Raw genomic sequence first — 113,530 nt, forward strand, 5'->3', positions numbered from 1 at the left:
AACACAAAACGTGGAACATCGGTTTCATTCACAAGACTGAGTCACTGCCTTCACCAGATGTCTCTAATTCTTTTCCCCTTTTTTGTCTGTCTATAAAGGAGAAAACGCCCGGCGCGGGAGTTGGGAATGCCAATCTAGTCCCCGTGGCCTTCGAAATAAGACGTGTCATCTCTGTTTTCTCATCTGTGTCACATGAGGAGTAGACTACGTCATTCCCAAAGTCGCCTTCGGCACTATGACTGAGATTCTGAGGAAATCTAAGGTCTTCGCTTTCTGTCACAACGTTCTGAAGAGATAGAGTGGCTGTGAGTGGGGAAACAAAAGGCCCGTATTCTAGAAGAAGGACGGTGCTGATCCTGCCCTGTCTCCTGGCAGCTCTGATTCGAACATACCATGTTCTATTTAAGCCTTTATGGTGAATGTAAAACTTCCTGGGCTCTCAATTCTGTGGCTAGGTTTAGTGTATAAAGTATGAAGAAGCAAAATGTAAGATGAGTGTGCTCTCCTCCTGATGTTCAGCGCCCCAAGGCAATGGAACTGTTTTTACTGATTCTGTCTCTTAGCACCTTCAACTAGTTGATGCTCACACGAGCGCACTTTTTAAATGGGTTTATTTCCAGTTGCGTCAGGCAGGTATGTCGAAAGAGCCTAGAACATAGGAGCCAATGCACCACTGCACTGCAGGTTCTGTTGACTATCCTTATTATAAAGTGTTAGGATTTTCTTATCCTTCACAAATGCTTTTTTCCTAACACAAAGCATCATCTTCTTTCCTCACGATGCTTTAATGAATTTGATTCCTGAGATGAAGCTACGATTTCTAAAGAGAGCAAGGCTACTATACTATCAGAGTTAAATCTAAGTAATAACTCAATTTCCAAAAAGAAAATGTAGCTGAACTTATTAAAAGGAACTTTAAAAAAGTACATGAGACTCATCTCTTACAAGATGGTTACATGAGCTGGATATAAAATAGCCAAGAAAGGACAGAGACCCTAATACTTGTTGAGATACTGGTTGATTTCACCATATTTAAAAGTTAATGGGCATTTTTCTTTTAGAGTTCACCTTATGGAAAGAATGAAAATATTAATGTTCTCCATTCAGAAAACTTTAATATGTGTACATATTAAATAATGTATATTTTGTATTTAATATATATTTATTTTGGTTTAAGTTTTTCTTCAACTTATTCAATACTCTCAAAAAAATAAATACAGAGAAAAGAAATATTTGCACTGCTTGACTTTAAAAACAGGTTATGTAAGTTAGGAATAGACTATTCTTTAATTGGAAAGAAGACCATGAAAGCCAAGCCAAATAACAAAACATTATGGATTTTGATCACTTAGATAATTAGTTAATAAATATTACCTAAAAGGAAATTTTAAAATTCTCAACTGTTGAAAATACATACATTTCCTGACTTAACAAGGTCCATTCTGCAAATGATAAGTTACTGCAGCCAGAGAAGATCAAACACTGGCAAAATGGTGAATTTGGAGTGCAAAGTAAATTTATTAAGTGGCTGTCAGTTAAACTGCCAAATGATGATCTGAATTTAATAAACTGCTTATGGAATCACAAATCTCAACTGAATTTATATTGAGAATGAGCCCGGGTAGACACATATAAATAGGACAGCTTATCATCTCAGAGTATTTGAGGGCAAGAAAAAATATAAAACTTTTTTTTGGCAACATGGTTTAAGTCCTCAGAAATAAAACCTACCATAATAAGAACCTCTAAACCACGAAACATGCTACCAAAAATATACGGACACCATGGCATGAATTTCTGTATTCTTCCTTCTGGGTAGTGGCAGCTGCATTGGTTTATCAGTCCAAACTCCTGTGTGCAGCCCCATTGCACACATACCACGGAGCTCCAAACACGTGACATACAGAGAAGACAGGACGGTGACCAAAGCAAAGTTTTCTTCGTTACGAGACTTTTCTATAAAGGGACTGCCAAGTCTGAGCAGGCCACAGAAAGGTAAAAAGATGCTTGTTTCTGCTTTAGGAGCTTCAACTATCCACTCCTGAAACACCAGTAAGAAACAGTTCTGTTTTAGGGGAAAATGCCAACTGTCAGCCAGGGTAAAATATTGCACCAAAAACAAAGTCTGACGAATGGAATGATCTTGATGTCCCCCATCTTTCCCTGATTCATAGAAAAAGAATATGCGTGCCTTTTCTTTCAGAGCAAACTGGAAAATGTTTAAAGAGACAATTTAAAAAAATGGTCTTCTGAAAATCTTATCATTACCTTTTCCAATTTGCAGTCTCTGAATGACACACGGATGTATAACATTAAAAAACCCAACCGGTGGCTGAGGACAGTTGGGGATGCCACGGGCTTAGCACACGGTCACAGATGGCAGACCGCCATGGCCCCCTGAGGTCATAATCAGTCAAACTTGGGTGGCATGTCCCGCTTCCAAAGTAGCAGTTCTCTGGGAGGGACGACGCATCAGGGACAGTGGTCCGAACGGCACTTTCCTCTTTCAAGCAAGAGTAACAGGGAAGAGAGTAACATGCACACAGATTTGTGCCACTTGAGTCCAATGGTCAAAGTGAATTTGGCTTTTCCTCCCCAAAGCTAAAGAAAAAAACGACTGGAGAAAAATGATTCTCTATGAATTATTCTAGATTTCAGATCTCTTCTCGTGCCAAAAATTTCACCTATGTGGAATAACCACCTTTGATCAATAGATTAGCTGGAAGCTATTATACCATTACCAAATACCCACATTAGATTATTAAAATTGTGAGACTATTTTTGAGTTCATAGAAATGGTACTGCACTCGAGGGACTATAGCTTTAGTTTTGGGGGGGCCATGCTACATGGAGTCAGGGAAATGAACAGTGCTGGAGGGAGCCAGGAATCAGACAAATCTCCTAATTTGCTACTGCTTAAAAATGGTCAAGAGTTGCAATATGTTGGGGGCTGATCCTTTCGTTTAAAGTGCTGTTCAGAATAGCTGTTAAAATTTTGAACAGGTAAAATCAGCTGCTACTCTCTATCTCCATGTCCGCAGCCGGGTGTGGTGCCAACACACAGCCTCATCCACACACGCCCCCAGCCTCACCCCCCACACACGCGCCCCCAGCCTCACCCCCCACACACACGCCCCCAGCCTCACTCCCCCACGCCCCCAGCCTCACCCACACAAGCCCCCAGCCTCACCCCCCACACACTCGCCCCCAGCCTCACTCCCCCACGCCCCCAGCCTCACCCACACAAGCCCCCAGCCTCACCCCCCACACACTCGCCCCCAGCCTCACTCCCCCACGCCCCCAGCCTCACCCACACAAGCCCCCAGCCTCACCCCCCACACACTCGCCCCCAGCCTTACTCCCCCACGCCCCCAGCCTCACCCACACAAGCCCCCAGCCTTACCCCCCACACACTCGCCCCCAGCCTCACTCCCCCACGCCCCCAGCCTCACCCACACAAGCCCCCAGCCTCACCCCCCACACACACACCCCCAGCCTCACCCCCCGAAGCCCCCAGTCTCACCCCCCACACACACGCCCCCAGCCTCACCCCCCGAAGCCCCCCGTCTCACCCCCCACACACACGCCCCCAGCCTCACCCACACACACACGCCCCCAGCCTCACCCCCACACGCCGAGCCGCGGTGCGCCAGAAGGGCAGGGACCTCCAGTGCGGAGCCCCCAGGGGGCAGCTGCCTGGCACCAGCCAGAGGCCTCACAGTGCCCCATCGAAGGTCTGGGGCTCACTCAGTGCTGCGGCTGGAGGCTCGGGGCGCCTCGTCTGGGTAATTTTCTGTTTGGGGTTTTTTGTTTCTTCTTCCTCTTCAGTTTCACTTTCGCAGACATGAACCACCACGCTTGGCGTCGACTCCGTTCCAGCATGGAGCTCGTATTTCTCTCCTGGGGAGGTAAGCAGCAGAAAGAGGAGTTTGTCTCTTGAAACTTTGTTCTACTCTTATTTTAATTGCCAATTATTGGCTTTTAGATCCTATGTCAGAGCACTTTACCTCGCTTTCGCCTTTAAGGTTCTTACACAGTTTTGCCCTTTGAAGAAATTAGCTGGTGGGGAGGACTGAGGTCTCAGGAGTTAAAATGGAAATGCTAATGACTGTTCTATGGACAGTATGAGTGAACCTGTTTAACTTCAGAATGGTTTCAGTTTTTCCTCGGGAGACACCTGTAAGGTTCCAGGCAGCAACCTCTTTATTACAGGACCTCACACATGCGCCCTGCTCTAATGTCTAAAAACACCACCAAGCCACCTCCCTTCAAAATGCCTCTTGTATCCCTTTCTAAGAGATGTAACATTACTGTAGGTGGACAACTAGTGTGAACCAGCCGGGCACTGATTTCCTAGATTATTTTAAAGGGATGAAAGAAATCAAAGAGAAGAAAAAAAAGAAATGAACAGTAAGAGAAGAATTTGGAAGGAATAATATAGTATTGCCATCAATTCCTTGAAAGAAGTATTCAATGTAGAAGTCTGTCTGGTACTTTGATGGGACGGGGGAGAAGGTAACTAACATTCACTGAGGGCCTGTTATGTACTAGGAGGATGTGCAGCAGTTAGAATTGAGGTTATGTTTATTGAGTATCAAGTATGTATCATTTAATCCTTATTAACCACACTGAAAGGTAGCTATTATGATCGCTATTTTAGATGAGAAAATGGGCTCAGAAACTGAAGCTAAGTAACTTGCTCAAGATCACAAAGTTAGCAGGGTACCTGGCTGGCTCAGTCTGTGGAGCATGCGACTCTTGGTCTCAGGGTTGTGGGTTGGATCCCCACATTGGGTGTAGAGATGACTTAAAAGTTAGCAAACACTAGAGTTGGAACCCAGGTTTGTGTGACTTTGTCCTCCACTCTGATCATGTTGCCACTGGTTGGCTAGAACGCAGATCGCGGAATATGGTCTTTAATACAAAAGTTTCTTGGGAAAAAAAATTAGGAAAGAGTTTGTTACCTGGTCCCAGTTTGGAAACCGCACAGAGTAAGTCATAGTTTATAACAGGCATTCCGTCTTCCCCCTGCTTCCACCCCACAGGCGGCGAGGCGGGAGGGGAGATGAGGAACTGTTTGACCGGCTGCGGGGGCAGTAAATAGGACTTGTCCCCGGTTTCACTGGACATCTGTACCTGCGGGCAAGGAGATGCTCAAAACCAGCCTGTGACTGGACTGTTTGTTCATTTTCATCGTGAGGCTAACCGTTATACCTCTTTGGAGAAAAGGAAAGATTTCTCCTCGGCAGCCTGTAACTCCCAGCGGCAGCAGCTGGGTCTGTGTGGTTCACGGCCAAGTGCACGGTGCATGGCACAGAGCCCACGCGCCCCGGGTGCCCAATAAATGACCACTAAATGACAACATGAACCGCTAAGGAGACGAACAAACAATGAATGGTAATAAACCTGAATTCCGATTGTACTTATCTATGTCTTTTTCTGAATTCCAGTTTTAGAAGAGATTAGGTTATAACGTCTCCATAGCTCCACCAAGAAACATCCTGACAACTTTCATTTACATTTTCATTTGGAGCATGAGGCAACAAACAAACCCCTTTTTTTCAGTTTGAAAGCTAAGACCAAAACACTTTGTTGGCGCACTTAATAAATAAGTAGAGGTCTAATGCCTTTATGTCCTCAATTCTTCTGAGGAGAAATTGGTTTGCAAGTGCTACCCAGGCAGGATGAGAATAATAAGCATAGGGGCGCCTGGGTGGCTCAGTTGGTTAAGCGACTGCCTTCGGCTCAGGTCATGATCCTGGAGTCCCGGGATCGAGTCCCACATCGGGCTCCCTGCTCGGCGGGGAGTCTGCTTCTCCCTCTGACCCTCCTCCCTCTCATGCTCTGTCTCTCATTCTCTCTGTCTCAAATAAATAAATAAAATCTTTAAAAAAAAAAAAAAAAGAATAATAAGCATAGCTGATTCTTGGTAACCAACAGGCTCCTCTGCAATTGCAAAGCCTGGGCCAACCTCTCTGCAGTGCCGCGCCACCTCCCCGGTCAGCCCCAGGCTGGCAGCCATTTTCAGTGGGGTGTCTCCTGAATCCCAGAACACAGAAACGACTTTAGCATCTATTTTCTCAATTCTCCCAAGGCTGTCACATCCCGAATGCCAGATTCTAGACGCACAGGAGGAAAGTCAATTCACTGATCTTAAGGTGTGAGGACTTCACCCTCATGGAACCCCAGGTGAGAAAAGCTGCCAGAAAGATGAATTCCTTTAATGTTTAGCATGAGTAAAACAAAGTGGGGGGGGGGGCGCAAATATCCTTAATATTTATGTATCTGTAAAATAAAGGAAAAACGTTTTTGTATCACTTCCTGATTAGGACTGTTTATTTCAAAGACTGCTGATATGCTCATCAGGAAAATGGAGGAGTGACAGTGTTTCGGGATGGAGGAAAAGAGGTTGCGAGAACAGCCTCACGAGGTACCTGGGCAAAATACAGCTTCAGCTTCTTCCCGTTGAAGTCCCTCTCGTTGAGCTCTATTCGTGCTCTTGCAGCTGCTTCGGGTTTGCTGAAATTTACTCTGACTCTCCTAAAGCTCTTAAACAACTGAAAGGTCGCTTGGTCGTCGTAGACAGTGAAAAGTGTTTCAAATCTCTCCTAAAAATTGAGGAGCAGCAGGGCAGGGGGGCGGGCGGGGCGGGGGGAGAAAGGAAACCTTTAGCCAAAGGAAATTTAGATCATTAAACATCAGTAACGGGATGGAACTCATGATTTACCGTTTTTCCAAAAAAGAGTACTTAACTTGCAGGTGGTACAAGAACAGGTAACCATTGTCATATGCTAAATTCTGCAACTTGCACTTACTTTAAAAGTAATTAACGTTATTAAGCATGGTATAGGTTCAAATTGCAAAATGAATAAATGTAAAGTATTGTGAAATAAATGTAGGATACAAACAGAGATACAAACATGCCCAATCACAGAACAAGAACGCTGTACCATTTTCAAGGCCCCAGTGTACCAGCCTTGTTTCTCCCATCCCATCTCTATCTTCCTTCAAAGCAACCATTTCTGGGTTTTGTGCTTATTATTCCCTTGCTTTTCTGTAGAGTTTTACATTTATTTGTATCCCTAAAGGCTTAATCACATTGCATGTATTCTTCGGTTAACTTTTTGTAAGCTTTCTTCCCTACATTTTGTTCCTAAGATTCTTCCTTGTTGCTGTAAGTCATTCCTTCCTGCTGCTACAGACTATTCCACGGTACAGCCATACTGTGATTTATCTAGTGCCGTTGGAATCTGGACCGCCTCGTATTTTCTACTACAGTGGTGCTATGAACATTCTTGCGCACATCTCTTGGCAACCAAATGCATGAGTTTCTCTGACTGGACATACCTATAAGTGGAATTCCTGGGCCTTAGAGTTGGCACATCTTTAACTTGAGGAGATAATGACCAATAGTTTCCCAAAGCGTTTGTACCAGTTTACTCTCTACCAGCAGATACATGTTCTAGTTGCTTCCTATCTTTGCCAACGCTTGATACAGACTTTTTATCAGTGGGAGATAGAGACTATGAAATGGGCTCTGAAGTTTGGCTATCACTCACATTTCTCTAAATAATGAGGTTGAGCCTCTTTTTTTTTCTTTAAGATTTTATTTATTTGAGAGTGAGAGAGAGGGAGAGAGAGAGAGAGAGCACGAGCAGGGGGAGGGGCAGAGGGAGAAGCAGGCTGAGCAGGGAGCCCAATGTGGGGCTCGATCCCAGGACCCTGGGATCATGACCTGAGCTGAAGGCAGGCACTTAACCAACTGAGCCACGCAGATGTCCCAAGATTAAGCCTCTTTTCATGCTTATTGGCCATTTGGGACTCCTCTAAATGTGTTATGCCTGTATCTTTTGTCCATTTTTCTACAGGGTTGTCATTTTTTATTGAGTCATGTAAGTTCCATAGAGATACTAATTCTTTGTCAATTAAATGGCCATTAAATATTTTTTCCCAGCTCTTTTCATTGTGGGGTTTTTTTCTTTTTCTTGAGAAATAGAAGTTTTAAATCTGAATATTATTGAATTTATCACTTTCTTCCTTCTGTGTTTTCTGTGTCTTAAGAAATCCTTCTATACTCTGAGATCATATTGATGTTCTCCTGGGTTGCTTTCTCAAAGTATTATGGTTTTACCTTTCACACTTAAGTCTTTCCTCAGCACAAATGATGTTTATGTATCAGGCGCCCCCCTCCCCACCAGCAACCACTACCATTTTTTTTTTTTTTCACTACCATTTTTCTATCACTCTACATTAGATTGTATTTTCTAGAATTGTATATCCCAGCTCTGTCTGGAATGGCAGAGTTCCCTGAGATCTAGCTTCAGTGGAACATTTTATATAAATGTGCCCTTTTGACATCACTGGCTTTTAATTGGAGGACTTATTCCATTGTTGTGATTACTGATATTTTTGGATGTCTACCATCTTGCTTTATCTACTTTTCTCAGATTTTCTGTGTTCATAGTCTCTCTTTTTTTACCTTCTTTTCAACTGATTTTTCTCTTTTTTTTTCTACTTACCCCCTGGATAAAATTTCTATGAAAGATGCTAATGTGCATTTAGCACCTTCTCTAAAGATGCATTATATCCTCCAGCCATGGTCCATCTTTTACAAAGGCAAAACAATGAGATCTTTTTTCTCAAGGTTCATTTGGGAATATGTCATTCCACAAAAATATCATTGTTTGGGAAAAAGTAAACTTTGTGTGTGTGTGTGTGTGTGTATACATCCTAAATGTTTTGGGATAAAATAGAGCAGGAAAGAGGGAGTCATTTTATGAGGCTGAGAAAAAAAAAATGGTCCTATTCCCATTTGTTAATAAATTAGAATAATGAGAAAAGCTAATTTCAGTTACCAGAATAGCAACATTAAATTCTCTTTACTGGTCACTTTTATGCAAAAGTTTAATAAATGAAATGTAACAAAACAGACCTAAGAAAATTCTCAATACCTTAAGAAATACTCCTTCGGCTTGCCAATAGTAGTAACATAATAAAGGAACCTGGAAATTAGCTTTGTTTTTGGTTTCTGTGAAGATCCTTCAACTATTTGTTGATACTGAAGTAAAAATCATCTGTTAACTTTTCTCACTTTGAATATTTTCCTACCACTTTGCAACACTTCTCAGTTTGACAAAATATAAAATGATTTGTGATCAAATATATATTCTTTTAATGTTCAAATATCCCTTATAATTCAGAAAACATCATCTGCTTAAAAATTATATTATTTTTGCTCATTCATTTAAAAAATATATATTAAGCAACCAACTGCATGTCAGACCTTTACGCTAAGTGCTGGACTTCCAACTTATCACAAGTTGCTTCAAAGGAAGGTGAACTTTAAGATCAAGTCTGTTTTTATTTATTATATATTCTCTACATATTAGAGTAATATGGAAAAATACGTATTATAGATATAGTAAGGACTTTCACCTAGCACATCGGTTCTTAAAAATAAATGTGCACAGGTAAATATATTAAATACTAATAATTACTAACACTTCTAGGCACATTTCAGAGTTTCCTCAGAGTCCATTTCAAAGATGGTTGGCTTTGTCACTTTTTAAAAAAATTAGAATTGAGATTTTGTGAAATTACATTGCATTTAATTCTTGGTGGATGCTCACATTTTGAATACTAAGTGAGTATTAAAATTCCCACGTGAGATAGTTAAGAAATGTGGCACCTGGGTGGCTCAGTCAGCTAAGCATCCGACTCTTGATCTCCACTCAGGTCATGATCTCAGGGTCATGAGTTCAAGCCCTGTGTTCATGAGTAGGCCCAGCATGGAGCCTAGGAAGGAAGGAAGGAAGGAAGGAAGGAAGGAAGGATTGATCAATACTGAAGGCAGTGGAAATGGAAAGTAGGGAAGACCGAATTAAGCATGGTTTATATTTGTATTCTGTCAATCTGTACGTTAAACAATTTCCCTTGCTGAGGGTAAAAGGACCATGTATTTATTCCTAATTCCCACAACAATGAATTTTTTGTAGTTACAATAACACACTATCTCACAAATTAAACAGCTACTTGCTAATTACATCCTATTTCCTTTCAAGACATTTTTTTTCTCACTCCAGAAATCTACTGTAACTGAACGTAACAAGCAGGTGATAGCCATGGGTTCTATGGTTCTCTCTCTTCTAAATTCAAATATCTGTGAATGGATTCAGAATTATACAAAAACGAAGCCATGCAAAAGCCAATCAGTAAGCTTCTTCTAAGTTTTGTTAGACCCTTCTCTTTCTCTCCCATTTTCATGGAGCATAACACAGTTTGAGAAATGTGTGACTTCTCGCCGTGAGGCGCAGTACAGAATACGGATTAACGTGGAGGCAAAATGATCACTATTTCCTTGTGAGGAACAACGTGAGAGCCCTTGGCTGGTAGCTCCACCCTCCTGTGAACCCACAGGTACCAACAGGTGGATTCCTGAGGCTGCCCCTGACAACCCAGCGTGAGCACTACAAGGGTTCCGACGACTGCAGAGAGGTCATAATCTATCGACATGCGCTTAAAATAACTGGCGAGAAACAATTCATTTGAAACAAAATTATTACTTTTCTCCTTAAAATTGTTTTATAGAGAATTCACTTTTATATGTTTCTGAATTCTTGAGCGATATTAAAACGAACACCATCCTGTTAAAGGGTGATGCTTGCACATTTGCTTCTGACAAGAAAAGGAAGACCCAGAAAATCCAAATCGCCATGGACCACTCTCTTTTTCTAGCAGTCTCTTAGTATCCCTTCGGGCAGTACATCTATAGGAATAAGACAGTTAATAGTGCCTAAAAATCAATTCCCAAGGCTTTTCCTGTTATAGAGGTTTTCCACAAAATATAGACCAGAAGTTGCCTTTGTATGCTGAAGTCACACATGCAACTAGTCAGCAGTAAAAAGGACTACAAATACTTTGCATCTAAAATATGTAAAGACGACATGTAACCAACAGCTTTCTTAGGAATTCCAGAAAAGTACTTTGCAGCTGGGTAACAAGCTGACTAAAGTCATGAGGAGAAGAGTAGAAAAGGACTTATGGGAAGGTTGGTTTCAGGGAGGTGAGGGCAGCAGCTAGGTGTATATTTCTTGACCTTTCTGGAAACACCACTGCCCTATCCTCCATCCCCCATCCCAAAGCAGCGAAGGCGAGGCTTATCAATTTCACTGAGGAATAAATTATGAAGATGATTTTGCTGCACCCCTTTGCCTTGGACATAAGAGCCTGAAGAACCCACCATGTCTGCATGTTAAGAACACTTTCACTGTTGAGAAGCAGCAATGCTTCAATCCACTCAGCTGTGAAATTATCTTTGGAGTCCTACGGCAAAAGATTTTTCACATTCTCTGTCTGTAAATCCGAAATAGAAAATTCCATCTCTCCAGCAGGTTCACAGATGTCAGAGACGAGGCTTCCATTTCCACCTGGGGAAAGGCAAGTGCCTTTGGTTCTCCTCAACATCACTGCTGACTACCAGGAAGAAAGCCCCCAAACTCCTGGGCATGGTGAATTTAAAACTTTGATCATCTGAGTACTTGTAATAGTTCTGGGCCCTACATTCACAAGTGCCAGAGGGGAGCAGAAGACCCAGAAAATGTAAAAACCTTCTATAACTGTTCGCTCATAGCATTCATGTTGCCTTCAGTACCTTTCCAGATCAGAAAGAGGCATGAAACTGAATTAAAATTCAAGAGAATATGGGAGACTATCTGTTCAGTATTGATTTTTAGGTTTTAATGGTTTATATGTTTACAGATACATACTCTGCCTTATTGGAACATAAGTTCTTAGAGGGCTAGGATTTCCCCCCCAAATCTAGGATAATCTTATACCATGTACCAGAAAAGTAGTCAAACCAATGATAAATCATTTTTGATGGTGACAAATTACAAACTGGTACTAGGGTGGGGATGGAAATATTCTTGATGGGGGAGTATCGACTACATGGGTAGAGACTGTCAAAACTGACCAAACTGCACAGTTAAGATCTGTACATTTTACTGCAGGCCAAGTATCACCAAATTAAAAACAAAAGAAGAGGGGCACCTGGGTGGCTCAGTCATTAAGCATCTGCCTTCGCCTCAGGTCATGATCCCAGGGTCCTGGGATTGAGCCCCGTATCGGGCTCCCTGCTCCACGAGAGGCCTGCTTCTCCCTCTCCCACTCCCCCTGCTTGTTTCCTCTCTTGCTGTGTCTCTCTCTGTCAAATAAATAAATAAAATTTTTTTAAATGTTAAAAAAATAAAAACAAAAGAAGAAGAGGGAACATAAGATGGGGGACGGGAGGAGGCGGCTACTGGCATGAGCTATGGACCAGCTGTGGACCAGCTGTGGAAGTGGCCCCTGAGCCCTCACCACTGCTGAGTGCAGCCTGTGAGGGCCAGAGCGTTGCACACCAGTGTCAGCCCCTGACCTGGCCAGGAGCACAGCATGGCTACTATTTCCATCTTCGCTTGGGACAGCGCATCCTTAGTCACCAGTAGTCATCCTGGTTCTAGAAACTTTTTTTCTTCCATGGCTAGTTGAGAAAGATGCGAGTGTGTGACTGTGCCTTTCCAGAAGATGTGTGCCCGATGCAGAGGCCATGTTCAAGCAGGTAGGTGGCCAATCACCAGCTTCCAAACACCTAGAAAACAGTTTGTCCCTAGGAGGGGAAAGAGATCCACAACCACACTCTCACACCTAATTGTGGCCTTAACAGTGAAGCTGGTTAGATGGCAGGCAGGGGCCCTATGTCTAATGAGATCCCAGATCTTGACAGTCCCCCAGCAGCAGTGATGGCCTTTTCTCTTTAGCCTAAAGGTTGGCTGTTCATTGAAAAGAGCAGAGAAGACAGAGGAGCAGACTGCAAGGCCCCCTGGAGGAAAGGGCGGATGGAACAAACCTGTGGAGCGAGCAGATAAAGGAGAAAAGCAGACAATTCTGTCCTGCTCAGCATGTCCTCTCCTGCCCCACCGAGCACTGTGCTATTGGGCATCTTGCAGAGGCAGTCCGGTTACTGCCGGGCATTACCTAATCCAAAGACTCAAGATGGCCCATGAAACATTTCAGGTTTGTAAGCTTGTCCAGGTGCTGGAGCTTAAACATTGTTTTGATCCGAGACACCAGAGATGAGAAAAATCACACAAGTGAGTTCTTCTCTGGAAAACCATGTGAATTTCCCCAGGCACAAGGGAAACGGGGTCAGGCATCCAGACTGCTCTTCAAAGTACCCAGGCTTCAGTGGTCAAGGTCAGGATCATACATTAACGCACAAGGAAACCCATGACTCTGCTCTCCAAGATGTCCAGTTGAATCTTCACTTTCTCTTTCCTGGTCTCCCCATCGATGAAGTAGAAAAGATTAGGGAAGCCCAGGTTCGGCTTGAACTTCATATCCAGCCTCAAGCTTCTCGGAGTCAGGAGAATGGCACGGGCCAGGCTACGGGTGCTCTGACGGCTCATCACCACGGTGGTCTCTTTCCTGTGACTTTGGTGATAGAGCACTAGCTTTGATGAACATACCAAACCTTCCTCTGTCTGAGAGGAGGACCCAAGTAGATACCATCCATTCCTGAGCAACAGAAGCTCTCTGCTCATTAGCTTTTATCATGGGTAAAATATTCCTCTCTTCATCCAGTTAATAGAGACTGTTCCCTTCTTCAAACATGAGACCACAAAAGGAAGACCTCAGGAGGAATCCACAACCTGGACAGAAAACTTCAAGAAGGTCTGACGGCTTCTACCAACCATTTATCTTCTCAAGTAACAGGGAGCTCTAGAGCTAGACTGCCTGGATTTGACTCCTGGCTCTGTTATGTAGCTGTGTGACCTTGGGCAGGTTGCTTACGTCTGCTGTGCCTAGTTTCCTTACCCGTTCATTGAGGACAATAAAAATACCCACTTCACTGGGTTATTGTGGAGGACAGAGTGAATACTCACAGCTCTTAGAAGGACAACAGTGGGTACTATTACTGCTGCTGACGGAAATAGGGCAGGGCTTTGCCACCAGCCGACTTGCTATTACGTGGTCACAAAAAATAGCTGCTCTTTGGGTGCCTGGGTGGCTCAGTTGGTTGGGCGACTGCCTTCAGCTCAGGTCATGATCCTGGAGTCCCTGGATCGAGTCCCGCATCGGGCTCCCTGCTCGGCAGGGAGTCTGCTTTGTCCTCTGACCCTATCCCCTCTCATGTGTTCTCTCTCTCTCAAATAAATAAATAAAATCTTAAAAAAAAAAAAAATAGCTGCTCTTCTTTATGATGTGGATTCCCCAAGAAAGAGGTGAATACACGGCAATGACACGGCATGAACCGGACGGCCCATACTGTGAAGGCTGCTGCCGGAAGGGTGGAATCCGCCCTTCCTGAGAGTCCTTTAGTGATTCAGATGCCCCACACTGCTGGAGCAGTCACCTGGGGACATGCCCTCCCAGGAGACCTAGCTGTGCGGGGGGACACAGTGCACCACTGATTAATGACATCAGTGTCCATCTTCTCGGGATCTTCGGAGCCTGACCCTGACCTGTGACCCCTGACCCTTCGAAGCAGAGACCGCTGCTTCTCTGTTATGACCCTGAGGAACTTGGGTTATTCTACTATGAACATGGGACTTGAGTTGAGGGCGAGGATGGCAGGAAATTTTTTTTTTTGTGGTTATAGCAGAATTCTCTATATTGAAAAAATACATAGTTTTCATTTCCCTGGCTTTTAATCTTTATTAATCTTTTTGCTTTGTTTGCTATTTCTTAAAATTAACTGTTTGGGGATGGCCTTGAAAATGCTTTGCTATGCATGTATTCATGGTGCCAAGCTAGCACAGGGGAATGAAAAGCCATTTAGGACAAAAGGAAATGGCTGATATGAAGTTATTAAAGTATAGAAGGAAAATGTGAAGCAGAAAGACAGGATTCTCTTTAATAGAGGTCAGTTATGCACAAAGATCAAGAATGTTCCATCCTTGGGCACCTGGGTGGCTCAGTTGGTTAAGCGACTGCCTTCGGCTCAGGTCATGATCCTGGAGTCCCGGGATTGAGTCCCGCATCGGAGTCTGCTTCTCCCTCTGACCCTCCCCCCTGTCATGCTCTCTCTCTCTCATTGTCTCTCTCAAATAAATAAATAAAATCTTTAAAAAAAAAAAAAAAGAATGTTCCATCCTTAGGCTTGCCCATGTGACCTCCATCTAGACTCTTCCTCGCTGTTCATCCACACTCACTCATTCAATAAGGCTGGTCCTACCCTAGGTGCTGAGACTACAACAAGGACCACATACTGACTGTGATTTGTTCCAGGGTACAAGTTTGTTTTCTGGTGGTGTTTTCTTCAAGGACATTAGAGGGTGAAGATCATTTTGAAAGTTAGAGACCCATGTTTCCAAAGACAATGTAAACTTGAAAGAATGTCGCAAACAGCCATGGGAAGGAACTTATGTGTGTTATTTGTTCTTTAAAAAGAAAAAGGTAGCCTTCTTCTTGCTGAACATTTAGTCTAGAAGCTTTTAGCCAAGTAAAGTAGGTACGTCCATGCTGATGGGGAGCAGGGAGCTGCAGTGGCCTGAGCAGGGTGTCAGAGTCCCAGTGGGGTGAAGAAGGTGGCCATCTGGGAGGCAGGCCATCTGGGAGGCAGGTTGGGCGCCAGAACCCAACAGGGTTAGGACAGTGTGCCCATGAGGGGCAGCCCAGCGCAGGGCGTGGGAGCTTAGGGAGCTGAGGAGGGTGCCTGTGTGGGAAGACTGCCCAGAGCAGGGGAAGAGGGAAGGTATCTCAGCAAAGGGACAGGCTGACAGGGTGTCGAAGCCCAAGTGAAGGGAGAAGGGTAAGGAGGGAGGTCTGCGCAGGGAGGCAATCCAGTGTAGGGTCGTGGTGCCCCAGTGGGGTCAGGATGTGTCTGTGTAGGAGGGTGGCCCAGCACAGCATACTGGATCCCAAGCAGGGTGAGGATGACGCTGTGGGACTATCAGAACCTGGGTGGGGTGCAGAGGACTTTCACGTGGGGGGTTTGGGTGCAGGGCATTGGAACACAGGGAGTGTAAGGAGGGCATCCACATGGGAAAGACGGTGGATGGTGGCAGTTATATGCAGAGAGAGTGACTGCATAAGTAAATAATAAGATAATGGAAGCTAGTTTTCTGTCAAATAGGAGTTAAAAACTTGGAACGGGAGAAAACTAGAAATGAATTCTTTCGTGCTAGACTGGAGCTGGAAGTATAACTGGTAACACACATATGCACGTATCTAGATATTTCCTGCTATGTCCACCGAGATGCCCAGGGATAGTGATAGTTAACTCGCACGCATATCCTGGTTTCTAAATAGTTCTCCACTGGAAGGAGTCAGGGCTCCTTGGAGAAATGCTGGATCTAGGGCTGGGGCAGGCAAGGTACAAGATAATTCTGGAATATCTTGTTGTGTTGGAGAGTTTAAGGTGTACTCAAAGAATGATGCGCATATGTCAAAGAGACACAGAAGCCATCTTGAAGGGGCCACCACTGGCTGAACCAGGGACAAATCACAGTCATGACAGTTAACAGGCAATAATGACCAAGGAAGAAGATCGGAAATCATGAATTGTACAGGTATAAGTAAATGATTATGTTAAAACTCTGATGGGGAAATAGGACATTTACAAATACCTCCCACAAAATAATTAATTACAAGGAGAAAGAGAGTAACTTGACAGTGGCCACACCTGGCAGACACCACCTTAGTCAGGGCTCCAAGTGAATTTTGTTGGGAGTAGGTCAAATGTCACCACCTGACGGGACGTAGTGACAAGAGCATCACTTCTGTGATATTCCTGCCAAAGACGCACAACCTGAATCTAATCCCGAGCAAACATCCCACAAGCCCAAATGGAGAGACGTGCAGTAAAATAACACGCCTATAATCTTTGAGTGTGAATACCAAGAAAGACCAGGGGAGACTAGAAATCCTCCCAGACTGAAGGAGACTAAAGGCGTCTGACCTCTAAATGCAATGCTTCAAAAGGAACTGGATTTTTTTATATAAAGGACATTATTGAGACAACTGGCAAATCTTGAATGGGGGCCTGAGGATGAGAAGGGTGTAATATACCAGTGTTACTTTCCTGAATTTTGTGTTTTCTGCTAGGAGAAGGCCCTTGTTTGCAGGAAACACATATTGTAGTATTGGGGTGATGGCCATCATTGTTGGCAACTTAACCTCAAAACGGTTCAGGAAAAAAAAGTTCTTTGTACTCCCGAACCAGTAAAGATATTTTGGTACATACTCCCAATATATTTTAATTGTGTATCTACTTATTTATATATATACACACATACATACACATACATATGTTAGACATGTTCTGCTACCCTTATCTCATCTATAAAACTTGTAAAAATGGAATGTCAATCAGATTAGGAAAATAGAAAGGACATGGTTACCGAAATTAGTTTATGAAGCTTCAACATAAATGTTAGGGAGTATTGGTATCCCGACCCCGTAGATGATGCTCCCAGTCTTATTCAGCACACACTTAATGAGCAGCCAGCTCAAAAGCTGGGCTCTGGGCCAGGCAGTGTGGTGGTGACACACGTGCCCATTCTCGAGCTGGCTCACTCCTGAGTTCTCTGCACCCACGGGAGCCCTGCTTTGGACAGATGAGGAACATCCACACATGGGTAATCCAGCTGTTTCTCAGAATCTAAGAGCCTTGAGTCCTGCCTTGATTTGGGGAATGGCAGATCCTTCCCAACTGGAATGAGATTATTGGGGGGAAAAAAAAACTTTGATGCAGGATAGATGCCTTTATATGTTGATAAAGATAAACTAGAAGGCATTTTGACTCTATGTACACATTAAAGTTATTTGAATGATGGTAGGATAAATTTCAATTAAATTATAGGAAGCCAAGGATGACTCAGTATTATACTGGTTCTTTCTCATCATTCAGGTTTCTCAGGTCTCAGCTCAAATGCCACTTCTTCAGACAGGTCTGCCCTGACCACTCTCGTTAAAAAAGACCACCCATCAAGTCACTCCCTATCCCTCTACTGTTTTATTTTCTAAACAGTACATATTCTATCGGAATGGCTTACTCACTTGCTTGCGTGTTAATTTTCCTCTCCCTATGCTCCATAAGGGCTGGCACCTTGTTCACCGTGGTCTCCCGAGGACCTGTAATAACCGTGGCTGGTACAGCGCTCAACAGACACTGCGTCTGTGCACCAAGCCAGAAGGTGGCATCTGTAAACCCATGATGTCTAAGACCATGACAGCGAAGCTCCTTGTAATTCGGTGATATCTGAATATTGCCGATAATCAGGATGCCTAGATTACCTAATGAAATGATTCAAAGTCCTTTTTAACTCTAGGTTTTGAGATAATGTATTCACAATGGAAACCAGAAATATAACTGAAGGTAAGTGGAGATAGCAACATTTCAAAAGCTCCTGAGATATTTGAAAGTCCCTAAGTGTTATAATATACTGTCGTGTGTGGTCTGAGGACCCAGCGCGAGTCCATGAACTTTGCTACCAGTCCACGATAAGGCTCACTAGAGAAGTTGAGAAGAAGTGTCTAGAAACATTTTGGCAAGTTTACATTGCTGTGACATTAATCGGTCTGTGATAGTTTGAAGGAAAAACCTGGTCCTCCACTAAGCAGTGAGTTTGAGAAGCATCTGTTTATAGTTTATCCAGAAATTCACTAAAAAGTAGTAGAAATGTGAATGACCAGACTGGCAAAAATCTTAAATTCTGAAAATAGAAACTAATGATGTAATGTATGGTGATTAACATAATAAAAAAAAAGTGCGCCTTTGACTTAGCGGAAAAAAAAAAAAAAAAGAATGTATCAGTGATGCTGTGGTGCAATAGGAAGTCTTACATGGCTGGCAGGAATGCAAAGAGGTGCAGCAACTTTAGAGACCATTGGACAGTATTTGCTAGGATTGAAGAAATGCAACCTTACGAGCCAGCAATATTAGTCCTAGTTATATACCCTGAGGAACCCCCTTGCACCCCCACATGTATAGGACATATACAGAACATTTAACATCACTGTTGCAACAGCAACCTATCAAATATAACCTAAATGTCCAACATAAGAAGGGGTAAACAAATTACCCCCATAAGAAGGGGTGAATTTATAGAATGGGACATTAGACAGCAAGCGAAACAATACGTATTTCAACATGGATTAACCTTACAGATAAAATGTTGAGGGGAAAAAAAGAATTCATACTATATGCCATTTATATAAAATTTAAAATAATGTAAAATGACGTATTTCACCAGAGTTTTAGAGTTTTTAGCATACAGATCCTGCACATATTTTCTTAGATTTATACTTCAATTGATTTCATGGTGCTGCTATAAATGGTAATGTTTTTTAAATTTCAGTTTCCAGATGTTTACTGCTAGCATATAGACAGTACAGTTGATTTTGTATATTGACCCCATATCCTACAATCTTTCTGAACTCAGTTATTAGTTCTGACAGTTTCTATGTCAATTCCTTTCCAAATGGACAATCATATCAATTGCAAATAGAAGATTTTAAAAATACAGTTGACCCTTGAACATGGGTTTGAAGTGTGGGTCCACTTATACATGGATTTTTTTTACGCAGTATAGTCCTGTACATGTATTTTATCTTTCTTGTGATTTTAATAACATTTTTTCTAGCTTACTTTATTGTAAGAATACAGTATATAATACATATAACATACAGAGTATAAATAGTATAAAAAGTATAAATAACGACTATTTATGTTATTGAGAAGGCTTCTGGTCAACAGCAGGCTATTGGTCATTAAATTTGGGGGGAATCCAAAGTTTTCAACTCCATGGATGGTCAGTGCTCTTAACCCCAGCATTGTTCAAGGGTCAGCCATAGTATATATATATATACATACACAGTTAAGTTGAACCAGAAGAAATACCAATATTTGACCATCTGACCTATAAATACAGCAATTTCATATGGTTAGACTTAATAAAAAAGTTGAAATTGCATGGGAAATCATAAGCACTGAGTTCAGGATAATGGTTATCTGTGGGAGGAGACATAAGGGGTTCATTTATATTAGTACAATTTTATTAGCTAAATTGGATGGGTACATGGGTTTTCTTCATGTTAGTCTTTATCCCTTTCAAGTGACCTAAAAATTGCCCTTTGTTTAAGAGCTTGGGATGGTGCCTTCACACAAGAGAAATAACCAAACTTGGAAGTCATTCACCTGTGTCTCACCTGGACGCCTTGGGTGAGCGGAGGCCAAGGCAAGGTCGCACACAGGGAGCTTGTTTGGGGAAGTGACTGCATGGGACAGAGTGGAAACCGTGAAACAGGAAAGGACGGAAAGCCAGTCCTCCTCCTGTCCAGGTTCTGTTATTGAGCCGGTCACCTCAGTGGCCAGCCAGGGTGTGATCTGGCCGGGAGCCCCGAGAAGGCGGTGAGAAGACCCTCAGAGCTGGCTTCCGTGGCAGAAGAAGGGGGGTTCATTCACGAGCTTTAGTCCCCCAGTGGCCAAGGGTTGCCCTGTGGGATGCGAACTCCCTCCCATTTCCCTTTCTGCACAGGCACTGGGATGGCTGAGGCACTTCACGCAAGCAGCAGAGAAACGCTGGGACGAAATGCTATCCATGGTGTGGCAGAGGTTGCGAGGTTCCACCTGCACACAGGGGGCTGCTCTAGCAACAGCTGGAGTGAAAAGGTGGGCCAAGAGGATGTGAAGTGGGGCAAGAGAGGTGTCCAATACATACAGATCACACACGTGTGTGTGTATATGCACATAATATACGTATGTATATGTAAAAGCGTATTAAAAGAATGTTAAACTCAAGAAAAAAAATTTTTTTTACTTTTCTTTTTACATATTTTTATTACGGTAAAATATACAAAACACAGAATTTGCCATTTTAACCGTTTTTAAGTGTACAATTCAGTGGCATTAAGTATATTCACACTGTTGTGAAACACCACTATCCATCTTCAGAACTTTGTCATCATCCCAAAGTGAACCTATGGACCCACTAAACTATAACTCCCCATCCCCCATTCCCTCTGGTCCTGGCAACCACCATTTTACTTTCTGTCTCTACGAGCCAGACTGCCCTCTCTCATACAAGTGGAATCATACAATATTTGTCCTCTTGTGTCTCTTGTTTCACTTAGTATGTCTTTCAAGGGTCATGCATATTATAGCATGTATCAGAATTTCATTCACTTTTAAGGGTGTATAATATTCCATTGTATGTATATACCACATTTTATTTATTCATTTATGCATCGATGGACCTTTGGGTTATTTCTGCCTTTTGGCTGTCGTGAAGGATGCCGCTGTGAACACTGGTGCACAAATACCTGCTCGAGTCCCTGCTTTCAGTTCTTTGTGTTTATCTCCAAAAACAGATTGCTGGATCGTATGCTAATTCCATGCTTAATTTTTTGAGGAACTGCTACACTGTTTTCCACAGCAGCTGTACCATTTAACATTCTCACCAACAATGCACAAAGGTTTTCAATTTCTCCACATCCTTGTCAACACTCTCTGTTTTTATGATAGTAGCCATCTTAATGGGTGTGAGGTGGCATCTCATTGTGATTATGATTTGAATTGCCCTAATAATTAGTGATGGTGAACATCTTTTCATGTGCTTACTGGCTATTTGTATATCTTTGGGGAGATGCCTATTCAAGTCTTTTGCCCATTTTTCAACTGCGTTGTTTGGTTTTTGTTGTGGAGTTCTGGATTTCTTTATAGATTTTGGATATTAATCCTTTACCAGATAATATGACTTGAAAATATTTCCTGCCGTTCTGTAGGTTGCCCTTTCATTGATGGTGTCCTCTGATGTATACATTTTAAATTCTGATAAAATCCAACTTATTTTTTCTTTTGTTGCCTGTGCTTTGGGTGTCACATCCAAGAACTTACTGCCAAATCCGATGTCAAGAAGCTTTCCCTCTGTTTTCTTATAAGGTGTAAGATAAGGGTCCAACTTCACTCTTTTGCTTCTGGATATCAAGTTTTACCAGCACCTTTTGTTGAAAAGACTGTCCTTTCCGCACTGAATTGTTTTGGCACCCTTGTTGAAAATCATTTGACCATATGGGCCGGGGTTCATCCTGGGTTCTACATTCTATCGCACTGGTCAATATATTTGTCTTTATGCCAGAACCACATGGTTTTGTTTGTTTGTTTTTAAAGATTTTATTTATTTATTTGACAGAGAGAGACAGCGAGAGAGGGAACACAAGCAGGGGGAGTGGGAGAGAGAGAAGCAGGCTTTCTGTGGAGCAGGGAGCCCGATGCGGGGCTTGATCCCAGGACCCTGGGATTATGATCTGAGCCGAAGGCAGACGCTTAACGACTGAGCCACCCAGGCGCCCCAAGAACCACATGGTTTTTAAAAATTTATATTGAAATATAATTGACATATAAGTACCACAATGTTTTGGTTACTGTAGCTCTGTATTAAGGGAATGTATCTTAACATAATAAAGGATATACCACAAGCCCACAGCTAACATCACACTCAATGATGAAAAGGTGAAAGCCTTTCCTCTAAGATCAGGAACAAGACAAAAATGACCACACTCACTACTTTTATTCAACATAGTATTGGAAGTCCTAGCCAGAGCAATTAGCCTAGAAAAAGAAATAAAAGACATCCAAATTGGAAAAGAAGTAAAACTGTCACTATTTGCAGATGACATGATATACATGTCATAGAAAACCCTAAAGACTTCCAAAAAATCCTGCTAAAACTAATTAAAAAAAAAAAAAAGAGAACAACTAATAAATTCAGTAAAGTTGCAGGATACAAAATCAATACACAAAAACCTGTTGTATTTCTTGTATTTATAACAAACTGCCAGAAACGGAAATTAAGAAAACAATCCCATTTACATTTGCATCAAAAAGCATAAAATATGTAGGAATAAATTTAACCAAACAGGTAAAAGATTTGTATATTGAAAACTACAAGACACAAACGAAAGAAATTGAAGAATTTATAAATAAATGGAAAGATATTCATGCTCATGGACTGGAAGAATCATTATTGTTAAAATGTCCATACTACCCAAAGCAATCTATAAATTCAATGTAATTGCTATTAAAATTCCAATGGCATTTTTCAAAGAAATAGAACAAAGAATCCTAAAATTGGTACAGAACTATAAAAATCCCTGAATGGCCAGAGCCATCTTGAGAAAGAACAAATCTGGAAGATCACACTCCCTGATTTTAAACCATATTACAAAGCTACAATAATTAAAACACTATGGTACTGGCATAAAATCAGACACACAGATCAATGAGACAGAATAGAGAGCGTGGATTAAACCCACACATACATGGTCAATTAATTTCCAACAAAGGAGCCAAGAGTATACAATGGGAAAAGGACAGTCTCTTCAAAATAAATGGTGCTGGGAAAACTGGACAGCTACACACAAAGAATGAAACTCATCCATTATCTTACACCATACACAAAAACTCACTCAAAATGGATTAAAGACTTGATGTAAGACCTGAAACTATAAAAAATCCTAGAAGAAAAAATACGTGATAAGCTCTTTGTCACAGGTCTTGGCAATGATTTTTTTAATCTGACACCAAAACCAAAAAGAACAAAAGCAAAAATAAGCGTGACTACATCAAACTAAAACACTTCTGCACAGCAGAGGAAACCAACAAAACAAAAAGGCAACCTACTGAATAGGAGAAAGTAGTTGCAAGTCATACTTCTGGTAAGGAGCTAATATCCAAAATATATAAAGAACTCATAAACTAAATAGAAAAAACCCACACAATCTGATTTGAAAAATGGGCAGGAGATCTGAATAGACATTTTCTTTTTCTTTTTTTTTTTGAAGATTTTATTTATTTGACACAGAGAGAGAGTACAGATAGGCAGAGCGGCAGGCGGAGGGAGAGGGAGAAGCAGGGTCTCCATGGAGCAGGGAGCCTGACACAGGACTGGATCCCAGGACCCTGGGATCATGACCTGAGCCGAAGGCAGATGCTTAACCGGCTAAGCCACCCAGGCACCCCCTGAATAGACATTTTTCCAAAGAAGACATACAAGTGGCCAACAGGCAGACCAAAAGATGCTCAACATCATTAATCATCAGGGAAATGCAGATAAAACCACAATAAGGTATCACCCTCACACCTATTAGAGGGGCTACTGTCAAAAAGAGGGGATAAGCGTAGGCGAGGATGTAGAGAAAAGGGAACCCTTGTGCACTATTGGTGGGAATGTAAATTGGTGTAGTCACAGTGCAAAGTGGTATGAAGGCTCCTCAAAAAATTAAAAACAGAACTACCATATGATCCAGCAATTCCACTTCTGGGTATTTATCCCAAGAAAACAAAAACACTGACTTGAAAAGATACCTGCACCCCCATGTTTACTGCAGCATTACTTACGATAGCAAAGACAGGGAAACAGCCTAAGTGTCCATCAATGGATGAGCGGATAAAGAAAATGTAGTGTGTGTTGCATGTGTGCATGTATATACATACATACATACACAACATGCACACACAATGGACTGTTATTCCACTGTCTTAAAAAAAATCAAATCTTGCCATTTAGGACAACATGGATGGACCTTGAGGGCATTATGTTAAGTGAAATAAGTCGGACAGAAAAAGGCAATTACCATATGATCTCCTTTCGATGGGGGATTTAAAAAACAAAACAAACAAAATGAACTCATAGATACAGAGAACAGATTGGTGGTTGCCAGAGGCAGGGGGAATGGGGTGGCAAAATGCGTGAAGGTGGCCAAAAGGTACAAACTTCCAGTTATAAAATAAATATTCTGCAGTTTCAGATATTACCATTAAGGCTTTTATATAAAATTTACCACGACTAAGAATTATGTATAACATGAAGTCCACCGACGGAACTGCCAGTGGAATTTCTGCTGATATGATTTCCAATTTAATTTAGGTTAGATATAATCCCAAATGGTTTTTAAAATGAAAACCGAGAACGCACCACTTTGGCAAGTTAAAGAAAACTTCCTAGGCTACACTTAAAAAAAAAGAAAAAAGAAGTTGTAACAGATACCACTGAGGTTTTTTGAGAAAGAATCCTTAGGAATAAAATTTTAAGATAAATTAGTAGTACGTGTGGTTTTTCATGGATCACAAATAAACAGCAAGGTTAATGTAATTATTATACGAAAATGTAGAGCTCTTAAAAATTTTGAGAAAACTAGGAAGGACGATTTCAAAAGGTTGGCATCATGGCTGACCTCGAGAAAGAAAACAACACTTGCCAATGAAAACAAACCTGAAAGGTACAGAACTGGCGGCGGTCATCTCTCCCCCTCGCTCTGCTCTTCACATGTTGTCCGCGGACCTTCCTAATACGTACTTCTGATCGGCACCCCTTTGCTCAGAAGACTATTTCCCGAAGAAGGGCAGCTCCTTAAGCTTCGCAGGATGCCCCATGCTCACCTTTCCAGCTGGATTTAACTTCATTTTGGCTCCGCCTCACCTGTGCACCAGCCACAAGAGCTCCTCCCTGAAGTGACCACACTCTCGGGAGTCAGCTCGTTGGCTCGTTCTGTTCCCTCTGGCCAGAAGTCCCCTTCCATTCCCTGCTAACCTCCTACCCGGCTCACCGTTCTTCTCCAATGCCGTCTCCCTGTAAGAGCTTTCACTCCAGCTGGCTGTCCTCCTGTCCTCGGATACCTCAGTGTACTTTCAAGTGCCGCTAAAGGCCCTAGTATTCCATCTTATTCCGAATTACTTATCATCTCCACGGCAGGACTGTAAATGGCCTGAGGCAGAAGCTGTTTCATTCCTACTCTATCCCTGTAAGCAAGTGACACAGTGCCTTACCCACTCGAGGCACTCAGTATGTAGTGAGTCAAACCACATCAAGTTTTCCCCAAGAAAGCCACTGGAAGGAAAACACTTTGGGTGCACAGACAGAAAATTAGGTTTGGTATGTTGAGAAAAAGTCTCTGCACATGCAAAATTTCTACCAATGACAAGAATATTTTACTTTGGTACGACTAAGACCTATAGGCTTTTGTGAGGTCATGATGGGGGGGAAAAAAAAAGCCACACACAAAACCTCTCTTTCCAGGTAAATAATGAATGAACTAAAGGAGAGCAGACTTTAAAAAATAAACTCAATCATTTTCCCCCAAACTGTAGAAAGTAATACAAGAAATGTTAACAATTCTGTTACAGTGAATTGATAAATAGTCCTAATTATGTCATTAGACTCAGAAAAAAGCTTAAAATACTTCTGGCTTGCGTGAATTTACTTCCAAGTAATAGGAAGCCAGGATAAAAATCACTAGCTTTTCCTTCATCACAGGCTCCAAAAATGAATGAATGAATGAATGAATGATCGAATAAATCAGGACTTAATAAGACCTGAATGAATGAATGAATCAGGACTTCACAAGACCCGGTCCAGAGTTCACTATAAACTGGTGCTTCTCAAAATATTTGTGGGAAAGGACTGGTTTTGAAATACCTCCTATGTGTTGCAGACCAGTACTCTCATAAAATACAATTAAAATGCTGCAGCAATGTTTAAAGCTTGATGCGCGCTTTTTGTACTTGTCATGGGCCAGGAACGAACTCTGCAAATGGGCAGCAGCAATCCACTGTTTCCCCGTAGCCACAAACATTGAACCCAATACCAAATGCAGGGGAAGGCAGGGTATGAGCCTACCTTCTGCTCTTGCACCTCGAACACAGCTTCATGGACACTGCAAGCAAAAAGTGAGGTAGGCAGATCGCTGAAATCCATCATCTCTTCCAAATCATCTTCATTTTCACCAAAAACCATCTCTTCTTCCTCCTCTTGGTCACTGCTACAGAGATCTGACTGGCTATCGTTCCAAGATTTCATAGTGTCCCTCAGCATTATCCCCTAGAAGCAGGTCTTTTCTGTTTTTAAAGTCCTAAGGTGTCTACCAGGCATCTGGTGTTAAAAAAAAGAAAGAAAGAAAACAGCATAAAGATAAGACTTTGAAGGCCAAATACTGTTTCAGTCAATTCTCAAGACAGCAGTTCATCAACGGAAGCAATTTTATTCAGGAAAGATTAACCAGAGTTTAAATCAATTCATTACAGTCCTCATAAATAACATCTATATATTCTAATTTGATTTGCTTAGCATATTTTATGTAATATATTTCACTGGCAATGATGTATGACAAAAAAAGGCAAAAAGTTTTCTAGGGAAATTGAGAAAAAAAAGGGGGGCAATACAAAATGAGCTAGCATGAATCTGTACGCTAGTTTACAAGCAGTAGGAAAGCAAATGTGAACCAGAACTGCCTTCACATATTTGTTTTCAGTTTTCGGTCTACAACACGGAAACTGGCAGCGTTTTAAAACCCACACAATCCATGCACCATCTGCACCGTGAAATCTGTCTGCAATGACACGGCTTCACCTTTCTTAACCAATCTGTTCTTTTTGAATATACTCCCAAAGAATTAAGTTCCACAGAACCAGAAGTTCTATATAAAGTGGGTCTTTGTTAATATTAGAAATATTTAGGGCACCTGGGTGGTTCAGCCGGTTAAGGGTCTGACTCTTGGTTTCAGCTCAGGTCAGGATCTCAGGGTGGTGAGATCGAACCCCGTGTCAGGCTCTGTGCTGGGTGTGGAGCCTGCTTAAGATTCTCTCTCTTCCTCTCCCCTCCCCCCACCCCGAATAAATAAATTAAACAAAAAAGATTTTTTTAAAGTCAAAATCTGACACAGACAACAATCAAAGAGATGTCCTTTTTCTGAGCGTTTAAAAATTAATCAAGGCATGGAGCCAATAGTGTCCCTCTGTTAAATAACGGAACACAGTCTGTCTTATATGGACTTTATGTGCATGTCTGTCTCCTCTGATGAACTCTAAGCACAATGCCTTGAGCATAACACCTTTCAAGATGCTGAAATGGAATTTAAGAAATACGAATCAGGCACAGAAAAATCAAGTGATCGTGATTATTACTAGCTATACTACTTCATTTGTGATTTTTCCATGTTATTTCAAAGAACACAATGCTGTAAATATATGGCTCATACAGTGTACATAACAGATGTTAATGATAGGCTAAAAACAGCAGAGGTTTTTTTTTTTCCTTTTCATTATTCAACTACACCCATCAGGAAAGACTAATCCCCAAAAGTAAAATCCTTACTCATTTTAATAAACGTTTTCTGAATGCCCACTGCATGCCAGGTATTATTAGGGATATTAGAGGAGTAAGAAATAGTTCTTAACCTCAAGGAGCTACCACCAAAGCAGAATTTCTTCTCCTCCACAATGCTAACCACTCCTAAAGGATCTCATTCCATGAACTAGCTCCTATACTTTCAATTTCTCCTTCTCCTTCTGTTCCTTTTCCTCGGTAACCACACCTCTTCAAGATTCCCACCCCCACCCACTCAATCTAGAAAAAAAAAGAACACCTTTCCTTGTGGATTATACCTTCCCCTCCATCTACCTCTCCGCCTGCCTCTTCTTCACCTTTCCTACCAATTCCCTGGAAAAAGTAACCTGTTCTGCTGTGTTCTGTTCCTCAACTGCAGTCACTGGAAAATTCAGTGCCACTGGGCTTCTGCCACTGCCGTTGGGCTGAAACTGGCCTCAGAGGCCTGCGTCTGCAGCACCAGGCACTGCCACCCACCCATCATTCAGCCTGCAACCTCTGCCTTCGGGTCTCCGTCCTTCCTGCTCTCCCTCCTCGCCACCTGTCTCCTTCTCCACCCACCCTCTACAACTTCCTCTCTCTGAGGTTTCATCCCCTTCCTTCCTCCTCATCTTATTCTTCTTGGGCGATTTCACCCACACTCGAGCATTTAACCACTTAACCACCAGGGCTTCTCCGCTGTGTTTCCCGCTTACCCTATGCTTCACACACACCATACTGCCTCTCACTTTCGGCAATGAATTGTAAGCCGGGAAGGATGTCACCAGAGCAAGAGCAGAATTTTGGGCAATGAAGGGGAGGGGAGAGCTTGGAAAAAGTACATGAGCCCAAGAAATTCTGATCTGCCTCTAGCTCCTTCCTGCCTCCACAGACTGAAAAATCACTGATCTGTAGGATTCATATACCCAGACTCAACCTCTCTCTCCTGACTTCCAGACTTGTATTTTTAGCTATTACACATATCTACCTGGGTAGCCCACAGGTACTATCGTTATTTTAAACTTTATGCTACTAATTAGATTATTGTGCTGGAAGTCTCCAATCGGGAAAGGGGCCTGGGGGGAGTGGGGATGGTATCTCACTGGGGTTTTCACTGTAATCTTTTCTTCAAGACTAAGTTGTCACTTAAGAGTTCGTAGCTCTCAGAGCACTTTGTTCATTTCTCTGTTATATACTTATCCATGACTGTTTACGAAGCACTCCAAGCTACCAGACCAGGAGTGCCTTTGAATCCCCAGGCCCTGGCACAGTTTCTGGCTCACAGTATATGCTAAATTAATAAGAACTGCTGAATGAAAGCAGATAGCACTGTTTACCCCACTGATATGCAGACAAAGGAAAATTTAATTTTGCGTGAGATTAGAGACAGTTTCCCCATGGATGTTATGGAGAGACTTAAGATGAACAGAATTTCGGGGCGCCTGGGTGGCTCAGTTGGTTAAGCGACTGCCTTCGGCTCAGGTCATGATCCTGGAGTCCCTGGATCGAGTCCCGCATCGGGCTCCCTGCTCGGCGGGGAGTCTGCTTCTCCCTCTGACCCTCCCCCTCTCATGCTCTCTCTCTCTCTCTCTCTCATTCTCGCTCTCAAATAAATAAATAAAATCTTTAAAAAAAAAAAAAAAGATGGACAGAATTTCAGGAGAAAAACGATGGGGTGCATTCCAGGCAAAGCCAAGAGTTCATAGACAAAGGCAGGACGGATCAGTGTGGCCAGAGGGTACTGTATTTGGTGGAGTGGCATGAGACAAAGTTAGAAAGAGTGGCATGGGCCAAGCTCCCTGAAAGTACAGTTACGGAGTCCTGATATAAAAACCAGTCAATGTCAGCATGCCGATGATGGCTTTTAGGCAGGGAAATGATACAACCAACCCAATTTAACTTTCAATATCACTAAAAGTAGACTGTCTTTATATCTTATCTCTTAGAGGCACTAATGTTTTTAATCTCGCCCCACTCCCAATCCATTAAAGAGGTGAGGAAAATACTGTGCCTGGTATTTTGGAGGCTGGAAAGTTGGGGAGTTCTGAAAGGGTAGATTTGGAAATATGAGAAAATCAAGCTATTTTTGATAAGATTTGTTCTTTCAAGATCCTTCCTCCAACCCCTAAAAAGGAAAAAAAAAAAAAAATCAGAGCATAGGAAACAATCCCTCACTTGACTTAAAAAAAAAAGATTCTTAGAATGTTATACCTTCATTTCCTGTTTTCTACCTTCACTTTGGGGTGACTTTCTTTTGACAAAATTTCAAACAGAAAAGTAAGAATAGTACAAGGAATTCCTGTATACTCTTTACCCAGAGTTACCAATTAATTACATTTTTGCCCATTTTTAAAATAATTCTATTTTTTTTTTTTTTTAAAGATTTTATTTATTTATTTGACAGAGAGAGACACAGCGAGAAAGGGAACACGAGCAAGGGGAGTGGGAGAGGGAGAAGCAGGCTTCCCGCCGAGCAGGGAGCCTGATGCGGGGCTCAATCCCAGGACCTTGGGACCATGACCTGAGCCGAAGGCAGTAGCCCAACAACTGAGCCACCCAGGTGCCCCCAAATCATTCTATTTCTAAACATATACTTTTCCCCCTGAACCACTGAGAGTAAGACAACTGTGTTGTCTTTACTCCCAAGTATTTCACTGTGTGAGAACAAGATCATTTTCTTACACAATCCACAGTACAATGATCAAAACCAGGAGATTTAACACTGATATAATACTGTTACCTAAATCAGCATCTATATTCAAATTTTGTCAGTTATCCCAATAATGTCCTTATGGTTATTTTCTCTTCAAATTTTTTAGATTATTGTTAAATAATGTGCCTTTTGTCCCAAGATAGTTCAATAATCTTTATAGTATTGCTACATTTTCTTCACATACACATTATTGTATATTTGATACACTTTAAAAGATTGGATTTTGGGGTGTCTGGGTGGCTCAGTTGGTTAAGCACCTGACTCTAGATTCAGCTGGGGGCATGATCTCAGGGTCATGAGATCGAGCCCTGCATCAGCTCTGTGTTAGGTGTGGAGACTGCTTAAGATTCTCTCTCCCTCTCTTTGCCCCTCCCTCTCTAAAAAAAAAAAATAGTAATAGTAATAATTAAAAAAATAAAAGGATGGATTGATGAAATATCACAGTAACCGCAAACAAGTCTGAACAGTCTTTAAGTATATCTCAGGAAGATTCAGGCTCCACAATCAATTTTCTAGATTTAAACTCTAGATTTAAGCTCCCCCAGTACTCTATATTAGGCAAATTATTTTGCTTCCCTTCCCATTTCCTCAACTCTAAAATAGAATTATAAAATAATAACCCTTAACCAATAAGGATGCCAGAAAGATTAAACGCAAAGTGCTCAGAACAATGCTTTGCATATAGTTAGTCCTCAACAATTATTTTTACATATGCACAATCTACATCAAGGCATTGCTGGGTTGAAAGGATGCCAATAATATCAGAACCATCAGTGGAACAGATATTAAAATAAAATGAAAAAAATACATAACCATATTATCTAATTCCAAGCAAAAAAAAGGCTACAAGAAATAAAATGAATGCTTTATATCATTTCATGAAAACTGTTCAGTGGCAGATGGGACAATGAAACCAGCTCAGAGCAATCACTGGCAGTAGTAATTTGCCTCCAGGAAGAACACATTTAAAGATTTAAAAACAGACAGCTAGCTGGAAAAAAAAAAAAAGGCCACAGTTCCTTTTTTATTGGCTTCACGGAATTTTATGTTGTAATTCAGTGCACACAATATTAGAGATATTATCTTTCAGATGACGGTTCTCTTGCTGAACGCAAGCCAGGACATTTTTTTGGATATAGCTTAAGTCAACATCATCAACCAGTTCATAATTTTCTGACATCATAAATGCAGTTAGATTTGAACAGAAAGAGAGAGATGATCAAAATCAACCAGTGGAAACGACAATCTTAGCACATCTGTATAGAAATCATTTTATAAAGTGACTCTGCTGGTATTTAACAAGTAGCTTGGTTTTATTAAGACAAAGAAAAAAGTTGCAAAAGTACACTGTTTCTATACTGTTGGTTCTGAAGTTGTTGCTAACTCTGTTCCACTCCAACTATTACAAGACCAAGCTGTCCTGAAGTTTACTAACCCAGGGAAATCCTGACTGGTTTAACAGAAAGGGCTGAACCAATATCCTCCAGCTTTTGTAAGCAAAGGTCTGTGCTAATCGGGGTTTAGCGTCATCTCAGGGCAAATGTAGCTGTGGCCAGCTTCTGGCAAATTGTTTCTTCATGGAAATATCAAATGAGTGGAAAACTCCAAGTAGCATGACCATCCGCTCTACTACGAGCATTGTGACAAAAGTAATCCATCAAGGCAAAATGTAAGGCATGTGCATTTGATCTTTGCATTTTAAGTTTTGATCAAGAAAAGGTAAATTCCTCCTCCTCCAGGATTTTTTTTTTTAAATAATTTTTCAAAATAGTATGCTTCTCAACTTGGTGAACTTTTAAAATGCCTGAGCTAGATGCACTTTATTATTTTTTGATGTATTCAAAATGCTACTGAACAATACTGGAAACAAACAGGTGCCCCCTTTCCAGCTCTACATATGCCCTGCTGAATAACCTTGCAGTAAGTCATTTGGCTTTTTATTTGTTCTCTCATATATAAAATAAGGACAATACTCACAGATGTTGTTGAACTACTAAATTCCTTTTAAAACCTTCTAAATTAGAATTTAGACTAAATTTCTTTTTTCAAAGAAACCCTCAGAATTGTCAATATGGGGGCCCTGAATGGCTATCATGTAAGTCTCCAACTTCTATCCCCTCCTTATTTACTACTTATAGGTAGACTTTTACTGCTTTTTAGTAGTTGTGGCCAAAAAAAAATTTTTTTTTTGATGCAAAACTAAAGTAGGTGAAAATTAGATTTTTGTATTTTTTATGTTTCAGTGACCTATGGCCTCTTTTCACAGATAATTTAGAATTGGTCCTATTATAATTATTGAGCTTCAGTGCTCCACCAGGAATAGTGGTATTTCTTAGTGTGAGAGAGAGAACAGAAACAAACAACAACAACAAAAAAAATCAACTGTGGGAACATATGAAAATAACAGGTTTTAAAGACCTATTAAGGTAGAGATATAAAAGACTGATGCTATTCGTTCTGCTGTACGTAATGCATTTTCCCTCACTAGAACCTCTACATTCTAGAGGGAGAGTGGAGATCCACTGTCTGACCCCCACCTTCTGGGGATTTTTGGGGGGTCTAAATAACAAATGGTATTGGAACTTTGGAGCTTCCCTTATTTCACAGGCTTCAGCCTAATGGATTTCCAAATCACACTATTTATCATGATGTTTTGCTTAAGTCTTTTCAACCAACAAATCCTCTGGCACCATACAAAATGTGTTTTCATTTGTAACCCCTGACATCCCACATGTTTAAAAGCTTTACAAATGTTACACTTAAATAATGGGGAAAAAATCCTGTTTTCCCTAATAGCAATGAAATCTCTTCCCACGCCAGGAAAGAAAAGGTTTGCCGTGGCAGTTAAATGTAAAGCTGACGGTATGACTGAAGAAGGGGCACAGTCCTCAAGCCTTTCTTCCTCCATCAAAAATTCCTCAATACCAACAAAAAGTCCCTGTCAAAAAGTACAAATTGGTGTGAGGCACAAAAATCTATACCCTGAGTCTCAATGTTGTATTTTTTATAATTAAAGAAACTCAGCCAGAGCTAATGAAATAGTCTTAAATTATTTTGAATCCTATGCAGCAATAGCTACAAAATACGTCAGTTGCTTCTCTCACCAAATAGTACATCAGAGACTTCCATGAAATGCAGAGAATTCTATGAAAAGTGCAAATAAACGTGGTGTGCTAGGTAATTTTCAGTACAAGGGAGAGAATATTTCTGGCTTTGAGCACTACACTGAAACAACACTTTAACGAATCCTGGTTTGTCACTGAAACGGGTCTGACCTGCTCCCGACACTAGACTCCTAATCCCTGAGGGCGATGATCAGATTTTGCACCGAAGCTGGAGTGAAGCAATCTGAAAACAGACCACTATCACTCTACCGGTCCAGACAGCAGGTGGAAGCAGACAGACAAGTTGCACGAAGTTAGCGAGTTAAGTAAAGCGATGGCTAATCGTGCATTATCAAGGGGCAAGGGGGTGGAGAGGGGCTTCGAACTCCTGGCCGTCCCTGTTTTCCCGACTGCACCTTTCCTGCCTTCAGTAAAGCTGGGCCCGTCAGCTATTCCAAGAGTCAAACTGTTGCGAGACAACTGGTGGTGGACAGGAGGGAACAATTTTCTTGGTTTTGTTCTCCAAGGCACCACCCCAGAGCTGCCGGAGAAGACGCAGGGCGCGCGAGGGAGAGGACCCTGGACGCGCAGCATCTCTAGGGTCTCGGGCACTGGAACGCCCACCTCTCTCGGGTGTCTGCGCTCCGTTTCTATCTTTTTAACTTTCCGCACCCCGCGCCCCCCACGCTCCCCAGTGCTGCTTGCAGACCCGGCTGGGAGAAGCCGCGCGCCCGCCCCACGCTGCGAAGGGGACTCACCTGCGGGCTTGGCCGCTGCAGGAAGGAGGGAAGGCGGGCAGGGGCGAGGCCGGGGCGCCCCGACGGGCTACGCGGGAGCCGGGGCGCCGCGAGGAGCGGGGCCCGGGGAGACGCGGCGGGCGGCTGGCGACGACCGAGGCACAGTTCGCGCGGCTCGGGCCGCCCGCAGCCTCGCCGCCACGCCCTCGACGCTCGCCGGAGCCGCAGCCTCGCCGTGGGCGGGAGCGGCGTCAGGGCCCAGCCGGGCTGCCGGCGTCGTGCGGGCGCGCGCGTCCCCGCCCCGCCCCCTCCCCCTCCCCCTCCCTCGGCGGAGCGCGCGCGGCGCAGGCGCCCGAGGTCGGCGGCCGGCGGGGCCGCGCCGTGCCCGGACGCCAGCAGGAAGCGGCCCCGCCCTTCGCGCGCGTCCTTGGGGGCGGGGCGGAGCCGGCCGCGCGCGCGCACTTGGCGGGCACCGCTGGGTTTGCTGGTTCCCGGGCCGTGGGGCGCTGGGGCTGCTGCGCTGGAGTGGGGCTTTAGGTCCCCGACGACAGGACCTTTGGCGCCCTTCTCGTCTCCCACCGTGGCCACAAATAGTTTATCTCCTCAGGTTAGCTCCATGTGTCGGCCACAAGAGTAGTTAGTGGGAGTATTAGGGACATTAACTGAGCGCCAGTTACTATGTACAGTGCGCCGCGGGCTTGGCGAGCTTTACCCCGTTTAACCTCACGGTGACCGGCGAACCGGATATTATTAGCCAGCTTTTATGGACGTGCTGAATTGCCCGAGGAGAGCAGCGGCTAGCAGGTGGCTGAGCTGTCGGCAGACCGCGTGTGCAGCTCCGCAGCCTGGTCTCCTCACCGCGGTGGGATTCCGCCGCCGCTGCCGCAGCCTCCTCCCCCTCCCCCACTACTCTCCCCCCCAACTCTCCCCCCCCCGCCTCTTTCCCCTCCCTCTTCTTCCTCCCCCGTACATATTAACGTTATGTACGATGTTAATAATATTTACATTTTTAGTGCTTTACATTTACAAAGTACTTCTCACGCACACTCTTGTTTGCTGCTCTCAGAAGCCCCGGGAGACAAGGGGACATAATTATGTTCATTTTACAAACAGAGCAAGCACCTAAGCTAGTCAGTGAGTTGTCCAAAGTTAAAATGGTAGGCCTGGGGCTCTTTGGCTATTATTATATTTTCTTGTTCTTTTTTCTTTTTACAAGGCAACTGAGCCAAGCTTGGAAGTGAGCCTTGTCTCTTCCCTTAGCTCACGGAGAGGGAAACAGAGGCAGAAAACAGGAAAGGAATTTGTCTTAAGGGTGCAATTGGAAGAAAATCAGTTCTGATGACCCACCCCTAGCCCCCTCAGAGGCAAGGTAAAGCAAATTGAAGGTCAAAATCCAGGAGGCAGTGTTGTCAGGCACTCAGCACCCTGGGCATGGGGTGGGAAGAAGGATTAAAGTGTCTGGAATACATCTAATGGCTGTTAGATTTACACTAAGGAGACGGGGTTGGATTATGGTCCCAATCACCCTAACGACTGACCCTCTGCCATCAGAGAGATCACCCTTCCTGCTTACTGCTCATTGCTTCTGTTGTTTCTGCTGCTTCCAACCCTGCTGCCCCTGCTCGGGACCTTGACCTAACCAAGATCTTCCTTTTCATCCATTTCACAAATATTTATTGAGAGCCACTTTTTTCATCAAAGACACCCGAAGAACTGCAAGAATTTTTTCTTCTCTAGGTGACTCTAACCCAGCAACTTGGGCAAAAAATTGAGTTGTTAGGTCAAATGAGTCTGGGAACTGCTGCATTCTGTACCACTGCTTGAGGATCCATGATGCTTGTCAACACAGAAATGGTTCTGAGAGGCCCTTATGTAAAAAGACCGTGTTGCCTTGTTTAACCCAGAGTTCTCCTTGAGGTATTAGGCTGGGCCCTGGGCTGTTCAGGGTAATGTCCACACAGATCTACCCTATCAGGAGCTCACAGATAGAGGAGACAGATGAGCAAACAAGTAACTGTGAGACAGTTTTATACATGCACTAATAGAGCATTTACAAAGTGCTGACAAAACAGAGGAAGAAGTGAGCAATTCTACTGGGAAAATGGAGGGAAAGACATGCAGATAAGACAGTATTTGAGTAGGATTTTTCTAGGTGGAGAATATGGGCAAGGGCACTTCATAGTAACAACAGCATATTTAGAGACATACAAGTATACCTTTGTGTTGGTCTTTGGGGATCGGTATTAAGTATTATTCAAGAGGGTTTTTTTTTTTTTGCATGTAGTAAACCCAGCTGGGCTAAGCAGCAAATGGAATTCATTGCTTCACGTAACAGAAAAGGTATGGGTTCCAGGCAGACTGGATCTGGGGGCTTAAAACTATGACATCAGAACTTAGTTTTTTTTGTTTTTTTTTTTTTAGATTTTATTTTTAAGTCATCTCTACATCCAACATGAGGCTCAAACTCACAACCCCAAGATCAAGAGTCGCCTGCTCCACCGACTGAGCCCACCAGGTACTCCCAGATTCAGTCTTTATTCACCACTTCCTGACTGTTTTCCTTTGTGTTGATTTTTCACTCTCAGGCTGCCTTTCTCCATGAGATGGCAGAATGGCTGCTTACAACTTCACATCACGTCCTTACCAACAGAAAGAGAGTTTATTTTCCTCGTGGCTGTCAACAAAAGTCCTGGCACTGCCTCTTGTTGTTCGGATTTGGGTTACTTATGCATCAATAAACCACCCTCTTGAGAAGGGGCCTGGGATATTCTGACTGTCCAGGCCTGGGGGCGCATGCTCTCACCTCTGGAGCTGCGATGCAGTGAGGTCGGCCGCTCTCAAGCTCTCAAATCTCACAGGCTGAGAACTGAGGAGAGGTGGCTTCCTGTGTGAGGGTATTTTCTGTTGGTCCCTTTAGGTGATGCACTCTCTGCCCTTTTCCTTCCTGATTGGTATCTCAGGAGGCCGACCTGCGTAGATGGCTTCAGCGGGTCCAGTCTCCTCTGGCTTCCAGTTGAATTTTTCCAATAGAAGATGTTAGGAGATCAGAGCGGGTGGAGGAAGATGAAATGAGGGTTTTACTCTACAGGCCCCTTCCCTCTCAGGTTCCTGCAGGTTGGCTGCATACATCTACTGAGGCTTCTGTCAAGTGTCCTACAGATCTCTCCTCTAGTTTTGTTAAGGTCTTTCTTCTCTTAGCCTAGAGGTGGTCATGGCTCCCCTCCACTGGCAGCTGCAGGGTACCATACCTCTTCCATCCCTTCTTGTTTCCCTCAGCCCTGGCCACACACTTGTGACTAACTTTTACCAAATGCGCCTCTGATTAATCTTTTCCTGGAACCCTGATGGTTACATTCACCAAAGGTAATTCAAGTGTCTACTACCAAAAGGAAGGGAAACGAATACAGAGTAGGTACTGGCAATAAGAGGGCCTTACTGGTTTGGTAGAGCTATGGCAGGAATGCAGACCAGGGATGATAGTGCCTTCAACCAGGGTCACAGGGAAGCATGTGGTGAAAAATAGTATGATCCTGACTGTATTCTTATTTTTTTTAAAGATTTTATTTATTTATTTAAGAGAGAGAGAGAGCGAGCACACAGATGGGGGGGAGGGGCAGAGGGAGAGGGAGAAGCAGACTCCCCAGTGAGCAGGGAGCCCGATGTGAGGCTCGATCCCCGGACCCTGGGATCATGACCTGAGCTGAAGGCAGACGTTTAACCGACTGAGCCACCCAGGCACCCCCCTGCCGACTGTATTCTAAAGGCAAAGTTAACAAAATTTGCTGATGAATCATATGTAAGTATGAGCATTCGAGAGGAGTTGAGGATGGAAGCAGTTGGAAGACATAGGTCTGGAGCCCATGGTGAGGTCCCACTGGGCATGGTGATTTGGGAGGGAGGTGTGATGGGTAGTTGAAATCATGGGCTCAGATGAGATGAGAAGAGCAAGTGGAGTAGAGCACAGAAAGAGCAAAGGACAGAATCCAGAACAGCGTCAGGTCTTTACGTGGTAGGCAGAGGGTTGCCACGTCGTATCCATCAGCTAGGTTGTGAGCAACTCGAGAACAAGAATGGAATCATCCACATCTTTCCTCTTTCCCATTTTGTGTCCAGCAAGGTGCTGGGCACACCAAACCAATAAGTGCTTCTTATGAATGAGCTTTACACAGTTTCACATTTCTAACACTCCCTTCTTCTCCTGAGGTCTGAGTTGTAGGCAGAGAAAAAATGAAAGAGGAAATGACTCCTTGTGGCTCAATTCATTGAAAGCTGTGCCAAGGTTGATAAGCATTTTGCTGTCCTGGAAAATGCAAATAGAACCTGTCAGATGATGCTATGGATCCTCAGCAGCTCAACGCCTGCCTTTCAGGAGAATTTCCAGATAGGCGATTTCTTTTCAGATTTTGTGATTCTTGTTTGATTAGATTTAAAAGTCAATACTTTAAGAAGTCATTATGGAAGTAATAGAAGTAGTCAAAGATCTCTTTCTCACACTTATGCATTGCTGGTGGAAAATAGGATACAACCATTTTTGGAAATTGTTTGCCAGTTTATCAATCTAAATGTACACCTATCCTATGACCCAGAAATTCTACTCCTAGTTATACACTCAAGAGAAATGTAAGCATAGATATACACACACACTGCTCTTAATATCTTTATTCATAATATCCTCAAACTGGAAATATTCCAAATATCTGTCAAAAGAAGAATGGAGATGGGGCGCCTGGGTGGCTCAGTCGTTAAGCGTCTGCCTTCGGCTCAGGTCATGATCTCAGGGTCCTGGGATCGAGCCCCACGTCGGGCTCCCTGCTCGGCGGGAAGCCTGCTTCTCCCTCTCCCACTCCTCCTGCTTGTGTTCCCTCTCTCGCTATCTCTCTCTGTCAAATAAATAAATAAAAGCTTAAAACAAAAAAAAAGAAGAATGGAGAAACTATGGTATATTCAAACAATGAAATAGTACAGTCATAAAAAGAAATGAACTACTGATACACATAGCAACATGAATACATCTCAAAAAAAATTATTGAGCAAAAGAAACCAGACACCAAAGAGTTGTGGATGTGATTCCATTCATATGAAGTTCAAGAGAAGGCAAAACTCATCTCTGGTGATACAATCAGAATAGTGACTACTTCTGAGGGGTGGGATTAAGTAGAAAAGGCATGAGAGCACATTTGGGGCTTATGGGAAATTTCTTTCCACATTATACATTCAACACGTATTTATTGGATATCTGCTATTTGCCAGGCACTGTTCGGGGCACTGGGAATATAGCAGTTAACAGAACAGACCAAGGCCCTGCTTTTATACAGATCTACCCCAACTCTTTTCATTGGCTGCATGGCACCAATGCATTTTTTTTTAAGATTTTATTTATTTTTGAGAGAGAGAGAACAAGCAGGGGGAGCATCAGGCAGAGGGAGAAGCAGGTTCCCCACTTAGCAAGGAGCCCGATGCAGGACACGATCCCAGGATTCTGGGATCATGACCTGAGCCAAGGGCAGATGCTTAACTGATTGAGCCACCCAGGCGTCCCTCAATAAATTTTAAATAGAAAAAAGTGGCCTGTCTTTAAATATGGACAATGACAAGCCTGAGGAAATTTCTTCTACCTTTTTTATGCTGATGGGAAGGTAGCAAAATATAGTGGAAAGAGCCTGGGATTTAGGGGGTCAGCTCCACCATTAACTAGTTGTGTGACCTCTGAGCAAGCTCATTAAACCTACTGAACCTTACTTTTCTCGTGTGTCAAATGGCATCGATGCTACCTGCTTTGGTATCTACAACCTGCAGGGTTGTTTTATAAAGTGCCAGACACATTACCGATGCTCAGTACACACTATTGGTTTATAATCAGTTTATAAGTAAATTTTATTCAAGGCAGCAATATTTTGCCTCCCTTGCAGGCATGTATGACTTAATTTTGCCCAAAGAGATATGAGCAAAAAGAAGCTGAATTAGCTGGGAAGAGGTACCCTTTTGCCCTTCTACCATTTCTCTTTCTTCTAGCCTGCGATGTGAATGTGATGGCTGGAGCCCCAGCAGCCATTTTGGATCAGGAGGTAACCCTGAAGATCGAATGCTGGGATGGTGGATCAAAAAGATAAGGAGCCTGAATCCCTTGTGATACTAGAGCTGCCATGCCAGCCCCGGGTTGCCTATATCTAGACTGCCTTTACTTTACTTTACTATTGCAGCTAAACCTAATCCCCACTGATAGACCCTGTAAGTCATCCCACCGTCTAGTCTGTTCACTGATATATCCTTAGCTCCTATAACAATTTCTGGTTTCTGATACATAGTAAGTGCTCAATAAATGTGGAAGAGAGGAAGGGAGGGAGGGAGGAAACAGAGTGCTAATGATTGTGAGAGAACATGTAGAGAGAAAGGAAGAGGACTGAAGATAGAAGCCCCCCTGCCAATTCATTTGGTCTCTCTCTCTCCTCTCCCTCCCACCTCTCAGGCTCATTAATGTGCATCTGGGCTTACTAGATACTTAAATTCCTAATCTGCCTCACACTCTAGATCTCCTATGGGATTTGTCTCACAGATGGTACCTTTTACTGAAGAGCCTTAAATTAACCTGCTTCCCTCAAACATCCTCATTTGTCTCCCACTCCTGGAAAATCAGTCATGCCCCCAACAGGAGAGTTGCAACATGATCCAATAGCTCACTGGAGGAGTGGACCTTCTTACCAGCACCACATTCAACATTGGTTGGGAGATGCTTCATGTAGATTTTTTATATTTTTAGTTTTCCCATCATAAAATTAGTCCTGCCCTGTATAGATAATTTGAAAACAAAGGATAAATAAGAAATCGCTTACAACCTCATGGTCTAGTGATAGCCACTATTCAGTATTTTGGTATATTTCCTTCCAATCTTTTTTTTTAAAGATTTTATTTATTTATTTATTTGAGAGAGTGAGAATGAGAGAGAAAGAGAGCACATGAGAGGGGGGAAGGTCAGAGGGAGAAGCAGACTCCCCACTGAGCAGGGAGCCCGATGCAGACCCGATTCCGGGACTCCAGGATCATGACCTGAGCCGAAGGCAATCGCTTAACCAACTGAGCCACCCAGGTGCCCCCTCCTTCCAATCTTTTTAGTAAGATTAGGTATATAATTGGAATCATTCAATTTGGATCTCCCATTTATTTTACTTCACATTATATTGCAAGTGTTCCTTTGTGTTTTAAAATACTATTTTGAAGTATGTTTTGTTGATGGCTACATGATATTGCATTGTGTGTATTCCATTATTCATCTAATCGTTCATTGTTGGAATCAAGATTTCTTTAGAATTTTCTCTTCTATAATTAACAAGTACCTTTTTTTTTTTTTTAAAGATTTTATTTATTTATTCATGAGAGACAGAGAGAGAGAGGCAGAGGGAGAAGCAGGCTCCCAAGGAGCAGGGAGCCTGATGCGGGACTTGATCCCAGGACCCTGGGATCATGACCTGAGCCGAAGGCAGACGCTTAACCATCTGGGCCACCCAGGCACCCAACAACAAGTACCTTTTTAAAAACGATTTATTTATTTATTTGAGAGATGGAGAGCATGAGTGTGTGCTTATGTGTTGGGGGGGGGGCAGGCAGAGGGAGAGAGAGAATCATAAGCAGACTTCCTTCTGAGCACAGAGGCTGATGGGGAGCTTGATCCCAGGACCCTGAGATCATGACCTGAGCTGAAATCAAGAGTCAGCCGCTGGACCAACTGAGCCACCCAGGTGCCTCCAACAAATATATATAAATATATTGTTACATTTATGATGATTTCCTTAGCATAGATTCCCAGAAGAGGTTACTAGGCACTGTTCAGGGCACTGGGAATATAGCAGTGAAAAAAAGCAGGTAGCAAAATATAGTGGAATGTTCTTTACAAAGAACATTTGTAAAACTCTTCTTGGAAATTGACAAAATGCATTTCAGAAAGTTGTACAAATCATATACTCATACATCCTCACTGTACATTTTACCACATCCTTAATAATATTAGGTTTTGTATTTACTTTTAAAGGCCTTTCCTATTTGGTCAACAGAAACAACCCCACAACATCTTGATTCCTGGAGAGGATGAACGTTTTTTCATGTGTAATTACGAGCTTTCAACATTGTATGATCGATTGTAAGAACATCTTATGTACTGAAGATAGTAACCCTGTGATGATCATACTTGTTGACATTTTCCTTTTTTTTTTTTTTAAGATTTATTTATTTGAGAGAGAGAGAGAGGTCGGGAGGAGGGGGAGAAGGAGAGTCTCAAGCAGACTCTGAGCTGATCCCAGAGCCTGACGCAGGACTCGATCTGACGACCCTGAGATCATGACCTGAGCAGAAACCAAAAGTCGGATGCTTAACCACCTGTGCCACCCGGGTGCCCCTGTTGGCATTTTTCTTAGTTTGTGTTTTGCCTTTTGAATTTTTTCTTTCTTCTCCTCTCCTTCTCCTTCTTCTCCTCCTCCTTCTTCTTCCTCTCGATATACAGACATTTTAAAATTTTTGTTTGAAGGTAAATGTATGTATCTTTTTTTTTAATTTTTTAACTTTTTTTTTTTTTTAAGATTTTATTTATTTATTTGAGACAGAGAGAACGAGAGACAGAGAGCATGAGAGGGGGGAGGGTCAGAGGGAGAAGCAGACTCCCTGCCGAGCAGGGAGCCCGATGCGGGACTCGATCCCGGGACTCCGGGGTCATGACCTGAGCCGAAGGCAGTCGCTTAACCAACTGAGCCACCCAGGCGCCCAAATGTATCTATCTTTTTTTAAAAATTTTTACTTATTTATTTGACAGAGAGAGAACACAAGCAGGGGGAGCAGCAGAGGGAGAGGAAGAAGCACACTCCATGCTGAGCAGGGAGCCTGATGTGGGGCTCGATCCCAGGACCCCGGGATCATGACCTGAGCTGAAGGCAGACACTTAACCGACGGAGCCACCCAGGTGCCCCAAATGTATCTATCTTTTACCCTCACAATTTCTTTCCTTGCTTTCCCTCTTACTGATATCTAACTAATAGTGACCTTCATTTTTGGGGATGATTTCTATTTTTTATATTTACCATTTTAGTTCAAGTGAAATGTATAAAAATATGAGGTAAGACTCTAACTTAAATTCTTTTTTTAATAGATTCTTTTTAATCTTTAAGTAATCTCTACACCCAACATGGGGCTTGAACTCACAACCCCGAGATCAAGGGTCACATGCTCTACCTACTGAACCAGCCAGCCGCCCCTTAAATTCTTTTTTCAATGATTCCAACGTTAATGATTAAAGAATCCATTTAATCCACTGCTTGTATATATACAATTTAGTATATATAAAAACACAGTACATATATATTTCTGGTTATTTCTTCTGTTTCATGGATTCAGCTATTAATAGAAACTGTTTTGATCATTGTAGTTTTATTATCTGGAAGGGAATGTCAGGGTATGGATATTTTCAAATACTTTTCAGAAAAGTTTTACCAATTTATACTGCCTCCTTCCTGTCTCCCCCTTCCCACACCCCTCAAACTGCAGCAGGATCCAAGAGTGCCATTCTCAGGACTGCAGGCATTTTATTGAAAAGTCTCTGGACAACTGCAGTCACATCGGCTTGTGCTCCTGACTAGTTGTTGAACCTCAAGCAAATCTCACATGCTTTCCTCTTCAGCTACATAGAAGTAACAGTGTACCTCCCTCTTAAAATGGTTTGGAGGCTCAAACGAACGGTTTATTGAAAGCTCCTGGGAAACGATCAAATCTTAATAGAAATGGAGACAATCGATAACTATTACATTTTTTATGAAGAGAAATGTGTCGTTTAAAAAAAAACCATGTGAATAATTTTGAGGACTGGATATGGGAACAAGTCTTTCAGTGTGTTCTGAAGCCTGGATGCTGCATTAAGATTTGCTCTTGCTGTGTTGCTCTGAATGACAAAGACTCAGCTCCAACCGCCTATGGACCCAGCGGCTGCTGAATTAACTGCAGATCAGCTCAAGAACCACTGTGCCATGCCACACTGGAAGGAGCCGCCCTTTAAATGTTTCGACCCTTGAATTTGCTAAGTGGAGATATTTCCTGATTAATTTGAGCTGCAGATGGGTTGTGGAGACTAAGAGCTAGATGACCATAATTAGGAAAGAAGTATGGCTGGGGTGCACATGGAGGAAAGAAAAAAATGGAACATTAAAAATGGGCAGCTGCATAAACGAACCAGGGATTCGAATTATTTTAATTTTTCTTGACTATCAGTCAAGGTTTGATCAGGGAACAGAAATCACAACAGTGATTTGAACAAAAAGAATTTAATATAAAGAATTGCTGGGGCGCTAGGGTGGCTCAGTCAGTTAAGCGTCTGCCTTCGGCTCAGGTCATGATCCCAGGATCCTGGGATCGAGCCCCTAGTTGGGCTCCCTGCTCAGCAGGGAGTCTGCTTCTCCCTCTACCCCTCCCCCTGCTTGTGCTCTTTCTCTCTCTCAAATAAGTAAATAAAATCTTAAAAAATAGAATTATTATCTAGATAGAAGGTTATTAACTAGTCACCTAACAGGTAAAAGGAACTCAAAGGGATCATGGTGTTAGCAACTGCAGGGAAGCAGCTACCATTCCCAGGACGAAAGGAACCAAGGGAAGAGGTTGTACTTATTAAAACTTACAGGGTAAGAGGATATTCAGCCATAAAAAGGAATGAAGTACTGATACATGCCACAACTTGAATGAACCATGGAAACATTATGCTGAGTGGAAGAAGGCGGTCATGTAAGTCCATACATTGTATGGTTCCATTCATGTGAAAGTCCGGAAGGGGCAAGTCTATAAGGATAGAAGGTGGATTAGCGGCTCCTCGTATTAGCGGAATCACACAGGATTTGTCCTCTTGTGTCTGGCTTATTCACTCAGCATACTGTCCTCAAGGTTTGGCCATGTGCTAGCGCATGTCAGTATGTCCTTCCTTTTAAGGCTGAATAATCTGCCCATGCGTACACATCTTGTCTATCCATTCATCCGCTGATGGGCAGCTACAGCTGCTTCCATCTTTAGGCTCTCGTGAAGAAGGCTGCTCTGAACATGGGTGTGTTCATAGATGAGTCCCTGCTTTCAGTTCTTTTGTGTACATGCCCAGAAGTGGCCTTTCTGGATCATACGGTAATCTAGTTTTAGTTTTGTGAGAAATCACCTCACTGTTTGCCACAGTGGCTGCGCCATTTTACGTTCCCCTGGCCAGTGCACGAGGGTTCCCACTTCTCCACATCCTCGCCGACGCCTGTTCGTTTCTTTTCAAGGAGATGAAAATGTTCTCAAAGGGACTGTGGTGACAATTACACGTATTTGTGGATATACTAAAAACCATTGAGTTACATACTTTAAAGAGCGCGTTGCATGGTGTGTGAATTATGTCAATAAAGCTGTTGAGAAAAAGCAAGAGGGGGGGGCCCCGACCTTGGGGAGTGCATGCTGACGTCTCTGAGGAGTGGGGGCCACGAAGCTGGTTGTGCCAGGGTTGGAAAGAACTCAAAACTAGACTCCACTGCTGCTCTCCGAGGCGAGGGAGTGTCACTGGGAGATGTGCATAGGGACAGGAAATAGACAGGAAGGAGCGAGCCCCTTCCTCCTGCAGCCTCACCGTCCCCCTCACAAGTGACCAGGGAGCAGCTGGCTTGGCGGAAGGGTGGCTTGCCGAGTTTCAGCCCCAGCATCCCAATGCCATCCCCTCGAAGGGCAGGTTTGGAGCTGAGAGAAAATAGCTTAATGACTTGCTGTCTTAATAGGTTCTGGTTGCTATAATAAAATACCATAAACCGGGTGGCTTATCAACAACAGACATTGATTTCTCAGTTCTGGAGGCTGGAAGCCCGTGATCATGGCGCCAGCGTGGTCGGGTTCTGATGAGGGCCCTCTTTCTGGTGATGGCTGTCTTCTGTACCCTCACATGGTGGGGAGAGAGCGAGCCGGCTCTCCGGCCTCTCCTTGTAAGGGCGCTAATCCCACTCACAAAGGCATAGGATGTGTGCCTATCAACAAACGAACATACCAACAGTTGAATTCGTTTTGTGCAGGGTTTCCGCTGCCCTGATAAGAATAAATTACATCTTCATGTATAAGCTATGAAATACAAATTGTATAATATCAGTGATTCCCATACGAGGGAAGTGCTCTTCTCTTTGCATTTAACATGGGTATTGCATGGAATGAAAAATGAACGGCAAAAAATTGTCCCTTTGACGGTAATTCTCCTGCTCTTTGAGCAAGGGGTCCCTGCATTTTCACTTTGTGCCGGGTCCCGGAAGTTGGGGAGCTGGCTCTGCAGCTATCCTAGTTTGGATTGAAAAGTTCTTGGTCTCTCTGCCTTCTCTTGAACTCTTTTCTTTCCTCATGGCCCACCCTGGGCACCGGGTCACACTAGGCCCAGGCTCTGGGGCCACCCTCCATGCTTCCACCACCTTCCCTGGTTCTCTCACCTCCTCCTTAGTCCTGACCCTGTGGGATTTCCTCATGGCTCCCTGCATTCTAACATCCTCACACCTTTACTGTGTGCCTCATGCTCGGACTCCTTTGCATGGAGTCCCTCTTTTGTTCATTGCTGTATGTAGATACCTAGCACATAATCAGTGCTCAAAAACACTTTTCCAAAAATTTTTTCCCACTTTTTATTATGAAAATTTCAAGTATACATAAAAATCGAGATGATAATTCAGACAACCCTTGTGGACCATGGCCCTCGTTGTCTACATTATCCTACGTTTTCTGTTTCATCTCACTCATTTGTCTTTCAGTATGCTGATGGATTTCCTCAAATGCCTTGTGATTCTTGGTAGACAGCCCCCAGTTAGGAATAAAGAACTGTATTGCTTACTATAGAGAGCTGGTGTGGTCTTCCTTTGCAGTTGTGTGGGTCTGTTTACCCAAACCAAGGCCTACTATCCCCTGAATGTGAGGGGTGATTTTTTTTCTTTTTTTTATCTCTGAGGAAGCGAGCTGGGGCTGTCTATGGCCTCGTGGGTCGGGTTCCAATTCCATCGGACCTCTCCTCCAACCCAGAGTACACGGCCAGCCTTGGTTTCAGCACCCCTGAGGTTCGGCTTCACAGGGCCCCTCCTTTAGACAGAACATCTAAGTTTTAATAATTCCAACGTCTTCCTCATCTTCCCTCAGCCCTGGGGTGGGAGCTGCTTCTTATGGTTGCTGCCTCTATGACGCCTTATTATCCTCTCCATACCTTTCAGTTACTTACTTACCAATTCTTTCTATTAAATTCTCTGTTCCAGTAATGGGTGTGGTTTCTGTCTCCTGACTGGACCCTGATTGATTCAATAGCTTCCTAAGAAATTAGGTACTAAGTGCACCAAGGGAAAGAAAGATGGCGTATCCCAGGCAACCGGGAAGATGGACAAGCCGATGCTCTTATGCTACCCCAGACTCAGAGACAGTTACATTCTGTGCTAAACAGTGAATAAAGATTGAGAAGTAAAAGAATTATCATCTATTGATATATCAAGGACTGGATTTAAAATATCCAGAGAAACTCTGGAGTCCGTTATAGCTGGGTTTGAATCCAGGCTCTGCCCCATACACACCAAGTGGCCCTGAGCAGATTGCTGAACTTCTTTGAGCCTCGGTTTCAGTGTTTGTCAAACAAGGACTGAGCAGCTTCCTTGCAGAGCTGTTGTGGGAGGGGACCGAAGCGATGTGGTTAGAGGACAAGCTCAGTAAATGGACGTAGAGCGTAGGCTTAGTGGTGCAGTGGAAGAGGAAGAGGCTGGAGATCCGAAGACCTGGGTTCTAGTCCCGCGCCTGCAGCTAACTGGCCAGCGAACCCCTCTGTGCACCCCCCTTTTCTGACGTGTAATCCCACATTTGAGTCACAATCAAACCAAGTCTAGTTCCCCAACGCCGGTGTCATCTTATGGGCCTGTGGCAAAATGAGGCAAATAATGACACTCTCCTACATTTTTCATAAACCTAAATTATTCAACTTAAAGGATTATCCTTTATCGTGAGATTTTGCCCTTCTTAACCATTTTGGTGTCAACGCCCTGTTTTAATGAAATAATAGTACAGTAGGGTATTTTTTCTTTTCAGTGTCCTTATTTGACAAAATAAGAAGTATGAATAAGAACAACGAGTGGAGACTTGCCCCCCTAGATATTGAAGCACAACCTCAGTTAAAACCGTCAATAATTTAAACAGTATATTAGTGGTGAATGGATAGGCAGACGGTTCAGTGGAACAGAGTGGAGAGTCCAGAACAATACAGAAATTTAAAATATTACAGAAATGGCATCTCAATTCAATTATGTTTATAAAATACTTATATATAAAGGAACATTAAAAAAAATTTTTTTTTTAAAGATTTTATTTATTTATTTGACACAGAGAGAGACAGCGAGAGCAGGAACACAAGCAGGGGAGTGGGAGAGGGAGAAGCAGGCTTCCCGCCGAGCAGGGAGCCCGATGTGGGACTCGATCCCAGGACTGTGGGATCATGACCTGAGCCGAAGGCAGACGCTCAACGACTGAGCCACCCAGGCGCCCCAAAAAAATTTTTTTAAAGGTTTTTTTAGAGAGAGAGAGGAGTGGGAGGGATGGGACAGAAGGAGGGAGATAATCCCAAGCAGACTCCCCGCTGAGCACAGAGCCCTACATTGGGCTCGAGCCCACAAAACTGAGATCACAACCTGAGCTGAAACCAAGAGTCAGACGCTTAACCGACTGCACCACTCAGGTGCCCCTAAAAGAACATATTTTATAGACATAATTGGATTATATATAAAATAAAATACATAAAAAGATTTTCTCATAGCAAAAAAAAAATACTATAAGCAAATCAAAAAGTAAATAACAAAGTTTGGGGAATATTTGCAGTTCACATCCCAAAGAAGGGGTTAATCAATGCAAAATACAAATTGCATGTTCGAGGCAGAGACTCACAGAGCCATAGAATGTGGGCCAAGACTGTGGACAGTTCACAGAAAAGGAAACACAAATGTGTATAAACACATGCAGACACTTAGTGTCATTCATGTGAGGGGAAGTATCAGTGACTTGAACATTTTGATAGAAGGTGACATTTTGGTAAAAGGATACGACAGCTACCTAGTTGCCGGAATCATTCTGGGATGCTTACACAGATCACACAGAGTGTGAGGGACAGCTGCTAAGATAGATTTCTGGTCCTGTTGTTTTCATGGCAAACCGGCTTTTGGAGAGTTAAAGATGGGCTTTGTGGTTTTTTTTGTTTTTGTCCTTTTTTTAACTTATAAAGTAATCTTGAGAATTAAGTGCACGAATGTTTCTAGGGTGCACTGTTGAGGATTCACATTTCAGCGTCAACAGGAGAAGGCAGCCGGCAATGTTTTTCCCCTGCGACGAGAATCTTCTCTCATTACACTGGTCTCTTGGTCCAGCACTGCTCAAAGTTCTATTAGAGAGCACTATTCCAGACAACTTTAGAAAGTATTAGCCAAACATAAGACTCGAACTAAACAGGTATCACATGGATTTTTTTTTTAATTAAATACCACTTCATAATATTATTTGCACCTAACACACACATTTTTTGAAAAATAAGACATGCTATATCAGTCATGGAGTTAACAAAATATAAGCATCCACATAGAGTATATTCTAAGGCGAGTTCATTTATGCAGCTTCTCAGAGAAACACGCAGTTCATTTTTTTTGCCTAACAACCACCGTTGGGCCAGATATGGAATTCACGAGAGTGTGGGTGGAGGGTCTCTAACACTACCCTGATGGATGTCTTGTATACACACAGTACCATCAAGCTGGCTGGTTTCCACCAGAAAATCAGTGGAAACATCGGTCCTCCCTTCCCTCCCCAGAAATCAACCCCATGTGACCTGAAGCTTAATGCAATGGCCTCATCAGACCTGCAGCTTCGAGGGGAGGGGTCTGGGGGAGGGGCTGAGCTCTCATCAAAGCCCACAGGCACCAGTCTTTCAACTGGTTCACTGGTTCTAATGTCTGATTAGAGAACCCAGAGTCCCAGTCTTTAGAAGAGGGGGACAGACTGGAGTGGGGAGAGGAAGACCAGGGAACAACGGGAAGTTTAAACCCAAGTTTGGTGACCTTGCTTTAGGTACTGGCTGCTAGGAAGGACAGAGAGGCATGCTACTTAATGTGGCTTGGAACATTCAAGAGGGCTTGGGGAATGTCAGAGCCAAGAGAAAAAAATAGATGAAAGTTGATTGCCGCCCCCCTCCCCAATCCTAATAGCAAGTGCCACCAGCAAACAGTCCATTTACACGTGGGGACAAAGGGTGGGAGAAGATAGCCCAAGACAGATTCAGAACTCTGGAGCCCAAGGCTCCACATCAGCTGTTCTTCCAGAGTACCCAGGTGCCTACCCCTGGCTTCTACTCAGGAAACTGTCCAGTGCTCTCTGCTCAGACTTCCTGTGGCTCAGCTTCATAGCACAATGCCATCGCCCCCAACCTGAAGGCAGAGGCGGCCCAGGGCCCAGAGGCAGGGGCTGGTGGCACTGAAACCACGACAGCCAGCTGACCTGAAACTATAATGCACTTTTATCCACTCGTCTCATCCTTGCCTGGCTTGAGACTAAAAGGTGCATGACCAAAAAAGGGAAGGTGCAGAGTGAGGTTGGGAGCCCATAAAACCCCAAAATGATCACCTGGGTCTGACACATTGAAACGGCTTCCTTGTTCATCTTCCATTTATCCACTCTGCCCTCATACCTCATCCCCGCCCACCTTAGAAAAATGACTTGGAAAATCTGAATAGCAGCAAAACCAGATTTTAATTCCCCTTTTGTGTTTTGTTCTGGTGGGCCTACAGCCTGACCTTGAAAAGTGACTTTTATTATCCCTTCAGATTCTCTATACTCTGCATAAAGCCCCCTTTCCAATCAGTGTTGATCCTGCCATTCTCTTCCTTAGGAATCATCAATGGCTCCCACGCTCTCTAAGACACACCTTGAGCTCCTCCAGCAGGCATTCAAGGCCTCTGTGATTTGGTGATTCGGCGTTCGCTGCTTATCTTTCCAGGCTCATTTCTCATCACCCTCTCTACCTCTCCTTTCTTTGCCAACACCTACTCCCTATCTCCGTGCCTTTGCAAATGCTAGCCCCTCTGACTGGGGGTGTGTGTGGTCACCCTACTTTCTATGCTTTGCTCAAATCAGATTTGCCCCCATTGATGGGTGAAGCCCAGATCATCTCTAATTCTTTTTATTTTTTAATTAAAAAACATTTTTATTTTAAGTAAAATCTACACCACACATGGGGCTTGAACTCATGACCCTGAGGTTAAGAGTCCCATGCCCTACCGACTGAGCCAGCCAGGTGCCCCCAAATCATCTTCAATTCTGAATACCCTGTTCTGGGTTAGGGCCTGACCTTTAGCAGGGCTCCCCTAACCGTCCTTTTCCCGTGGCCCATGGTTGCTCTATGCACCTCTCATGGCCCACCCTGCTGTGGTTTCCCGGGTACGTGTCTTCCTCTGCGGGTCTGCAGGGCAGAGACCACTGCTGTTCTTTGTAGCCTTCACCGGCCAAAAGCTTATTTATATTTATTTTTTATTTATCTGAGAGAGAGAGAATGAGACAGAGCACATGAGAGGGAGGAGGGTCAGAGGGAGAAGCAGACTCCCCGCCGAGCAGGGAGCCCGATGCGGGACTCGATCCCGGGACTCCAGGATCATGACCTGAGCTGAAGGCAGTCGCTTAACCAACTGAGCCACCCAGGCGCCCATTATATTTATTTTTTAAAAAGATTTTACCCATCATTTGAGAGAGCACGCACACAAGTTGGGGGTGGGGAGCGGCAGAAGGAGAGGGAGAAGCAGACGCCCCCCTGAGCAGGGAGCCTGACATGGGACTGCGCTGAAGGCAGACTCTTAACCAACTGAGCCACCCAGGCGCCCCCATCCAAATGCTTACTAACACACAGCAAATGTGTCACAAATATTGTTGAATGTATCCTGAAGAAAAAAGGTCATTGTCTGCTGCCTTCTTAGGCACGTAAGACACAATACCGAAGTGGTTATCACAAGAACAGATGCCAGTTTTCGAAGTCAAGGTAGTAAATCGGTATTAAGCACAATCCGTAAAGGTTAATGATCTATCGACACTGGTCTATTAACATTGTTATCTTGCCTATTAGATAAAGAGTGCCTAGGGGAACATTAAGCGTAGTTCTAAGCAGGAATCACGGGATGGATAAATGCCACGGATCCTATGGGAATTATTTGACCTGCTACATGAAGCCCAGACAGGAAACAAGTTAGGGTAATTGCAACTTTCCAGCAGGGGTGTGTTGGCCCCTGGAGGTTTTCGCAGCCCAGTTATTAGGCTTTCAAGGTGTGTGATCCTTGGATTGCCTGCATCCGAATGACCTTGCTGCCAGTCAAGAATGTGGACTCTTGCTCCTCCCTGTCATTCCCACAGAGGATCTGTGCTTGGGGTGTAGGAATCTGCATTTTAAACACACTCCCTAGGGGATCCTTATGCTCAAGTTTGCAAACCCTTACTTGCCATTCTCAGAAGTCTATAATCAGTTTTGGGGGAGGACAGTCACGTATGCAGCCTGAACAAAGCAGCAACCTCTTACCAAGAATGCCCACTTTCCCAGACATATGCACATGGGAATGACGACCCGAAGAGTCGAGGTCAACTCGAAGGAAATGAGCCAATAATTCAAGTTTGGTTTGACGGAGGGAGAATGATGGAGGCTGTCTCTGCAGTAAGCACCCCTAAGCTTCCTAGAGGGCACTGGTGTGCAGGAATACACACATGAAACAGCCCGATTTTCTGCCTATCCTTTTATATTATAAGTGGTGCAATCACCTTTTGTAAGATGAAAAGGGATTTTTCTTCCTTTATGGGCTAACGTATCATTACCCCTGCTCCTGTCCTTATTTCCTTCTTACTCTTAACTTCTCAGTTCCTGGGGGGTGGGGGGTGGGGGGGGAGAAAAGCCATTACATAGTTCACAGAACCAAACCAAATTAGTTTTCAGAGATCTAATATAAACACACCAGACATGTTTTCACTGGAAGGACACAGACAACTGGAAGGCAGAAGTGCCTTTCCCACAGGTGAATGATAGGGTGTTCCCAGGGGCTGGCCTACTATGCCTTGTGATGACAACTCAGATGTTACTGGAAATCTGGAACTATGAGTGAGATGGGGAGGGTCAGGCAAGGGAAGACTACATTCAGAGGTCTCTAGCCTTTCACTGGATGTGGAAAGTGAGAGCAGAATCTCTGCCTTGCCTCAGCTCCGAGGAATGTGGCAACTGTTGGTCACTGCCGGAGGAAGCTCAGTTGTCATCGTCAGGGATGAGGACGGCTTTCCCAAGCTGGCTGGGCAGAACCAGGCAGAGTCTGAACTCCGCAGCCACCCCCCCCGCCCCCGCCACCCAGAGAATACTGCTTCCATCCCCCCCACCCCGGTCATCTGAAATCTCCGAGACCAAGATAATGGATTCTTTGCCAGAGACAAAGGCTCTTCGAGATCCCCTTCTAGAGAGTTCTCTGTTTAGAAAAATAAGACTTGAAAGGCAAACTTTAGAATTCAGGGTTGAACCACTGTCGGCTCGGCTTGAGAGTTATAAATGGAGGGAAGGAGAGTCTCCTTCAAGGTGGGCTCATTCCTTCTTGGTGTGTTCCAGGACTCGGTAGGGAACCCCAGAGGCACCCCCGGAGCTGTGTTCCTCTTGCATGACTGGCAGTGTGGCAGGAGTGTAGATCTCAGAAACGTTGTCGTTGTTTTCCAGGGCCCCATAGGAAAAAGAAGCTTTGAGATCAGGCTGAACCGTCATTCCTTTGTCATGCATGTTTTGCATACCTGAAATGAAATCCATTTTCTCCAAATCATTATGGGGCAAAGGGGCCAAAGCAGACTGCATCTTCCTCTACCCCACCACAGCCTAATTACAGCGCTCGGGCGCTAATCACGTGCCCTGCCCATCTCCTGAATGCTTTCGATTGAAAAAAGAACACTCATAAGTATATGCTAGCAATATTATGGTTGCCAAGCAACAAGGGATGAATCTTCAGGAAATATGCACACAGACCAGCCACTGTCAAGAGAAGCATGGGTTGGCAAAGAATGAGGTGGGAATGTGTGTTTGGGCCCCTCGGGGAGCAGAACCAGCACTGTGCTTTGAACGTGGTAGATGCCAATACTCGCCTGCTGAATTAAATCGGGATCATTATCCCCTCGAGAAAAGAGGGTAACCTTCGTGTCATGGACATGTGGTGGTGGCAGATGCATTGTGACACTCAGAGGGAGAGTTTTGACCTTTAACACTGAACATCGCGGATCCGCAGAGAGGGGAGGTGTGATTCTCCCTGTTGCTTCTGGGCACGTGTTGCTGCTGGGTTTCTACTTACAGTTGAGGAGATCTATCATGGTCGGAGTGCCCCTGTCGGAGGCTGATGTGCCAGGGAGCTGTTTCTTTTCAGCCAGGGGGCACCGAGGTCCAGATGTGAGTGCCAGGCCAGCTCCCAGCTCTCAGGGCTTTTTCGGTTTTCATTTTTTAGAAGTCTTTCAGGTGCTAGAATTATTTAAGCCCTCTCTACATTGTGACATGCAGTGCATTTTTTGGAAATTGAATGCCTCTTGAACTGTAGCTACTGGTCTGTTGTGAAGCTATCAATCTAGATGGACCAAAAGCAAGGTTCTAGTGCTGACCAGGGAAACCAAGTAGCTAGGAAAGACACTCTATTGAAGCAGTTTTATTTTTTAATTTTAATTAGTTAATTAATTGATTTCTAAAGTTTAAAAAAAAAATCTATTTAAGTAATCTCTACACCTAATGTGGGGCTTGAACTCATGACCCCGAGATCAAGAGACCCATGTTCTTCCGACTGAGCCAGCCAAGCACCCCCCTCTTTTTAAGCAGTTTTATTTTTCATGTTCTACCTGGCATCAGGTCAAACAAGTGTTTGAAATTTTCGAAGATTTTTTTTTTTTTTAAAGCAAAAGGGACGTGAAACCAAATTTAACCAGGCATCTACCAAGTCCCAAACACTGTGCAAGGGGCCTTTAACATATTATCCCACTATCCCGAAAGAAGGAATCCCAATTTACAAGTGAGGGTCAGAGGCCTTGGGAGGTCCAAGGACATGCCCAAGGTCACGCTGCGGGTGGGTGGTAGAGATGGGATTTGAATCCAGGCCACCTGAACTCCAAGCCCACGCTTTTCATTGTACAGAACACGTCTACTCCCAAGTGTCCTGACGTGCCACAGCAGTAGGGTGGGGTTTCCTTTTGTCAAGATCTGACTTCCCACCGGTCACAAGGTACAAAGACGAAGCCGAGAGCCACATCCACGAACAGACCACAGAATGTAGGTATCTAAGGTTACCTTAGGTTACCTTCTATTTTCCACTGGGACGTACATCTGTATATATGCATATACAAATACTTATGTAGATATATACACATACACAGTTTGTAAACACACAAACACACAGATACATATACATACTTGCACACACAGAGTTGACACCTCACCTATCTGGAATTCAGCTATCCAGCGCCCTCATCTATCCGGGACACAGCCGAGAAACAAGGAAGTAAGCAAAAAAGGCATCTGAGCAGCCAGATTAGATGTCTTAAAAGTCCATGCACTAAAGCTCATGCACTTAACTCCTAGGAGAAAAGCTTGAGGCCCCGACTCAGAGCTTGTTTATTCTAATTTTATACACAGTTCAAACAAGTTGGGTCAAATGAGACGTTTGACCCGGAATTGCTATACACAGGTGGGCTGGTAAGAGCATGAATGACAGACGACAGCTTGATAGCAAGGGATGAGGAAATAATATAAAAGTAGACACAGAAACCTTGGGGCCATTTAAAGTAGGGGCACCTCAGTTGGCCCTGAGTGCACACCTGCATCCCAGAGGACTTCAATAAGCAGTACTGTATGCCGTCAGTGGGGTTATAGTTTGCTCATTAGGGTGTCTTAATGAAGGGTGGGGATTATGTCCTAGAGAGAGTTCCATCTTTAGATCTAAAATAAAAATTAATTTTGCCTTGAAGAGTGGGAGCTAGTGGTCACTGGCAACCTATAGAATTTAGGTCAGCAAACCTGGATTAACTTTCCTAATCTGGGTCCCTTTAGGCTGGGCAGGGACTCTCTGGTTCTCCACAAACGCCCCCCACTCCCTTCTGTGCAGTGCTCTGCGGATTCACACCTTTGTTACCATCACGAACTAAAGGCATTTGAGCCTGTGCTTCTCAGTGTGAACCCCCAGCTCCTTGGGAAATTAGGCTTTCCAGAACAATCCACTCTCTCGTGGCATCTAAGAAGTGAGGCGATAGTCTCAATTTCATCCATCCTATTTTCCTTCCCCTCTCCGGTCATTCCATTCCAACTTGATGAATGGATTTTTTTCCTTTTGCAGGCATGAAGCCTGACGTATAGATCATAATTATATCCAGTGCGAATCAGGACGGTCTTTCAGAGATCCCAAAATAGACATGGGGACTGGCAAGATGGGCTCAAAACCAACGGAGGTGCCTCAATCACCGCCTCCTATTTGGCACAGCGAAATTTAAAAAAAAAGAGAGGGAGGGAGGGAGAGAGAGAGACGGTCACACCATAATGGCACAGCACACCTTCCCTGTACCAAACCCAGCAGCTAGGTGTCTCTTTTTGAATAGGAAGTAGCAGTCATTCTATACGGATGGGCTGGCCAGGGGGACACATGGGGTTTTAACGTTACCTGGCATGGCATCCATAGAAATATAGGGCTCAAATGGAATGGCCTTCTTCCGGTTACGTGTGATTAAGAAGACACCCAAGAATGCAATGAGGCACCTGAGGAACAGGGATAAGGGAGGGAGAGAAAAAAGGCCAGAGTGAGGGCAGGAGGGCTCACTTTCCAACCCGGGTAATGGGAAAAAGAGAAAAAGAGGTTGCAGGCTGCAGAGGGGGGCTTGCTGCTGAGCAGTGCCAGGAGGCTGCCGGGCCTGAGATGGGCAGGGAGCAGAAAGGAGATAAGGAACAGCCTCACACGCTTTTCATGCGGCACTGCATTAATCAGAATAAATTAGACTCTCCTGGGCAAAATTCCCACGGCTCTTTACTTCCATTTAGCCTGTATCTTAGAACTTCACCTTAAAAAATATATATTTTTTGGGCACCTGGGTGGCTCAGTTGGTTAAGTGACTGCCTTCAGCTCAGGTCATGATCCTGGAGTCCTGGGATCGAGTCCCGCATCGGGCTCCCCGCTCAGCGGGGAGTCTGCTTCTCCCTCTGACCCTCCTCCCTCTCATGCTCTCTCTGTCTCATTCTTTCTCTCTCAAATAAATAAATAAAACCTTTAAAAATATATAAATGTATTTTTTAATAAAAGTTCTTTATGGCCTAAATTCAATCAATACAGGAGGAGAGAAAGAAAAAGTTAGAAAATTCCTAAACTCCCTTTAGTCCCACTCCTCCAGGTAGGGGTATATTCTTCTAGAGTCTTTTTTTTCTTTTCTTTTCCCTAGAGCTTAAATAAGCACACTTTCTAAAAACCGAGGTGTAATTCACATGCAGTAAAATGCACAAACCCTAAATGTGGTGCTTAAAGAATTTTACCTGTGTGTAAACTCTTGTGATCACCACACAAGTCAGCAGAGAAGACATTTCCATCCCTCCACCCCAGAAAGCTTCCTTGTGCCCCTCCCAATCCATGCTAACCGGGAGGAAACCACTGACCACTCTCATCCAATACTTGATTTGCCTGTTCTTGAACTTCTTTTTTATTTTATTTTGTTTTTTAAAGATCTATCTATTTGGGCACCTGGGTGGCTCAGTCATTAAGCATCTGCCTCCGGCTCAGGTTGTGATCCCAGGGTCCTGGGATCGAGCCCTGCATCGGGCTCCCTGCTCCGCGTGAAGCGTGCTTCTCCCTCTCCCGCTCCCCCTGCTTGTGTTCCCTCTCTCGCTGTGTCTCTCTCTGTCAAATAAATAAAATCTTAAAAAAAAAAAAGTCTATTTATCTGAGAGAGAGAGAGAGAGAGGAGGGGCAGAGGGAGAGGGAGAGAATCTTCAGCAGACTCCATGCTGAGCACGGAGCCCGATGTGGGGCTCGATCCCAGCACCCTGAGATCACAACCTCAGCCAAAACCAAGAGTCGGACGCTTAACCAACTGAGCCACCCAGGCACCGCATCCGGTTCTTGAACTTCTTATAAGTTAAATCATACAGCGTGTACTCTGTCTGGTTTCTTTCACTTGTAAGTATTTTTAAGGTTCATTCACTTTATTGTATGTATTAGTAGTTCATTATTTTTAATTATTATATTGAATCCATTGTCCGAATATACTACATCATTTGTTTTTCACTCTCCTGTCGATAGACATTTGGGTTGTAACCAATTTGAGCATATGATGAATAAAGCTACTACAAACATTCAGGTACAAGTCATTTTGTCAATATACGTACTCATTTCTTTTGGGATGTGGAACTGCTAGATCATAGGGTAGACTATACATTTAAAAAATGTAACTTTTTCCATTTAATGTATCCTAGACATGGTTCTATGCCAGTATCTCTAGACTGGCCTCAATTTTTCAAAATGGCAGCACGGTACTTTATTATATGGATATACCGTAATTTCTTTTCTTTTTTTTTATTTTTTATTTATTTATTTTTTTAAAGATTTTATTTATTTATCTGAGAGAGAGAATGGGAGACAGAGAGCATGAGAGGGGGAGGATCAGAGGGAGAAGCAGACTCCCCGCCGAGCAGGGATCCCGATGTGGGACTCGATCCCGGGACTCCAGGATCATGACCTGAGCCGAAGGCAGTCGCTTAACCAACTGAGCCACCCAGGCGCCCCTACCGTAATTTCTTTAACCGACATTCTACTGCTGGGCGTTTATGCTACTTCCGATTATTTACTTGAGCCGGTGCGAGACTTAATCCCAGGACCCGGGGATCATGACCTGAGCCGAAAAGGCAGACGCTTAACGACTGAGCCACCCAGGCGCCCCTACAATTAATTTTTAAATTAATAGACAGCCTCATACATGTGTCTTTGTGTCCCGTTTGGAAGGCTGCATCAAACATTGCTCATTTATAATTTTTACTGACATTGCTAAACTGTCCTCTGGCATCACAGATCCTTTCGGTGTGGCGAGAGCTGGTCTCCTCGTCCTCTTGCCAACACGGATACTACGAATCCTGTGAGTTTTTGCAAAATGATGGCAATCTCATGCGGTTTCAAAATGCATTTCTGTGATCCGGGGTGAGGCTGAGAGTCTTTTCATGTGTCAAAGTGGGATATTTTAAGATTTTATTTTTTTTTATTTTTTTTATTTGAGACAGAGAGAATGAGAGACAGAGAGCATGAGAGGGAGGAGGGTCAGAGGGAGAAGCAGACTCCCCGCCGAGCAGAGAGCCCGATGCGGGACTCGATCCCGGGACTCCAGGATCATGACCTGAGCTGAAGGCAGTCGCTTAACCAACTGAGCCACCCAGGCGCCCTAATTGTACTTTTTAAAAGACTATTTTTGCGAGAGACAGCGTGCTTGCGCGTGCTCGCGGGAGTGGTGGAGGGTGGGGGTGCAGAGGGAGAAGCAGACTCCCTGCTGAGCAGGGAGCCTGATAGGGGGCTCAATCCCAGGACCCTGGGATCATGATCTGGGCTGAAGGCAGATGCTTAACCGACTGAGCCACCCAGGCACCCTCACCACAATTAATTTTAGAACATTTTTATCCCCCTAAAAAGAAACCTGTACTCATTAGCAGTGACTCCCCTCTCTGATCCCCAATTATCCCCCTCCGTCAACCCTAGCCCTAGGCAACTACCAATCTACTTTCCGTCTTTATGGATTTACCTGTTTCGGACATCCATGAATGGAATTATACAGCATGCGGCCCTCTGTGACTGGCCTCTTTCCCCTAGCATAATGTTCTTAAGGTCCACCCATGTTGTAGCAAGCATCAGACCTTCACTCCTTTTTTTTTAAATTTTTTTAATTTTTAATTTTTTTAAGTTTTTTTTTTAAGATTTTATTTTATTTATTTGCGAGAGAGACCATGAGAGACAGAGAGCATGAGAGGGAGGAGGGTCAGAGGGAGAAGCAGACTCCCCGCTGAGCAGGGAGCCCGATGCGGGACTTGATCCCGGGACTCCAGGATCATGACCTGAGCCGAAGGCAGTCGCTTAACCAACTGAGCCACCCAGGCGCCCCAAAGTGGGATATTTTAGAAATGACAAGGAGATTAAAGCCCAAAAGAGAAGAAGGGGGAAGGAGATAAAGCCCTTTGGGGAGTAAAATGCTCATTCATCTCTGGGGGACAAAGCTCTGAATTCTGGCTGCTCCCTGGGCTCTAGAAGACTGCCTGAGAGGCAGGAGCAGTAGCAGGGCCAGAAAGCAGGGACTCACCCCAGTGCAAACATGCAGATGTGCAGCGCGTCCTCCCCAGTGAAGTCCAGGTAAAACACTGCACCTGGAAAGGCAGAAAATAGCCAATACGGGTGAGCTGCTTTCAAATCACCTTCTTGCCAGTCTGTCTATGATTTGGCTAAGCTCTCTTCCCTGCAGGGAACCAAAGCGGTCAGGAGCCTGATGACCAGCAGGGTACGTGTTAGAAGAGTGGAATACAAGTCATCTGGGGGAACAGATTATCTTCTCTTTCTCCTCCTATACCCCTTTTATCTCCATCTTTTTCTTTTCTTTTTGAGATAATATTAGACTCACAAAAATAGTACAGAGTTCACATGGACCCTGCACCCAGCCTCCTCCCAATGAAACATACTGAGAACTAAACTGCAGACCTTATTTGCCAGTTTTTACACAACCCCCTTCGCCAGTATTTTTTTTTTTTTTAAGATTTATTTATTTATTTTAGAGAGAGAAAGCTAGGGAGTGGGATGCGAGAGGGGCAAAGGGAGAGAGAGAGAGAGAGAGATAATCCCAAGTGGACTCCGTGCTCAGCGCAGAGCCTGATTCGGGGCTTGATTCCACAACCCTGAGATCAGGACCTGAGCCGAAATCAAGAGTCCTACGCTTAAGCCACGGAGCCACCCAAGTGCCGCTCTCCAGTCTTTCTTAAGATGGAAAAGCAAGGCTTCGAGTTAAGCCGTCATAGCCTTCTAACCTCGCGTGGCCAGCAGACGGCAGGCCTGCAGCCCGCTCCCAGAGGCGGGAGTGACACGGGCTTGCCACCCTCACCTGCCCTGCAGCAGCCTCTGTCTGGACTCATTGCACCTCCATGGGCTTCTTGCTGTATTCCTGAGCTCCTGATCCCCACCTAGCTTCTGACTCCATCGTGCTGTTGGCTATTCCTTTCAACCCTGCCTGGACCCAAGTTCTTGACCAGGACTTAAATCTTCACGCTGGGTTCACTTTTTGGCTGCTCTGGGTGGACGCCCCACTGGATCCCCGGGTCTGCTCATCACACAGGCCCTGGCAGGCTGTGTGCCTACCGGGCTCCCATCTCTACGGGCAGGATGCGAGCAGCGCTCGTCTGAAGCGCAAAACACACAGCCGTACAGCCAGGCTTTCCTCAAAGGGAGGCGCACTGGCTCTTACTGGTCTTTTCACTTTGAAGATTTTCGTCTTCACTGCCCCTTAAAAACAAACACAATCCGGGGCGCCTGGGTGGCTCGGTCGTTAAGCGTCTGCCTTCGGCTCAGGTCATGATCCTGGGGTCCTGGGATCGAGCCCCGCATCGGGCTCCCTGCTCAGCGAGGAGCCTGCTTCTCCCTCTCCCTCTGCCTCTCTCCCTGCTCATGCTTTCTCTCTCTGTCTCTCTGTATCTCTGTGTCTCAAATGAATAAATAAAATCTTAAAAAAAAACCAAAACACAATCTGATATGCTTGTAGCTTCTGAAGCCACCGAGAGAAAGAAAAAAAAGTAGGGGTGGAGTAGAAGAAAGGGGAATATAAAAATGATGACAGGTTACTCGCTACCTATTATGTCACAGATGTTCATATAGTCTTAACCTCTAGAAATTATAGAAAGAAATCTGTGGCCGCTTAGTGGAGCTAGCAGACGATGACAAAAATTGTTAAAGAAACCTTGTACAAGCTGTATGGGAGTACATGTTGTGCATATTTCAATTCTGGGAGGTGAGTGTTATTCCCATTTTATGAACGTGGAACCAAGGCTCAGAGAGGTTAAGTGATTTTCTTAGAGCCACACAGCTCTGTGTCTGTGCTGGGGCCCAGCTCTCTCTGGCTCGAAATCCTGCACTTTCTCCATGAAACCATATACAACTCTGACAGGCAGAACACGTCAGCAGAGTTGGCCTTCTGACAGAGGCAGAGCCTCATCCCTCCACACTGGGGTAACGTCGCTGCTGCTAAGGTAGGAGACAGAAATCTAGCAGTCGCCACCCTTACCTGCTGTGACGGCAATGGTAGTGGACAGAATGTAGCCCACGCTGGCGATCAAAGAGGAGTCGTACATCTGTGAGGCTTGACTTAGAAACCTTCAATACAAGAGCACTCTGGTCAGTGGGCCTGTCAGAAAGGCTGAGGCGAGAGCTGGTGACAGTAGGCTTAGCTTGAACTATGAAGATAACACATGAAAGAAAGATGCCACCCTGCTGCATCTCTGGGTTAGGGTCCACACTTCACTCCCATTTGTCCACATAGCCTGAGGTCCACCGCCATTCCCCAAGGGGACCATGCCTTCCCAGTCTCACACCTCTTGCCACATGGTTCTCGCCCACCCGAGATACCCTCCTCCTCATGTCGGTGTCCCCTGCATCCCCACCCCCCTACAAAGGGCCGTCCTGTTCTCACAAACAGTCTAAGAAACTTCTACGGCACTTACAGCGTTCTGCCTGTCGCTGTCATTATTTTTTTTTTTTAAAGATTTTATTTATTTATTTGAGAGAGAGAATGAGATAGAGAGAGCATGAGAGGGGGGAGGGTCAGAGGGAGAAGCAGACTCCCTGCTGAGCAGGGACCCCGATGCGGGACTCGATCCTGGGACTCCAGGATCATGACCCGAGCCGAAGGCAGTCGCTTAACCAACTGAGCCACCCAGGCGCCCCTGTCATTATTTTTTTTAAACAAATTTTTTTCTTAATGAAAAAATAATGTGCTCACTGCAACAAATGCAGGCAAAAGAGAGAGAGAAAATTAGAATCATTCCTCCTCTCTCCATCTACGATCCACACTCCCTCATTTCGGAATATATTCTTTGTCCATTCTCTGCGGAGCATTTTAGGTATTACTACATAGTTGCTTATATCGTGACAGACTTCCCGCTTGCCTGCACTCATCCGTTCACAGGGCTGGCAGTGCCCCGAGGACAGTGACTATTGGTCCTGCCCCGTGGCGGAAGGCCCAGGGGCCTGGCACACAGGAGGCCCTCGGTGGCTGTGTGGTGTGCTGACTGGGTGAGTGAGAAGCTCCCCAGGAGGTGGCCGGGGCACTGGACTCGCCTCTGTAACCCCGGAGTGCTCAGCACGGAGCCTGGTGCTGGGACGGCTTGGGGGTGATGACCAGAATCTCTGTAGTAGGACTCAGGACAGTAATAATCGTAGTCGGCCTAATCATGAAAGAGGCTGAGATTTTCGGGAGGTTATCCTGGGGAACGGCACGGAGAGCTTCATGCTTCTCTCAGGGAGGGGCTGCAGTTATCCTCACTTGTGGACAGGGAGCCTGGTCCTAGAGAAGCTGAGGCAGAGGCCTGGAGCAGAGCGGCGACGGGCGAGGGGCGTGGGATGGGGAGTCTGATGCCTGGGTTCACATCTCAGCCCTGCCCCTTCGGTTTCTCAAATGCAAAATGAGGATGGTATCATCAGCTTCAAAGGGGTTCTGGGGGGGGGGGGTCAAATGAATTTAAGTTCCTGTGAAAGCAGGGCGTGTGAGTGGCTTCCCCTGGTGCCCCCACAGCAGCAGTCACTCCAACAACTGCTCGAGGCTACCGCTGGGGGACGGTGAGCCCTGGCCGCTGGGGGCCCGGGGCCTGCCCTGCCCAGGATCAATCAGCCTCAAGTGCCACACCGAGCCCTGCGCCGTTCACCTTCCTGTCCCCAGCAGGGCCGTCCCAGGCCGTCCCAGGCCCTCTGTGGACGACCAGGTCTCAGATGGGAACAAGGCCGAGGCCTACCCTCAGGACCACCGCTTCTGAGAGAGAAACGAGTCTCTCACTCTCTGGGGAAGATTCCTGGAGACAGACAAGAAAGGACAACTTGCTGTGTTCCTTCCACCTGGCAAACAAAGAGATGCCTCATGGGGACCACACAGCTTCTTCTACAGTCCCTCAAACAGACACCTGCCTTGGAGCAGAAGGGAAGTGAGGCTGCCCCTTCTCCCAGTTTGAGGCAGAGAGAAAAACACATCCACTCCAGGCCTCCTCTTTCAAGAGGCACAGAGTCCCTCCATGGGACCACCCAGCAAATCAGTGACCCCTCTCTCCACAGTGGATGCTGAGCCCTGGTGACAGGCTGTGCTTCGATGTTCTGCCTTCCCTACAGCTTCAAAAACAAATGAAATCAGGCCCAAGAAATGGAAGAGACCCCAAAACGTGGAGAGGCCCAGCAGGAAAAGACTTTGCAACTCACGCGGCCTGGTAGACAGCGGTGGCCACCATGCACACGCACATCACGTAGAAGATGGGGTAGTCGAGCTGCAGGTTCCCCTGTATGGACAAGACGAGCATCCCAGCCACGGCCTTCACAGTTACCACCGTCATGGAGCCTGCAGAGGGTGAACGAGGACGAAGCGAGGGCATCAGACCCTGAAGGTCAGTTTATGACTCCAAAGGACGTGGTGAAAAAGATGGAGGGAGCACTGACAGGGCCACCCCAGGGGCGTCAAAGACGCCACGGGAGGCGGAACTTCTGAGAGTTGCCCACTATCCGTGTGCTCTGTCCAAGAAGAGAGGGAAGCAAAATACCGATAGGCGCTTCCAAGTGTCACCTCTGAACTCCAGCAAGCAAGGATGTTGAGTTTCAGTCTCTCAACAGCAGAGTAATCAGCGCTGTGCCTGGACCATGGTGGGAGGTCAAAATCATCCTTGAATGGAGACACGAATTTCCTTTGAGGATCATTCTCATGATAATCACAGGGAAAAAAACATGTGGTGTGTCAAGCGCGCTCTCTCTCTTTTTTTTTTTTTATGCTCGCTCACTTGTATTTTTAAAAAACATTTCATTAGACAGAGACCTCCAAATGTTTGGGAATTCTACCCCCAGGCACACGCACATACTTTTCCAAAATACAGGTGTTTGTGCATTTTAAAGTGATACTCATGTAACACTGTGCTTATAGGCTATGCACATTATAAAACAGGCGCCGGAGATATCACAGCTCACCTCACCGTGGAGACTGCTGCTTTACCCAGTGGTGCAGAAATGGCTGCCAACTGTCGGACCTCTCCACTATCTCCCCGGCCAAAGCAGGAGTTAAAAGAAACCACCCCCAAGTCCGGGTACAAATGAAGCCCCTTATTCTGGCTGAAGGGCTCGGCTTTCCTGTTTTTCTCCGCTTCTGCTCGTTTTCCCTCTTGCTAACAGCTCATCACACACAGCGGCTTCTGGGCCCCCCACAACCTCAATGACAGTTTCCAAACATCTGCTGTCAGTTAGGACAGGCACTTTCATGAGGGTGTGTCCCTGTTAGTGAGAAGGGGACAGAGGGAGAGCGGCCAATGCTCCTTAGCACCTTCTGGCCTCCCTACTCGCCAGAGAGGACATTTGGGGACCGTGACATCCCAATCTGCTTTGAAAACAAGATCACCAAGGAATGGACCACTGATATTCGCTACTCCAGGAACAAACCTCTACCGAGTTATGCTCCCTGAAAGACGCTGGTCACAAAAGCCACCTATTACAGCGTTCTGTTTATACTGTATACTTCAAACAGGTGAATTTTACGGTATGTAAATTATATCTCAATAAAGCTGTTTTATTTTTATTTATTTATTTTTCTAAAGATTTTATTTTATTTGACAGAGAGAGACACAGCGAGAGAGGGAACACAAGCAGGGGGAGTGGGAGAGGGAGAAGCAGGCCTCCCGCTGAGCAGGGAGCCCAATGCAGGGCTCGATCCCAGGACCCTGGGATCATGACCTGAGCCGAAGGCAGACACTTAACGACTGAGCCACCCAGGCACCCTCAATAAAGCTGTTTTAAAAATATCAAAATAATGGAACCTTGTCCTATGCGGCCCCTATCTGTAGGGCTGAGGGGTGGGGTGGAGTGGGGGCTCGGTGTGGGAAGGACAGAAGACCAGCAACACATCTCGGGCACTCATGCCCATCTCATTTAACCCTGCTCTGCCCCCTGGGATTTGGGCATTCTCCTGTGCCCAGGTTGAGAAGACAGTGTGGCTTAAACAGGAGGGGGTCACCAGCCCGAGGCCACAGAGACCCCAGGAGGCAGCAGGAGGGCATCCCCCACCTCTTCCCCTGGAAGCTCGGGTCCTCACAGCTCTATGGAGTGTGTCAGATTCTGTGAGGGGTCAGGCCTCGCCTCGGTCTGAGTTAGGAGCCGTCTCCCACATTGCACCCATCCCTCCAAGAGGAGAGAAAAAAAAAGTGAGAGAGTAAACTCGGTTCCTGCTTTTGAATCCAGAACTCGTTCCTAGCCTGACAGGTTTACCTGAAACCCTAAGGACTCCGTTGTTGGAGCCTGCCCGTCTCTATCTCCCTGCCCCACCTCACCCTCACTCTGCTATCCTCTTTGTCACCATGATCCTCACTGCCCCAATGTGTCTCTCTTCTATATATCTGTCTGATTGCTTACTGGCTGTTCCTGCCTTCGGAATGGAGCCCCCCCCGCCCCCTGAAGGCAGGGGGCCGTCTGTCTTGTTCACCCCTGTGGATGGTTTCCAGCACTGTTCCTGGCACTTGGGGACTCTGGGTATTTGAGCAAGGACACTGGATGCAGTCAGCAGCCTGACAGGACTGATGGAAGCCGCGTCCCGTCCACGGGGACCTTGTGGCACTACCGGATGCTGGCCACACTCAACCACCCAGACCCCCACTTACCGAGTAATGCCACCAGGAGAAGAATCACGATGATGTTGTTGGCGTTCTTCTCCTTGTAGAAGTACAGCAGCAAGCAGAACAGGATGATCTCCACGAGCTGTGGAAAGCAGCAAGTGAGGCGGTCAGTGGGGCAGACGTGGACAAGACTGGGAGACGCTGGTGGGCTTGGCTGGTGTTGATGCTAAGTTACGGACCCTCAGGATTGAAAGGGACCTGAATAGCCAGCATTTCCCAAACCATGGAAAAGGAGGGGATTCTGAATGAACTCTGCGGGGATCTCTACCCCCTGGGGAACACCGACAAGGAGTTCACTTCAGAGCTTTGAGGGCGATGTGCTGGCCACAAACGCACCCTGTCTTGGATGGCCAGGATCAGGCTGAGAAGGTTTCTTCCCACTTCGCTGCTCTGCGGGGAACCCCATGTGGGTGACCCCTGAAGGTCGGTCAAAGAGGGAGACACTTGCTCACTGAGGAGAAGAGCTCTCTGGGACAAGTGGACAAATATACAAGCCCCCAACCCCTAACCATGCCTCTAAAGTGTGTGCTTGGTGGGAGAGAAAGACAAGGACATCTGGAGTCAGGGAGGCCCAAGTTTGAAACTGGATGCACTTCTAAAACAGTTGTGTGGCCTTGGGCAAGTCACTTCACTTCTTTAAACCTCAGTTACCTCCTCCGTGAAATGGGGATAATGATTCTTCCTTTACAGGGCCATGATCACTGCTAATACTTACTGAACTCATAAATACACCCGGCACCGTTCTAAACATTGTATCTATACTAAACTCATTCAACCAGCACAATGATTCTATGAAGTAGGCACTACCACAATCGGAAGCTAAGAAAAGGGCAGAGCCAGGATCTGAACCTGAACAGTCTGGCTCCAGGGCCCGTGTGCTTTCCCACTAGGCTACACGGCCTGAACCTGGGAGGCCTAGGGCCTGGGGCATAGAAGTGTGAGGCCTCAGTCAGTGTGGGGTGGGAGTTCCCTCCTTGCCTTAACAACTGTCCTTTCCACTCCTTAAGGGCCCAGACATTCAGCAACATTTTCCCAAGAAGTCAAGCCAGCTCCAGCACCCGGCAAAATGAAAGCATCCCGGGCGCCTGGGTGGCTCAGTCGGTTAAGCGACTGCCTTCGGCTCAGGTCATGATCCTGGAATCACAGGATCGAGTCCCGCATCGGGCTCCCTGCTCGGCAGGGAGTCTGCTTCTCCCTCTGACCCTCTTCCCTCTCGTGCTATCTCTCATTCTCTCTCACTCAAATAGATAAATAAAATCTTAAAAAAAAAAAAAAAAATGAAAGCAGCAAACTTGGACAGTGGCTTGGCTCCATTTGCCTACCCCGACCTCCTCCCAAAGTTTATTTATCATAACAACCAACGCAGAAACATTAATGGGCATTTAAAAAAATTTTTAAATTCCTCATAATTAGAGGCCATAAAAAAAAAACCAGCTGTTTTCATTTTCCTGTTTCTTCCTGTCTTTGCTGCCGTGAATACATATTTTATCTACTTGTCATCATAGTCAACGCACAATTTTGTGCTGGGCTGTTTTTAGTTACCAAAAACAATTCCCATATTTTATGAAGTTGTCGTAATTATCTTTAATTGCTGCAGAATACATCATCAAGCGGATGAGTTACCCATCAACATTCCTAACCACTGGGCGTGCACTCAGGGGGCCCGGTTTTCCAATCATTCTTCACTGTGCCGAAATGCATGCTGGAATGGCGCTTGGCCTTCCGCTGCAAGATGGCTGTGTGGGTGACCTTGAGTTCTGGGGGCATGTCTCCCTCCTTCCTTCCTCTTCCTTCCTGTTTTTCTTTCTGTCTTTCTTGAAGTATGGCTGACACACAATGTCACATTAGTTTCAGGTGTAGGACACGGTTCCAGGACAACTCCATCAACTCTCTGTTATGCTATGCTCGACAGTGTACCTATCGTCAGCCTGACGTCCACAGTGTCTGGCACCTGGCAGACAATAAATATTGACTGGATTTGATTTGGCCAGATCTCTCTAGCTGGCGGTATTGGGGCATAAGAGGGAGCTACTCAATTCAGAGGACTGAAAGCCATGGGGGGGGGGGCGGGGGCAAACGTACCTCACACCTCACACTGACTGAGGCCTTCTATGCCCCAGGCCCTAGGCCTCCCAGGTTCAGGCAGTATAGCCTAGTGGGAAAGCGCACAGGCCCTGGAGCCAGACTGTTCAGGTTCTTTCCCTCCCAAGGCAGGGCAAGAATGTGTCTGTTTTGCAGAAGAAACAGCTCCCACCGAGGAGAGGTGTGGCCAGGGATTCCACTGGGTACCCTCTTCGGGAGCCACACCAAAAATCAGTGCCTGCCCAGAAGCCCCCCTCAGTTGCCCTAAATTTACCTTTAGCTCATCCTCATACTAAGATCTCCTCCTATGGGAGGGCTTGTCTGCCATTTTTTTTGAAATTACAATGTCTGCACTAGCACGTTGACATGCTAAGCATGCACAGTTGAACCAAAGTGCCTAAGTAGCAGAAAATGTATGTTTCTTTCTTTTTTTTTTTTTTTAAGATTTTATTTATTCATTTGAGAGAGAGAGAAACAGCATGAGAGGGGAGAGGGTCAGAGGGAGAAGCAGGCTCCCCGCTGAGCCGGGAGCCCGATGTGGGGCTCGATCCCAGGACTCCAGGATCATGACCTGAGCCGAAGGCAGTCGCTTAACCAACTGAGCCACCCAGGCGCCCCAGAAAATGTATGTTTCTTAATGTATCCAGCTCTCTGTCCGTGCCCCCCTAGCACACCGCATAAAAGCTTCCCGCACTAACCCCAAGGGGAGACAGTGCTATGAGAGCGATCTCCCTGTCTCCTTACTTGTGACAAGGAGTGAAAGTTCTTTGCTTTCAACATTTCCTCTGGTCGTGTTCCATTTGCACCCCAAGCAGCCACCCACCTTGAGTTTGGTTACAGCAGCACTTCCTCGCAGACATGAGTCAGGAAGACAAACTGAGTGGGTCACTGGGCACCTGCCAAGTGCTGGGTGATTCCCATACCACCTCGTGTCTCCCAGCCCCAGCCACCAGCCCCGGTCCAGTGACTCCCACCAGCTTACAGAGAAGGAGGCAGAGCTTCCAGGTAGGTGACTTGGCCGAGGCCACACAGCACGTGACCGATTCAAGCCCAGGGCTCCCTGAGAGAAAATTCTGTGTTCTGGGGTTAAGCTTTCCCTGAAGAGGGGGGGTTCTTTGGCTCCGTCCTGCAGCCGTTTCTCCACGCCCACCAGGTGCGCAGCGGGGCTGGCTAGAGGCAGGGAGATGACCCAGTCCCAATCCTGGGAAATCCATCCTCGGCCTTGTGAGCAAACGAAGGAAAAAGAACGTTCCAGGCCTGTAGAGCAGTGCCAGGCTGCTCGTATCAGAGGAAGGCTGTGCCCGCCTTCGTCAGCAGGCCACGGCGAAGGAAGCTGGCTGCGAGTCCAGCCCCACTCGTGGGACTCTGGGCCGTCAGCCCACCTCCCTGAGCTTTAGTTTTCTCATCCATAAAATGGGGAGAAAAACATTTACCTTATAGGGCAGTTGGGAGGATTTGAGATGATACGTAAGAAAGTATTTGGCACAGTGCCTGGCTTGGAATAGAAATATATAGTAGTAGCTTGATCAAATGCCTTACATGCTTCCTCGATCAGTTTATCTGTAGACCTAACATGGGACGTTAACAGGGGCTGGGAGTTTAGGAGACCGTTTCAGTGTCTCCTGCGTTTCTATTAGCTCCTATCAGCTGTGTGATGCCGGGAAAAATAAATAAATAACATGTCTATGACTGTTTAAAATTTTAACTGTTTTTTTTACCATAAAAGTCTTAAATGCTCCCTGTAGAAATTTCAAATGATGCGTAAAGACAAAGGTGAAATGAAAACTCATTCATAATTCCAGCTCCCAGAGACAACAATGGATGGAATCTCTGTTTTTTCCTTCCAGTCCTTTGGTGATACATTATATACACACACCTACAATATCTCTAAAAACTAAAATTATCATATTATCTATGCAGATTTAGGCATTACTTGGAACATAAGTGGAAAAAGCATTTCCTCGTGAACTACCTACTTCCCGCAAGCACGGTCTTCGGTGCTGGGAAACACGTCACCATTCCCTCGAATCCCCTGTTGCTGGAGATTCAGGTTCCCAGGTTCTAGGACCTGATACTCCCTCCTGCCATCGTGGGTAGGACCAGTGCTTCCCTTACCATGTACAAGAGGAAAGGCCAGCTCACGAGGTGCCTGGTGATGTTCTCGCCCGTCATTTTCTCGTGACTGTTAGGTGCGAATGTCACCAGCAAGTAGGTGCCCACGATGGCCAGACCGCAGCCAACGAAGGACAAGACGTAGCGCCCTGCAGGGAAGGGGGAGGCTGTCATAGGCTCACTTCGGGTGCTGGCTTCAGGCCCCTATGTGTTTCTAGGGCAACACACGATGACCTGCTCTTTTTGGTTTTTCTTCACTTCACAAATAGATCATCTCCCTTACTGTTATTTAAAAAAATAACACTTAGGGGCTCCTGGGTGGCTCAGTGAGTTAAGCATCTGCCTTCGGCTCAGGTCATGACGCCAGGGTCCTGGGATCGAGTCCCACATCAGGCTCTTTGCACCGCGAGGAGCCTGCTTCTCGCTCTCCCTCTGCTGCTCCCCCTACTGGTACTTTCTCTGTCAAATAAATAAATAAAATCTTCTAAAAAAATAGAATTAAAAAATGACATTCAGGGCGCCTGGGTGGCTCAGTTGGTTAGGCGACTGCCTTCGGCTCAGGTCATGATCCCAGGGTCCTGGGATCGAGTCCCACATCGGGCTCCCTGCTCTGCGGGAAGCCTGCTTCTCCCTCTCCCACTCCCCCTGCTTGTGTTCCCTCTCTCGCTGTGTCTCTCTCTGTCAAATAAATAAATAAAATCTTAAAAAAAAAAAAAATGACATTTAATGTTAAAAAATTTCAGTGAGGTGTGGCATGTAGAACAAAAAGTGCTCAATGAATTCTCACAGACTGAACACACCCATGTAACCAGCACCCAGATCAAGAAAGGGAATGTTAGCAGGACCCAACATCCTCACTTGTGTCCCCTTCCAATCACTAGATGCAGCCCCCGGGTAATGCTGACTTCTACCAGCACTGAGAGTCGGCCTGGTTTTGTACTTTCTATAAATGGACTCGTACTATATGATTTCTTGCGTCTGTGTTTACGTAAGATGGTGTTTGTGAGTTTGTGAGATTCATCTGTATCCTGGTGTGGAGTGTAGGGGTGGTTCCTTCATTCTCATGCCCCTGTGGTGTGTGACAAAATTTATCCATTCTGCGGCTGATGGGTCTTCAAATACTCTCCAGGGTGATAATGAATACTGTTGCTATGAGCATGTCATTTGGAAAACACACTGTCTGTATTTCTGTTGGGTATAATACTAGGAGTGGGAATTCCCGGGTCAGGGGATATGTGGACCTTCAGCTTTGTAGTTACTGTCAAATGGTTTTCCAAACTGGTTGCACCAATTTCGACTCCCACCGGGAGGGTATTAGAGTAAGACTGCCTCTTTTTTCTCCTTCAGTAGCCATTCTGCTACTGAACCACAGTTTCAGTGTACATTTTACAGGGAAGGTTTGAAAGTCAGAATCCCTTTATGGGCAACATAAAAGAAAACCAAATGTAACAAAATCTCACAAGCAAACCTTCAGAGCCTACCATGTACCTTTTAAAAATGACCTTATCATTTCCCATCTGCTAGTTAACCTAGTCGCAAGGGACCAGTCCAAATACTATCAATATTCTATTCCACAGACTTGTCAGAGACTGTTAGTAGGGCCTGGGAGTCTCCTGACTTTTCCCCTGGGTCCTGTCACACTCCAGTTGAACTATGTGGATTTTGTGAAAAGCCTCTTGAAGTCCAGCCCAGACCCAGGCAAGCTGGGAAAGGCTGTGAGTTCTGACCTACACGTGGTGATCCCAGGCCTCTGGATATTTCTGGATAGAACTATCTACATATTTCATTCCATTGTCTCCCAAAAATGTGATACCACATTAAATGTCTTTAATTTTCATTCTAGGCCTCATAAGGTGCCCCTCAATTTTTCAATGAATGAATGAGCCACGGTTAAACTCAATAATAAGTTCTCTGCTAAGACATACAAGTCTGCTGTCTTAAGTTTTCTTCAGGCAAGGAAAGGTCTTACTCCTCTCCATGCCTGTGGTGTACAGCACAGGTCTAGCATTGGGTGAATGTTTGCTGAATTTAATAAAACTTTAGGCAGGACAGCCATGCACAGTTGTGTAAGTTGCTCACTGCATAAAAACACCTAGCTGAAGGGGTGAGGAGGGCTAAAATCTAGCCCATGCTCTGCTCACCAAGGCATGTGCCCACAGAACCACAGATGCCCAGAGGGGCCATCTTTTTAAAATTCACATAGGCCACTGCCTGGACTAGCATGTCTCCTATACCAGGACTTTCTAGAGTGAGCCTGGAAGTGACATAAAACTACACTGGTCTCAGAACCAGCCCAGCTACCCCTGCATCGCCCCCTCTGCCATCAGGACTACTGCAAATCACTCTGAGTCTTTTGGTCTTGGCATCGTATATTTGCTGAGCAGTAGCTCTGCTTTTTTCAGTGTAGGATTCTTTTCTTTTTTTCAGCCTCCTGGCTCCATCTTGCTCTTATCCTATAACAATGATTCAGAACAGTGGTTCCCAAACCTGGCTGCATGAGCAAGTTCCTCTGGCTGCATGCCTAAGCTGCATGCTCTAATCCAGCTTGCATAAGTAATAAAGAATAACTCCTGACCTCCATGTTTCCCATTTGCTTTAGAACTCATTTAGGTAAAGAGGGTGCCTTTCATCAGGCCTCCTAAAATCCCAACAATAAATGCTCAATAAATATTGATTGAATGGAATGAAATCAAGCCCCTTTTAAGAAATCTCACAGATCATTCTGTTGTGTAGCCAGATTTGGGAACTACCGAGGAAAAAACCCAGCTCTCAGGAGCTGATGAGGGTGGAATATACAACACGGAAGGGAGCAGGAGACGGATGATCTCTAAATTGGGGTGAGCTGGCTTTATTATGAACAAACAGTACAAGCACAGAATTAAGAACAGGGGCTCATATCAGTGAACTTACTCAGAAAGTCTTTAGGTTTCCATTTTTCTTTGATGAATATGATTCCTATGATGGCGCTAGCTGTAAAAAAATAAAAGCACAGGGAAAAGAAAATTGAGGCTGCTATCAGTCCGATGGAGTCCCTTTGCCCAGGCCCTAGGGTAGGCTCATTTGCTTTAGGGCTTGGTACTTCCTAACCTCTCCCTTCTGCTCCCCAAAACTCAGTCCTTCTGGTTCCTCTGTTATTCCATCTCAGAAAGAGAGGCTCCTCTCTGAGCCTTCCTGAGGATTTCCTACAAGTCCAGGAGCACTGGTGTTGAGTACTTGCAGGGTGACAGGGGATTCGCACAAGTTCTTTCTGGCACGTCTACCCGTCGAGGTGGGTGCCATCTGAAAAATGGGACACTGAGGCTAGGAGAGGTGAAGCAGTTGCTCAGGACTACGCAACTGGTAAGGGGTGCTGGAGCCCAGCTCTTACTCCTTCCATTGCTGTGACTACGTCTAACACTCTTCCCCTGGTTCTTCTCTCCTTCTCAAACTTCCTTGTCGCTGCCTGGAGGGATGGGGCTGGCATTACTATGAACAGACCTGGATGGCTATTCTCAGCTCTGCCTCTTCTGGCTGTGTGTGCTGGGGTGAGTCACGACCTGTGGGTCTCTGTCTGCATCCAGCTCAGGCCAGCTTGCTGCTTGTTAAATATTCAGGAAACCACCGTAGCATGAGTGGCCACGGTGGTGGTCTTTACACCATATAAATCAGAAACACCACAAATGGGGTCTAAAATCCCAACAATAAATGCTCAATAAATATTGATTGAATGGAATGAAATCAAGCCCCTCACCCCTTTCTCCTTTCCCGCTTTTCTGTCCATTCCTTCCTTCCCCTCTCCCTCCCTTCCCCCCACTGCCTCATTCTCTTCTTTTTCTTCTCTCACTTTCTCCCTCTCTCTGAATGTTGGTTCATCAGCACACAACTGAAAGCACCTCCTTCTCTGAGTTATAAGGGCAATTAAATGAGATAATGCATGTAAATCATGTGTCCGCAGTAAATACTCAATAACTGAGCAATTATTACTACTGAAGTCCCTGGAATAGCGACTGATACTTAATAGGTACCCAACAAATAGTGGTGATTACTCTAATATTTATTTTTAATATTATTTTTTACTCGGTGACTTAAGAAGCTCTGAGAGCCCCTTAAATTTCTAGTGGCTGATACCTGAGAACCCATCATTCTACTTCAGTCTCTTATTTTTAAGAATTTGATTATGTGAATTACTAAAGTATTAAAATTTGGAGGCAAATATTTAAAGCACTTCGTCACTCAGTCACCTGTTTCTCATTGTGAGGAAAGGTTCTGAAGCCTTTTCAGAGGTCAGCCATGGGCAGAGGACGAACCTCAATCCCTGTCAGGGTGGCACACATAGAAAGTGGGCCGGAGAAGACAAGGAAAGGCTGGGACTGGGGATGGTTACTTGCCTCAACTAAAGGCACTCAGATTATATTTTATTTATTTATTTATTTATTAAAAATTCTTTATTTAAATTCAACTTACCTAACATATACTGTATTGTTAGTTTCAGGGGGTACGATTTAGTGACTCATCAGCTGCATATAACACCCAGTGCTCATTATATCACGGGCCCTCCTTCATGCCCATCGCCCAATTATCCCTTCCCCCTGGGCCCTCAACTCTATGGTCAGATTATATTTTAAAACAGTATTTGTGGAAAAGAACACAGTATGTTGGAGGACCTTACTCATCTTGTGGGCTGCGAGGGTACAAACCCTGGTCAAGAAAGAGAGAGACTCTTCACGGGATCGGGAAAAGCAATAGGTTTCCACTTCTTTGCCAGCTCCTGGTAACTGGGGGGACTGCCTGAAGCTCTGAGAATTCTAAGAAGGGACGCTCTGACTGACTGATGACGTCTGCTGTGGGCACAGGCGGGGCGCGTGGTTGCTGTGCTTATCCATGGGGTAGAAGGGGCCCTCTTTACTCCAGGAGGAAAAAGACTACTCAAAATACCACTTTTTCCTTTAAGAGCAAGGAAGGGCTTCCAGGCCATGTGGGGCCTGCCAGCAAATGGAAGGAAACATTTCAACGCAGGTTCATGGTCCCTGCTCCTGTGTTCACTAATCTACGAACATCTTTTATTTAAGAAGAAAAGAATTTTTTTTCCTAATTCTACTTTTTTTTGTGGAACACGGACATCAAAGCTCCTTTGTCTTTTCTTTGGTTCAAATGTTCTGAGACGCTGGTTCCGGGATTACAGAGATCACAGAGAAATGGCAGGTGAGAAAGTGACCAATGCCTCAGAGGTGGTGTCAGCTGATGTAAAAAGATCAGAGAATAAATTGAATGTGCATCTGTTAGAGGTGTAAGATATATGAATCCTACGAAAGCTTAGGATGTCTTGACAGTGTTGGGATGAAAGCTGCAAGTTTGTATCTTCCTTCTGCAGGAGAACTAGAAAGCAACTCTGATAAAGTTTCTGAATCTAAAACAGATTAGGGAGCCAGACCATCCTGTACCCCAGCCCTGCCACCCTGGACCCCTATTTCCTCACCTGTAAAGTGGGGATCATGACAGTGTCGCCCTCAAAAAGGAGAATTAGAAGAATTCATATCTGTAAAGTGCTTAGCGCAGGGCCGGTGTGTATGAAGCCCTTCGTAAGTGTTAGTGACATTACCAAGCAGAAGCTGCTTCGTTTACCGAGTATGGTGGCGGCACAGGCAGGTGGGTCCCAGGGAGCGGTGGTGGGGGCCCCGGTCTTACCTATCACGGAGACTGCGCCAAGGGGCACGATCAGCGACAGCGGAGCGAAGGCGTAGGAGGCGAACACGCCCAGCTCACCCAGCAGCATCAGGAACAGGCCCAGCCACCATGTTTTGGTCTTGAAATAGGCCCGGGGGTCCTTGGATCCTGCCAGGCGGATGTGGCAGTACTTCTAGAAATCCGAGAAAGAAGGTGATTGGCCCAGAGGTTTGGGAAAAAGAGGCTATGATGTCTGTACCCTAAATCTACCCCCAACTTTTATTTGGGAAGATGTGTCAGGTTTTTTTGGAGTCCTGGCTCAGAGAAGAGGCAAGCAGTCCCCATCTCAATACCAGGTTGTCATGCTAAGCAGTTCTCAAACTGACTGGGAAGCCTCAGACACTCCCCGGGCAGGCCTGGGGATGTGCATTTCTAACACACAGCACAGGCAGTGTGCAGTCTGGTGGGAGCCGGGGTCTAGGACGCCACCCCATGGTCGCCTGGCTTCAGGTTGAACTTCTCACTCTAACTGCAGTGCCCAGAGTGGCCACGCTCGGGGCGGCTGCTTGGCCACACTCCCTTCTGTAGACGAGCCGAGCCGGCAGCTCTGCTGGGCAGCCCGGGGGCATCCGTGGACCTTGCCCTCTCTCAGGTGGATAGTTGGCCCAAGTATGGCCAAAAGGCTTTGTTCTGGAAGTGTGCACTTGGGATGCAGAAAGTGGGGCGGTGACCAAGGCGAGCAAGGCAGTCATGTTGACTTAGAGGGACCACAGCTCCCACTTGGGGGCGCTGTGCTGAGGGCTGCATAGGGGCGGATGCGGAGGCAGAGACTCCGCTCTGTGGAAAGAAGAGCATGAACCAGACAAGTGGCCAGGAGACCACGCGGCCTCAGAAACACACGGGCACACTCCGGCACATGGGCGTGCGTGGAGCCGAGATGTACCAGGTTACCCGTGTGTGTTCACGTCTCTGATCCAGGGAGGGAGAGCGCTTCTCCGCAACCAGAAGCTGGGCAGTGCTGGCAGAGAGGAGTGGGACGGTGTGCTGTGGGATTTAACTCGTCCGCAGGTGTCAAGTCTCAGTCCCGGTGTCCCAGAGCAGTCCCTGGGACCGGACTTGGAAGGAGGTAGTTGATTTGGGAGGTGATTCCAGGAGGCACAGTAAGGGTGTGGGAAAGTGAGTCAGAGAAGGGAGCAGACCAGTGGAGGGTGCAGAGGGAGTGCCCTGGGCAACAGGGGCTCATCCCACTGGGGACCCTCTGGGACACCCTGCGAACTAGGCTCAGAGCCATGTGACTAGAGGATGGAAGCCTGGGGCATTTATCTACAGACTCCCATCCCCCACTGGCTGAAAGCCGCCATGGGGGCAATAACCACCACAGTCAGCTTCCCAGTTACATCTGCATACCCTGGGAACCAGTTCCTGCAGTGCCCTCAGGAGCTCCTCAGTCTATCAGCCTGCTCCAAACCACAGCTACAGGCTGGCTCAGCTGGGCCAAGGCACCCCAGCAACTTCTAAGTCAGGGACAGCGCTGTCATCAGAGTCAAGGAGGGTGGGGGGATCACGCGGGGGGCAAAGAATCAAGAGAGATTCTGGAACAACCCACAAGGGACTGCCCAAGGCCCAGCCCAGGAATGGAGTAGGCAACATCCCATGGTGAGGACGCAGCGGGGCCTGCACCAGACACCCCAGCTGATCAGCAGTATCTCTGCCCCCAGACAGTGCTAGTGACGAGACTTACCTGTAGGTTAAGCGCAATGCTGACCACAAGGTGCCCAAAAATTGCCAAAAGGGCGCCGATCAGGTTTTCCTGTAAGGAAAGTTCACAGGAGCAGATGTGAGCTGGGTCTAAGCTAAAGGGCCCTGGGGCGGGGTGGGGGGGGGGCCACAGGAAACCCCACTGTTCACTGTCACAAAACAAAACCAGAAAAACATCCACCACAAAGCCACATCCCAGGCCTTTTATTGGAGTTTTACATTTTACTACTCAAGGTTAGTGCGGCTGCCTTGTTGGTTTACAACACACTGCCCTGAGCTGGACACTTCCAGAAAGCAACGTCCTCTGTCCACCGGTCACGATGACCTGATAAGGCCTAAATCTGCTCTGCTCTTTCCTTAATGTACTGACTCACTGCAGTCTTGTGCAGGAAAGCAACATTCAGAAATCAGAATTTAAAAGAGAAACACAGGCGGGGATACTATTTGCCATTTTATCAATGGGGTCTTCATGTTCCCCGAGGGGTCTCAATGAGAATCTTTAAACTGGCTAATCTGCTTAGGGCATTTTTAATGATTTCATTTACAAACATTTAACTTCTGAACCTTAAGAATAAGGTTCAGATTCTTTAGCATGGCATCTTCTTTTAACTTCAGAAGACAATTACCAGACATATATTCATTGTACAATAATTAGGAAATATAAAGAAATGATAGGAAGAATAATAATCACAACAAAATAGAAAAGCCACCTGTAATTCTAAACCCAGAGCTCACTATTGCAAACATTTTGTTCTTGTAAACTTTTATTGTTCTTGTAAAATTTTTTTCTGTCCATAAATTCAGATATGAATGACAATGTTAGTTCATTTTACAAAAATGAGATTATAATCTGTTTTATAACCTGTTCTTTTACACAAGGTATTATAAACACATTCTCCTTTCAGGTATATTTAATTCATCATTTTAAAAAAAGATTTGATTTATTTATTTGAAAGCAAGAGGGTGAGAGAGCATGAGTTGGGCGGGGAAGGGTAGAGGAGGAGGGAGAAGCAGACTCCCCCTGAGCAGGGAGCCTGACACGGAGCTCGATCCCAGGATCCTGAGATCATGACCTGAGCTGAAGTCAGACCCTTAACTGACTAAGCCACCTAGGGGCCCCTAATTCATCATTTTTTTTTTTAAGATTTTTTATTTATTTATCTGAGAGAGAGAATGGGAGACAGAGAGCATGAGAGGGGGAGGATCAGAGGGAGAAGCAGACTCCCCGCTGAGCAGGGAGTCCGATGCGGGACTCGATCCCGGGACTCCAGGATCATGACCTGAGCCGAAGGCAGTTGCTTAACCAACTGAGCCACCCAGGCGCCCCCCTAATTCATCATTTTTAATAAATACCACATAACTTGTCATTTGGATGTGCCATATTTTATATCATTGCTTCTCCATTGCTGGACACTTAGGCTGTTTCTTTTTTTTTTTTTTAAACACCACTGTGATTGAATATCCGAGTACATGCATTTTTGTGCATTTATGTGGATTACTCCCTTGGGATAAATTCTTAGAAGGAGGACTGCTGGGTTAAAGGGTACTTGCCTCAGCATTTAAACCATACTATACTATGTCCCCCACATACCCTCCAGCATTATTTCACCACTAAACACCAAAGAATGTTCTATCTTAGCCAAATATGAATCCTCCCTGCCCAGGATGGGCCTTTTCCAACTCCCCCTTCGCTCGAGATATTCCTCCCACCCAGCCGCCCTCCCTGTGAAATCTGCCAGTTCTTCAAGGCCTGGGCCAGGCGCTAGCAAATCAAGAGTGAACAAGACAAACAGTCTTGCAATTCATCTGGAAGACAGGTAATTAGCAAGCGTAAGGCAGGAAGTCAACACTCTGACCCTCTACTCCCCTCTTCCCTGGAATGCTGAGGGCCTAGACAGCTAAGAAGGCAGTCCACTGTGGGTTAAGGTGGAAGGAGGGAGGGGGTGTCTACTGATGGAAACCACCATGGCTGTCCTTGACTTTGTCCCCAGCAAGAGGCAGCACTGCAGAATAAAGGAAAGACGCTGAGCTGGGAGCCAGGAGACCTGGGTTCTAGGTCCATCCTTGCTGTCTCGTCACAGCATGACCTTAGATGAGTCCCTTCCCTTCATCAGGCTTGTATGTCCCTGTCTGGAAAACGTAGATGCTGGCCCAGATAACCTCCAAGGGACCTTCCAGCCCTCACCTAAGCCCCTGGTCAGGGCCAGACTGTCAACAGAAAGCAAGTGAAGGGCCAGGCCAGGCAGGAAGCTGACTTATGTTCATTTCACTTTATACAACAACTCTAGGTCAATGGGGGCATCTCATGGACCCAAGGGAGATGGCTTCCACTTCTTCCCAAGATGGCTCTCATAGCCTGAGCTGCACCTCCTTGGTCCTTCTCCATCTCTGTTTTATGTGTTTTTTGTTTTTTTTTTAAGATTTTATTTATTTATTTGACAGAGAAAGACATAGCGAGAGAGGGAACACAAGCAGGGGGAGTGGGAGAGGGAGAAGCAGGCTTTCCCGCTGAGCAGGGAGCCTGATGCGGGGCTCGATCCCAGGACCCTGGGATCATGACCTGAGTCGAAGGCAGACGCTTAACGACTGAGCCACCCAGGCGCCCTGTTTTATGTGTTTTTGTTGTCTCTTCTCAGACAGAATTAAGCAGAAACCATGTCTGTCCTGTAGGATTACAGGATCTCAGAGCTGAAAGGGTCACTGGAGATCAACCAGGCCAGGGTTTCCCTAACTGGGTTCCTAGAGATGTCGGTGGAGTTCTGACGCAAAAAGCACATCATAGTTAAATAACTTTGGGAAACACTGGACCCTTGGTCCACTGCTTGGAGGCCCACAGCACACCAGATTAGAGGCTCTCACAGGCAGGTCTCCCTCGTCCACCCCAGGTGTTCCAAACCTCTGAGGCTCTAGAACTCTTAGTCTGCAGGCATCTGTGATGCTCACACCTGCCACCTTAACCACATTCCTTTTCTTTTGGTAATAGCACCCTGATTTTGCTGTGGAGCACTCCCCCATGCCCCCAACTCCCCCTTGTATGGTCTTGTTAGGACTCTCATTCCAAGTGCTCCATCCTCCCCTGGACCACGGTGGGCCTATGAAACAAGCTTGACCCAAGCCAGGCAGGTCAGAAACTCTGTCTGGGAGATATTTATATATATTTATCTCTCCCTTATTTTTTTTTAAGAGAGAGAGAGCATGCCAGTTGGGGGTGGGGAGGGGCAGAGGGAGAGAAAGAGAGAATCTTAAGCAGGCTCCACACTCAGCACTCAGCACTCAGCATGGAGCCCGATATGGGGCTCGATCTCACAACCCAAATGGAGATCATGACCTGGGCTGAAATCAGGAGTCAGACACTTCACTGACTGGGGTGCCCCTCTGGGGTCCAAATTTTGAACAGAGAAGCATGAAGGCTGAAAGAAGTCTGGGCTCATTGCTGCCCAAGGCCAGGACTGGGCAAGGCCAGGAGCCATCCTGGTGCCCATGACTTCCAGAAACCTGCTTCTCTAGCTCTTCCTTCCATTCTGGGAGCAGTCCCAGTCTTTTTTGCTGAAGACCTGGTTTCTGTTACTTGCCTCACAGAGCCTGAGTCAATGCTTCACTGTACACGGTTTGGGAACATGTTTATAATTAGTCCAACTCCTAGTAAGGGAGGGAGTTGGGGGCATGGGAATATATGTTCATTTCTTCTTCTTTCTCCTCTCAGAGGGTTGGCTTTTGCAGACAAAAAAAGGCTATCTGCATGACTTTGATTTCTTAAAAAAATTATATTTGCTATAAATGTAACAGATTCATGAATCTAGTTTCCTTTAACAAAATCTTACTAAGGAACTAAGAAATTCTTATAAGTCTAATAAATTGCACTTACGAATATAGGAATCTGATCTCTTAAACTGTCTAATGCTGCTTACATACAATAAATTCTGTTATTCCTCTCAATTTAAAAAGCAAATTACAGAACTTCTGCTTTCAGCAAGATGGAGTAGACTTACTTTTTCCTATGCTTCCTGCTGTGTACAATTGGAAACCTTGGACATTATATATAAAGCAAACACAAGACAACTCTGAAAGGTAGAGAGAAGAAGGCAGACAGGCTAGGTTGCTGGGGGCCTGAGGAACGACATGGTGCTGGGTTCCTGGGTCTTCTCTTTACCTCACATACCTCGAACTTGAAGCTGAAGAAATGGGCAACCTGGGAGTATCAATGAGGACAGACCAAAAAGCTCTAAGAAAAGCCTCTGCTCTCTAGTCAAAAGACCAGGAGATGAGCAGCCAAGCAAGACAGAAAACTTTAGGACAAGTGCTATTTCAAACATCACAGGGAAAAAAAAGATACCCCACCCACTCCACACCAGCATAAGCCAAGTAGGGAGCCTAGATTTCCAACCTTTCATGGCTATTACAAGGCACCTCAACTCACATGCTGGGACTATCAGAGAACGCCAAGGAGGGATCTGGGGTCCAGTGATGAGGCCTCCCCGCCCCCGGCCCCACAGAGTGAAAAGAGCCCACATAGGGAGCCTGGACCTCTACCGCTGGCTGGCAGCAATGAAACACCCTTCTCCTAACTGGGTGGTGTCAGTGGAGGCCTGGTGGAGAGGCAGGATTTTTTCCATTAACTTTCACAATTACACTGTCCTGAAGTTGGGGTTACCATTTGTAGTAAATTGCAGTGATGGCCACCATTTCTCTCACAACTCCCGTCAACTCCCCAACACTTAAATCTGGATGGGTTTGTGATCAACAGCATGACATGGGGATGAGGGTGGCGGACTTCTGGGTTCAGGCTGTGTAACTTCTACTTTTGCACAGAAGGAAACTCAACCACATATAAAGAAGTCCAGCCTATCCATAAGAAGAGAGGGGCGCCTGTGAAAGACCAAACAGATATACAAGTGGGCCTGATCGACACCCAGAGAAGAGACAGGCCCAGCCATCTCAGCCAACTGCCAGCTGAGTAAGCCATCCCAGTTGAGGCTCCAGGCATGAGTAACTCCATCTTGGATTCTCCAGCTCCAGCCCCAGCCCCAGCCCAGCACCCGAGACAATACTATATGGAGCAAAGATGAGCCATTGCTGTGAGCTCTGCCCACATTCTTTGTTTCTTAAAAAAACTATTATAAGAACACTTAACCTAAGATTACCCTCTTAACAACTTAGGTGTACAATGTATTACTGTTATAGGCACAAAGATCTCTAGAACGTATTCATCTTCCATATTGAGACTTCATGCCTATTGATTTAGCAACTCCCATTTCCCCACCCCACCAGCCCCAGCAACCACCATCCTCCTCTCTGATTCTATGAGTTTGACTCTGGTAGACAGCTCATAGAGGTGGAATCATACAGTATTTCTCTGTCTGTGACTGGCTTACTGTCTTAGTTCAGGTTGCTCTAACAAATACTACAGACTGGGTGACTTAATAAACATTTATTTCACACAGTTCTAGAGGCTGGGAAGTCCAAGATCAAGGTTTTGGCTGATTCTATTCCTGCTTAGAGTTCTCTTCCTGGTTTGCAGCTGTACACCTTCTTAGTGTATCCTCACATGTCAGAGAGAGATTATCCCCTTCTTGTATCTCTTCTTATAAGAGCACTAATCTCGGGGCGTCTGGGTGGCTCAGTCATTAAGCATCTGCCTTGGGTTCAGGTCATGCTCCCAGGGTCCTGGGATCGAGCCCCACATCGGGCTCCCTGCTCTGCGGGAGGCCTGCTTCTCCCTCTCCCACTCCCCCTGCTTGTGTTCCCTCTCTTGCTGTCTCTCTGTCAAATAAATAAATAAAATCTTAAAAAAAAAAGAGCACTAATCTCACTCATGAGGGCACCACCTTCATGACCTAATTATCTCCGAAGTTCCTACCTCCAAAGCATCACACTGGGGATTAGGGCTTTAACATATAAATGGGGGGTGGTGACAAACATTTAGCCCACAGCACTTATTTTACTTAGTATTCTGTCTTCAAGGTTCATCCATGTTGTCACATATTGCAAGATGTCTTTCTTTTACAAGGCTGCATAATATTCCACTGTGTGTATGCATCATGTTTTCTTTCTTCATTCGTCTATCAATGGGCATTTAGGTTATTTCCACATCTTGACTATTGTGAATAGTACTGCAATCAACATTGAAGTGCTATTATCTCTTTTAGATCCTGATTTCAATTCTTTTGGATCCTGTCCAGATTCTTGACCTGTGGAATTATGAGCAGTAAAATGGTGGTTGTTTTTAAGTTTAGGTTTTTAGGTGGTTTGTTACACAGCAGTAGCTAACTGACACACTTCCTTGATAAACCAGGGTTACTTAACGATCCAGCAATTTTTATTTGGGACTCAAGATCTGATTCTATCCCAGATAATCACTAACAGGCGACTTTCATTTCCATCTGATTCGAGTGTGTATGATTCTACTGCTTAATTCCCCCACCCCTTTCTTTGCCCAGCTAAGGTATTTTAATGTCTTCCCATTTTAATGCCTGCCTCTAAATGTTCTTTAAGGCCATTCTATAAACCTAGTATACCTTTATTTAACCCATCATTACCTTTTTTATTGAGGTAAGATTCATAAATCATAAAAATTTACCATTTTGACCTTTTTAAAGTATCCCATTCAGTGGTTTTTGGTATATTCACAACGTTATGAGTGATGTCATTGAAAAAGCAGTGGCATAGAGAATTTCAGGAACCCATCCCTTCAGAAAAACAACTAATGAGCTGGCAAAACCCATCAGAATCACATTTTTATACAACTCTGCAGTCTAGCCAAAAACATATAACAACCAGAGGAAGGCATGGTGAAGAAAGAAGCCATTGCTTTATGGTACAAAAACACAGTGGCATTTTAAATTGCCTGCCTCCCATCCCTTACACCCCAGATCTGTGGCAGCCACAAGGATGCAGAGAGAGCAATAAATGAAACTACTTATTATTTTTTTAAATTTTTTTAAAGATTTTTAAATTTATTTGAGAGAGAAGAGCATGAGAAGGGGGAGGGTCAGAGGGAGAAGCAGACTCCCTGCTGAGCAGGGAGCCCGATGCGGGACTCAATCCCAGGACTCCAGGATCATGACCTGAGCTGAAGGCAGTCGCCTAACCAACTGAGCCACCCAGGCACCCCTTATTATTATTATTTTTTAACCGTGGTTGTGGGTTCTTACCTGTCTGGTAACCCCTGAAGGATTGGCACAGGGCTTGTCTTTGTTTTATCTGACGTGGAGGGATATCAGGGCTGGGAACAGCTTCCCAGGCTCTTTATGGTCAAAGCCTTTAAAGGCTTTGTAACAGCTTAGGGCAAGGGACAGTACTCAGGATGAGCGACAGAAGGAAAAACCTGGGCAGAATAGTCTGGGAAAAGAGATACATAGAGGGTAAGAGCTTTCTTAAGTTTCCACACACACTGAGGAACTGAAAAGGCCAAGCATGTAGCCAGGGCTGGATGCATGCTCCAAAAACACCTGAGAAAACAGTAGCCTTCACCCCTTGGCTGGCCTTCTGGTGGGGTGCAAGCAGGGAGCAAAGGCTAAGGCAGAGTGAGTGGCAAACAGCCTGGCTAAGCAGCAGAAGGCCCCAACACAACAAATCTGCAAAGACTGGGAGAATTTGGGGAGGTTTCTTTCCTCTTTTTTTTTCTTCCCCCTTTTCCGGCTCTACGTGGTTAAGGAAACTGTCAAAACTCAAGCTGACCACTTAAGAGGAACAGACTTCATCAGGCTGCCCACATAGAGGACACAGACTTTACAAAGAGAGTTTAGAAAAATCACAAAACAAGAAACACTAACAAACCACAACAAGCAACAACAACAAACGGGGTGCAAGATCCGATTTCTACACTTGCAACATAATACTCGAAATGACCAGTTTCATCAGTGTTATACAACCATACCACTCTCTAAATCCCGAGCATTTCCACCATCCCAAAAAAGAAACTCCAAACCCATTAGCAGTCCCTCTCCACTCCCCGGTACCCTGGCCCCTGGTCACCACTAATCTACTTCCTGTCTCTGCGGACTTGCCTATTTTGGACAGTTCGTATAAATGGAATCCTACAGTATGTGGTTGTGTCTGGTTTCTTTCACTGAGCATAATGTTGTTTTTTTTTTAGATTTTATTTATTTATTTGACAGAGAGATAGAGAGAGAGCACAAGTAGGCAGAGAGGCAGGCAGAGGGAGAAGGAGAAGCAGACTCTCCACTGAGCAGGGAGCCCGATGCGGGACTCGATCCCAGGACCCTGGGATCATGACCTGAGCCGAAGGCAGCCGCTTAACCGACTGAGCCACCCAGGCGCCCTGAACATAATGTGTTTTTTTTTTTTTAAAGATTTTATTTATTTATTTGAGAGAGAGAGAATGAGAGAGAGCGAGTACATGAGAGGGGGGAGGGTCAGAGGGAGAAGCAGACTCCTTGCCGAGCAGGGAGCCCAATGCGGGACTCGATCCAGGGACTCCAGGATCATGACCTGAGCCGAAGGCAGTCGCTTAACCAACTGAGCCACCCAGGCGCCCCGAGCATAATGTTTTTAAGGTTCATATGTTATAACATGGACCCGTACTTCATTCCTTTTTACGGTGAAATAATATTCCATCAATGGATATAATACATTTTGTTTATCCATTCACCAGTTACATTTGAGTGATCTCCGCTGTCTATTGCAAACAATGTTATTAACATGCTTGTACAAGTTTTCATACAAACATATTTTTTTTATTCTCTTGGGTATCTATAGTGACTATTTTAACTTTTGGGGGGAAACTGTCAAATGGTTTTCCATAGTGGCTCCAATTTCTCCACATCTTCACCCACACTTGTTATTTTCCTTTTTACTTATTTTTTATTTTTTAAAGATTTATTTATTTATTTTAAAGGAGGGTGTAGCACACACCAGGGGGAGGGGCAGAGAGAAGGGAGAGAGAGAATCTCAAGCAGACTTCCCAATGAGCACAGAGCTTGACTTGGGGCTTGATCTCACAACCCTGAGATCATGACCTGAGCTGAAATCAAGAGTCAGATGCTTAACTGACTGAGCCACCCAGGTGCTCAGTCTATTTTCCTTTTTAAAAAATTTATGATAGCCACCCTAACGGGTATGCAGAAGTATCTAGTTGTGGTTTTGATAATGCAGTTCCCTAACGACTAATGATGCTGAGCATCTTTCCACATGCTTACTACCCATTTATCTTCTTTGCCTATTTTTAAAAAATTGAGGTAAGATTCACATATAATAAAAATTGACCATTAACCATCTTAAAGAGTACAAGTCAGTGGCATTTAGTACGCTCACAATGTTGTGCAACCTTCTGCACATTAAAGAAAATTTTGAGGTTTAAGAGTTCTTTATATATTTGGATACTAAACTTTTGCCAAATATATGATTTACAAATATTCTCTTTTATTCTGTGGGTCATATTTTTATTCTTGATAAAGTGCTTTGATGTATATGAGTTTTAATTTTGATGAAGTTTATCTATTTTTTCTTTTGTTGCCATGCATTTGGTGTCATAATCCAGTTTTGTTTTTTTTTCTCCCATCCAAGTACTAACCAGGCCCAACCCTGCTTAGCTTCTGAGATCAGACGAGATCAGGTGTGTTCAGGGTGGTATGGCCACAGACCATTAGAAAACTAATCCTAATCCTAATCCAAGTTCACAAAAATTTATACAGGCATACCTTGTTTCACTGTGCTTTCCTTTAGTGCACTTTGCACTATTATTATATTTGTTAAGGTAATCTGTATCAATGATCTTTGATGTTATAACTGTAATTGTTCTGGGGTGCCATGAACCATGCCCATATAAGACGGTGACCTTAGTCAATAAATGCTTTGTGTCTTCTGGCTGCTCCATCAAGAGGCTATTGCCTGTCTCTCTCCCTGTCCTGGGCCTCTATGTTCTGAGACACAATCGTGAAATTAGGCCAATTAACAAGCCTACAATGGCCTCTCAGTGTTCAAGTGAAAGGAAAACCAAATGTCTCTCACTTTAAATCAAAAGCTAGAAATGATTGGGGCGCCTGGCTGGCTTAGTTGGTAGAGCATGCAACTCTTGATCTCAAGGCTGTAGGTTTGAGCCCCACGTTGGGTATAGAGATTACTTAAAAAAATTTTTTTAATTAAAAAATAAAAGCTAGAAATGATTAAGCTCAGTGAGGAAGGCATGTTCAAAAGCTAGATGGACTGAAAGCTAGGCTTCCTGCACCAAACAGTTAGTCAAGTTGTGAATGCAAAGCAAAAGTTCTTGAAGGAAATTAAAAGTGCTACTCCAGTGAACACATGAATGATAAGAAGGCAAAACAGCTTTATTGCTGATATGGAGAAAGTATGAGTGGTCTGGTTAGAAGATCAAACCAGCCACCGAATTCCTTAAGCCAGAGCCTCATCCACAGCAAAGCCCTCATTCTCTTCAATTCTATGAGGTTGAGTGAAGGGAAGAAGCTGCAGAAGGAAAGCCTGAAGCTAGCAGAGGTTGGTTCATGAGGTTTAAGAAAAGAAGCCATCTCCATAAAATAAAAGTACAAGGTGAAGCTGAAGCAGCAAGTGCTGATGTAGAAGCTGCAGCCAGTTCTCCAGAAGATCTAGCTCAGATAACTGATGAAGGTGGCTAACTAAACAACAGATTTTCAATGTAGACCAAGATGCCATTGAGAACTTTCATAGCTGGAGAGAAGTCAATGCCTGGTTTAGAAGCTTCAAAGGACAGGGGCACCTGGGTGGCTCAGTTGATTAACATCTGACTTTTTTTTTTTTTTAAGATTTTATTTATTTATTTGAGAGAGAGAATGAGATAGAGAGAGCATGAGAGGGGGGAGGGTTAGAGGGAGAAGCAGACTCCCTGCTGAGCAGGGAGCCCGATGTGGGACTCGATCCCAGGACTCCAGGATCATGACCTGAGCCTAAGGCAGTCACTTAACCAACTGAGCCACCCAGGCGCCCCAACATCTGACTCTTGATCTCAGTTAGAGTCTTGATCTCAGGGTTGTGGGTTCAGGCCCAACATTGGGCTCCACTCTGGGCTTGGAGCCTACTTAAAAAAAAAAATTTAAAAGAAGCACAGGCTGACTGTGTTGTTAAGGGCTAATGCAGCTGGTGACTTTAAGCTGAAGCCAATGTTCATTTGCCATTCCAAAAATCCTAAGGTCCTTAAGACTTATACTAAATCTACTCTGCCTATGCTCTATAAATAGAGCAACAGAGCCTGGATGAGAGCACATCTGTTGACAACATGGTTTATCAAATATTTTATGCCCACTGTTGAGACTTACTGCACAGGAAAAAAAGATTTCTTCCAAAACATTACTGCTCACTGACAATGCACTTGGTCACCCAAGAGCTCTGATGGAGATGTACATCGAGATTAATGTTATTTTCATGCCTGCTAATACATCATCCATTCTGCAGCCCATGGATCAAGGAGTAATTTCAACTTTCAAGTCTTATTATTTAAGAAATACATTTCTTGGGGTGCCTGGGCGGCTCAGTCAGTTGGGCATCTGACTCCTGATTTCAACTCAGGTCATGATCTGAGTTGTGAGATGGAGCCCCACATGAGGCTCTGTGCTCAGCATGGAGTCTGCTTGTCCCTCTTCCTCTGCTCCTCCCCCTGCACTCTCTAAAATAAATAAATAAAATCTTAAAAAAAAAAAAACCCAAAGAAATACATTTCTTAAGCTATAGCCACCATAGAGAGTGATTTCTCTGATGAATCTGGGCAAAGTAAACTAAAAACTTTCAGGGAAGGATTCACCATTTGAGATGCCATTAAGAACATTCATGATTCATGGAAAGAGGTCAAAATATCAACATACACAGGAATAAACTGATTCCCACCCTCGTGGATGACTGTGAGGGGGTCAAGACTTCAGTGGGGGAAGTAGCTGCAGATGTGGTGTTAACGGCAAGAGAGCTAGAATGAGAAGTGGAGCCTGAAGATGGGACTGAATGGCTGCAATCTCATGATAAAACTTGAACCGATAAGAAGGTCTTCTTTAGTATTTTTTTAAAAGATTTTATTTGAGAAAGAGAGTGAGAAAGAGAGCGTGAATGTGAGCAGGGGGAGAGGCAGAGGGAAAGGGAGAGAGAGAATCTCAAGCAGACCCCATGCTGAGTGCAGAGCCTGATGTGGGGCTTGATCCCATAACCCTGAGATCATGACCTCAGATGAACTCAAGAGTGGGCCACTCAACCCACTGAGCCACCCAGGTGCCCTGAGGGGGTGCTTCTTATGGATGAGCAAAGAAAGTGGTGGATGGAATCTTCTGGTGAAGATGCTGTGAAGATCGTTGAAATGAAGCAATTGACTTGGAATATTACATAAACTTGGTTGATAAAGCAGCAGCAGGGTTTGAGAGGATTGACTCCATTTTTGAATGACATTCTACTGTGGGTAAAAGGCTTTCAAAGAGCATTACACGCTACAGAGAAATCTTTCATGAAAGGAAGAGTCAGTCAATGTAGCCAACTTCACTGTTGTCTTATTTTAAGAAACTGCCGCAGCTGCTTCCATCTTCAGCACCCAGCACCTTGATCAGTCAGCAGCCATCACCACAGAGGCAAGACCCTCCACCAGCAGATTGTGACTTGCTGAAGCTCAGATAGTGATTTGCATTTTTAAGCAATAAAGTATTTGTATTTTTATTTATTTTCTTTGAAGATTTATTTATTTATTTTAGAGTGAGAGAGCGTGCACAAGCAGGGGGAGGGCAGAGGGAGAGGGAGAGAATCTCAAGCAGATTCCCAGCTGAGCGTGGAGCCCAATGCGGGGTTGGATCCCAGGACCCTGAGACCATGACCCAAGCGAAGTCAAGAGTCAGCAGCTTAACTGACAGCCATCCAGGCACCCCTAAAGTATTTTTAAATTAAGGTATGTACATTGTTTTTTAGACATAATGCTATTGCACATGTAATAGCCTACAGTAGAGTATAAACATAATTTTATATGCACTAGGAGACCAAAAAATTCATTTGACTCACTTTGCTGTGATATTCACTTTATTGTGATGATCTACAACCAAACTTGCAATGTCTCCAAGGTGTGCCTCTATCTGTGTTTCCAAGAATTTAATAGTTTTAACTCTTACATGTAAGTATTTGATCTATTTTGAGTTATTTTTGTACATGATGTGAGGAAGGAGACCAATTTCTTTCTTTTACATGTGGATATCCAGTTGTTCCTGCATCATTTGTTGAAAAAACTATTCTTTCCTCACTGAGTGGTCTTAGCACCCTTGTAGAAAATCAATTGACCATAGATGTGTTGGTTTATATTCAGACTCTATTGATTTGTAGGTCTATCCTTATATCAGTACCACATTGTTTTGATTGCTCTAGTTTTGCAGTAAGTTTTGAAATCAAGAAGTTGAAATCCTCCAACTTTGTTCTTTCTCCAAGACTGCTTTGGCTACTTGGGGTTCTTTGCATCACCATGTGAATATTAGGATGAGATTGTCTCTAGGTATTTTCTAAATTCCCCCAGGATGTCTTCACTAACCCACTGGTTATTTAGGAGTGTGTTGTTTAAATTTCACATATTTATGGGGCGCCTGGGTGGCTCAGTCGTTTAAGCAGTTAAGCGTCTGCCTTCAGCTCAGGTCATGATCTCAGGGTCCTGGGATTGAGCCCGCATCAGGCTCCCTACTCAGCATGGAGCCTGCTTCTCCTTCTCCCTCTGCCCCCCTTCCCAGCTTGTGCTCTTTCTCTATCAAATAAAATATTAAAAAAAAATAAATTTCACATATTTGTCAACTTCCCACTTTATTGTTAGGAATTTCCTTTTGTTATTGATTTCTTATTTTATTCCATTGTGGTCAGGGAACATACTTTGTATGATTTCAATCTTCTAAATTTATTGACATTTGTTCTGTAGCCTAACATATGCTCTATCCCACAGAATGTTCCATATGCCATTGAGAAGAATGGGTATTTTGCTACAGTTGGGTGAGATGTTCTATAGATGATGGTTGGGTCTAATTGATTCATAGTGTTGTTCGAGTCTTCTATTTCCTTGTCAATCTTCTGCTAGTGGGGTAAGTGCTGAACTGCCTGTTTCTTCTTTCCATGCTGTCAATTTTTGCTTCATGTATTTTGGTGTATATATTACTTTATTATTATTATATCTTCTTGATAGATTGACTCTTTTACCATTATATAATGTCTTTGTCACTCATAACAATTTTCATCTTAAAGTCTATTTTGTTTAATGTTAGTACAGCCAGTCCAGCTCTCTTTTGGTTACTGTTTGCATGGAATATCTTTTCCCATCTTTTTACCCACCCTTTAAAAAAAAAAAGATTTTATTTATTTGAGAGAGACAGAGATAGTGACAGAGAGCATGAGCAGGGAGGAGAGGGAGAAGCAGTCTCCCCGCTGAGTAGGGAGCCTAATGTAGGATTCGATCCCAGGACCCTGAGACCATGACCTGAGCTGAAGGCAGGCACTTAACCAACTGAGCCACCCAGGCACCCCTGTTTGTTTGTTTTTTTAAGTGGGCTCCAATGCATGGCTTGAACTCATGACCCTGAGATCAAGACCTGAGCTGAGATCAAGAGTTGGATGCTTACCTGAATGAGTCACCCAGGCATCCCCCTCATTTTTGTCTTTGAATCTAAAGTGAGTGTCTTGTAAATAGCATATACTTGGATTATGTTTCTTAAAAAATCTATTCTGTCAATCTCTCCCCTTTAATTGGAAAGTTTAAGTCATTTACATTTACTGTAATTACTGATAAGGAAAGATTTCTGTTTTGTTTTCTACATGTCATGTCTCTTTTTGTTCCTCAGTTTCTCCATTACTGCCTTCTTTTGTGTTAAATATTTTCTAGTGTACCATTTTTTTGAAAAGATTTTATTTATTTATTTGAGAGAGAGAGAGAGAGAGAGAGAGAGAAAGCATGCACACTTGAGCAGGGAGGGGGGCAGAGGGAGAGAATCTTCAAGCAGATTCCCTGCTGAGCACAGAGCCCAATGTGGGGCTTGATCTCTTAACCCATAAGATCATGACCTGAGCTGAAACCAAGAGTCAGACACTCAACTGACTGAGCCACCCAGGCGCCCCTCTACAGTACCATTTTAATACCCTTATCATTTCCTTCACTACTTATTTTTGAGTTATTTTCTTAGTGATTGTGCTGGGGATTACAATTACCATATTCAAACATATGATAAAGCATTTATAATTACATTTTTTTCTACAAATACTATAGTAGTTGTATGTACGTATTGTATGTATAAATACTATAGTATTGTATGTATAGTATAAATAATACAGTACAGATACTATAGTATTGTATGTATAGTATGTATACTATTAAAAACAGTATTGAGACACCTGGCTGGCTCAGTTGGTGCAGCATGCAACTCTTGATCTCAGAGTTTTGAGTTCAAGCCCCACACTGGACGTGGAGCTTACTTTAAAAAATAAAATATATGTATTGCAATACAGGATAGGCAATGGTGTAGTAAAATTAACAAGATGTCTGTTTCCCCAACCCCTTCTAGATAGGTTAATCCAACGTGCCTCTAAGTGAAAATTTATCAGCATAATTGATAAGGCCTTTTTGGTAAACTTCACAGAAATTGTTGAGGAGAACACACCACCCCAAAATACGTCATTTTGGCATACTGATTATTTTGAATTAAGTTACTTAAGAAATAGCCAGGACAAGAAGGGTACTCTGAGTCCCCTTTTGTCCCCCCTGAAAGCAGGAAATAAATCTCCCATGTGAAAGGTATTTTCCTAATATGTACCAGGAGGAAGAGAGACATCCTTATCACCAGAGATAGGAAATTTAGGGCCAAGAAGACTGTATAAACAAACCTTGTTACTACCTCATTAATTTATTACCCCGAGCCCAAACCCCTTTTTCAATTATTCACAAATTTATTGTTTCTTTGTCCAAAAGGTATAAAAGCTGCCTGCTTTGGTTACTTCTTTGAGCATCATATCTTTGTGGCTCCCATATGTATGAAATTATATTTTTCTCCTGTGAATCTGTCTTATGTCAATTTAATTATTAGACCGGCAGAATCTAGAATGGAAGAATCTAGAAGGGAAGAGAACCTATATTGTGAAAGCAAAATAAATCCTGTTGTAAATTAACTGTATACAGTACTTTGTTTTGAAGAAAAATAAAGGATGCTCTACTCATACCGTTAGCTGATAAGTCAATAAAAATAGTTTATCACTATGTGTGTGTTTTTTTTAAGTAGGTTTCACACCCAGCACGAGCCCAACATGGGGCTTGAACTCATGACCCTGAGATCAAGACCTGAGCTGAGATTAAGTGTTGGAAGCTTAACTGACTGAGCCACCCAGGTGCCCCATCACTATGCAATTTTTAGCACATAACTTGGGAGGACTTGAAAGAATTTAGGGATGCTTCTATAATAACATTCTTTCCATTGCAGGTACTTATGTGAACACGTTCTCAGCACCTCAGCTATAAAGCCCAAAACCTGCAACAGAACTGATGTTAAAATCTGTCTCATTCTAGCAATCAGTAATATTTTTCTTGAATACTGGGGGAAAGAAGTCCCATTCTTCTCAGATATTCATTCCTAATACAATGTTATTTTATGCTTAATAATTATTATAAAACTTTATACTGCATTCACCAATTGCTTTTATTCAATTGTATGAATAAAGAACTTCTAGATTGAGTCAGTACTTCTGAACCTGTTAAAAAGAAAGCCTGAGGCCCAAATTGGCATCACTTACATCAAATCACCAAACTGGGGCTTAACACCTAACCTTACTGAAGTTCTAACCTCCTCCAGAAAGGTAATCTTAACTGGTCAGGAATCTTCTGATCAGCACCAATAAGGTAATCTGTCACATGGGCCCTCTCTATCCCTCAAAGGAAGATGAGGTAATCCATTTAATAAGACTCTTTTGTCCCAAAAGGAAAGTCACTTCACCTGAAGTAATTCTTTTTTCTGTTTATATCTTTCTTGTCTCGCGTTTAAAAACTCTTCCCTTTCAGGGCACCTGGGTGGCTCCGTCAGTTCAGTGTCCAACTCTTGATTTTGGCTCAGGTCATAATTTCAGGGTCATGAGATGGGGCCCAATGCCAGGCTCTGCACTCAGCCGGGAGTCTGCTTGAGTTTCTTTCTCTCCCTCTGCCCTGCCCCCTGCACACACATGCACACACACTCTCTCTCTCAAATAAGTAAATCTTAAAAAAAAAAAAAAAAAAAAAGACCTCTTCTCTTTCTGTAGCCTTTGGAGCTCTCCTCCACTTGCTAGATGGGATGCTGCCTGACTCATGAATCAATTAATAAAGCCAGTTAGAGCTTCAAAATTTACTTAGTTGAATTTTTGTTATTTCACAAACCTTATGTCAAAGAAAATATTAAAAAGTGAAATTTGAGTGCATATTTTACATTCCTTCTTGTAGAGAAGTATGATAAGTGTCCATAAAATGTTTAAGTGTTAAAAGATAGACACTGTTTGGGGACCAAATTCTGTGGGGGAAACATAAGGGAGATACAAAATTAAGGAGAAAAAGGAATGATGTAAAATTTCCAACTGCTAAAGAAGAGCTTTTTCAGAAGGCTGATGGTAGGTATCAAGTGGGCTTTATATTCCAAGGACTATAAAAAAAAATACTAGTACTAAAATGTGCCAGAAATGACATACTTTGCAAATATAAACTTGTCACACAAGTTTTAAGTTCAGATGTCAACCAAAGGAATGAGTGAGGCAATACACGGTGTTTGTTTAGAGGGTCAAGTCTGAAGACCCCAAAGGAAGCCCTTCACTAAGGGTGGCTCATTAAGAATACAGAGCAAGGACCTCAGCTTCATGGAGGCAGAGATCTGGGGAACAGACAGGCGCTTGGCCCAGAAACTTGGGCCTACGCTAATGATAAATGGTTGACAGTTAACCCGCAAGGTTACTATGATAATAAAGGTGGGTGTTTCTGGAGTATTTTCATATCTACACGTTAGGTGTGATGCAAAGCCCTTTCCATGCCTTGCCTTTGGGCCACAACCAACTGACAAAGTGGGGACTATTATGAGTCCGAATTTCTGCACACAAGTCGGAAGGACTTTACACATGAACAAAGGAAGGCCCAGAGAAGTGCAAGAACTTGCCCAAGGTGGGGATGGGGAGGATTTGTGTGGCTTGAGGTCTGATTTCCAGTCTCCTGATGGTAACTACTCCTGCAGACCATCTCCCGCTGTGTTCTCTCAGGTGTCCTTTAAAGGTGGCAAAGTGAATTAGGAAAAAAAATAACCCCGCCTCATAAGTGCTCCATTCCCACTTGTGAAATGGGCAGCTGAGGTTTCTTTCAAAGGCCATTTCCACAAGCACAGTCATCTCCATGCATAATGACTGGCTACGGACAGACCTGGTTAGTAACAGCGCAATATAATTAAATGTCCTTTCATCCAGGCATTTCAAAGGGCTTCATCAATGTTAATTATGCCCCAAGCCCTTGTGAAGTGGTGCTTGGTTCAATTTTGTGAGCATTTAACGTCAAGCAAAGGCGATGCCACTGGCCCAGGGGTTACACAGTTTGAACACACACCTATTAGCAGCCCTCAAGTGTCTGGCCAAAGAGTTGAGGTGTGCAGAGCTCCTGACATGAAGCCCCTCCTCCAGAGCCCAGAGCTTAAGAACTGTAAAATGGCGGTGTCTGGGTCTGCTGGCAGGGAGGGAAGTGAGGGCCCCTGCCTGGGTGGCTTCTGCCTCTGGACAAGCCACCATGCTCCTCTTCTGCAGAGGAACCATGCCCGGTGTGTTCACAGAAGTTATCTGAAGTGCTAAGTGTTCAACAAGCACACATACGTGGACGGCTAACCCAGAGCAGGGATTCGACCCTGGACTCTGTCCCAGAGTGAAACAACGGTTTCCCACTGAGGGGCGGTTGTGAGAACCACCTGGTGTTGGCCTCAGGCCAGTGTCCTCACTTGCGATGTCTCTGGTTCTTGAGTTCCTTTACCCGCAATGTCAGTTGGGGAGGGTGCGTCTGAGGCAACATCTAGTCCGGCTCCCAACTGGCTCTCGACTCCACTGGGCAGAGACCACTGAGGTGGAAAGGAGGGGAGGAAGGAGGCAAGGGCCATCCTCATTTTGAAGGCAAATACCTCGGTGGGAGCTGCTGTCAGTGGAGGATCTCAACTCCCCGAGAAGGACCAAGACTTGGCCAAAGTCACAGAGCAAGAAAGGGAAGAGCCAGACCTGATCAGGTCCTCCCAACACTTTGGTCTCCAATATACTGCAGGTGAGGTAGTACTGAGGTCTCCCCACTATCAGGAACCTTGTCTTTGGGACATAGGTAGGCCCAACTGGGACACTGTGAGAATAAAGGAGGCTCTATTAATATACATGGACATGAAGCCAGGACTTCCGGCCACTGTACTCATAGCGCAGTCTCGGAATGGGAAGTGCCACTAGCGAGGGAAGTAGGCTGAGGGCAACACTAGAAGCAGGCAGCAAGGTTTCAGACTCAGGGGCTTTCTCAGCGTGGCGTCAGCAGACCTCAATGTCAAGGGTGGGGCAGCAAGACCAAAGTCACTTCTCTCTCTGCTTCTGCTTCCCTGCGTGGATGTTGAAGACCAGCAATTCTGGGCTGGGGTCCTGCCATTGCCACTTACTGCTGTGTGACTCCAGGAGAGTTACCGTAACTCTCTGAGCCTCAGCTGCCCCTCTGAAAAATGGAGTGACTGTAAACGCTCACGGATTGTCACGTTACATGAAATAAGGCACGTGGTGAAAGACCACCCGGCACATAAAAAATACTAACACAATTCTAGCTCGTTACTATTATTTTTAAAATTTCCTTTTTTATTATCACTATTATTAGCAACAGCTCTAAGGACCCTCCTGGCTCCAAGAATTGATGTTTTATCAGCTACAACTCTGGGAAAGAACGGTTTCCAGAAAAGCAGCCCAAGGTCACAGAGGCGGGAAACCTTGCTTGGATAGTGGTATCTGAGTGAAACCAGCTCAGATCTCCCGTTCCAAAATCTGCTTTACATCTGCCAACGAGGGCCTCTATTTAAACACCACGGTGATAAGACCAGTCATCACTTGCTATTTAAACTGACCTCCCACAATCCCTTGGGCTTGAGACTGCCAAGAGCTAAGTATAAACTGCATTTTGGCTTGCTCTGAGGGTTACTCACATTCAAATACAAGAGATGCATCAGTCTGGCTGAACCAGGCTCTGCTGCCCTGTAACCTGGCTTCAGGCCAGCTCCCTGACGCTTACCTTCTCCGGTAGGGGAGGCACTATCTTCCCCAGGATTGCTATTTCAACACTTAATAACCAATGTCAGGGAGAGAAGGGGCCTTGCAGAATGGCTGGCACAATGCGGGGAGTGGTGGATAAAAGCTGATGGATAAAAGCAAGGGCCTTGGCAATGCACAGACTCAATTCGAATCCTAGCTTTACTACCTATTGACTGTGTGGCCTTGGGTAAGTTAATTAACCTCTCTGTGCCAGTTTCCCAATATGTAAAATGGGATTATAATAGTATCTACCTTATGGGGCTTTGTGGGGATCAGCACAGTCCCGGCCATATAGTAAACACTCAACCAATGTTCACTGCCATTATGATCATGATGATTACTATAGTCATTGGAATTGGCTACAGAAGCATGATAAAGGACCTATATTTTCCTGCCAGGAAAACTGCCAGAGGTGATACCTGAGCTGGAGCTGGAAGGATAGGTAGGATTTCTATCAGTAGAAACGGGATGGTGCAGGCAGCTTCAGTTTCCTTCATCTGTACATTCAGGTCATCCTCCTAACCACCCCTGTAGGATGGATTTAAAGCTGAGCTGCAGAAGAGTTGCAGAGCTTTCCGCCAAGTTATACTGATAGAAAGCGAGGAAGCTGGGATTTGAGGCCAGGTCTCTCTGATTCTAAAGGCCATGCTCTTAACACCTGTTGTATCTCCATTTTTTTATCAAATTCTGTCCTGAAGGGTAAGGTACTGACAGAAATAGCTCTCCCTCCCCAGATGTAAACCCCTTCCGGGAAGAGATATCTCAATTATGTATACAGCCCCCTCCCAGGCATGGATAGCAGGTGCTCAGCTGAAATGCCTATTTGCATTTCACTGAGGCCCGACTCTTGACTCTTCGGGACTGAGGCCAAGCCTCCAGGAACCCCAGGCTATGCTGTCTCCCGGGCAGCTGGCCTCCTGGCCTCTCTTTCACAAATCCCCCCTCCACACCACACCACCGCCCACCCTCCCCACCCCAACAACCAGGGCAGAGAGCAGGGCTGCCGTTCAAGGCAAACAGCTTCCTCCTGACTTCATCCTGATCGAGTTGGATCTGGGCCCTCTTAATGTTTTCCTTGCCCCAAAGATAGACGATGTCAGGGCAGCCTGCCCAGCCCATATAACCGCCTTCCCCTGAGAGCCACCCACAGGGCCAGCACCCCCAGAAACCTGTTCGCTGTGTGACTCCACCCCCCTGCCCGCCACAAATTGGACCAGGGTAGACACCTGACTCAAGCTGGCCAATCAGGTCTTCCCTCCTTCCAAGGTGGGGTAGGAGTCCCGATCCTTCCAATCTCCACTGTCCTTCCTACCTCTGGTTCCAGGAGCTACTCCGTAGTCTTTTAATAGTTTTTTCTTTTGCCTCATCACCTCTGCAGTGGGTTTTTATTCCTTGCAACCAAAATAGCCGTAACAAAATCAAGGAGGAGGAAAACAACTTCCCCAGGCAGAATTAAGTACACCTTCCTCTGCTTTAAGCACCTTCATCTGCTCCTCTTTGTAACGACAGGCACTTCTGCCTCCTGCATGGGCTAGGTGCTTTTTCATTGATCCACATGATTGGAGGGATGAGGGATGGAGGGAGGTATTACTACAGCATTCTACCCATAACAGAAGCTCTGAGAGGCCAAGTCATATGTCCAATGGCACTTAGCTAGGAAGGAGCAGAGTAGGGATTGGAACCCAGGTCGTCTTCTTCCCTTTATCCCCCCTGGAACTTCAGTTGGCTCCTAACTTTGCCCACGTGCCTGTCTCCCACCTCAATTCTTTTTTATTTTATTTTTTTAAAGATTTATTTTATTTATTTGAGAGCGCGTGTGCACACAGCGTGGAGGGGCGAGGGGGTGCGGAGAGAGAGTCTGAAGGAGACTCCGTGCTGAGTGCAGAGCCCAGAGGGGGTCTGATCTCACAACGCTGAGATCAGGACCTCAGCCGAAACCAAGAGACAGAGGCTTAACCCACTGTGCCACCCAGGTGCCTCCTCCCACCTCAATTCTTCTTGTTGGTAGAGTTACCATGATTGATTTCTCTCTGCTCTGGCACGAAGGTATTTCTGTAATAAGTAACTGAATTAATTTGTAATTAAAATGGAAACTTACTAGAAGTCTCATGTGGGAGAGTGTTCTGTGTTTGTCTGTATTTGTCTGTATTTGTCTATTTGGCATCCATTCATCACAGAACCAACTGTATTAACTGTATTTTCTTATGTTCTGTATGCTTGATGCTCTGGCATGTGTGGCCTCCCTCACCAGGCACCAGACCCCCTCTGCCGGGCCAGCCAATTCTTAGAAATAGCGAAGGAGCATGCGCTGCAGCACTGTTTACAGTCACCCCAGCTTAGAAACAACCTGAACAGCCAGCAATAGGGAATCTGTCCAGAAAATTTTGATAGGGCAACTCAACAGATTATTGGGCAATCATTCAAAAAGTATGTGTCAGGTCATGATCCCGGGGTCCTGGGATCGAGCCCCGCATCGGGCTCCCTGCCTGGCGGGAAGCCTGTTTCTCCCTCTCCCACTCCCCCTGCTTGTGTTCCCTCTCTCGCTCTCTCTCTATCAAATAAATAAAATCTTTTTTTAAAAAAAAAGTATGCGTTAAATCACTACTACTCGATGACATGGGGAAATAGCCCCCACACAGGCTTAAGTCAAACAACCAAGATGCAAAACTGTCTGTACAATCTGGTCCCAAATGTGTAACACCAAAAAAAGACAGGAAGGAAATATCCTGAAATATGAACAAAGCTTGTCTCCAAGTAACAGAGTAGGTGATTTAAACAACAACAGATCTTCCAAGTGGGAAAGCATCCCTTTAAAAATATTTCTCTACCTTTCAATTTTTATGTCTTTCTCCAACCCCCTATTTTTATGTATTTCCATGAGCATTTCTTTCCTCTGGATTACACGTTCTCCTACCAGTGGGGGGCGGGGGGGGGGGAGGGAGGCGGCTGCCTGTTTCTGCCAGTGACAGGCACGCAGCCCCTGGAAACGTGTTAGCCAACACTGTGCTGTGTTACTCTCTTGTTAGAAAAACACAACATTTCAAAACCACAAAAGCTCTTGCCTTGTAGGAGAAGGAAAGCTCGCTGAGCGGGTTGGCGCTGCTGGTGGGCGGCAGCTGGTGCAGCTGCAGGGCTGCGCTGTGGGCTTGGTCCATGGTGCTCTAAAGGCACATCCCTGGGCCTGGCCTGGGAGCTGCTGCTACGCGGGGCCCAAACCGGAGACCATCTTCCCTGGCGGTGTTCACCTCCTCCCACCAGCCATCGGAGGACTTCAAAGCTCTTCTGGCTGGCTGACAGCTTCTCCTGCACCTCCACGCAGAGAAGTGCCAAGTTCTGTCTCTCCCAAGCAGACGGACAAGGGTGCAATTCCTTCTCCTGGCGGTGCTCTAGGGGGGTGGGGAGGAGCATTAAAAAATGCATGTACAATGTGACATAGAGCCCAGCTTTGTAACCCGAGGAGGGAATACTATGAGGACAAAAAACAACCTATCATAAGAAGTGAAGCCCTTAAAAAAATTGTATCATGCCCCTGGTTCCCTTGATAAAGATGTGGCTCATCTACCTTGGAACCTTCCCCCCCCCCCCCCCCCCGCCCCATAAAACTCACCTTTTCTCTTCCCCCCTGTTTCTTTCCTCCCATCACATCCTAATTTAAATCCTACCTTTTCTAGAGGCTCCCCTACACATAAGAGGTGGGATACTGCCCTTGTCTACCTCTGCAGGTCTCCAAAAAAATATCCCTTTGCCACAAAACAGGAACCATCTGTGTTCTGACTTAGGGAAGAAAGAATGAGAAGATGTGGATGGTGGAAGAACTGAGCTGCTACCGAGGGTCAGTCGAGCACAGGTGAGCTAACACTGGGCCCCGGCAGAAGACCTGTGTGACCGGATCACATCAGCTCTGGGAGCCTCAGGTGCCTCATCTGTAAAGTGGGGGTAATAATGTGGCCTCAAGTAAAATCGGCAATGACAGTAATTCGGACTGTCATTGTTAACTTTATCGGGCTGATAATTTTCAGCACAGGTCAAGCTTTTCTACCAAATAAGAAAGAAAGATGAAGTATATGCTCCTAGGGTTCTGGGAGGCATGGCCAGAGCACCTTACTGCAGTGCTAAGGGTTTCTCTGAGGTCCTCGTATAGTAAAAAAAAAAAACCCATACAAATTTGGATTCTCCTACAAAGTCTGTTTTGTTTTGTTTTGTTTTCCCAACGTGGGAGCTTGAACTCACAACCCTGAGATTAAGACCTGAGCTGAGATCAAGAGTCAGATGGTTAACTGACTGAGCCCACCCAGACACCCCTCAATGTTTATTTTAATATAAAAATGTTACAGCTTTTGATCTGTTATATGCTACCTGTTTGCCTTGGCCAAGTCATTTAACTTTCCAGGCAGTTTTATCTGCTGTAAAATACAGATAATAACATTCCTACCTCACCCCTCAAGGTTGTTGTGAGAATTTGATGAAATAATGCATGTAAAATGCATGCATAGCAAATGGCCAATGAATGGCAGCTATTATTAGTATTAATTTTATTCTTATAAGTTTAATTGCTGAATTTACCCACAGATATTCCTCTTTCTTTCATGCATTCATGCAACAAATATTTATGGAGGGCTGACTGTGTGTCAAACAGATGCAGCCTCTGCCATGCCCCCAAGGCTTTAGAAAGTTGCCTCTGAGTCCTGTAACTTCCAGTTCCTTCTGTTATCTAGCCCTGCCCCCAGCAATCCTGGTTCCTGGTGTGAATAGCACAGTCATATGTCACAGGGCTAACACTGTGTCCAGAATCTAGGAGACACTGGATGCAGGGCTTAGCACCGGGGCAGCCAGGAAGACCATTTGGCTCAGGTCTCACTTTGTTGAAGGGCCTCAAAATTAAATTATTGCTGCTGCCTCCAGATGACATTCTACATTCGCTGTATATTCAATACCGTAATTATATATACACACATATACATATGGTACATATCTATATACAATATACACAAGGTACACTCATCAGACAATTTTATAACTCACATCCCAGAGCCAGACTTCCCTGACTGTAAAGACCTATGAATATTTGCAATCTTGTGAAAAGTATAATTATTCTTCACTATACTTTGTGTGGGTGAAAAGCATGACTGTGTTAAATTTATGTATTTTAATGTTTTGAATATAGTAAAGAGTGCCCCAGGGAGAGACCTCCGAGAGACCCTTGCAGGCTTTCAACCTGGCCTGGAGCTGAAGGGGGCACTGGAGCCCAAACTGGGAAGGTGTCTGCTGAATCCCCTGTTCAGTTGCAGCTTGCCAAGGTCCGGCCCAGAGCCCGGCATGGTGACCTCCAAACATACCTACTGACTGGCTAAAGGCAGGCCTGTGGAACACCTGGGGCAGCTCGCAGTCAAGAATGAATGGCTTACTCAGGCCTAATCAACCACAACTCCAGAGATACAACAGCTGTAGCCAGCCCCGCCCACAGGATGTCAGAGAAAGCAAACAGGCCTTGAGGACATGCCAATGGGGTGATGGAAACCCAGGCCTCCTAACCTTCTTTGGACCAGCCGCTTTGTTCAGGTGGGTTTCTGTTTTCGCTTTTGTTGGTGGAGTTGTTGCGGTCATTTAATTCCCTTTTTTTTTTATTTTATTTTATAGATTTTATTTATTTATTTGAGACAGAGAGAATGAGAGACAGAGAGCATGAGAGGGAGGAGGGTCAGAGGGAGAAGCAGACTCCCTGCTGAGCAGGGAGCCCGATGTGGGACTCGATCCCGGGACTCCAGGATCATGACCTGAGCCGAAGGCAGTCGCTTAACCAACTGAGCCACCCAGGCGCCCCATTTAATTCCCTTTTTAAAAGCAGCTTCCCTTTTTGCCTCAGGGCAAAGGCCTCTAAGGCATCCCCTGCAAAGGCAGGAGGCACTCCCTCAGCCAGGTAGGAGTTAGGACAGAAAGCTTTGCTGGAACTCTTTGCAAGTTTTTCTCCCTTTTAAGGCGCACATTGTTAACCTAGTGAACCTCCTTTTCTGCCTTCAAAGCACTTTTTCAGCACTAACATATGCCCAAGAGGCAAGCGGCCAACTCTGTGTTCCCAGCGACCCCTTAATTCTGAGGCCCTCACAGCCAGCAGTAAGAACAGGGTCATTGACTCAAAAAAGGAAAGATAATTCTCGGTGCTTGCTTCCATTCCATCCCCCTACCTTATCTCAGTGAATTATTTCACCAATCCACAGAGCAGGTTGGACAGATGAGAGGACCACAGCTCATGGCTGCTAAGAGAAGGGTTTGTATCAGAATTTGGCTCTATCTGAAAAAAATCAATAAAACACGCCCTTTCCCACCACCTGACGATTCAGCTTTTGGCCGGTGGTGAGTGCCAGTTACGCCAAGCCCTTTCCTTTTCCTGGGCTTTGGCTCACTAAAAGGTTACACTCCTCCCCTCCCACTGAGCTGGAAACTATAACTTCCCGCATACAGTGTAGATCAAGAATGCCTCCCCGTATCCCACCTGCTAACTCCACCATCGGCTACTGCCAGGAAGCCCGAGCCGGCGTGTAGAGAAATAATTTTGGCAAAGTTACTGCATTTCACTTCCTGATTTGGTAAAGCCTGCCATCACCTACAGTAAGGCAAACCCATGCCCCCCCCCCCCCCCCCCCCCGCAAAAGCGGGGAAAAAACCATTCCGAGGCAGCGAGACCCAGACCGGCAAGCCTGGTGACAGCAAGAAGGAAGGGTATTTGTACTAGGGGACGTTAGATGATTCCAAATGCATTACCTTTCCTGAAAAAGCGAAGGCTGACTTGAAGTCCCCCCTGTCTCAGGCTTAATCACTACTCACCGGGCGGTGTCTCCTCTAAGGCCCACCTATCCCAGGTTTCTGAGAAACGACTCGGACTCTCCGCGCAACCCGGAGGCACAGCCTCCTTAATTCCTTCCCCAACTCAAGAGCTGCCTGAGCGCTGCAGTGTTTTGCTTTCAAAGGCCACGATTTGATTTGCCAGGCCGCCTGCCAGTCAGAAGCTGGCGGAGACTTCGTGCAGGCGAGTGGCTGCGAGGAGGGGGTGGGCGGGACAGCCTCCGGCTATTGGCTGCGCCGCAAAGCTTGCTTGAAGCGTAGTGGGAGCGCCTCGGGGAGGCGGGGCCCCCCTCTCGAGCTTTGCGCTCACCTGGAGGGGGTCCCCTCTAGTGGCCGCGCCAAGGACGTTGGAACAAACACCTCTCTCTCCGCCTGTCCTGGAGAGCTCGGGTGACTGCTCACCTCCCCTGCCCGACAGGTGGGCAGCCTGCCAGGAGTCCACCTTCCAGTTCTCAGCGCCACCTCCCGGGCTTTGCTCCTGCTGTTCCTCCACCTTATACTCTCACCATGCCTTCAAATCCTTCACGTCCCTCAAGACCCGGCTGCCCGCAAAGCCTTCTCGAGTACTCGGGGGGCATATACAATTCCCTTGCGGGCCCTCCCCTAACACCTGTTGGCTGCGCTATGTGCCAACCCTCCCAGCGTGTCCGCCGCTCCGCAATGGCTTAGGTCTCCTAGTGAGCCTGGCACTTGATGAATGCTTTGGTAATGTACAACTGTATACAGTAAGCAATAAATGTACTCGACACGTGCTTGGAGCTTACACTTTTTCACTTACACGCATCTCACTTCAGATCCTCGCAATAACCCCCTGAGTGAGACTTTGAGCTCATGCCCATTTTACAGATGAAGAAATGGCATTTGGGCCCAGACCCCAAGGAGGCAGAAAGAGCCAGTTTGGGTTCAGATCTGGAGGCAGAGAGAGCTCAGAAGGAACACCTGAGAGCAGAACGAGGTTGGCATTTCGTAGGAACTATCCAAAGGACAGCGTGGCTGGTGCAAGATTTTTCTGGGGCGTGGGGTGGTACGAGCTGCCATCAGAGGACCGGCCAGGGACAGAGGTTTGGATTCATCCTAAACTTATGGGGGGCCACTGCGGGTTCTAAGCAGGGGAGTGACAACATCACCGTGACTGCTCTGAAGCTTGTAAAGGGGGGATTCAAGGAACACTGTGTGTCTGTCCTTGTATCGTTGCCCGTATCAGTCTTTTTTCTTTTACTATTATACACAGGGCTTGGATGAATGTTAGTCGTCGTCTTCTAACTAGGATTTCCTGGTAGACAAAATTCTAAGGCTCTTGGTCTATCACAAGATATTTGAGGGGTCATTTAGATAACCCCCTATTAAGTTTCCCCACTAGTTCTGATGTAATTAACCCGAACCCTAAAATTCTGGCAGTTTCCCTAAGGTTTTGTTTTTTGTGGTTTTTTTTGTTTGTTTGTTTGGGGTTTTTTTTTGAAACGCCTCTAACGATTGGCCAACAACTTTTCACTCTAAAGAAAACAGGAAACCATTGGCTAGTTACTCAGGAGGCGGCCTAAAGGGGGACTCTAGAATGTTAGGCCCGTGGTTTCCATAGCGACGGGGAGGCTGGGTAGCCCAGATTCAGCCCAGGGAGACCCAACGAGGTAGGAGGCAGTTCCTGTCTGGGAACGGGTGGCGGGGTCGTGGGGAGGAGGACCTGCTGGGCGCGTGCTGGTTGGTGTTCCATGGTGGGAAGAAGCCGCAGTCGGAGGTGCACCTCCCTGATGGTGTGCCCTCAAAGCCCCCACCTAAAGGGGTGCTGGTAATCACGGGGTGCCCTCCCCATGGGGCTCCTGCGAGGGGCGTGGCCATCTGAAGCCCCTCTGCCTCTGCAAATATACACACAGATCGGGGCTCTGGTGCCGGGCAGTGGGTGGACGAAAAAGAGCTGAGTTCTAACCCTGGGGCCGCTCCAGTGTGTGTGTGTGGGGGGGGGGGGCTCAGCAAAATCTTCCCTGCTCTGCGCCTCAGTTTACCCATCTGTAAAATGAAAGGGTAAGATTGGAATTTAGCGGTCACTAGCCGGCTGCTAAAGCTCCTTCTCGCTCTCTGACATGCTTTCTTAGTTTCTCATATGAAAAGTATGAAGTGGATTGTTTCCCTGAGTGCGCTTTGAAAAATGTAAAATACTTTCAAGATGCACCATAGCATTATGTATAACTGAATTGATAAAAATCTCATGTCCTCAAAACTGTTCATGCAAATACCGTAAAATTCCCCATAAGGTAACAGTATACATGATTTAGTATGTATTGACATATACTGCACATTAATATGCATGTATAAATGTATAAGATATGTGATAATACTCTAACATAAATGATAGGTTTTTTTTAAACATATAGTAGAGTGGAAACACATTTGTATTTATAGTCAGGTGAGTTAAATCCTTACAGAATGTAGCTCCCAAAGGAAAGAGTTGTATTATGACTACATCAGTATGCATTATGGCTAGAATATATCTACCCCTAGTATTCATTCATTACACAGATATTATTGAGCAACTACTATGTGCCAGGAAACAGACTGGGGATTTAGTGAGGATTCTATTCTATTGGGGAGACCATATACAAAGAAGTACGTATAAAATGTGATTTGGGGGAGTAAAAAGTGCATTGAGAAACATAAGGCAGGGTCAGGGGTAGAGAGAGAGGGGTGGTGCTCCTTAAGAGAGAGTGGCTAAGGAAGACATCCCTAAGACAGTTTGAGGAGAGACCCAGATGAATTTGATGACAGGGCCAAAAGATGATACCCAGCATAGGGAAGGAAAGAATCCCCATGCTACAAGGAGGTATTGCAGATGCTGAAAAGGTCCCATGTCTTTAGGTGGTGGGATATGACAGCTGCCTTCACATACTTGAAGAATAGTCATATACAACCGCGGCTTTCAAACTTTTTGATGTGACCCATGGTAAGAAATGCATTTTATATTGTGGTCCAGCACATACACTCATGACAAAAATTTCACAAAAGACTGTAGGCTGTGACCTGCGTTTTGAAAATCACCACTGTGGAAGAGGAGTGAGATTTTCTCCAGGCTGATTCCAAGGGGTGGAATTAGGATGAGTGAAGGGGGGAAAAAATGAATCAGCTTTGATACAGGCAGGAACTTTCTAGTAATTGGAACTACACACCAGTGAATTGCCTCAGGAATTTTCAAACTGAGTTCTGGGGAAGCCCAGCATTCTGTGAAAATTCCGACAGCCTCAGATATTTGCTTTATATTTTGAAAACGCTATGCAATAGCCTAGTTTTAAAAAACCAACCATATCCACTCAGGGCTGCCAAACGTCAAAATTGAGCATGTTAACGTTTAGTGTATGCTGCCTTAGAGGGTATGATAGTGGTTAAGAGTGAGCAGAAGTCAGGCTTCCTGGGTTCAAAGCCTGATTCCACCTCCTACTTCTTTTTTTTTTTTTTTTAAGATTTTATTTATTTATTCATGAGAGACAGAGAGAGAGACAGAGGCAGAGGGAGAAGCAGGCTCCCCGCGGAGCAGGGAGCCCGATGCGGGACTCCATCCCAGGACCCTGGGATCATGACCTGAGTCGAAGGCAGACGCTTAACCGACTGAGCCACCCAGGCGTCCCTCCACCTCCTACTTCTGCTGTGACCTTGAGCAAGTCACCTAACTCTTCCCTCTAAACTTCAGTTTTCTTATCTATAAAATGAGGATAATACCTCACTGGGTTGTTATAAGGACACCATGAAGTATTCTATACAAGGTATTTAAGACTGTCAGTGTTCAGTAAATGATAGCTATTATTTTAAGCTGTTACTACATTATTCCTGTGCACGTGTTAAAACCTAATATTCATAAAAGCCTACCATGGGGCGCCTGGGTGGCTCAGTCGTTAAGCATCTGCCTTCGGCTCAGGTCATGGTTCCGGGGTCCTGGGATCGAGCCCCGCATTGGGCTCCCTGCTCAGCGGGAAGCCTGCTTCTCCCTCTCCCCCTCCCCCTGCTTGTGTTCCTGCTCTCGCTGTCTCTCTCTCTCTGTCAAATAAATAAATAAAATCTTAAAAAAAAAAAAAAAAGCCTACCATGGACCAGGCAGCAGCATCTACTTCATTATATGGATCATTGTATTTAATCCATAAGCATCTTGAGAAGAAAGTACTGCTGTTACCATTCTCGGTTGATGGAGGGGGCAGTGGGCTCAAAAGATGAAATAACTCATCTAGAATCAGAACTAGGAAGTGGCAGAGCATAACCTTGAACCCAGGGATACTCTTGATTACCGTACAGGTGCTCACCTGGGAGTTGCTTGGACATATGCCACTGATAAGGAAGGTGGTATATCTTCATTACTCTTTTTCGAGATTGTAGGCTGTGACATCCTGTCATGAACAGTGACACAAGGAACTTTGCCAGTAGGGCACATCTGGGCAGTGCTCCATTCACACCTGGGCTGCACTGCTCTCATCCTGGCTTCACAGGTATGCATACCAACACTGGAAAGCATTATCAGTACATTATCAGAAACAATCAGTTGTGGATTGTTTCAGAAAGTCTTTTTAATTTCTTATCTTTTCTAAAAATTGAAGGGGCACCTGGGTGGCTCAGTTGGTTAAGCGACTGCCTTCGACTCAGATCATGATCCTGGAGTCCCGGATCAAGTCCCGCATGGGGCTCCCTGCTCGGCAGGGAGTCTGCTTCTCCCTCTGACCCTCCCCCCTTCTCGTGCTCTCTCTCTAGCTCATTCTCTCTCAAATAAATAAATAAAATCTTTAAAAAATTTTTTTTAAATTAAAAAATAAAAAAAAAAAAATAAAGCTTGAAACTGAATGAAATCAGCAAGGGAGTGAGTATAGACAGAAAAGACAAGAGGACCAGGGAGTGAGTCCTGGGCATTTCACTGCTTAGCAGATGAGGGAATGAGGAGACAACAAAACAGCAGTCAATGAAATAGAAAAATCAGGGCGGGAGACTGTCTTAGATGCCAAGTGAAGAAAGTATTTCAAGGAGGAAGGAGTGATCAGCTGTGCTGCAGGCAATCTATAGGTCTAGTAAAATATGAGGATTAAGAATTGACCATTAGAATGGAAGGAATTTTGCAAATCATATATCTGATAAAGAAAGGATTTATACCTAGAATATATAAAGAACTCTTAAAATTCAACAATAATGTTAAAAATAATGTAATTACAAAATGGGCAAAGGATTTGACATCTCCAAAGACAGAGATGGCCAGTAAACACATGAGAAGATATTCAGCATCATTAGCCATCAGAGAAATCCAAATAAAGACCACAGTGAGATGCCAGTACCACCTCATACCCACTAAGATGGAAATAATTTTTTTTTTTTAAAGATTTTATTTATTTATTTGACAGAGAGAGACACAGCGAGAGAGGGAACACAAGCAGGGGGAGTGGAAGAGGGAGAAGCAGGCTTCCTGCTGAGCAGGGAGCCCGATGTGGGGCTCGATCCCAGGACCCTGGGATCATGACCTGAGCCGAAGGCAGATGCTTAACCAACTGAGCCACCCAGGCACCCCTAAGATGGAAATAATTTAAAAAAACAAAACAAGGAGTGCCTGGGTGGCTCAGTCATTAACCATCTGCCTTCGGCTCAGGTCATGATCTCAGGGTCCTGGGATCGAGCCCCGCATCGGGCTCCCTGCTCAGCTGGGAGTCAGCTTCTCCCTCTGACCCTCCCCCTCTCATGTGCTCGCTCTCTTTCTCATTCTCTCTCTCTCAAATAAATAAACAAAATCTTTAAAAAAAAATTGATAAGGTGCCCATATCACCATTGTAATAGGAAGCTTAAATTTTTTCTAATCACTTGTAGTTCTAACATATTAGTGCATTTTAATTTATTATTTATTTATTTTTAAGATTTTATTTATTTATTTGACAGAGAGAGAGAGAGAGACAGTGAGAGCAGGAACACAAGCAGGCGGAGTGAGAGAGGGAGAAGCAGGCTTCCCGCGAAGCAGGGAGCCCGATGTGGGACTCGATCCCAGAACCCTAGGATCATGACCTGAGCCAAAGGCCCGACGCTCAACGACTGAGCCACCCAGGCACCCTCGTTTATTTATTTTTTAATTAAACTTTTGTTTGAGTGTAGTTGATAAACAATGTTACATTAGTTTCAGGCATATAACACAGTGATTCGCCAAGTTTGAACATTAAGCTGTGCTCACCTCATTAGTGCGTTTTTAAAATCAGAGCTTTATTGTAGCTAGGGAAGTAGATGGTAGAAGTACTAAGTACTTAGTAGAAGTACTAAGACAACGACACAGCACTGTAGGGTGGTAAGGGAATGGTGGTTGCTTTTATAGATCCTAAAAGACATTTTTATACTGGAGTGGCCATGTTGCTGTGAGCATTATTGATTTCTGGTGCTTTGAATCTCTTAGCCTCTTGGAGTGTGTTGCCAATAACTCTCGTTAATATTAAAATTTCAATATAGAGTGTTATACAGAGAAGCTTGAGCATTGCCACTGTGAGAGAGTCAAGTGAGGAACAAACACTGAAGGTGAAAAGGATTGGTAGAGCACGCCATCATTCATTCAGTCCTTCCTTTGTCAATAAATGGCGTGAGTGCTTGAGGAAAAAAAGATGGGCGAAATAGAACTCATCTGTCCATGAAAGATTAACTGCTATGGAAACTGAATCCTGCTCCCGCTGTTAACAACTAAAACCCAGACTCTCATGAGGCAACTGGTTTTAGACATAAGATAGCTTGGTTTGGCATTTCCTCAGAAAGGAAAAACAAGGCGAGCCCTGCAGTTACCAGAGCTTCCTGCTGGGGGCAGTTTCCAGGCCACCATTCAGGGAGAGGGGACCCAAACAAAGCCCAGCTTTCTGGATTGGGGAGATAGAAATCAGAGTTCAGGGAGCCCAGAGAGGTTGGCAGGCGAGAATTCTACCACTGAACCACCCATGTGCCCAGAGAGGTTGGAATCTATAGGGGAGAACGCCACAGAGGAGGGACCTGCACAGATAAAGTTCAGGAATAGGAAGAAGGTTCTCCTCAAGTATTTGACTGACTGGTGATGACCATGACAGTGAGATACTACCATTCAACCACTAGAATGCCTAAAATGAATAAAACTTATCAAACAAGTGTTGGTCAGGATGTATAGCAATTGGAACAACCTACCACTACACATATCGATGTGGAAGAATCTTAAAAGCTTTGTGTGAAAAAAGACAGTCACAGAACGGTACATACTGTATGATTACATATATATGACATTCTAGAAAAGGCAACTGTTGGGACAG

At 45.0% G+C, this 113,530-nt stretch overlaps 2 protein-coding genes and 1 long non-coding RNA gene across 8 annotated transcripts; 1 reads left to right on the plus strand and 2 right to left on the minus strand.

The window, feature by feature from the left end:
* Positions 1-3,593: 3,593 nt before the first annotated feature.
* On the minus strand, positions 3,594-34,953 carry RCAN3 (RCAN family member 3). The gene is made up of 5 exons (XM_054513066.2): positions 34,697-34,953; positions 26,658-26,909; positions 6,431-6,608; positions 4,965-5,132; positions 3,594-3,900 (listed from the first exon to the last, which is right to left on the minus strand). The coding sequence occupies exons 2-5, from the start codon at positions 26,850-26,852 to the stop codon at positions 3,716-3,718; spliced, it is 726 nt and encodes a 241-aa protein (XP_054369041.1). The 5' UTR covers positions 26,853-26,909; positions 34,697-34,953; the 3' UTR covers positions 3,594-3,715.
* Positions 34,954-35,145: 192 nt separating this feature from the next.
* On the plus strand, positions 35,146-45,004 carry LOC129046406 (uncharacterized). The gene is made up of 4 exons (XR_008507596.2): positions 35,146-35,282; positions 37,097-37,190; positions 43,473-43,630; positions 44,201-45,004. It is a non-coding gene; the product is annotated as an uncharacterized LOC129046406 (long non-coding RNA).
* A 5,151-nt stretch (positions 45,005-50,155) lies between these two features.
* On the minus strand, positions 50,156-106,388 carry NIPAL3 (NIPA like domain containing 3). 6 transcript variants are annotated; one of them, XM_064589751.1, is made up of 13 exons: positions 106,257-106,365; positions 105,617-105,685; positions 102,497-102,820; positions 79,198-79,266; positions 77,478-77,649; positions 74,724-74,783; positions 71,817-71,962; positions 67,605-67,701; positions 65,176-65,311; positions 62,999-63,087; positions 61,037-61,100; positions 57,379-57,473; positions 50,156-54,490 (listed from the first exon to the last, which is right to left on the minus strand). In XM_064589751.1, exons 3-13 carry the CDS (start codon positions 102,587-102,589, stop codon positions 54,291-54,293), a joined length of 1,221 nt encoding a protein of 406 aa, XP_064445821.1. In that variant the 5' UTR covers positions 102,590-102,820; positions 105,617-105,685; positions 106,257-106,365; the 3' UTR covers positions 50,156-54,290. The 6 variants fall into 6 exon arrangements, with proteins under 6 accessions (XP_064445821.1, XP_064445819.1, XP_064445820.1 ...); XM_064589749.1 differs by lacking the exon at positions 105,617-105,685 and having other exon boundaries at positions 106,257-106,388; XM_064589750.1 differs by lacking the exon at positions 105,617-105,685 and having other exon boundaries at positions 106,194-106,365.
* Positions 106,389-113,530: the final 7,142 nt, after the last annotated feature.

This window comes from Mirounga angustirostris, unplaced genomic scaffold (assembly GCF_029215605.1).
Source record: "Mirounga angustirostris isolate CCGP_5_RB_7025 unplaced genomic scaffold, mMirAng1.0.hap1 SCAF_4, whole genome shotgun sequence".
Taxonomy (NCBI): Eukaryota; Metazoa; Chordata; class Mammalia; order Carnivora; family Phocidae; genus Mirounga; species Mirounga angustirostris.

Bases quoted from the DNA above. Each gene is read 5' to 3' on its own strand.
- NIPAL3 (XM_064589749.1), bottom strand. From the start codon at position 102,589: ATGGACCAAGCCCACAGCGCAGCCCTGCAGCTGCACCAGCTGCCGCCC. The intron at 71,963-74,723 runs GTAAGTTCACTG...CCTTCCCTGCAG, and splicing joins GAAACCTAAAGACTTTCTGA to GGCGCTACGTCTTGTCCTTC. The intron at 63,088-65,175 runs GTGAGTTGCAAA...CTTGTATTGAAG, and splicing joins ACCGCTGTCTACCAGGCCGC to GTTTCTAAGTCAAGCCTCAC.
- RCAN3 (XM_054513066.2), bottom strand. From the start codon at position 26,852: ATGCTGAGGGACACTATGAAATCTTGGAACGATAGCCAGTCAGATCTC. The intron at 5,133-6,430 runs CTCGTGAGGCTG...GCCCGCAGGTAC, and splicing joins GCTGTATTTTGCCCAGGTAC to AGATGTCCAGTGAAACCGGG. The intron at 3,901-4,964 runs GTAACAAACTCT...TTACCTCCCCAG, and splicing joins GGTTTCCAAACTGGGACCAG to GAGAGAAATACGAGCTCCAT.